Genomic DNA, 121,896 nt, shown 5'->3' with positions numbered 1-121,896 from the left:
TGATATTTCTAGTGTATCCATGGTTTTATTCTGATCTTCTTCTGCTCTGTGAGTGTTGTACATTGTTTAAGTGATGTGATTTACTTTGACTGTGATTGTACTGTCTACTCGGGTGTAGGGTAGGTTACGCGTCACTGACATCAATGACATGAATCAAAGACACCACAAGACGTGACGTCACAAAGGCAGGATTCTTCTTCGTGAGTTTTTTTTGCGTCTTCTTCTTCTTCTTCTTCTTTTGATTTTCCGGTAGATCGGTTGCCGTGAGACACTATACTGCCCCCTATAGTTCAGTGTTGATTACTGCATTCCCACTGGTGCAGTCCAGAGTTGTACAAATCAAAAAGAAACTTCAGTCTTCTAAAGACTCCGAAGAAGAATCCTGTCAAGTCTCGTGAAGCGGGAATTTGCAGCCCACTGTCACGGACTGGTAAATTACATTTCACTATATTTGAAACATGAACCGTTTGCTTATTATTTAGCCCGCTAGTGCGGCTACTTTACTGTGTTAGCTGGTGGCTAACGAAACCGTTCATAATCAATGCTGATGCTAATCAGGCTAATTGCTGATTTGTGTACTGTTGACATGTTTTAACCAGCGATAAACACGTGGTTCTCGGTCAGTTATTGGGGATAATATATGATATGTTTGTTATTGATTACACAAAGTTTGAATAAAAAAAACACCGCTGAATAAACTAATAATAAACCTTAGACGTATACAAAATAATTAAAAAAAAATATGCAGTTGTTTGTTGTCTACTGTACTGTCTTGACAAGTAGATTAAACATTATTTACATGTTTTCACCTCCCGCAGAAATGTAACCGTCAACAAAAATCCCCACAAAATGAAGGAATTAGCTTGTCATTTTAGCCAGCTAGATTTGTGTTGACTCTTCAGGCATCGCTGGCTGCACTGCATGACAGACGAACCCCCCACCACACACATCCACCAGAGCCCAAGAAGTTCCTGGCTGAGGTCCACCAGTTCAACATGAGTGGTAGCTCACAGCAGTGCGTGCCCTTCCCCACCACCAGCAAGAAGATCCACGAGTGGGTTCCACCCAAAGCCGGAGCTCAGTGAACCCTGACTGCATATTTGTAAATGATGTCCTGAATAAAATCTCTATACAGACATTTATGATGGGAGTGGCAGTTCTTACAATAAACCTTTTAGACAATGAGTGTTCCCCACAGGAGGATTTTCTTTATCCGGAAATTACTTTAATGTGAGAAAAACAACTTGGCACACAAACTGTCCTTTCGGAAACATCTGCCTTTGTCCAGTTGTTTTACCTTTTTTACCCTCAGACACGCTGCTACGCCTGTGTTCAGAAATATAAGATAGCATTTGCAAGTTGTTATTTCAACGTTTGGTACTTTACTTAAGCAGCTAGCTGGCTATAGAGCTGCAGTTGACAATCATTTCTAACATTGATTAATCCAATGTTTTATTAATGGAGAAAAATCACTATTATTATATCCATCATAATGTATCAGATGTGAACACTCTTTAGATCCCTGGTTTTGTCCGACAAGCGGTCCAACACTTGGAGAAATTACATTTTCAATCATATCTGATAAACAAAAGCATAAAATCCTCACATTTGGACCTCTTAGCTCTTTGCTTAGTTTGTCTAGTCGGCTGTTAAAGACGCAGCAGCACTCTTCTTGATATTGTCTTCTTGTCAGTATTATACTTCAGTACATTGGTCTCACTTAAACCAACAATATGCTAACAATAAACCAAACAACAAAATGTCAAAAAAGATCAGTTTAATAGCTGTTGGCCTCCAGTCAGAGGCTCAGTGGTCAATACACAACCTCTTCCTCTTTACTTTTTTTAATGTCATTTCTGGCTTTTAAGAGAGCGTAGCACTCTGAGGGAGAATCAGCCACAGTGCGTGCACTCCTCCTTGGACTCAAAGACCTCTTCAGACATTGAAGGCATTAAGGCATCACCTTATAACCTGTGTTGGGAATTTTTCCCTATTCTGAAGGGGGAGCTGAGCAAGAAGCAGGAGGAGCACCATGTGCCGGGGTGAAACTACACCCTCCTCCACTCTTCCCTCTCTCTATATATATAAAAAGATAACGCAGAATACGTCAATCACGAGCCTGTTGATTGAACAGCAGCACTGGATCTGGGTCTCTGTGAGATAGAAAAGCAGACATGTTTTGACATAAATCTCCAGCCGGTTCAGAACAAAACAAACACGTCACATGAAATGTTCAATTATGTACGCTCGAGCTACGCTTTTGTGTGGTAAAAATACTTTATGATATTTCAGCAAAGGACAATGAGTGAGGAAGCCAAACATGTTGTGCAAAGAATACGTGGTGTGCAGCTTAAATAAGAAACAAGTGCACTGCATGAGTTGGAAATTATAAATATGAATTACAAAGAAACATGCAGTACAGTTATTAGTGAAACATTTTTACAATATCTCAAATAAAAGTACACAATGCAGGAAAATGCACCCTGTAAGTAGTACACAATGATATACTGTATTACTAGATTATCATCACTGATGTGTAAGTATAGTTGTATTGATGTAGTTAGCCTATTATACTGCTGGACAGTGTAATCAACACTCAAACAAAGTACAAGTACCTCAAATCTGTACTTGAGTTATTTACTTAGTTACATTCCACCCCTGTGTGTATATATGTGACTTTCTGGTGAAAAGGGACGTTTTTAAGGAGCTTTGTAAAGGTAAACAAAAGGTTTAAGGTATAACAAAGATAGATAGCATATAACTAACTGAACAATGAATAAATGGATAAACGTGGTTATTCAAAGGTAATCCCCAGACATTCAAATATTAATAAATAAAAATGTAAACATATGATTGTTTCATTTTGCCTTTATCTTTATTTCCATTTTATAATGACGGTGGTCGTTCCCGCTTTTCACAGCTGGATGCCGCCAAAACACTCAATAACGCCAAAAACACTTCATGCGATGTCCCAACGATAATAGAGGAACTGGTTACGTTTAGAGCCTTCTGTTTTAATGGATAAATGCAAATAAGCCTGAGCTCATATTTCATGAACCGTTAAATCCCCTTTTACGCAACCGTCCTTTTATTGATCTCCAGTGGAGACAGAAATAGAGGACGGATAAGGGCGATTTCCGTTTTAAGGTCACAGGTTTACCTCACCACCACGGGGAAAGCCTCTGTACACTCTAACAAGAGCAAATGTCTTTGTCCGCTGTTAAAAAAGCATCTTGACTCATATAATCTCTAAACAAATACTTTCTTTCCAGTAACTCGTAACTGACTCGTCACTTTCTGCCAGCGCATCGCGGCTGCGCGGCTCCGTCAGGTGTGCGCTGCAGGGGACGTATGGCATCTGTTGATGACGCCTCTTCACTCTCGCGCCGGGTCGTACAGGACGACACACGCCCAGCTGACGAGGTGAATTAAGTGTTACGTGCGAGGAAAAGCTTTCTAATCTCTGATCTCTTGGATTATTCCTCCGATGGATGGGATTTAGCCACTGTCCGCGGTTTTCCGCCACTACTTTACGCACACTTAGCACCATCTTTGCGCGCTCATATTTGGACACCTGGCAGTTGCATGATGGATTAAAAACTCATTACTTTTAGCCTATTTTTCTGAATTGTGCTCTCTGAACAATTGTGGATTATTAATGGACCCACATCATGCTAAATGATGATGATCTTTTGGTCAGTGGAGCGCGCAGTCATATGTTGGATTAAGAGCCAGAGACGTCCCATCACTCTTGATCACCAGTTCATTCTCCTGAGACACTTTTATCTGTCCCCCCCCCCCCCCCCCCCCCCCCTGCTGGGATGGAGAGCGAGCTCAGACCCAGGCTCTGTTTCCTGACAAAAGGAGAGCGCGGCTATGGGTTTCACCTGCACGGTGATAGGAATAAAGGCGGACAGTCCATCCGCACAGTGGAGCCCGGCTCCTGTGCTGAGCTGGGCGGGCTGCGACAAGGAGACCGGCTGGTGGAGGTGAACGGTGAGAATGTGGAGAACGAAACCCACCATCAAGTAAGTGATACATGTTTTTGTTTTTAAATGCACATAGTGATAAAGAGAGGCCAGGAGAGACGCCTAAACTCTCTGATGTACAAACAATGAGTTCTATACCTGTTAGACCACTTTTTCCTTTGCCTGAGGAGGAGAAGGAGGAGGAGGAGGAGGAGGAGGGGGCTCCTAAAATGGGTCAATGTGAGCCTTGTGTAATGAAATCCCGGGTGTCTTTGTTGTGCAAAAACTATTATACGACAGTTCAGGGTGACCATCATGCACTTAATGACACCTCAGTAATAATTGAAACGTTGTCTTTAGCTCTTCTCTGTAACTCCTCTCTTCTCCCTGCAGGTAGTGGAGCGTATCCGTGAAGTGGCCCACCACACCAGGCTGCTGGTGGTGGACAGAGACACGGATGACTACCTCCGCAGCTGTGGCCTGGCATGCACCGAGGACCTGGCCATTGAGATGGGAACCCTGTCCCCGCGACCTTCGCCCGGGCCCACTCCTTCTGCTTCTCCCATACCCAGAGAGAACTCACCCCCGTCACCCAAACCCAACCACACACACTTCTTTTACCCTCCCGCTGCAGACTCGTCCACACACGCGACCACACAAGCCACGATCAAGAGATCCTCAGTGACATCAAGTACAGGGACAGACACAGAGGTAAGGCTGGACAGCAATACATTAGAACCTGGTTTGTGGGTCCCTTGACGTGAAATACACACAAACCAAATCAAATTCCTTAATTTCTAAGTCTGGAAGTGTGACAGGGCAAAAACTAAATTTCCATTTGTGCCAACCAGACCGTGACGTCTTAATGTCAGCAAGAACTGTCTGTCAGAGATTGAGCTCAGTGTTTGGGCTCCAAACAAAGTGGACCAGGATCCTCGTGCACAGAGGCTCACGTCAAGCTGCCATCTGTTAAGCCAAAGGCAGGGTAAATACAGGCTACCCCTTGGCTGGCCATCACGTCTCTCGTTATCAGTTTTTTTTGTTAGAGGTTCAGCTCAAACAACATCTTACGCAGTAACAGCAGCCCCCATGCAATCTGCCACCACCACTGACAGCAGATATGAGCTGAATGACGCTTTAACCCAAATCTACCGCAATAAGCTTCCAAAAGTAACTTTTTGAAATAGTGTGCACTGTGATAAAGTCCTGCTGAGAGACATTTGGTCTGTCCTTTTCACCATTCATAGACCTGACAAATTAAACTTCGAGACATTTCTGATGAGATGCGATCAAGAAACCATTGTGTCATATTAATCTAAGGCCAACACAACCCCTGTGCTTTTCATGTGCTTGTTTATAAAAGACACACACACATAATCACTCTCTCTCATCGCTCCACTTCTGTGTCATTCGTCCTGTGACATTCACATTGTACATGTAAATACTGACGCAATTTCATTGTTGCATGATGTTATTATGGCAGCAGACGCCCATATAAAGTAGGCTAGTCTTACATAACCACAGTGGTGCTCTTCACAGCCATGCAACACTCTGGATCAGTTCAACACACTTCCCTCACACTCACACACACACACACACACACACACACACACACACACACACACACACACACACAGCAATAAAATACCTTCACTTACCTACCTAACTCATTTTGAATTTCTCCAAAAGTTTAGGAAATAGTTTTTTCTATTATTTATCCTGTTAAATTTAAGGTATTTGACTCATCTGTAAAATGCTACAAGAGGAAAGGCGGAATCTCTGTATTTCCATTTGTATGTAAGATAAAAAATATTAATTGATTAATATTCAAATTATGTTCTTGTTAATCATTTGGTCTATATTTCAAAACATTTTGAAATATGCCTGGCATATCTTCCCAGAGCAGACGGCTTGAAATTACAAGATAAAAATGATCAAACAAAATCTGTAATAGCTGGCTCATTACAATTAGCTTGGAATCATTGATTTGGACATCAGAGATCATTTGATATGATCATATTGTTGTGAAATGAAGTTTATATGCGATACTTTAGATTATTAAACAGCCATAACCTGCACAATCTAGTGAAATCCAGCAGAACAGCCCTGCAGTAACGTCTACTGTTGTGAAGCTTGTCAGGGTTTTGTTGACGTGTTGATTAAACTCTTTGGTCATTTTTGATGCCATAGTTAGTGGTGGTGGTGTTATTTTATTGTAGGAGGAGGACAAAACATTCAGTACAGTGCAGTCAATTACAACATCACCGGAAATTACAGACCCAAAAATGACCATATATTTTAAGCATCAGACCAGTGTATTTTAAAAAAGTTTGAACTTGTTTACATATTGTACCAAGCAATTTCAAATGCATGCGAAACACTTTATTTCGGGATGTGTTTTTCATTCTATTACAAGCAGCCATTCATTTCGGTCTGATATGAAAGTCTGCAGGCTCTTGAAACTTGCTTTACTTGTGTAATCCATCAAAATGAGTCTGTAGTGATTGTTTTTTTGTCAAGCTCATTTTAAACTTTGCAGGATAAAACAGGGCAGACTATTCAGATCAATCTTCACTTAAAATGCAACACAGCGCATGGATAATGTAACTGTGATTAAAAACATAAATGCCAAATCCGTGTCCACTGTGATGGATTACACAACTCAAGCAACTTCAGGTCTGTCTGGGAAACCTGTGGTTGTACAGGTGTACCTAATAAACGGATAAAATACAGACATGTGAATGCCTTCTTCTCTAATATGCTGTTTTTGTTTTCATTTATGTCCCATTACAGCTGCAGGTGCATTCCACACCAGAGCCGACAGTTGAGCTGCATCCCCGCCTGTGTCACCTGGTGAAGGGGAAGCACGGCTACGGCTTCAACCTGCACAGCAAGAAGACAAAGGATGGACAGTTTGTGCGTTCAGTGGAGCCCGGCTCAGCTGCTGGGAGTGGAAACATCAGGCCTGGAGACAGAATAGTGGAGGTACCACTAAAACACACACACACACACACACACACACACACACACACACACAAATAAATGGGGCCGAAGGATGATCCCCCATCCCCATTCATGCAGACTTCATGCACTGATCTTGTCATAGATATATTTTAGGGAATTGATGGGAAAAACGATGCTACCGTTCCCATATTAATCAGGTCTGCGCACCGATTTGAGGTGTGATTGGATTAGACCAGATTAGCTGGATTTAGAGTGAGTGAGAGAGAGAGAGGTGTTGTTTGAAGGAGGAACAGAAGAAAAGTCGACAAGGGATCATCTTGAATGGAGGTGTAGAGGAGGGGCTTGGGTTTCTGTGTCTTTTCATGCGATTATGTATATGCGTCTGCATGGGCTTTCAGATATGTGTGCATGCATGAGTGAGACTATGTCCCAATATACAGTATGGTAAAAAATAGCATTTTGCTGTATGTAAGCCAGCGTGCTTTTCAGGCTATTCTGACCCACAATTCTCTGCTCAGCGGGTATATAATAATAATAACTTAATTTATATAGCACCTTTAAAAACAGAGTTTACAAAGTGCTTCGACAGATAAAGCAGGAAAAGCAAGACAATAAAACAACAGAAAGCTCAACAGTGAGGCCCAACAAAGCGAGACAAGGTCAGAGTTAAACCCTGATAAAACAGTACAATAGATGAAACAATAAAACCAATCAATACGATAAAAATAAACGAAATGATGTTGCCATTTTTGCCTCACATGCCTACACCTTTAAGAGAAAACATTGATGTTTTCCTATTATGTATTCATGTTTTCATACCACATGGCAAAATGTTGAAGGAATTCCATCTTGGCATGAATGTAATCAGCACTATAAGAGTCGCGCTGTCACGGTGTCACCTCAAGACATCTGCAGGCTTTCACTGTTCTCTAATTGTGGAAATGTTGCACTCAGCATGTTTCAAAACCTGTAGATAACTGAGGAGTTTAGCACGTTACAGCAAATCAACAACCCAGACCCACAAACATGCACTCTACCAACATTTGAGAGTCAGAGAAACACCCGATGAAACAAGAACTCTTCCCTCTGTGCCTCACTTTGCTATGACATGGTGTTTATAAATACACATTAAGCAAACACGGTATTCATGGTGATAAGTACACCACAACTAAGTAGAATGAACCGTTTGAATTCAGGTTCTTCATCAGTTATTTGGCTATTAAACATTTTCTACATTTACTGTAAATAATGGCTTTGGACCAGTGTTTTTGTACATTTAAAGTTTGGAAAGTTCTTACAGTATTTGTTGGACCTGTGAGCCTCTGAATGACTTAATTAGCTCAGTAATGCGTCTTATTACCAGTGAAAAACAGTAACTTTCTTTACAGCAGGGAAAGTCAGCACCTACTGTTGAGTCTTAACAGAAACAGAAATCTAAAAACTAAAATGAAGAGAGAAACAAAACAAATACCCACCTCAATATCTGTTGAAGAAGTTGTTCTATTGCACAGGAGACAGATTTTCCTTCAGAGAGCACAACACAACAAGCAGAAACATGCAAGTTAATAACATTTTGTGGGAAAGAGAAACAGAAGTGTGTCTGTCTGTCTGTCTGTCTACAGCCGATCTTATTCCTTTTCTGTTGAATCAATGGGGAACAAAGCAGAAAGGAAGGAAAATAAAACACATTGAAGGTTAAATCCAGCATATTCATATTCATTTTAACTGAAGTTACACAGCCTCCATTGGAAGAAGAAATCTTCAACCTTACCTCAGAGGAATCATTCCTCGGCTTCATTAGGCTCTGTGTTGTTCTCCCGTGAGCGCGTCTTCTTACTGTCTATCACATCAGTCTTCACCTGACCCAGAGTTCGCAGCAGGCACATGGTGTCAAACCCCTCGTCACCAGCCTCTTGCAACAACTCAAGCACCTGTAAATAACACAAGTTACTTATTTTTCACAGAAAACACTAAAAGCAAACACGGATGACATATTCTAAACTTGGACCTACAGTATCTGTGCTTGGACCCACCTGCAGACACTTAAATGATTTGAGTTCGCTCAGATTCTCCTGCAGGAACAACAGATAGATGCTGAGGTCGTTGTAGAAGGGCGTGACCACGCCCAAAGCACCAAAGCCTGGCAGCAGCTCATAAGGTCGGAGAAAGCGGGAGCTCTGGCGAGCTGGTCCAAGAGCAGCGTACACCACCAGCGGAGCAAGAAGCACATACACCCCCAAGTTGATGAAGCTGAGCAGCCTGAAGACACCCACTGCCACGAGCTTACACTGCACAGCAGACGGCACCGTGCTGTCGTTCTTCAGCATCCCGGTACGCAGTTCACAGGGAAACTCATCAGTGTGAGAGGCAAGTCGAATGTAGTAGCCCAGGTAGATGCAGGCCAGCAGGAGTGTCAGCAGAGTCACGCCCCGACATGATAGGTACTTGACCACGAGGCAGTGAGAGAAGCGCTTGGTCTTCAGATATTGCTCCACTAAAGGGTATTTAAAGCAACCCTCGGTCAGATCCAAAGCACTGCAGAAGAGAAGGACATTTCCCATAAAAAGACCAGTGTTTAGAAACGCAAACGCCATAGAATTTACCTGAAAGAGATCATGGCATCTCCTGCTAAAGAGTACATGGTAGTGAGCAATAATAAGGTCTTTACCTCTGTTTGTCCTCAGATGCACCTTTGCTATCTAATGACGCTAGACTCTTGGCCATTCTGATGGCACGATTATAAAAGCGGTCCAGCTCCTCCATGATGAAGTTCAGGTCAGAGGAGATGTGCGGAGCTGCAGTGAAACGCCAGAAGAGGGCCGGGATATACATGAGGATGGCCAGTAAGAGCAGGATGTATGGGAAGAACTGAGGGAATCACAGAAAGGGAGACAGCAGAAGAAAGATGCATGAGAAAAAAGAAGACAAAAAAATGATTTCTGGACATTTAGGATCGAAACACAGGGACAGTTTAAAGGTCTTCCAGCACCCTCCAAACCAGACTGTGATCCCTTTTTATTACAACTGTAAATTAGTGGTGAGACCATTAGGGGGCACTCTGACTAGATAACAGACCAAGACTGGTATTTACAGTGAAGTTAAATCCCTCCCGGAGAAGGCCCAGAGACAGGATTAACCAGGAACTGCTAATGGCCCTGTTGACATGTTTGACATTACCCAGGCTACCTCATGACAAGGGGGCTGCAGCCCTGGCGACTTTCTTTCTCCCTACAGAAAAATGTTACGTTCTTTAAGATGGGAAATTCACTATTGGCCTCTTTATCATATCTCTTCTAAATTATGTTTTCTTTGTTCTACATGAATTCAAGGTAATTAATTTCCAAAAGCTCATTTTTGCATTAAGATAATCTTGATTGATCACCAAAAGAAACCGTATTTTGTTATTAGGCGGACTCTGAGATTATATCGGTGGACGAATAATTCTGATTAACGCTATATTTCCCTCAACTGAGCTAATTTTCCCTACATTAGTATAACTTTAACATTAGAAAGAAGGCGTTTCTCTTTTTTAATGAGCATTGTGTAGTCAGTTTCAAGTCTGTCTCATTGGTCAAGGGGCTAATTAAACAACAGTTGCTATCATCAATGAGCATCTATAGCTGATAATTAAAGAAAAACAACATGTCTGTACCTTGTGCAGCCATAGTGGTGAGCTGTCACCTTGTTGCTGTACAGCTGCCCAACAAAAGGAGTCCACATATGCGGCCTGTCTCCAAGAGAAGTTAGTGGGAGCGAAGCAGCTGATCTGGGTACCTTGGGGAGGAAAGTGAAGTGTTAATCCAAGCGGACTCATTTTGGTGATTCTGAAAAGAGAAACAAACACTACAACAATTGTCAGCCCTCCCTCTCCTGCACTCATGGCCTAATTTGTGGGTGGGTTGTTTTCAGCATACTTTGTGTCAATAATTATGCCATCCCCTGTATGGTGAGAGGGGGGTTCAATCCTCACAAGTCACAAATGACCCAGATAGTCAGCAGACAGTAACATTTTGGCACCACAGGGGCTGTCATATTAATATTACAGAATGATGCTTTGAACCAACTGAGCACATTCTCAGTCAAATGTCTTCTGTGAAAGAAAAGGCCTATTTTATTGTGTTATACTCAGTGGTGTTTATAATACTGAGTCTACCCTCACTGGTATAATTAGGGTGGATAATACATTGGACACACCTGTTGGAAGAAGAGGGAAAAAAAACATCCATTTATATTACAGTAGACGGGATCCTATCACCGTCACACTGTCAGCTTACCGCGACACTTGAATAGAACAGAGCCATCGTTAATGCTATTAGTAACACCGGTGCTTTTCCTGCTATGACAAGTCAAAATGTCTGCTGGGGAAAAGGCCTACATCTACATCTAATTGGTCTTGTGTGTTTTTAAAAGCCCATAGGTTCTCTCCACATCTCCTCCTTTGTGATTGCTATAGATTCAATAAAACAAATCAATGTGGGATTTTGGCAATAATGTGCATGCACTTTTTTTTTAGCATAATGTGATAACAATAGCTGACCATAATGATTGTGTCTTTCCATCATAGTAGCACAATACAAGTTCTCTTAGTAAGTAATTTAGTGTAATGAATCCATGTTGTCGGAGTATTTGGGGCCGCACTGGCAGTGCTTGCAGGTAATGATAACAACAGGCTGCGGTCATTATGACCTAAGAAGATTACATAGATGTGTTAAACTGCTGATGAAGCAGTTTAACATGATATAATTTAGGTTTTACACTAAAGAGGAATGCAGCCCACTTTCTGTTAATTTGTGTGAGCTATTCTGTTCCTTACTTAAGTCCATAAGGCACCAGTTTATAAACTGCCATGCCCAAAGTTCCCATCATCAGCAGCAGCAGTATGACTGCCTCTCTGTCTCCGTAAACAGAAGGGTGGAGACTTAAACCACACCTTCTCCAACATTCACACCTCTCATTTTCTGGCCATGTAATGAATATAACGCCTCCATTCATGCATAACACATTGCTTTACCCGCCACTGCCTTTAAGTTTGGTTGATTGGAATAAACGTGCAACAGCATTCGGCAGCGGGACAAAGAAGCTGAGTCAGGATCCCCATCGATAGACTGTGCATTATTCTATGTGGGGAAACTGACAGGATTATAACCTCCATGAAGATGGTGGTTGCTCCTGACAGGATGCTCTCAATTTCAACAACTCACCAACTGACACCTCTTGAGCAAAAGCGAGGGAGATGAGAAACAAAGGCAGTCCCACCGCCAGAAACGTGACTATTTTGTCCACAGCCAGCTCCAGGCGCACCCCTTTGTACTTGGCCTCGGTGGGGTCCTTCAACAAAAAATCGGAAAAAACGTACTCCGTGGCTACGTGGGCAATCGCCATGACGGATGGGAACAAAAAGCCGGTGTTGTCTAATTGACGGAAGAGTCGAGTCTCTTTTCAATTAGCGCAAAGCGAACTGCGTCTGAGGTTTCAATTAATAAAAATAAAAAAGAACAGAAAGATACGTACTGCATAAAAAACTGAGCCGTTATTGTTTACCCATCTCCATTCCCAACTGGGACTGATGGTTGAACCTGCTGTCCCGTTACTGTGGCCCAGACATCATAACGACACAACGGGGAGGAACTGGCTGGCTGCCAGCCGCTAGAGGGCACTACTGATGCAACATAATGCCTGATAGATCATCTACATGGTGGGACAAAGAATAATATGATAGCCTTTGGGTAATTTGAATCATGCATAATGGCTCAATTCAGGATAGATTATATTACTGGATTATTATATTGATGGTTGGTTTAATCTAAAACAATATTTTAAGATGGTCAAACTATGTTATTGCATGTGTTTTGTAAAATATACTAGTGATGAAAATCAATGTAGTTCAGTCCCAAAAAAAAACAGAAGAAAAACAATCGCTCTGAAATACACTGAATTAGAAGTAGCTAAAAGTATAATTAAATGGAAATAGTCACGACTGTATTTACTTGAGTAAATAGAGAAAGGTTATAACCTTAAGGGACTGCTACTTTTTACAACCACGAGCTATTGAATTTGTTTGCATTTGTTTGTTGATTCAAATAAAGGCAAAAAATTATGACATGCAATGGAATAAATCAAATCTCTAGGGACATATGTCTATAGGCCAAACAGAAATATTATCATAGCTATATCAGTGATAAAATGCATGATTTTCTATCACATTTTGTTATAGAAAATTAAGTTAGTTTCAAATGTTAATTCAATACACCAAATGTATGCACACACATTTTTATTTAAATTTATTTATTTAAACAAAAAAAAAGATGTTTTCATCGGAACTACGGCTAAATGTGAAAGAATATATATAACGCTATCTTATTGCAAATATATATCAGCCGCGTGCCAGTCATAACAATAACATTTACGACAGCTGTGCGTGCTTTCTGGCAAAAGTAGGTTACAAAAAGGTGCGGGGTTTCTTGAGCGCTAGATAGGAGGAACAACAACCCTTGGAGGAGGATGGTGTGAAAGACAAGACCTTACCAGGTATCGGAGTAACACACTTTTAGGACATTTCTAGCCATTATTAATGTTTTCCGTAACGGTAATGAACGGTAGCATCCGGGGTTTGCAGCTAGGTGTCTGTTAAACAAGCTAACACACGGTGTCTGTTGTTAGCTTAAATCTAACGTTAGCTCCAGGAAAACAATTAACGTTAACGTAAATTATCGCCAGCTCATTCCAGCTAAGTTAGCTGTCGGTCTAGCTAGTTAACTAGCTTAAGTTACTTCCGCCGTAAACAACGGTTGCGACACTCGGAAAAACGGGAACGTGAGCTAGCGTGTAGCTAATTTAACATTAACGTCGGTTGCGTTACTTGATTCGCTCTGGTGAAACTGTACTGTAGCGTTAATTGGCTTCAGACAAGTTAAGCAGTCCAAACTCGCCCAACTCTGTGACTGTCATACATAATGACGTGCCCCCTTTTGTTGATTTAAACATTCGTTACGAAGCTGTGCTGAGTCAAACGCACCTGCATGACCAGACCTGTGCTTTCTAGATGAGTCGGTGAGGTCTTAGCGCAGAGGTTTTAGTGTCTCACTTGACTTTTCTGTGAACAGAAGTGACGTTACCTAATGAAACTTGCGTGTACTTTTAACTTTCGTTTCCTCTCTACAGGAAAGCATGAGAGCGAAGAGAGGTGAAAGTATGGTGACAGACCTCTCTGGTTTGTGTAATGGAAGGACTGGGAAAGGAGAGATCCATATGTAGCTCTAGACCCTTTCCATGGCTCAGTCACCCCCAACCGGAGGCCTCAACACCGCTATGGAAACTCAAAGACTGCTTCCCCACCAATGAGACAACCTCCGCTCATCACGCAGACAAAGAAGTAAGTATTTATCTGTTTACAGTCCAGGTATTCATAGGCGTAGGCCTTCGTAAAACATGTAGGGGAGAGTGGTGGAAGTTTAATCAATCTGCATTGTGAACTCTGAATTAAAAGAACAATCATTCAGGACCGTCATCAGAGATACAGCAACAATCTGGCGGAATTTTTTCATTTCATATTTATCATCTGTTACCGTAACATGAATTGCAATCAGCTTTGTTGTGTCAACTCAACCAGTGACAAATGTCCTAATCCTTATGCATCAGAGCAAAACAAAAATCGAAACGCAGCAACTTACGTTTTCCATAGGAATTACAAAAATTGAATTTTAAGCTGAAAGCAGGGAGTCCTTTAAAAATGGTGCATTTGTCACATGCATAATAACGTAGTTGAATGGAATGCAGGTGTCATTGGAGGCCGCAGGCATGACATTGAGTCTCTATCAGCTGATAAACAAACTGCAGATTTGGAGATGCTGGGGTGTACTTTAAACTCAGCATTTAAGTGTTTGCAGAGATGGCACAGTACCTTTTCTTTCGATTTGAAGTTAGCCACGACAAGCCATGTGAAGTTGTTAAATATTGTTGGAACAGTTGTCTTGTGCTTTGAGGGTGCTGTTAATGACATTGCACACCCATTCAGGTTATTTAGATGAAATGTCTGCCTTTTGCAGAAAATGTTTGCAGGTGCCAATTGTCGTAGAATATTTCTATGTTAATCGGGAGAAGAGTGTCTCTTCAAATCATTCAATGTTGTCCTGTTCCATTTATTCTCTTGCAAGAGGGAGAATACCCAACACAGCTCTTCACACACAGTCTGCTGGAAGCATTCTTCAACAGCAGTTCAAATCTTCACAAACTATATACTAAAGCAGAAAACAGTCTCCGCCTTTAGATAAGTCAAGGATGTCTTACGCTGGCTTATCTAGTCTTCCATTTTCCCTTGATCTCATTGCCAGATACATTTACGTGACCCTAAACATCCCCAGAACAGGAAGAACCCCCAGTGTGAACCCTTGCTCACCTTCCTGTGTCTGTCTTTATTGCCCTCTAAAGACAAAACAGTAACACTTAGTACCGGGTCTGTTTCTAAACCATGTTTACACAGAGCTAAATGTCTCTAACTCTTTTCTTCTAAGCCGTGAAATGTTTCTAAATATATATTTTTTACCATTACACTATAATAATAGACGATGATCAACAGAACAGTGTTTCTTGAATTGAAATAATCTGCTGGTCATTTTATGTTACAGAACACGTACATGGATAGCAGAAAGGCCGTGCTGGAACTGAAAGATGTCCCTCCTCCTCCTCCACACCATGCGTCCTCTTCCCAATCCTCCCAGCCCTTCTCTCTGGCCCCTCTCCCTATGCCTCCTCCCTGCTTGCCTCCTCGTCCGCTTACACAAGACTCACACCAGCAACCGCCCCAGTTACAGCTGCAACAAGAGGGGGCTAGCCCTAAAGTAAGCATTTACACGCACTGTGACTATTGCAGCACAGATGGCTATGGGTTACCAGGTGGTGGGAGTGTTGTTGGTACCAGCAGCACCATTGCTGGTGTTGTTTCGCTCTATATGGCACCAGGCTCTCTAGGAGCACCCATCAGCACCAGCAGTATTGGCAGGTCAGGCATTTGCTCTGTAGCGTCGTCTGTTCATCACTATAAACACATTAGCTGCAGAAGCGGAGGTGAAGTTCTGGGTTCTTTGCCCTCTCTTGGTTACAAACCTCAGCTGTCCTCTTCTGTCGCTACCTCTCAACCCGTTTCATCACAACCCTACCTCTCCTGCTGCTCAGGGCTTCTCCACACGTACCCAGCTGTACCTCTAACATGCAGTCCACCCAGCCTGTTTCGCTCCTCGGCACCCCTGGCTTCCTCTCTCCCTTGTGTTTCCTCTCTACCCACTCCCTTGCATGGCTCTTGCCTGGCCTCTTCTGGCTACTACCCCTGTGGTGTGGACTGCTGCCCATCGGCCAGAAGATCCCAGAGAACCACACTCGGTGATCACCCAACCATCACCACTACAACCACCTCAGCACACTTCTGCTCTAATCCTATGCACCTAAATGTAGAACGCACGGTTTGTGTGAAGGGGGCACACTACTGCCAGGAGTGCCTGTTGAAGGTTGGTAGAGAGTTCTCTTCAATAATTGTGGCCTCGCTTTTGTATTCGTGTACCCTAGAGATCACTGTAGGAAGCTTTATTCTATAGAAGTTGGATGACCTCGACCATGTGAGACCGGCATTGTGCATGTGGTGTTGTATGTTGTAATATGCATTTAGGATAGTATTGCTTGATGTTAGTTTGATTTATTTGTATTTATTTTCCCTGACTGTTGTACTGATTTGTACCTAATTGCAGCCCATAAATGGTCTGGCGTCAGACTCTGAAAAGGTATGGCCCAATGCACCCATTCCCCAGACTGCTCCGATCCCTATTCCCATTTGTAATGGCTGTGGCACCTCCTCTGATGCCATGATGCTCATGCCATCAGCCAATCTTGGCAAGACTGGCCAGAAGTATGGTTAGTGGACTCTTTACTATACAATTTTGAATTCCTGCATGTTTACTGTTGGTCTTGTGGAGTCTTGATTGGACTGATTCATTTCACGCTGTTAAGTGTGTATTTAGAATGATTGTTTGCAAACTGTGTGTTAGGTTCTCCAGAGAACGGCGGGCCTGAAAACATCCCTCCGGTCGGCGTCTTCTGGGACATCGAGAACTGCAGCGTGCCGAGTGGACGCTCTGCTGGCGCTGTGGTCCAGCGTATTCGCAGCCATTTCTTTCAGGGCCACCGTGAGGCAGAATTCATTTGCGTCTGTGATATCAGCAAGGAGAGTAAAGCCGTCATCCAAGAGCTTAACAACTGCCAGGTACCAGCAAAGATCATGTTGCGTGCTTTTCACGATTACGCTATTAAAGAGGGACATTTACACCCTGACTGAATACCATTGAGCTACAGTTATGATGGGCAGAGTTGGCCATGCTTCATGCCATCATGTGGAGGGGGGGGGCTAATTAAATGTACCTTAAGTTGGGGCTCATTCAGTCAGTGTCCATACAGTGTTTCTTTCTGTGCCCCAATGTCTTTGTCATTTGTTCTCAATGAGGAGAGAGAGGGAGTGTGCAGCTGCATAGAGAAAAGCACTGCACCTAAGCTGACATAAGGCATTGTTGCACTATTCAATTTCATTTTGTTCATAAAAAAATGACTATGAAACAATCTATTTGATGTTGTTAAAGATATTTCCACGTCAGACATTGACCTCCATAAAATGACACAAACATGTCCAGTAATTTCCCCCCAAAAAAACATCTAAATACATGAATTTGTTACATCAGGTTACTGTTGCACATATCAACGCCACAGCCAAGAATGCTGCAGATGACAAGCTTCGCCAGAGCCTCCGACGCTTTGCCGAGACCCACACTGCACCGGCTACTGTTGTCCTAGTATCCTGTGAGTTTCAGCTCCGATTCACTGATCAACTACAGCCTCGACCGCCACGAGGGTTCTTGTAACGACACGTGTCATCTTTTCATTTTTATCAGCGGACGTGAACTTTGCCAGCGAGCTGAGCGACTTGCGTCATCGACATGGCTTCCAGGTAATCCTGGTCCATGGCAGCCACACGTCTTCAGCCCTCCTGCAGCATGCCCACCGCCACGTGGCCTTCCAGGAGATCACAGCTGATCTGCCACCGCGCATGCTTGTCAAAGCACAGGTAGGCCTCACAAATGCTTCATTAGGACTGAATGTTTTTTTTAGATCTACTTTGTGTTTAAATAAGGTAAGTAGTTGCTGGAAAATGTAACCAAGAAGAATTTAATTTCAGTGTGGACTTACCAAGAGGGCAGAAAGGCAGTTGGAATGTGAATTTCATCATCTTCACAATTATTTACTCACGCAATTTTTCTTTTAGGGGTCATTAATATTTTTCATGATCTATGTTACCATCTGAGCAGTTCTTCAACTTGTTTTTCAACTAAAAGGAAGACTACTGCTTTCATTTTTAAGTGTAAATCCTACAAACCAGACAGGCACGCTGTCTCTTCCTCCCCTCCCTCAGCCCAGTTTCAACCTCCTCTATGTGCACAACCTCCCTGTCAACTGTGACAAGAGCCTACGGAACGCTGTGAAGCTCAGGCTACGCCGCCTATCAGACAACTGTGGTGGCAAGGTGCTGGGCGTGGCCCAGGGCACAGCGGTCCTCCGCTTTGGCAGCATTGAGGCTGCTGCGCGTGCCCGCAAGCGAATGGAAAATGAGGATGTATTTGGCCACCGAATCAGCATCTCCTTCTCCCCACGGCCCAGAGACGATGCAAGTCCTGAGCCCGAGTCTCGGTCCAATCACTTGACTCTGCCCCAGACCTATCAAAACCAGGATTTAATGTTCGACCCACCCCCGTCCCCATCCTCCTCCTCCTTTCTGCCCCTGGGGATGCCGAGGTCACCCAGGAGGCCACGGCGAGCAACCCGCCCGTGCCATGCCCCTGGCCCGGTGCCTGAAAGGCCCTACAGCCCCAGGAGGGGGTGCAGTGGGCCTCCCGGTGGTGCTCCAGCCAAGCCCCATCAGGTCAGCAGACTCGTCGGTGCCTGCTTCCCCATAACCTCCGTTGCCCTCTATCCTTGTCTGCAGCCCAGTGTCCCTATAATTGCTGCTTTGACTAACCGCCTCTAGCTGCTCGCTAAGCTTCATTTGTCTGCCTGTGCTAGCATGCATTAGTTTGTCATTAGCTCTTCATGTAGCACCTGTTGTCCTGCATTTTCATTGGTCATTCGTCATATTCGTGCATGAATCCGCCTCTAGCGTTTGTGCCTTTCTCTGACTGTTTTGTCCAGTATATCGGTGCTGATATACTGCTTTCTGTCAGTAACCTGCACCATGCCTCTGTTCATTTGTTTTGGCCCCTGTAGTTTTTTTTTTTTTCTCTTCGATAAAACTGACTTCAGGTGGCCGGTATGACTGGCTTTGCATGTCTTTTTCTTCTTGATTGTAACCATCGGACCGGTGTGGAAGACTGGACAAAAGTGACACACGCATTGATCACTGTGTAGATGGACTAAAACTAGGGATGGGCACTTTACGATTTGACAGTAAAGAGAACTTTGGAGTTTGTCCAAAATGAATCTCATTCAGCACCTGAATTGAAATGACTTTAAAACACTAAACATTATGTAACCTGCACAATGGGAATACTGCATAACATATAATTTATAGTTCAAACACATGGTACCACATGGGTCCGAAAGTACGTGTCAACTACAACATGATGACGATTAACAATCGTTAATCTGTTGATGGCAAAACTCCAAATATTTATGGTGTTGATTACGGCTGTGTTTTCTAGTCAGCCAGTTGATTTTAATATGCACATCCCTAGTTAAACTTCTGAATACCAGTTTATGCCATTCCCTGACATTTTCGAATGAGCCTGACATAAGCGCATGCATGTGCACACGCACGCACGCCCACGCATCAACAGTCTCCAGCCAATCAACAGCTACAGTATTGACGTCTGCTGCCTCTGTCTGGTCTAGGAGTTGGGTAGTTTGGAGGGCAAGCCCAGAATGAGCTTCTACCACCTGGAGAAAGGACGTGCTGCTTCCTCTTCCCCCCACAGTAATGGTGAGACAGGAGCCGTGGAGCAGCTGTCCAAGCCGGGCCTCTCTGGAGAATCCATGTACCGGAGGAGGTACACATGGGGACAGGGGATATTACACTGAGAAGAATGTCATTTGATAACTAGATGAAATGTATTTTTTTTTTGTCTGAGATGTGAAACTATAAGCTTTAACCCAAAATATCTGCGCATGGAGGCAGTACGTTTCATTTTCCAGCCAAGTACAAACTTATTTTTATTTATTTATTATTATAGAAAAAGAGATACAATTCTATTAAATGGTATCAATAGAAAAGAGCATTTAGAAGCCCTGGACAGTGAAGGATGGGGCTCTTACACGTGTCTGTCCTTTTTTTAAATCTTTCCCTGTAGAAGAGAGGGCTCCTACCCTCGCAGTGTGACTGAATCCCCTGCAGAACATGTGGACAGGAGTTCAGGGGAGTTCCAGATTAGCACACCCTCAGCCTTCAGCAAGTTGAACCTGCACAGGAGCTTCAGTCCCCTCATCCTGTCCCAGGGTTCCTGGTCCTCCAGGTGACATATTGGGTCATATTTGAATAAGTTCACCTAGAGCAGGGGTGTCCACACTTTTTCGGCTTGCGAGCTACTTTTAAAATGACCAAGTCAAAATGATATACCTACATTAAAAATGCTAAATATATATGTCCAAATATCGTTCCACCATGACTGATGATCATAGAAGTCTGCTTGAGGCTGGCTATCAGCAGCTACTGTCCGGAATATTTAAACCTGGTTGATTCCATTCAGTGCAAGTCATCAGAGTAAGGTAATGACCAAAAATCTACAGAATTGTATTGTGCCATAAGGGTTCATGCAGTTATGCAAGGTGCGCCAACATATATTGCAGACAGACAGACAGACAGACAGACCATTACCTTACTCTGATGACTTGCACTGAATGGAATCAACCAGGTTTAAATATTCCGGACAGTAGCTGCTGGTAGCCAGCCTCAAGCAGACGATATTTGGACTTAATATTCTTCATGTGGGAGCCGAATAATGCAGTCAAGAAGGTGGCACATTTCCTCATGTTTGGTTACTAAAACTGTCCATGACAGCGTTGACATTTTTAATGCGAGTGAATCAACCTCAATATCTTCCTGAAATTTGCAGCACATAAATGTAGCGACTGGCTCGAGTAAAGCAAAGTCTTGAAAGCGTTTGTCAAACTCTGACACACTTGTCAATCTGCTCTGTGTAGCGCGCACTGTCAAGTTGCGCACACGTCTTCCGTTGCGTCTCCAGCTCTGACGCAAGGTTTTGGAAGTTCCCCAAATCATGGCGCTGCAGCTTTAGCTTCTTTAGTAGAAATAAATTGGAAGGCTAACTAATTAGCTCGCGGAGTTTTGCAGTAGCTCACGTTGTTGATCGAGCATACGCGGTGACTCGTGTGTTAGAAAAGACGTGATCTCAGACTGGCTGCACTGTACGTCAATCAAGTGGCAAATGCCATGAGGACATCACATTTATTTTGAATGGCATGCGATCTACCGGCACTACATCGGGCGATCGACGTCTTGGGCACCCCTGACCTAGAGCATTGGTTCTTACAGAGGTGGCATACAAAGTCTCCAAACCCTCAAAATATTTATTGTAATGGTATTTATAATTTATAAGTGGTCTCTGCCCTTCAACAAAAGGAGTGCATCGCCCTGCCTGTCCAGCCGGTCCTCACCCCTCCTGGCTGCCGCTCGCAGCCAGTGTCCCGAAGGCCCACCTGAACCGTTCTCAGACGGGGCGGAGGTCCAGGTGGCCAACCTGGACTACAGAATGTCCCGCAAGGATCTGCAGCAAACGTTGCATGACACCTTCTCGCGTTACGGACGGGTAAGGCCAACTCCAGTGATGTTATCGGACGATTTTTGATTTGCCACAGTACTTCAAGCCCACGTGTGAAGATGAATTGATTGTTAAATTCCATTTAGCTGCTCTGATTTCAGGTTACTGGTGCATCGTGCATGCTTGCTCAATCTCTCTTGTATTCTTAGTAACACTTGTGCTCTCCTACTGTGACAATTTAAAAGGACAAGAATGCTGTGGAAAAAGGCCTATTGTGCTGATAAATGTGTTAAAGTATGCGTCCAAATCGACAAAGTCGCTTGAGATGGAAGGATTGCTTGCAGATTTTCTGCTTGACACATGATTCACCCCGGTCTCAAAACATTTCCTTGTGCTGTGACTTGTTTTGTGTAGGTGAAAGCTGTGGAGCTTAGCCCCCACACTGACTATCAGCTGAAGGCCACAATCCAGATGTTGTCCCTGCAGCAGGCCATAAGTGCCGTCAGTGGCCTGCACCGGTATAAGATCGGAGGAAAGCGCATTCAGGTGTCTCTGATCACTGGTGGGAGCAACAAATCCCTTTCCATGCTCGGGTACAGTTCAGTGTAATTCAGTTTGGTTTCTTTAGCTGTTCTGGTTTGGACTGTGGGGGTAAATGTCAGCTTTTTCATTATACAGCACAGAGATCATCAGCATTCTTCAAGATGCACCTGCCAATTGCCTTCCCCTCTTCAAGTTTACAGAGATCTATGAAAAAAAGTAAGTAGCTTTGTTTCAACTTGCATTCAAACTTTACTCCTCCACATTTTCTACTTTGAGTATAGCAGTTCCTTAATGATAATATGCTTTTCAGAGTAGTTTGCTGTACTATATGCTCCTCTCTCCAGATATTCCCGTAAGCTTGTGGTTGGGGATCTGTACAGACTACCTGAGGTGGTGGCAGTGCGGGAACAGGGCGGCTCGAGGCTTGTGTGCCTACTGCCCAGCAGCCAAATCCGTCAGAGTCCACTGGGATCTTCCCAGTCCCAGGAGGGCTCCTCCTCCACTAGCGGCAGCCCCGTGGTGTTTGAGGAGCTGGAGTACCACGAACCTGTCTGCAGAGACCACTACACACAGCGCGACTTCAGGTTATACACATAACATTTGACTAAATTCTTATTTTACAAAAATATGTAATGAAATGCACTAAGGTGAATGCTCCTTCCTTTAAAACCTGTTCTGTTGAGAAGTCTTTTATTATTTAATGTATTAAAATGGTATTTGTTTAATAGCAGGCCTGTATTGTTAACCTGGTAGCATCTTGACCCGGCATCTTCCTGTCTCTCACTGAATCATCAACCTTAATTCTCACAAACGTTGTTCTCTCAACTGTACAAATGAAGCAGAATATCTCCATAACTGATTGTTTGTCTTACTAATTTATTTTTCTTTCTTTTTTTCTTTAGTGAGGCTGACTTTGACCCTGACTCTTATCAAATACCTTTTGTTGTGATGTCTCTGAGCACCATAGCATCTGAGGTGCACAGTCTTTTGCAGTCACATGAGGGAACTCTTCCATTACTCAGGTAACCAGCGCTTTAATAAATGTATTCATTTATTGGAGTTGTTTTTTTTAATTGACACACAAACATTTATACGGTTTGTAATGTCGTGTATTTTCCATGTAGTTTTCCAGACTGCTATGCAGCAAAGTTCAGCCGTCTGCAGCTGGGTAATGAGACGCTGGAGGGCGGAGTTCCTCTGGAGCACCTCATTACCTGTGTTCCCAGTATCACAATCGTCACCGCTCAGAATGGCTTCAAAGTCATCAAGTGGATCCACAACAAACCACCAGCGCCAAACTCCGGTAGGAGCTTTTAAAATTGTTGTTGTTTGAGGTTCCTACAATGCCAAACCTAGTGCTATTTCTACCAGCCAGATATACCCATTTCTGACTCTTTTTTTTTTTTTTGGTCATTTAGAACCATGGATTCAGCGCTGCAAGAGTCCGGTTGGCAACCCACAGCTCATCCAATTCAGCCGTGAGATTATTGACATGCTGAAGAGTCAGCCTTCTTGCATCATGCCCATGAGCAAGTTCATACCCTCATACCACCATCACTTTGCCAAGCAGTGCCGCGTCTCTGACTATGGCTACTCCAAGCTGCTGGAGCTACTGGAGGCTGTGCCACATGTCCTGCAGGTATTTAGGTTAATTAATGAGGATCTTTGTACTTTTCTTTGTTTTGTACTCTACATATTGTGTGTTTATTTTTTTCATTGTCTTTCCAGATATTGGGAATGGGTACCAAGCGTTTACTGACTCTGACTCATCGTGCTCAAGTGAAGCGCTTCACCCAAGACCTTCTCAAACTACTTAAATTTCAAGCCAGCAAACAAGTGTCAATCAAGGACTTCATGCAGGCATACCATTGGTCAGTCGGCATAGTTTAGAGCTGAAGATGTGTTAACAATGTGTTTTGTGGAAGTTTGGGTTTCATTCAGATAAATGCTAGCAGTTTGCCTGTGGGTCAGCCTGTGAATCCGACTCATTAACAGTTGGAGAAAAGTGTTAAAAATCAGATGGATCATCCGTGTTAATGTTTGTGATGTGATCTCGTGCGTCAGGTGCTTCTCGAGAGACTGGAGGATAATCGACTATGGCACATGTGACCTGATGGACCTGCTGACTGAGATCCCAGACACCACCATCACTATTACACATCAAGACATGGATACAGTGATCTCTGTTCCCAAGAGAGGTCTGTTCAAACCGCTTTAAGTTATTAAAAAGACTTACCTGTCGTGTGAAGTGATGATCCCAAACAGTTTTAACTGATAGCAGCGCTAACAATATTATGTACCTCATCCCAAGCAAGCATTTGTTAAATATACATATTTTTGCATTCAATGTTTGGTAACTATACTTTTAAAACTAATTTCATTTCAACGCTACTGCCATTAAAAAGTAACTTGTTACAAAGTGAGTACTCTAGAGGAATTACCCGAGAAGTTGAGTATCAATAGTTCTAGGCGGATAATTTCAGTTCCCTCATGTGCCTGCAGAGCGTACAGTGGAGGAGATGGAGCGCACTAAGCAGTTTGGGAAGGAGGTGGTGGACCTTCTTCGTCACCAGCCTCACTGCCGAATGGCCTTCAGCAAGTTCATCCCCACCTACCACCATCACTTCGGTCGTCAGTGCAAACTCAGCTACTACGGCTTCACCAAGCTCATGGAGCTCTTCGAGGCAATCCCCAACATAGTGATGGTGAGTTAGAAAGACTGTTTGTACAGTTTAATGCCTTGTGTCCGCCAACCCTTAACAATGAGGAAGTGTATTTCTGGTGTGTAATGATGGTCCATCCATGTTGTGCCGCCAAGAGAAATGATTGGTATTGAATCAAGTGTAAATGCCTCTTCCTTTGTCTCTGGCTGAACACTAATTTAACAGCTGTCCCTACCTTTTTGTCAGGTGTTGGAGTGTGGTGAAGAGAAAGTGCTGACTCTGACGGAAGTGGAGCGTATCAAGGCTCTGGCGGCTCAGCTGGTCAAGCTGCTTCGGGCTCAGAAGAACTCCAGCCTTCCTGTCAGCCAGCTGCTCACCGAGTACAGCAAGACCTTCGGTTATGGCCTCCGCCTGCAGGACTATGACGCCAGCTCCCTGCCGGCTCTGCTCACCAAACTCTGCCATGTTGTCAAGGTAAAGAAACTTCTAATGGATTTAAAAATGTATATATATTCCGCTTGGTAGGACCAGTGTCTTTATAAATAATAAACAACCCGCCGCATTCTTTGAATTTCAAGGTAGCGGATGGCTCGGGGGGTCGGGAAGTGCAGCTGATCAACAGGAAGTCTTTGCGCTCGCTGACCTCCCAGCTGCTGGCTCTGCTCATGTCCCAAGAGGAGGAGCGAGTCACCAGGGGCCTCAGAGTGGAGGAGCTGAGTCAGCGTTACCTGACCGTCCACGGAGCCCCGCTCAACCCTTGTGAATATGGGTTCCTCTCTCTCAGCGAGTTACTCAAGAGCCTGCCCTACCTCGTGGAGGTGAGTGTTTTTCATTATCTTAACTCATTCAAGCTGTCTACATGTTCCTATACTACACTCACATCTTCTCTCAATATGTCCGTTTTTTACTGCGCGGTTGACCTGTACTCCCACACGGACGGTGTGTGTGATTTTTCTTCTTTCACAGTTGTACTATGAAGAAAATGACAACGACGACAAAGCCGGCAACGCTGGCAGTAGTTACGGTGAGGAGTGGGTGAGGCTGACCAGACTTTACCAGTTCGCCCGTAACGTCCGCGGCCTGCTCCACACCTACCATTACAACCAGATCTTCCTGACGGAGTTCCAGGGGGCTTATAACAAATTCTCAGGCTGCAGCCTTGAGCCACGTTCCTACGGATACACCGGCACCGACGAGCTGCTCAGCGCCATTCCACAGGTGGGATTACATTTCATTAAACTTTTACTGAAGTACGTCTGGAGCGCTTTGTCCATGTCGACTGCTTAGAGATGAGTGAGATCTGCCAGTGTTATTTAAATAGCACACTTGATTCAGAGCTCATTATTAACGCATAGTTTTAGTGTAACGCTGCGTCTTCTACATGTTTTGTTTTGTCATTATCAGGTGGTCTGGATCAAAGGGCACGGTCACAAGAGGATTATCGTTTTAAAGAACGATATGAAAGGTGATGACATGGCATGCTTAATTTATTATAGTCAAGCTTATCGATGGCATTTACACAGGCTGTTGATAATGGCCGTGTGCTGAGGTGATCATATGACACGGGACTGAACTGTAGGACCTCCATGGGAATACTTGGAGAAAGTGATGTTTTGAGGTGGCACCTACAAAAATGTATAGAAGAAGTTTGTTTTTTTTGTTTAGCAAGGACAAGCCCTTCAGTCCCTTGCAGCCCCCAGCCGGGAGAGAACATGGAGAGCCCACGAGACAGCCCCATTAGCAACGCAACCTCTGGAACCCAGAGTCCAGGTAATATAGAGGAAAATGTTTGACATGCAATGAAGGCGGGGTTTTGAGACGGCGCCGCTCCTGATCAGATGAAATGTAGATGAAACCATATCGTGCTCTTTCTACCTGCCAGGTGGCGACGTTGCAGCAGAATCGGAGCTGCTTTGTCTGACGTCACCAGTAGATCTACTGTGTGGTCCGGTACCATCCTGCCTACCGTCGCCTCAGCTCCACCCAGACCCTGTTCTCCTCCAGGAGATGGACCTGATTCACTTTGAGGAAAAAACTCCACCAACAGGTCAGTTTGTGATGCATTTTAAACTCTTATCGGTTCATAATTAATCGTCCTGGGAATACTGCAAGTTTAACATAATTTGTACTTCTGTTTAGCAATTAAAGTCACTTTCCTCTTTGACTGTGAGGCGGCAGATTTTTCAATTTTACTGAAGAAATCGTGTTCCAAATGGCCGCTAGATTTGATGATGATGGGATGTGGTTTTTTTTGTTTTGTTTTCTAATCCCAAACGGTAATATTCTGCTAAAATGATGTGCTTTAAGACAGTCAGCCTGTCTATGACTTGTGCGTTTTGAGGCTTGGATGCTTAAATCTGAAATGTTTGTGTGACTTCAGTGAGTGGTGACCCTGATGTGGCAGCCGTTACTGACGGCATATCTGATCCGCCGGGCCTCACAGACGACTCTGCCGTCTCCAAACCTCGTTCACCGCCGCCGAACCCGACGTGCCCCGTGTCCATGGACAGTCCCAGCAGAAGAGCCACACGCAGCAGAATTAAGCTAGCCGCCAACTTCTCATTCACAGCCGGCCTCTGATCCTCCTCACGCACAGACACACAAAGCAATACTAGCTCACACGTAGTGTAACTCTAAATACAAGAGTTGACCAGCTTACAGTGAACGCGCAGAAGTGACCACAGAGGAGCATTGGTGTCGTCCCCTCTACATCCTTCGACAGGCTGTTTTCTTCATAATCGCTCATCGGCCATCTTTGTTCCTTTTTTTTTGTTTGCTTCTTTCACAATCCGTGAGTTCTTCCGATGATGTTCACCAAGCTGTGATTTTCTTCTTGCAGGTTTTCTGCAATTCTTTAGTTTGCCAAATGCAGAGACTGTAGCCTGTTTGATTTCACCTCAAGGGAAGTTGAATTATATTTCCATGTGCATCTTCACTTCAGAGCCACGTTGTGTCTAAGAAGACTCGCTGGCGTACACTGAATGAAGTCTAAATATGAGTTGGTTGCCACTGTACACAGAGCATGAGTTAAGGGGAGAAATGCTGGGGATGACCTAACAGTTTTCTATGTTAAATCCAAGAGATGTAGTTTCATTCTCCGATCATACAATTGACAAATACCAGAAGGTTGATGGAGATATTTTGTTCATGTACCACATTGAGGAACCTCCCTGTGTACTACTTCCTTGCTGTATCCCTTGGAGATGGTGCATTTCATTTATGACATTCTTTTCTAAATTCCTGTGAAATTTTGGGAGATTTTGCTTCGTAGGTAACCAGAGACATGTCGTCCAAACCGGACGCTAAGCACCTGCCTGTTTCAGTCTTCTATGGGTAAAAACACGTAGGACTTCTTAAGAGGTAGCTCTTCTTAGATGTATGTTATCATCTTTTGTCTGTTAAGTAGCCTCACGACAGTGTTTTCAGTTCCTTTTCTATTATGCAGAGTAGTTAGTTGTCTGTGGAAGAGATTGGCCTAAATGTGTGGTGGATTTGGGGGCAATTCAATGTTGTAACTGCACATTGGTGTTTGCTGTTCAGGCTGTGGCTTTTGTTAACGGAAGCTAACCGTTTTTGAACAGTTAACGCATCGGTGGCAAGGTTTTGATTGATATTGTGACAAGCACTGCTCTCAGGAATTTTTTTATTCTTGTTGTACTTTGACTTAATTTATTGCAAAGATTTCGGCTCGTCTCTCCAGGGCCACTAAAGAAGGCCGGAACGCCGGAACACTCTGGCCAGATGTGCGCTCCGGCAGCAGGAACTGAGATCTACTTTGGTTGTTCGGCTTCAGCCAGCAGCCACTGTGTTGGTGTTCTTTTTAGCCGTGTGTTGTTTGTGTGTGTGTGGTTTACACTGGAGTAGGTGGTGTGAAATATGCATGGTGTGCATAAATGAGTTTATGCATGGTGTAAGCCCAGGAGGAGCAGACAGGAACAGAAGATGGTAAGACATTCTTTAAGAGCAGTCTTTTATTTCCACCATGTTTTAGGGATTTTTGGAGTTGGCCTCACCCTTGCAGTTGCCACATAAATGCTCAAGGTTTTTAGAGTTAACCTTGTTGCGGGTCGGCACTGTGTCTGTTGTGATGTCCGTGCCTGAGTTGAAGAGGGGAGCAGTGAGCACTCCCGAGTTTTTTGATTTTTAAATGACGAGGTGATTGGTTGTGTGATTTTTAGGGGAAAGAGGTGGGTCGGGAGGCGGTGGTCTGTTTGTGGAGCACCATGGAGGCTCTGGGCAGCCTCCTGAACAGACTGACGCGTACAAAGAGGGCCCGCTGCGGCTCTCTGGAACCTGCCGGGCTTTTACAATGGCTTGTATTTGCCACGGTGCCAAATGAATCGCCATCGTGTCTTCCCCCCCATCGCCCACATCTTACATAGAGGAGTTTTTACTTACTGATGTGTGTTTTCTCACGTTTCCTCTGTCTCAAGTGTTTACAAGACTGCTGGCTACTGAATTGCCACCAAATAATGTCTGCTGCCATGGAGTTGGCACGACCGAGGCGCCGCTGAAGTCTGCGGGTTGTTTGTGTTGAGAGAAAAAAGGCTCAGGAATGGGTAAGAGCCCATTCAATCAGTTTCTGTCCCGTTAGTGTTTACCTCTTTAGCCAGCGTTAATATTTTCCTTTCTAGACTTAATTTTGACTTGGTATGAAAAGCCTTTTAAAGCTGAGATTCCACCTGCCAACTTGCCAAAATAACTGAAATGCCAATCAAAATGTTTTTAATTAGGGCTGTTAGGGTTCAGGTCTCTCCTGCAGTGTTTTACTGACTGTCTTTGATTAAGGGATGAATAGTTAAGGATTTAGAATTGATGATGATAGAAAGGGGCTGTAAATAATTTGACTTTGGCAGTACGGATGTATTACTTTTTGTGAATTTGAGCAAACCCTCGCGCTCCCCCAGAGCACTGCAGTGGCAACTAACTCGTGAATATATTCAACTTCTCTGTTTAGCTCTCTCTTTGGTTAGATCAAGCTATTGTACCTGTCAAAATATGCACTTTTGCATAGTTTTGGTTCATGAAATCCAAATGTGAAAATTAGGTATTGGACTTGGAGGGGCTGAAACGTGTTTGTGTCTTTACCTCTGTTTGACTGAATCTGATCCTGCTTCAACCGTTTTCACGTTGCACAACAAGAAAATATTTCCTTTGTTCAGCAGTGTCCTTTAAACTCCTGCCTTGTTAACTTTTTGTTTACTGTCTCACTGTGTCCTCTACATTCCCCCCCCTGTCAGTTTTACTGCCTCGCCACACTAAATGTCACTGTAACGTAATGTTGAAGGGACCAAAAAATATATATTTCTGTTAATAAATTTCACAAGCATCAATTCCGCCTTGTCTCAATGTTTTTGCAGTTGTGTGTCTGTATATGTGTGTATATATATATTTTCAATAAAATGACTCGGCGTGTTCCTGAAAGATGCTCTTTTATTTAAACATGTATGTACAGGTAGTTTCAGTTTATATTCTGCATATTTGTTCAATATTCAACATAAGGACCTTCATAAATGCACTACTACTACAGAACGCTAAGTTATCAGAAGGAAGGTAAAGTGACAAAGAGCAACACTTTGCTTGATACAAGTCACTAATGTCCTAAATACACTCAAACATACACAGTCTATTGTAGGCATTTACAAGAGTTGCATTCATTTCCTGGTGTTTAGCATAAAAACGCAAGACTAACTTCAGAGGATGCAAGTTGTGAGAAATATCCATAACTATGTCATACTACGACAGTCGATGGTTCCCGGTTGCTGATGGCTGAGATGACGTTAGTGATGTGGTGACTGGGGAATGAGCAAGCTTAGTAGACCATTGAGGGGGGGGGGAATAATTAAACGCGTTACCATGTTGAATACATAAGTTTTGCATGTACAGGGGTTAACAAAGATGAACGAGTGGAAACTGCAGAAATGGGTCATGAGTTGGCGTGTCGGTAACATGGCCCGGAAGCATTCGCCTCTGTAGAGTGAAATGCAAACACATGGCCACACACCTTGTAGCAGCGTTGAGTCAAGTCCATTTCCATCAAGTGTCTTTACTTTCAATGACCACCACTGATTATTTTTTTTGGACTCTGCCAAAGCCAGCAGATATTACAGAAACACAGAATTAATCTGCTGTTTGCATTGCTCTGCTCCAGAAGAAAAAGCATCCACTGGCTGCCATCCCTCTCTAGCATTTATGTACCAATCATTTAATTGGTAACCATATTGTTTGTCTGAGTGACGTGATAGAACATTAGTTGTAGTCTCCTGAAAGTGAAAGAAGTTCACTGGTCGATGTTAAAGAGATGAAATGGAAGAATAAATACCCGTTGTCAAACGTGACTTGACGATATATATATTTTCCTGTCAGACAGAGAACCCCAGCATTTATAACTTCACTTTGTGGACATTGTGCTTGTAGTTCTGTAAATGCTTCTGCTGTTAATATTGATCACATGATCATAGACCTTATTATTTTAAAGGAATATTACATGATGACCCAATCTGATTCTAATTTAAGACACATTTTTATTGAATGTTCATTTACAGTTCCCTTTACTTCATGTACACTGTGGGCAAGTGTCTTCACTCACAGAAGCGCCACATTGTAAAGTTTCCCTCGAGCACTGACTAGGGATCAGCTCCCAAACTCTTGAGCTGAAGCTCTTGAGCTCCGCGATTCAATTACACACCTGATTCCTGAGCAGTTTCGAGGGGAAAATGCAGTTAACCGAGGTTCACTGAGCCACAGGAAGCGATGTATGGCATGTGATGTGATGCGAGTGTGTGTGTGTGGTTTCTGACACAGGTCACAAAGAGAACTGTGTCAGTTACATGACGGCACACTGGGTGGCTCCACAGCAATCCTTAATGATGGCCACTCCGGACTTGGTGATGGATGGCTTGTTGGGAGGTGGCTCTGGGATTTGTCTCTTAGGCTTTGGAGGATCTTGACATGAAAGAAAGAGAAAAATAAGCGATGATCACACCCTGGAAGTGAAAGCGAACAACACTCGTGCCCCTCTGTTTTTCAAACACCGGTGACTCACTTTGTGAGGATTTGAGCTTCTTCTCCAGAGGCATCAGCTTCAGTCTGAGGTACTCGGCCATCTCCTTGTCCTCCTCTTGCTCCCTGAGAGGCAGTCACATAGTCAGCTGTACATTATTTATGAAAATATGGAAAAGTAGAAAGCAACATTGATATAGTAGATATACCTGATAATCTATGTATTTCAAATTTGGTTCCATCTGTACACTTTTTTTATCATGCAGGAAACAATTATTTTTAGCCACGTCGTAGCTCTTGGGTCAATCCACCACTTTGGTCCGCCATGAAATATCTCTAATTTAGTACAAATATCCACGTTCCCCAGGGGATGAATCCCGATTATTTTGGTGATCCCCTGACTTTTCCTCTAGCACTAACATGTGCTATGGTATTTACTATTTCATTTCAGGATTAATTGTAATAACTTTGCTGGTACCTTCACTTCTTCTCAGCTCTGTGACTCGAGTGTAATGATCATACAAGTGAAGCACAAAGTACTGCTACTTGCGGCTTTGATTTGACAACAAATCGCAATGTTGCACACTTTTCCACGGTGACTCAGTGCATCATAGGGACTAACTCTAATTAAACTAACCCATAACCAAAGCACATCTGATAGTCCACTTTTTTTAAATGAACCTTCGCAGTTGCTTTGAACCAGTCTGGGATTTTTTAATGTCTCGTCTATCTGAAGGTTATCTCTGTGTCACACTCTGTGGTTGTCTGAGGGAGTAGAGGAGGAGGAGGAGGATGTAGAAAATGACAATGCAGAGCCATGGTCATCAGTCAGCCTCCCACACACACACACACACACACACACACACACACACACACACAACAGGCAGTGCTGTGATGATGAAGTGACCGGGTCCCCCGCCTTCAGTCATGCTCACATTTACTCTAATGAGTCTCCTTCCTGCTGTTTCTCAATCATTCTATGTCTATCAAATGGAGAAACAAACGGTGGATGCAGTTCAACCCAATGCTGTCTGAGTAAACAAACAGTCAGTCAGCTCCCGGATATTAACTGTGCCTGTATGTGGGAGCGCTCTACCTCAATCTCTCCACCTCTGCATCGTCGACCAGGAAATCCCTCGTCTGCACCAGTTTATGAATCTTCAGGATCAGCTCTTCTTCCCGCTGCCTGTGCTTCTTGTTTTTTTCTTTCTCTGGGGGAAACAAAGACGAAACATGACAGTCACATAAATAAATGCAACGACTAGAGGACTGAACTGGAAACGTAATATTCTATATCCTCACGTGAAATATCAAGCAGGGCTCGTACATTTTGCTACTGGCAGCTGACCTTACAGCAAAGCCAGCTGGCTCCTAAACACTGAGTCACATGACAAACAGACCCATAATTCTCCTCTCATGTATAATTTATAACAAATACTAAATTACGCAAATGATAGAGAGCTCTGTTTTGTTGTTGTATTCAGAGTCAGAGATCTACGAATGCAACATCCGCTTTGCTTTGTCTCACTTTCGTAACCTTCACACTCCAAAGCACAGAAAAAAGACATAAACAGACCAAAGTGTGCGCACACACACACACACACACACACACACACACACACACACACACACACACACACACACACACACAGACAGCTGCAGAGATAGGTTGTCTGACACTGCTGGTATCTAGGCTGGGTGGCTAAAAAGGGTTTGAAAAATGACTGCAAACATCAGCCCTTTCTCCCGCCTGGAAACAAAGTGGAGCGGTGCAGCTACATGGTGTGTCCCCCCCTGAGGGCAGAACAATCTGAGGGGAGCACGGCAACATTGTATAAATCCCAATGTCAGAGGAGCCGTAGAGAGAGGCAGCGGGGTCTGTTTGTCACGTGACTCTCATTGTGCTGGAGTGAAGTAATGGGCTGCCAGACCCCCAGCAACAGCGTACATGAGGCCCCAGTGGCTTATGGGAATGTCAGCGAGGGGCACTTTTTGTGTGACAGTGTGCAGTTTTGTGCTAATCCCAAATGCATAGGGGGCGGACACGATAATAGGAACGCTTCACACGATAATGCAATCAAAGCTGCAGCCACCATTGAGGACAGTGAGGTCACGTCCTCTGGAATTTATTTTTCATGGGAATTTGGTGGTTTTACCAGCTGGGGGAAGTTTTCATTCCACAATACAAACAAACAAATGGTTCATATTTGATTGGCACATTCCTGTAATTTATATAAGATATATTTAGATTTGACTACTTGTCGACCAACAAAAGTAAAAAATAAAAGATTCAGTATTTCTCGAACAGAATTTTATTCCTGGCATTTTGGAGAAAATGTAATTGAACAATAAAACATTTAGTTTTTTTCTGCTGATGAGGACGTTTGATATGGTCCAAAGCTCCTGAACAAGCGCACCAGTGGACCTCAAAGCTAGACTCTGTGAATGTCAAAAATGAAAAGTTTGATTTAAAAGCAATAAAACACACTGTTGCTCAACTTAATACACTCAGGGGTTTGCCTCTATAGTCTTACTTGATCTGGTATGACCAGTAGCCTAGCTTATGGTGGCTAATGCTATTTATTGTTAGCTAACTTAGCGCAACAGGTGAGCGCTACTAGAGGTAAAAACTAAATCAAAACAAACTCCACAGGGAGTTTACTGTTTTTATTTCTCTGACGCTTTTCTCTACCAATGCTACTGTTTAACTACTTGACATTATCCCATAATAACCACAGTTACCGCTGTTCAGGAAAAGTTACATGATCGCTTTAAACTGGGATTGTCTTGACAACTGTCTTTCTTGTTACTGGAGCAGGGGGGTTTGAGGGAGTTGCACTGGAAGGATTCATGATCTCAGTATTTTTTAAATCCTGACTGCAGCCATGAATCAAATCAACACAAATCAGGACACCAGAAATGACCACAGAGGTAAAACAATGTCTTTCTGACAACATTCATTCAAACACAAGCTCCACGACATTATCAGGCGTTTCGGTTATTCTGTCCTCTACATTGCAGGGTAATATTGCAAGTGGTTAAAAAAAAGAAGCCTTGTGATTGACAGGACACTGGTTCCCTTCCCAGAACAGCTAATGGACATACATGTGTCTTGTTGCTGTACAGCATATGTCCTTGAACACGACACCAGCCCCTCCTGCTCACACACACTGACACATGATGACGAGGACGAGGAGGAGTGTTTTCCTCTTGTTGCCTGGTTCTCTGCATGCAGAGCTTGGGCTATGTGTTGCTATGTGAGGTGCTTTTAACGTCACTGAACTATTTTCAGCACATTTGAGACGCCGACAGTCAACACTGGAACTGACTGTGGAGTTAAACCAATATTTGATTCTGTACTCTGCGCCACAAACACAAAAAAACATCCAGGGAGTAAAAATGTCTGTTTACTGAAATTCATTTTGGACGCCATGCCTGCAAAGACTCCATCAGCTCATATTGCCTTCACCATGCGGATGCATGTGTGCTTGTGTGTGTGTGCATGATTATCTCTCCCTTATAACTCCACCACGTGCCTGAGACATATGATTAATCTTGCAGAGTTTATCGTGACGACTCTTCCTATAGATCATAACGCCGTCTGACGTTATGGGGCTTGGGCGAGCTGCAAACAGAAGCACTTTCTGCCAAAAACTCTATTTTTGGTTGAGTCCAAACAGGGAGCGTAGACAGTTATGCACACAGAGGATCAATTCTGAGAGTTTATTTCCTGAAATGCTTACAGCTGGTTTTCTTCAGAAGATTGAAGGTGTATATATATGTGTGTGTGTGTGTTTGTACTGTACCTGGCACTGTAACAATCTGTCTCAGCTCCTGCTTTAAACTCATGATGTCTTTGCAGAGCTGAATGTCATCCATCCTAGAAAAAGAAAGAGAAAGAAAACAGTAAATCAACTGGCCTCCATCAGATTACAGGACACAGATATTATTTGCTGCGTCCAATTTGGATGTATTAATCTGATTGGAATGATGTTAGGCAGAGTTGTATTGGATAGTGAACTCTGGAAGAAAAGCAGACTGAAAAATCTGTGGGAGGGATCTGGGCACCAATTTGATGTTTTTTTTCATCAAATGAAAAGTTCTTCTAGTTCCAAAAACACAGAAATTAATTTGAATATTTTAATATTTTATTTATTTTACATAACACAGAAACATCCAAACTAGGGATGGGTAAAACTAAATATTTTATTTGTAATCTATTAACCTTATAATTCCAAGACATTCACTCAAACCAATTGTTTGATGGACAATTAACACATCAGTAGCTCTGGTCCTTACCTAAAATTCAGTTAAATGTTGTAAAATGTAATTTTTCTCATCACATATTTTGTTTAAAATAATTCTGCTTATTTCAGAAAAAGAAAATGTGCAAAACATCCTATTTTGAAACTGATAGCCACAAGACTTTGAGAGGCAGATAAATAGAAGCAGGGGACTGAAAGGGTTCCTATAAAACCAAATATATTCAATTAACAATTAATACAAATCAGAGAAAGGCGTCAAATCCTACCATTTGCAAACCTGAAAGGGAATGCTTGGCATGTTTGCTTAATAAATCACTGAAATGATTAATCAACCATTCTGCTTGAATGAGCGATTTGCCGACAAATCATTTCAGCACTAATCCCTGGTGCCGTACTGTAAAATCCGCTCTTGTGCTTGTCATCAAGACATCACTGCCTCAGGTCCCGATGTGCCACTCATCAGTAGAGGGTGTGCAGATGGAAAACATAAACATTAATCAATCCACGCTGCTCTCTGAGCCGCCTGCAGCCCTGACGTCTCACCCTCGGGGCCTACGCATTTTCCCCTCTTCCCTCCTAAATCCTGACCTCTCTCTCTCTCTCTCTCTCTCTCTCTCTCTCTCTCTCTCTCTGCAGAGCAGTGACAGCTTCCACAGATTTAATTCTGTCTGTGATAGATCAGGCCGATGACTCATCTACAGCCTCCTCCTTCTCCCTCTGCATTTTTCCCCATTGCTCCTTTTTACACCTCCCTCCTCTTCCTCTCCCCGCCTTGACCCCTCCCTTTAGCTTCTTTCTCCTCCTCTCTCGCTCTCTGTTTTTCTCCCTCGTTCTGCCTTGTGTTTCACTCTCTCAATGCTATCTGTGGATTCCAGCGGCTTCTGCACTCTGACACTCCATCTGCTACTGTGGGTGTGTGCGTGTAAGTGTGTGTGTGTGGGTGTGTGCGTGTTAGTGTGTGTGTGTGTGTGTGTGTGTGTGACGTCTCATCTTGAGTCGCACGGAGCCTGACAACAACAGAGACGAAAGCAATAAGCAGCGTGCCGGCCTAATGAAGCCTTTACAGTGGGCGTGTGAATCAACATAATCCACTGAGTGAGCTTTCTAAGATGTGTATCAGCTTCATCCGACACGTCAACCATCCGTCACCGATGTTAAGGGTGTAATGAGCCACAAAGTACACTGTTCTCTTCGATATGTCACAGTGCGGAGACGATTTCATACAGTTCAAGACATGAAAATGAACAGGACAGCAGTCAATTCATTTTTTTATAAAGATGCAATATTCACTTCCTAATAATGTAATGCAGTTTTCTCCTTGTTCACATTAGATCAAAGAGATCTGGCGACAAAACAAAAAAATCTTTTCAGCTCAACAACAAAACTGCACAGTTGAACAGCTTTTAAACTACACTGATCACATATAGTAGGAGCGTCAAATCCTCCTTTCCACAATATCAATACATTGTGATCTAGAAAAAGTTCTAGAAATTAGATGGCAAAACTGTGCAGAAATGTCTAATTGGTAATCCTGCAAATTAAATATGAATTAATAAAAACAACATTTCATTGACGCAAAATTAATTCTTTTGAGCTGCAGGAGTTAGTTGAATGATTTGGTTATGCCAAATCTTTATTGATTTCAGCAGCTTCAATGAGAATTTGCTGCTATTCACTTGTCTTACACTGAAGTAAACTGAATATTTTAGGATTTTGGACTGTATTTAATGTAGTTTTACAATATCTAAGTACCGTAGAGATGGTCCTATAAGTCCTATTTGCTCACTCGCTGTATGTAAAGCATTTTACTTTTGGATATTCAGTTATTCATCCGCACAGTTGGCATGAACGAACATCGGAAATACATGGGGAGACTATTATTGTGAAAGGGTTTTTGACATATTTTGCCACTGTGAATACAATCTATAGTCTAGTTTGTATTGAACAATACAATAACACCCCAGATTGTAGCTTTAAAAATGTGCTGCTAAACTCAGTACTCCACAAAAAGCGCAGACACAACATTCCCATTATAAATGCAGCGAGGGTTTAGACAGAGAGGAAATAAACACAGCATGTCTTCCCAAACACTGATCCATAATCCTTGAGGCTGATGTTGATGAGGATCCAAATGAGTTCATCATGGTGACTCATCAGCTGCTATTGGCATGTCCAGCCCTCTGCACAATCAATAGACAAATAGGCTGCCTCTCTCAGCATCGAACAGTCTCACAGCCAACTTATACCACAAAGAAAGAACTCTTGAATGTTTTCGCAGTGTGTCATGAGAGTGTCAACACAGAAAACCTCATTATCCACTCAAGGACAGCAGTAGGAGTTGTTATGACACTGTGTCGACTCAGTCTTTGTCACTCTCGATTACGTTTGGTGTTACAAAAACACAGACAGTTCGGCAACTCACATGAAGCGCAGCTCTGACTCTCTGCGTACCAGGACCTCTCGCAGGCGCTGGATACGAGCCATCTCCACCTCGATCTCCTCTGGAGCCATGGTGCTCTCTGCCATGGACACATCTGAATGACCTGGGAGAGACGGGCGGGAAGGCAGGAGTGAGTTCATATAAATAAGAAGGAATAAAAGAGACAGGAGGGAAACAGGAGTGTCTGTAAAGACAGGAGAAATAAACATCTAGCATCGTTGTGAGGATTGTTTTTCTACACAAGGTCAGCTCTGCTTTAGACTTTTCTGTTACGCACTTCTCTTCACTTCGGACAGTGCTTCAGAGTTTGAAGCATATTTTCTGGTTTAAAGATAAACTCCCGGCACATGACCAAATTACTGCGGTGGCACACCGCTTGCATCTAATTCAAGATGTTATTTTCCTTTGATTTCATGTTACAAATTCATCCATGAGTTCCATCTTTTTTGTCACTTTCAAAACTTTCTCACAGTGTCAGCATGTTGCCAAAGACATTTCTCACCTCGTCTCCCTGTGACGTGTCATCTCACGTCAGCCAAGAACATGGTATTTGGAGAGAAGCAGCAAGTGTAATTCAGTGAGCCATGATTTGCGTTTTAAAATCACATCAGTGCCTCAGGCACAAAGCTTCAATCACTGATCGTGGTGTGAAAATGTGTGTGACATGAAGAAAAGTAGGATTTAAGTAGCGCTGCCCCCTCGTAGTCAATTAGTCGACCAATCAGTCCCTTTGGCATGATTATTTGTAGAGAAACTCTGTTTTGCAGCTCTGTTGATTAAATCAACTAATCGATTCATCCGCAAAATCTTATGAGTGTTTGTCGACTAAGAAGTTCTTGAGTCGAAGACAACCCATTCTTTAAGTATGTAATACAGGCTTTTTGAGATTATTTTCCAAAGCAGAAGGTTGTTGAGGAAGAGAAAAACATACCTTCATACTGACACGGATCAATGACCAGCTGTGGCTTCTTGCTGACCCCACACTCTCCATATCTGCCAATTAACAAACACTTACTACACTGACCAATCACTTATTGCACTGATCAATGTTCTATCCACTGCAAATGCTGCAACAGACCGACCTCGTCAGCACCAAACAACATGCAAGCAACAGTATGAATCTTGATTTGAAGAAACAAATCTATTACGTGCAGAACTGAGGGAGTTGATTGTGACGTGTTGTCCTGGTTTTCTCCTCTTTAGCATGTGATTGTTGCAAGTCACTAAGCTTTCTTCCCATCGATATCTCCATTGCAAATCATTAACGGAGCACTCCACCAATGTTACGCATGACAATGAGTTTACTTGTCATGAAGAGTACTACTCAGCCTATGAAATAGTTATATAATGTATTCTGTTGCTCTGGAAGGAGCTTTGTCAAGCTTGAGAAAATAACTAAAAATCTCAGTTTTATTTTCACACTTTAAACTTTTAACAGAAATCCTGTGTTACAAACTGGGGACGTGGAGTTTGAAAAACATGGGCGTTAACCAGGCAGGGAGGGTCTCAGGGTGGCATTAAAGACAAGATGCATTATGGGAAGTGTAGGTTGCAGGAATATTCGGGTGTGACCCATATTAGAGGCTTCGTCAGGATATCTCAGCATCACCCGCTTAATTTTGAGCTATTTTTCAGTCTCTCACAAGCTGCCCACTATGGAAATATAACATTCTCCAAAAAGACATTATTGATTGATATCAATTGATATTGAGTGAAAAATGCCCAAGGTGATGCCTTCAAATGTCTTGTTTCATCCAATCAACTGTCCAAAACCTAAAGGTATTCAGTTTATAAACACACATTTGAGAGGATGCAACCAGAGATTGTTTTTGCTTATATTATTATTAATATCCATATGGACACACACTTGTTCATATGGATATTAATCCTCCTGCGATCCCTTCCTATAACACAACTACTCTGTAATCCAGAGCACATGTGAGGAATGACATTCATCCACTGTGTGTGTGTCTTGTAACATTAGAGGCCTGGATCAGCTCCTTGTCATCCTGCAGCAACATAAACTGAAGTCTGCATTTGTGGTACTTTTCATGGATGCCTGCTGAGGACAGAGCTGACTCACCACAGCAGACAGAAGTCTGCACAGGAGGGCCCGGATTGTTTGTGCCTCGCTGATGTTGAATCATCACCCGACGTGTCTGCTGACAAAAGACGCTGACGCCCAAAAATCTAACTTTATACCATTGAATTGCAGCACAATGCAAAACACAGCAGGAGCTAACGTGTTTAGTTCTTTATTTCCCTTTTATCTTTGTGTCTTGTTTTTCTTTTCACACTCCGGCCACGTGCTTACCATCAATAAGACCAAGCTGCATTAAGCCCTGACTGGTGGCAAAGTGCCAGCTCAATAATGTCTTAACAGCTCCACCTCATCTGAGCAAGCCGCTCACACATACTCAGCATTTAAGACATTACAAGGAACCAACTGCTTCCGTACTTCCTAATTAAAAGCATGCTTGTCCACCGAGTACAAGTCATCAGCTGCAAATATGAACCAGTCTCCTCACACACTCAGTTAATTAATCAGCTTGAATAGCCCTGATTCATTAAAACAATTTGGATCATCAATGTACATGAGGATTATGATTTAATGAGGAATAAACAGCCTGGAGAGCAAAGGATCGGTGCGGTGCAGCGGCCACATGGGACTCGACAACAGGGACATGTCAGAATCTGCAGTCACAAGATACACACTGCTGCTGCTGCTGGGGTGCTGCCTCTGGACCCCACACCCCCTCGAAAAAATAGAAATACAGGCAGTATTTAAGAGAGGACATAAACCTGGGGGGCTGTGTGTGTGTGTGTGTGTGTGTGTGTGTGTGTGTGTGTGTGTGTGTGTGTCTATTGTGTGTGTTTGTGTTTGTGATAGACACACACACACACACACACAGACAGTGAGAGAGAGAGAGAGAGAGAGAGATCAATAGCTGATTTTGTGTTTAAAAATATCCACTCCATTTTTTTTCTTCTTCTCTGACTTAATCTGGAGTTTCTTTCCACCCTGCTCTCCTGTGATGAGTTATCGCCAGAGGAACCAACCAGGACACATCTTAAGTGCGTCATTCATCGCCCGTCATCACACGGGACAAATTAATAGAAACCTCGAAAACAACAGCTCTGCCACTTGTAACATTTATTTTTGTTGAAACTGTGCTTCTTCAGCTTTACGGTCACTTTTGAGGCAGTAGTTTGTGGTATAGTTTAGAGCTGACTAAACAAGTCAATCTACAAAATACTCATTGCTAATAATTGTCATGCATCAAGCAAAGCATGCTGTGATTCCAGCTTCTTCAAAGTGACGATATAATTGAATATCTTTAGGCTTTGGGGTGTGGGTTTAAAAAGCAAACTTGTAATGTAAAAACATCTGACACATTGTAACAGTGAAGTAATTGCATTTCTATATCTAACAAATGAAATAGATACATGATGAAATAATAGAAATATCCAGTTCAGTAGCTCTTCTGCTTCCAATGTTAATTCGTAGCTGGAATTATGTTCGAGAGGCATTTGCTCAGCTTGATAGTCGTTGAGGCTGCTGTGTTGTATTGTGTCAATAGAAACTGTTATTATTGTGCCGAAAAAAAATATTAAATTTTGCCACAAACTCAAATATTCTTCTAAATGTGAAATCCAGAGTATATGCTATAACCTAAAATGATCAGAGGACCAGTATCGACTGCTTCATTTTTCATCAGCCCAGGCTCAATCAAATGAACACAAGTTTCTAAATGCGCTGGGCTTTGCTGTGTTTGTGGTTTACTCCTCCTTGGCCCAAATTCATTCACAAACAGCGTGAACCCCACAGTGTGCGTGTAGGGGAATTAATAGGCCACTCAGCACTAACAGCGGCAGCGCTATTGATAGCCTACATCCCAAACCTTTGTGAGTCATGTAGGGCTGTTAACCATTTCAGCGCTGACTGCAGAGTGGAACATATGCTGAAAAACACGGAGACGTTAACGTGCTATTCCTGACCACCGGACGGTAAAACAACATCGTATTCTAATACATGACGCTCACCTTTGTCCGTTGTCCATGCCGTTTCCGACACGGCGCCGTAGCTTTTTAGCGCGCGCTCGGTGTCCGAAAAAGATTTCTTCAGTTCCATGTCGGTGGAGTGCCCGCGCGGTGAAATATACAACGACTCTTTCAGTTAAATCGACACGGTTCTGCTGTGTGCGTCCTTCCAGATAACTCAGTTTCACCCGGTGACAAGGCTCCAGCGACCCGAGACGTTGAGCATCTTTATTCAAGCTTTCAAGTCCCTCGACGTATGGATGGAGAAAAGGATGCAGGGAGCATGCGCAGTGCGGGCAGAGATGGGAGAAGACTTGGGAGACACCCACTAGCACCGAGATAATGTTAAAAATAAAACAATAGGCACACCGTTGCTCTGGAGTTTTTATCATCAGCCTGCCCAAGAATTAGTTTCTGCCTGGTTATATTTTATTTGTTACTAATAAAAACGTATTTTTAAAGCTATAGCAGTGGGCAATATAGCTCTTTTGTTTCCTAAGTGTAGGCTACTTGTTGTTTTTTGGCAGGCTGAAATAACTGCCAAAGGATAAGTGACAGCTGTTTCTTCATAAGGGGGTCTGGTTGCATATGGCAAAATTTGATTCAACATGGAATCTGTTTGAGCCGTCTGTTACAAATTTAGAAACAACTTTATTCATTTTTTAAGTAGAAGCAGGAAGAGATAAAACAGAGAGTGGAAACGCAGTGAAAAAGCATGCAGCAGCAGGCAGGCCTTTCAAAGTACATGTTGTTCTCAATATATTCCCAAAAGAGATGCAGACAGAGCTGCAAACTATAAGTAATACAGATAAATGAGTAATATTTCTGTCTGAACACAACCCTAAACACACCCAGGATGCACTTCTGATAGCGTAGTGACAGAGGACGTACATGTGGTATTTACTGTGGGTCTGTTGTACAATGTAGAATTATGGGTTCAGTTATAACTGATTTATTTTTTATGGCTATATAGATGTATGCTCAGTAAAAACACAGTGAGTCAATGGGATGTTTTCAGTTTATTTAACAATAAATATTATTTATCCCTACAACAAAGTGATGAAATCATTTATATATATTAAAGTCAACAGCACCGATAAATCTTTGTGATATCCAGACTAACAAAAGAAATGTAGTAAAAGTGCACATCTTTAAATTAGTTAGTAATATTACCCAGTCTTCAGTCGCTGGACTGAACAAAGGGAATATTCAGTGATTTGATCCTTGAGTTCCAGTGTAGCACACACATAACAAATAGAAACAAAAACTCTTATTAAGGATGCAATTTAAAATATTATTGTTGTATTATTAATGTCATTCACAGTATTCATTCAGTTATGTGAGACAGACAAAATAATATAATCACACAGCGTCTCTTGCATATGCTTCAAAATAAATAACTGCCAACTGGATTAAAATGCATCAGAGGGGGAAAGTAGACACATCTCTCTCTGTGACACCAGGAATGTCAGTAATACATAAACACAAGTGAATGAATATCTGCCTGAGACAGAAGAGATAAACCTTTTAAACTCTATGTATAGAAACAACAGTCAGCTCTTGTACTGAGCTATTTATAAAAATGACCTCCATAGAAAACTGCTTGGCGGAGGCGTCTGACGTCTCATTGCAACCCAGTTTTCAGGAATCACTGCAGGCGATGAAACCTAAGTAACATTTTCCCTAAGAGGTCAAATTGAAAAATAGATGAAATAGCAAAGAGTATTGAAAAATTAGGAAATTACGCAAAGAGATATAACAGAGAGCATTCTACAGTATCGCATTAACATAAAGTATGACAACAGGCAGGCAGCATTTCCACATTCAAGTAAATGGATGTCTGAGAGAAAATAAACTCAGTAATCCTCAGTAGTAACTCATTGCCACAACACTTAGTAAAGGGACAATGGTTGAACATGTGGGAATCAGTCATGTACTTTCATATCTGTTCTAGTGTTTTTAAGTTTATTCTTTATATATGTAAAGGGTTGTTGTGTGCATGTGTATTTAGCACCTCTTGTACCAAAGTGTAAACTGGAACCAAATCAGAAAGTCCTCAGAGATGGGGCACTCTGTCTTACCGCTTGTGCTAATTAAGAGAGACTGATATTTAAATGTTTAGAAATGTGCCCAACTTCATGAAATTAAAAGTCTAAGCCAATAAATTAGATTAGCTGCCACTCCACAATGCCGTTTTTATTCCTGTTTCTAGAGGAAAAGCAGGAGCATGTGGAACATTAACCTTACACACTCCCATGATCACAGCTTCCTTCCCAGATATAGAAGGCCTCATGAATCAATTGAATATCATTGTCTCTCAACTCTCTTGTTTAAAATGTGAAAACACAAGACTGCATGTATAAAAACAGAAAGCCTGAAGATAAATATGGCATGGTGATGTTTGTCTGTGGGATGGGAAAGTATAGGACTGACTATTTCCCACGGAGGTGATGTGCTGTATACGTATTGAATAATTTACTGTATATACATTCCATTTGCTGGACCCTGTTTCCCAAAGCACCTTAGAGCGTCATGTGGGTCCCATTTTTAGTTTAACCCCAGAGAGACTTTAAACTCAAACCCTGGCAGAGATTGTGAAACATCAACCACAAACAGGACTGACATCCACTGAACCTGCTGCTTTACCTCTTTGTGTTTTGTCCGCCTCCATTGCAACACCACTGATTCCACATACTTCAGTTCTGAGTAGGTTTAGATGCCACTGCTCCCTCTTTGGAAGCATCTTTGTTGTCATTGGCTTCTGCTTCATCCTCTTTAGGAGGGAACATCCACGCCAGAGCAGCCTTGGCCGTGCCGTCGCCGCTCTGGCGTGAGAAGCAAAGGAAGGTGGCCCAGACGAAGGCACAGCAGCCGGTGAAGGTGGTCCGCACGTACAGAGGCACCAAGGCAAAGTTCACAAACTGAGGGAGGCAGATAAAGATTACCGTGTATCTATGTCATCGCACCGGTATATCACATGTTCACATATCGAAACACAATTCAGATCTTTTTTTATTGTGTAGTAGATTCTGTTGTTAGATGTCATACAGAAACTCTATTCTCTAATTTAAACTGCAGTATTAAGCAGAGTTTTGTTTTATTATGATGTCCGGAATAGGTCTTCAAGTTTTGATTCGCAGGTTTGTCTTTCAAAACGTATCACATTATCACATATAGCAGCTGTAGCAAATTAATGGAAGATAAAGCAAATTTAAGATTTTAATGGTGAAACTTACTGAGCCACAAATCAGGTTTATCAATACGTTGTGAGATGTGCTTCAGAGTTAAGAATCATTAGCAAGAGGACCTTTGAGCATAGATTGTCTTCACTATGTATTATTTACACGGGTCAACGACGATGTTAATATTTACCTGCATAAATGGCCAGAACATAAGCCCCGTCTGAAAAGAGAGACAAGCATATAAATAAAATGAAACACTTACAAAAACCTTTACTCACACAGCTGACATCTACAATGACAAAAACATAAACCTTCAACTTTAGTGACACCAGGAGAGCTATCAGTAGAGATCTCCCAAAACCAAATAATACATTATAAATCCACTGTCTGCATACAGAGTCTTCCAAATACATCGAGCATTGGTTTCGGATATGTGCACACAGAGTGCACACTACAGCGTCTCCTCTGTTTGGATTTAGGCACAAGTTAACTGTCACAACATGTCAATGCTTGAAGGTGCTGCTAGCAGGACAAACACACTGTGACAGCCTGTCTCGCCTCCAACTCACCTTATACGTATTTAGGAATTTCTCTCTCCAGTCTTCAAAGATGTCCTCTTTGCCCTCCAAGAAGCTGACACCTGGGTGAAAACCAGACAAATGACCGTTCATTCTGTGATTCTGTGACTGGAAAATGGAAGGTTTAAAGACAGTGTAAGGGGAGTATATAAACACAGTATGTGTGTCTCATAGCAGTCGGATAAATAATCACCAAGGCAATGTGTCACATCGTGTCTTCTCAAGCAGTGTTATTGATACACTGGGACACATATTGCAACACATTCTCTTGTAAAACAATATCAGTACGACAGCGTGAACACTGTATTGATTAAGCGTTAGCATTATGAGATTTGTATTTTTTTTTTATGTAGTTTGCTGTTCCGGTTTTCCGCTTTGCTTTTTGGCGACTGTGTAATATTACATAGTCATATCTTATGTATATTCATTTTGTGTTCTCTATAATACTGTGAAATTATAGGTGGAGGCTTCAAATAAGCCCAGTGGGCTTCCTGCCTCTTCCTGAACTGTGACATTATTTATCGCTGTTATATTTGTGTATTCTTTTTAATTGTGCAAAATAATGATTGATAGGCATATACTTGTTTGTATTTTTGGGCTATTTGAATGAAAGCCCACACTTAGTACTACTACTTGTCTAATGTAATATGAATTGTAAAGGGAGCATTCAACTGTATTGTAAATTCTCTGCATTTATTATGCATGTGTAACATTAATCCTGGTGATGGATGGCTCATATCCTCCCATTCTTAACTCCACCAAATGTATAATATGAAATCTATTATCTGCTCAGGGATGACTTACATGTAACCTCTGCTCAGGGTATGTTTCACAAGACAGTGAACTACTGGTCGTTACAGCACTGAGAGGATTCGGGGTCAGGTTACAAATTGACAGCTATCTGTTTTGAAGTTAACCATTGACAGCTATAAGATCTGTTTTGAAGTTAACCATTAACTGCCCGGCCGTGGTGTCCCGTCCCAGCTGTCCCGTCCCTGCCGTCCCACTGCCCCCAAATGACCTGTGTAGAAGACGCTGGTGGCCAGCGGTGCCGCTGTGGTCTGGTCCAGGAGCAGCTTCCTCATCACCATTCTGATGGAATTCCCGGGAAACCTGCGCTCCAGGAAGCGCATCCAGAAGAAGTTGAAGTTACCATGGAAAGTGAACGCGACCACGGCCACGTTCCGCGTGTGTCTCCAGTCCATGTCCTCCCTGCGCGAGAACCACTGGTGGACGCAGTCCCCCCCGGCGAACAGACAGCCGTACAGCGTGACGTTGGTGACCCACGGAAACCGACGGACGTGTCTCAAAAACGCCTGTCGCATTATGTTACACTGACTGTCGCGCAGTCGAGAGAAACGTGGGTGTTAGTGAAATGTAACGTGCTCAGAATAATGTTAGCTAAATGTGACACATTGCACCGACGTCATCTCTGTGTGAATATCTCCGTGGAATAACACACACACTATATATTCCAGTCCGGGTTTCGATGGAAAAGGCTCATGAGGCTCATCCACGGCAGAGTGTTTATATTCCTCGTAGAGTGTAGTGAGTAAAGTAAATCTCACATAGGTTACGTGCTTGTCACCCACCATCCGATCCGATACCCGGCACTGGACCTGACAGTTTGCTCTTGTGGGTCGGTTTTGCGTAAAATTACCACGCCCCCTTTTACGTAAAAATAAAACACGGTTGGCTACACGGTTGAAGGGCGGAGTGAAACTGAAAACCTTAATAAGCAGCCATGGTGGTTCAACCTGGGTATAATACAATACTATCACAAGAGAGATGGTTATGGAGAAAAGGGACCTCTAGACAAACTATGTAGGTCGATACATTACATAATAACATACATATATTTGACATTTCCATCGTTAGTTATTTTTCTATTTGTTTATTGCCGTTTATGTGTTGTGTGATATTGCATTAGACGAAGTAGCTAGCAAAATCGTACTGAAGTGCTGAACTAAAAAAAAAAAAAATGTATTCACTCTGAACATAAACATGACCATTCCATACTAGATTTGACCATTTACATTTATTTAGCAACATGTACGGTATGTTCACAAGTTGCACTGCGAGCTTTAAGCACCTTGCAATCTCCTGAACAACACAACTGATGAAAAGGCCTTATTACAACAATTGAAAATAAAAAAAAAAGACATAGCAACATCATATTGTGTTGCGTTTGATAAGAATCCACATCATCCCCTGCAGATTACTGTACACATCTACACATGCAGTTTTTCTAAAACATACACATTCATAGCCAAGTATGCAGCGGAATGATGAAGTAAAATATATTCAATTTTCATCAGGAAGGTGCGTTTGTAGAGAAAAATAAACGTTGCTCAACTCTTTAACAATGCAGAGCGCAGCAATAAGTATTATCTTCGCTGTTTTAAACTAAGTGCCAAAATAAACATATTTTTCATTGTCGTTGCAGCAAGTTCCAGCCATAGTTGGTCAGGCTTTAGATCATTCATATGGTTTCACATTTTTCGCCTAGTAAATACATATTGTGCATACATTTCCATAGCATACTTAAGTTTAGTTTTAGATTGCAATACCTCCCAGAAAAACAGAGTTAAAACTTGCTTGGGATTGGCCAGGTTTGATTTCCTGGCGACACTAACTGACAAAAATATAAAGGCAAATAAATTAAGTTAGAAGTTGCTTGACTGTACTGCTATACACTGAACAATGGATGCATGCACGTTAGGAAGTGAATAGAAAAAAATATGCTTTGGGAAAAGTGCAACCATAGTTTTGGGGCTAAAAAAAAATAAATTTAAAAGGAAAAGTACATTTTTTTACACTGGACATAAGACAAAAATGTTAATAAATCCTTCGACAATCAAAGCAGTCAAGTATAGTAGGACTTTAACCTTGACTTACTGCAACACGGCAGATGGTATATGTTGCAGACTTGACACCATCTCCAAAGAGTGGAACAATGAATTGTTACAGGCACTAACAGAACCACTTGTACCTTCTCTACTCTTTCCGCTGGACCAGCCAGATGAGTCTGGAGAGCCATTCAACATACATACAGCATGATCCAGCCAGGGGCTACCTCCATGTTAAGACACAATGAACAAAATACAGGCAATGGGTGGATGGGTCACAGTGTATCCATTGAGCTGAGAGGCAAAAAACAGTCAGGTCCCACGGAGAGGTCCAGTGAGAGATACGAGTAGAGCTCTATGACTAGACAGCCCTCTCCCAGTCCCCCCTCTCAGTCCTGTGGTAGAGCTGTGGCTGACCCCCGGGGAACAGGCTGTCAGAGTTGGGGTGATCTAACAGGAACTGGATGGTGGTCTTCATGTGCTGGACAAAGTGTGGCGGCTCAGCCATCGGAGAGGTGGACAGGTACTGGGCAAGGGAGAGAAATACCAGAGTCAAAGGCTGTGTCATGTCACTGCTGGACTGCTGCTTCACACTCATTTTGGGAGTTTCAAAGGCTTAACAAGAGGGCTTGAATGAAGCATGAACAATAGGGACTTATAACAAAGGATGAGGCAGATTGTTTTTATAGGAGTAATACCTCCACATTCCTTTACCTTTAAAATTGTGTCATCATTTTGTGACAACCAGAAGGCAATATCCAAATTTGAAGACCACTTGCAAGGCCCGATTTTAACAAGCCCTCGACTTGAGTCATATATGTCTGCCATCTGCAAGAAGAAGAAAAAAACTTAAATTGTATAAATGATCTTTGCATTGACATTGTGACCTCTTAAATTTACTGAATAAAACAATTACCAAATAATGAATTATAGGGGAAATCAGTATTCTTTTCTTGTTTATGATTATAAACTCATACAAAATAGTTAAACATGTGGCTATGAGTTTTTGGATGAATGTTTTTGTGCCATACTAAAATGTCCATATAGTACCTGTCCCCCAGTGAAGGTCCGTGCCGATCGCAGCTCCTCTGCAGGTCCTTTATGATTGAATGACGAAGGGAACACTTCCCCCGTTTTAACATTTACACCTGTGCAGAAACAGACATATATATATATATATATACACAATATACTAGAGGACACATGCCATGAAAGCATTGCTCTCACTTTGTAGCATATTCATCACTTACCTATTCCATACACTACAGGCCGGTGAGTTCCATCAACAACAACGTCATTCATTTCTACAAACACAGAGAACAGAAGGGTAAACCGGAGGAAGGCGTAACTGGTAGAATACTTGTAAACAATCGTAAATAAGTATCAAAGTTACCTGTGATGCAACATGTTTCCAGATGAATATCCTCTTTTATTTTCTGGAACGCTGCTGTAAAGTAAAAAAAAAAAGAGTATTTTCACATGTTAAAAAGCTTAACTGCTGCCAGCACAACATTAGAATAAGACACAAGGCAATTTGAAAGACTATACCCAGTGTGTTAAGGCTGAGTTTATGGGATGTTTTTGACTCATCGTTAAATCCCCCGGCAAGATGGAGCTCAAGTCTGCATGATGATAAGCAAAGTAAAAGGAAATAAAGATCCTCCGAACAGGATGTGCACTTCTATTATGCGTGTTTATTTGTGCGATTCCTACCTGCCCTCCTTACTGAAGTTACTCAGGGACGTCACCGCTTTCACAAGCAGCGGGACTTCAGACCAGGTGCTGGAACCATCACAGTGAGCAAGGCAAACGGCTCCACTTCCTAAGAAATAATAAAACATGGCAGACATTAGAAATGTCATTCATAACCATATACACACACACACACACAGGCTAGAATAAGGCACACAATATGAACCTAATGAAAGGAATGTTACCGGTGTGTCGCAGCACAACCAGATGGCAGGTGGTGGCATCACCAGATCCAATGACTGAAACACAGTCTGAGAGGTACAACAAAAGGCAGGTTATCATTATGATCCAGAATGGTTAACCTAGAGTACGATCTAGGAGTTAGACACTCACGGTCCAATCAAGACAGAGTCAAAACATATATTGTGGCTGAACTTACTGCATTAAAGACTACTCTCCTAAATAATAAGGGACTTGTCACAAGAACCTCTGTGTGTGAGCTGAGCAACACAAAGGGCTGATATTCAGATGATGTGTTCCCATCATGAGGCTCTACTTACCGTCTGCTGGTGTTGTTGCAGCAAACTCTCTTTGTTGGACATACAAGAGGCACTTTGGGTCGACATCAACAAGAGGCTTGGAGCTAAATGTTCTTGCGTTTTCCTGTGACACAAGAGTAAAAATGAAATGCATTACTTAAAAAAATAAACAAAAACACCATGAGGCTATAATATTCATTAGTGGTATTAATACAGACTGTAAACCTTCATCTTTGGGATTTTATTGCTCTTAGTATTATTTGACAACAGAATTTAGTTAGATATTTGCCACAGAAAAGGAAAATGTAGCGTTATCTTTCAACAGATGAAAGAAACACCTCACTGACATGTTAGACGTTTAAAAACAATAAACGCCCCCTCTTTAAGTTAACGTTACGTTAAAATAATTCTCAATAAAGACCAGACAGAAGTTTAAAATATTGTCAATTTAAGTCAGCCATCGGGTGTTTTGTATTCCTATGTTATGTCTTATTTAGAAGTTCTTAATTTGTTAGGACACACACACGGTAATTTACAATTCGCTACACTTCTTTAGATGCAACCAAAACAATGATAGTTTGTTGTATTATCCCCGACTGACTATAAATACTGCCACCACATGTCACACCCAAATCCCGTTCATAAATCTAATAACTATTTCGCTTTATCATTAACAGCCACTCTGTCACTAAACGATGAACCGTTACTTACTGCTAACAGTATCTAAGTAAACTACATTTAGCCACACTTTCATGAAACAAACCTGTAAATGTGGATATTTGTCGAACAGTTCCGCTGTCGAGCTTATGCGGTCAAGTCCTCTATTTTGAATTAGCAAAGGCATTTTCTTAAGGTCCACTTTAATATCAGCTGGCTGATCATGCAATTATAAAGACCTTAACTTCATATTTGATGGCTTAATATCTCATTTTAAAACCACACATAACGCAGTAACTGAAAAACCAAATAATGGGAGGGAACTTCCTGAAGGCATTCTTCTTCTACGGTTCCAGACTCGCAGTTTATGACACAGCGCCAACTGTTAAAAAGCACGCATGCGTACAAGAATCATATTCACGTAGATTACTTAGGGAACATTTGTACGCAGTGTCCGTACTATCGAACCGAAGCTACGTAGAATTACTAGTTGAATTTACGTCGCTAAAGAGGGGAGAGACGGCGGGAGGTGGGGTTAGTTTAGCCAACGTTACGTGTGACGCATACAAATAGTGTTTACCACATTCCGTATTTCTGCGTAGTTCTCGGCTAATAGACAAGTTTTGCGAGCGTAAGTACATTTTTCTACCAGCGCACAACGCAAACAAACCGGTGGAAAACGTTAAAACTTAAACGCTACGTTACAAATATCGCGGAGAGGATTTACTTGTTTTCGTCAACATGAGAGGGGGTTCCTCCTATGGCGACCGTGGACGTGATAGGTAACGTTAAGTTTGTTGTTCATATATGGAAATAAAACACACATATAATATATATATATATATATAGAGAGAGAGATATATATACCACAGCATTCGTTGCATAATGTCGAGACGGCACAGGCAGTTTGACCCGAAGCCATGAAAGTATCCTTTCGAACAATGCAGCACTGAAGTAGTGAGGCGCAAACCTCCTCAAGGCCTCTCTCCAGTGTGTAGTCATTTCCACTGTAAACACTGCACTGTGCGGGTAAAGGTCGTGTTTACATCATAGTCTGTTGGCTGGAGCACGAACGTTTACTTGTTTGTTTGTTTTTTTCCACATTAACCATAATTATCTATTATATGTGTATGGTGAACCCTCCGGACTTTAATAATATTGCTATCACCTAAAACACGCGCTAAAAATCATCGCGCTAAAAATCATCACACTAAATTGGTTCTACAATTTGTGGGACGTTTATGTACCTAATCTGGACATTTGAATTTATACACAGGACATTATAATTTACAAATGCAAATTAGTAGGTCTAAGCATATGTGTGCAGTACACAACCTTAACGCATAATTGCACATATAGATACAAATATATATATATATATATATATATATATATATATATATATATATATATATATATATATATATATATATACTTAAAGTCTGCTTGTGGATTTAGTTAAATACAGAATTACCACTCAGGTCAGGACTTCATGTGAATAATAAATCTGCACATAGAGTGAAGCTAAAATACAGATAGAAATTATCACTACATGATCTCTTTGGTGACCATAGTAAATGCAGTGTTGACACAAACCCTGTTGACAGTTAGTTATTGGCATGATGTAAGCAACCATATCAACTATAGAGCACATTTCTGGAGGCAATGCCTTGCTCATTACCTGGTGCTCTTATCTCTCTCTTTCTCTCTATTTCAGGCCACGGTTTGGGGGCATGAACAGTGGGGGTCGCAATGGACCCCCACCTATGAAGTTTGGGAATCCAGGTGAGCGTCTCCGCAAGAAGAAGTGGAACCTAGACGAGCTTCCGAAATTTGAGAAGAACTTCTATTCTGAACACCCGGAGGTCCAACACATGAGTCAGGTAAATCGTTATGTTTACACTCACATGCACAAACATTAATGAATCATAAAACGTACATGGAAAGTGACAGAGTTAAGCATATTTCAATGCCTGTCATTTAAAATGAGTTCTATGGCCATTGTCATATATGTGGTAATCGCAGACAATATCTATACACCAAGCAACAAACAATAACACGTTTAAACCTCTTTATTGATGACGTACAGTTGTACCTAATATAATCTCTCCTCATAATCATATTTCTTTACTGATTCAGAGTAGTTTCACACCATGTCCGAACGTCTGTTTCCTCTTTCTCTGTTATATCTAGCATGAAACGGAAGAATTTCGCAGAAAGAAGGAGATCACCATCAGAGGCACTGGCTGTCCAAAGGCGATCCCTGCTTTTCACCAGGCGCAGTTTCCTCGTGAGTAAACCTTACAATACTCAAACTATAATGTGTGTACGGTCTAAATGACCTGTTGCAGTGTTAATAAAATGTGTCTAACAAGGACTCGTGGTATGTTTACAAGAAGAACATATCGACTGATAGTGTTAGGGATTGTGCTTTGGATGGAAAGTCTGAAGGATAGAAACCAAAGAAAGAGTCCAGAGTGTAACTGTCTTTCTTCTGGCAGAACATGTGATGGATGTGCTGATACATCTGAACTTCAAGGAGCCAACAGCAATCCAGTCTCAGGGCTTCCCTGTGGCCCTGAGTGGCAGGGACATGGTGGGGATCGCACAGACGGGCTCCGGAAAGACACTGGCTGTAAGGCTACCTGGCCATCATCCTGCATGATGACGACATCTAGTTATAAAAAGCTTATTCGTGTAGTTCTGGTATTCCTGGTTGCACGAGTGGTTGTTGCATGAGGCCCAATGTTTAATTCAGTCTAAAAATATATGTGTTTTCAGAAAGGATTCCTAGGAGAAAGGATGAATTGGTTTGCCTGATTTCCTTGTATCCAAGTATTTACTTGTCGTTTGTGTTTATTTTAATTTCCCTGCAGTATCTTCTTCCTTCTATTGTACACATCAACCACCAGCCTTACCTGGAGAGGGGAGATGGCCCAATTGTGAGTGCAAGAGTGCAAATTACATTTGTGTTAAGTCAGATAGTGGTTTGTCTAAAGCATACAGTGTGGGTGTACAATCAGCCTGTGAAACCTTCCTCAATCCTCTTTGAACTCTCTTCATAGTGTCTGGTGTTGGCCCCAACCAGAGAGCTGGCGCAACAGGTTCAACAGGTCGCATTTGAGTACGGCAGGGCTTCCCGTATCAAAAGCACTTGCGTCTATGGCGGAGCACCCAAAGGACCTCAGATTCGAGACCTCGAGAGAGGTGGGTATGGTTGTAGACGGGCACGATAGATGATTCAAAATAATTCAAAAATCATCTTCAACATATACGTACTTGTGTATTTACGAGTACTTTCCAAGCTTGATAAAGTTGAACCACATATTTAATTCATGAACAAACACAGAGCTGTATCTTGTAGCTCACACAGCATTTCCCTGTGAGGTGTGGCCATAGACGGTAATTGTTGGACTGCTTAAACAGAAAGGGTTGAACTATAAGTGAAATGGTCTGCTTGAGTATCTAATAATAATAATATGTGTTGTTTTTATTTTATTTTGTATGACTATAGGTGTTGAGATATGCATCGCCACACCTGGTCGCCTCATTGACTTCCTGGAGAGTGGGAAAACGAACCTGCGGCGCTGCACCTACCTCGTGCTGGACGAGGCTGACCGCATGCTGGACATGGGCTTTGAGCCACAGATACGCAAGATAGTTGAACAGATCAGGGTAAGCTCAGTTCAGACTGCGGAGTTACAATGATCACCGTGACTTATTAATATAAAAGTATTTTAAGTTAAATCGGTTGCACTCTCTCTGTCTCTGTCTCTGTCTCTGTCTCTATCTCTCAGCCTGATAGACAGACTCTGATGTGGAGCGCAACCTGGCCGAAGGATGTCCGGCAGCTTGCAGAGGACTTCCTGAAGGACCACGTCCAGATTAACATTGGCGCTCTGGAGCTCAGTGCCAACCACAACATCCTGCAGATAGTTGACGTCTGCATGGACAGTGAAAAGGACCAGAAGTAAGTGACGAGACATCTGACCTTTTAAATTACGTTATGTCATGAGTATCTCATTAGCTGCTATAACACAGATGAAACTGAGTGCCGCTGATGTGCTGTGATTGTTTGTGCCCGTCTACAGACTGTTCCAGCTGATGGAGGAGATAATGGCCGAGAAAGAGAACAAGACCATCATCTTTGTGGAGACGAAGAAGCGTTGTGATGAGCTTACCAGGAGGATGAGGAGGCAAGGGTGAGAAATGACTGCTATGACACAACTTGATGACTTTAGCACTGGGATGAATCATCATCAATATTTGATAGACAGAAGCTATTCAGAGTCATCGCTAATCTTCATTGTGTTTGTTTCTTTGTCCAGATGGCCGGCCATGTGTATCCATGGAGACAAGAGCCAGCCAGAGAGAGACTGGGTACTTGTTGGTAAGAATAACTGCAACACAGTAATACTGCCTCCCTCCTTTTGTTTATATATCATTTCACAACGACTGCTCATCAAACGGTGAAGGCACTAGTGTTCACGTTTGTCATTTACTGTCTCCTGCGTTGAGTGAGTGGAGAGGACTTCCTCGTCTAGTTCCTTCTAATGTTTTATTTCGTCCTACAGAATTCCGGAGCGGTAAAGCTCCGATACTGATTGCTACCGATGTGGCCTCTCGTGGTCTGGGTATGTCTGCTCACACATACAGTTAAAGCTGCAGAATCTCTCACATGATTGTCCGTTTGCTCATTCTTTCAGCATGTTTCTGTGAATTATATATATTTTTTTCCCTATAAATAATAATAATAAGTGTATTTCACACTTATGGAGTAACACTCACCAGAGTTAATCTGACTATTTGACCGATGGGTAAGTATGCTACAGATGAGACAAGCTATATCTGGCAAAGTCTGCCAATGAAATGGGGTAAAAACAAAATGCATTTCTCATTAAGATTAAATGTATAATTATCTGCCTTTGACCATTGTCTGGTTGATATTCTGACAGTTTGTTTTTTTATAACGGGTATCACACTAGGAATTTTGTGGTATCTCCCTCACTATTATGACAGTTTAACGTAAGCCTAGTGTGGAGGCTGCAGGCCTGCTGGGTTTATAGTCTGTGTCTTGTTACTTACAAAGCTTCCTCTTTGGCACGCTGCCTGAGAGGAGCACCGTGTGAGCCACATGCTACTGCACACCTTTTCTTCTCCTTTATAGTGGCAGCACAAATTTAAAGAAGATGCTGCTCATATGACCCGTTCTTCCACATATTCAATCATAAATTGTATTGTATAGTGAATCTTTTCTTCACTGATATAATTCTGCAAAATGATATACATTGTTTCGTTTTGCGGATTCATTTGAGGAGGCTAGTGTCAGCTGAATTGTCAGGAAGGCTGTGATGGCGATCTAATTTGTTGGCAGGATAAATGTGAGAAGGGGGGATGAGTAAAGTGACTTTGACTTGCTAAGATCCCTATGACCGTATCCTTGTTCTTTTTTCCCCCTCTTCTCCTCCCAGGGTTTGGCAGCACACGGCAGCTGTAACAGTCTGCGCTGCTGTCCCTTCCCCGTCAGTCACGCTAAAGTAGAAGCTCGGCTAGTTTTAGAGGGATTAAAGCCCTCTTATTCCTCTTGGGTAACTAAGATCCCCCTGCCCAGTATTGTCAGAGTTTTAAATCCAACGAGCCTGCCTTGGGAGAAGCCTGAGGTTCCTGTATGTCTGCCCAACGGTCCGTGCCAAAAAGCAGACAGACAGGGGGGAGAGAGAGTTAGACGGGCTCGTCTGGATCCAGTCCTGGCCAGGGTCTGAGGAGGGTCCTGCCATGCAGTTGCGTGTGTTTAACGGTTCTGCTCCCGTCTGACCTTGCTGGTGAGGGATGAATCCTGTCTCCCTCCCCCTCAGCCCCTCACTATAAACCAGGACTGATCAGGGGGGAATTCACTACCTTTGTAAAAACGACATGACGGGGGTAAGTACCTCACCGCCCCTTTCTCTTAACTCCTCCATGAGCTCACCATACATTCAGGTACTTCCATCGTGCTCGCATTGTAGTCAAAAAAAGAGCAGAGTTTTAATCCCGGCACATCGTCATTCTGTTATTCAGTAGGTCTCGCTTGGTGAAATGACCTCCCGCTGTCATGATGGAGGGGAAAAGGTGCTGTCAAAGCCCCACGTCTTATGTAATACGAAACAGCCTCCAATTGTCACACATTTTGACCAGTACTCACACTGATGTGAAGCGTTAACATCACTTCTGTACAGCTTGCTGTCAAAAACCTGAAGTCAACTTCAGATTTAACTGTATGTAGGATTCAAATTAGTTATATTGGTGGTTAACTGAAATAATATTTCGATTTTTTTTTCTTGGTGATAAAGCAGGTAAGTTACTCTTTTTGTTTATATTATTTGTTCACAATATATACATGTATATATATATTTTTACAAACAAACCATCAGCTCGTTTATTGGTAAAATGATAAATGTTTTGTCCAGAAGCTTCCCCCCCCCCGTGACATCATCATATCTTTTCCCTTTCCTCCATGCTGTCAAACCAATTGCTCTTTATCTGAAAGATGTGGAAGATATCAAGTTCGTCATCAACTATGACTATCCCAACTCCTCTGAGGACTATGTCCACCGTATTGGACGTACGGCCCGCAGTTCCAACAAGGGGACCGCCTACACCTTCTTCACCCCGGGGAACTTGCGGCAGGCCCGAGACCTGGTCCGGGTGCTGGCGGAGGCACGGCAGGCCATCAACCCTAAACTGCTTCAGTTCGTGGAGTCGGGGCGTGGTGGAGGAGGAGGCGGTAAGAACAACTTGGTACATCCCAGTCAGTCATACCGTAAAATGAGGCATAATAATACTGACATTACGTTTGTTGTTTGTTACAGGTGGCAGAATGCGCTACCGTGGCAGCAGCTCCAACTACTCTAACAACAATAACAACATGTACCAGGGGGGATGTGATCGCCGCATGCACGCCGGTGGTGGTGGTGGCGGTGGCGGTAGCAGCGGCGGCGGCAGCAAAGACAGCCACAGTAGCTTCAGCGGCCGCAACAACCGTGATGGAGACCGCTCCACTTCCTCTTACAGGGGCAGAGGCCGGGATCACGGGAATAGCCACAGCTCAGCCTCAGATCAGTACCAGAGTTACAGTGGCAGCGGGGGTTACAACTCCCGCAACGGAGGCCAGTCCAGTGGAGGTCAGGAGAAGTCCAGCCAGCCGCAGAGTCAGTTTGGCCAGCCTCCTCCTTCTCATCCTCCTTCATTATCAGGGGGGTTCCCGCCTCTGATGACTCAGCCGTTTGCCCAACAACAGCAAACGCTCATGGGCTTCATGGGGCAACCGGCGTACCCTTTTGGTTCTCCACCCCCTCCGGGCCCTCCACCTCCCAGGAAGTAGAATTACGAGCAGGAAGCACTGAGTTAATTTGAGCTACTTGGTGTGTTCGAAGAGTAATTTGAGTTTTTACTCTTTCCATCTCCAGGAGGTAGCGATTTGAAAAAGCGTGTAGCTTTGGAGTTAAGGGTTTATATCTTTCAATTGTGTAATACTCTTTTGATACAACTAAACTTAAAACTTTCACCTTTCTTTTTTTCCAACCTTAACTCAACCGTGTACCATGGAACAAGTTTCCTTTTTTTTTTTTTTGTCCCTCTCCAGTTTAAAGCTGCGTCGTCCATCAGCTGTATCAGGGCTTGCCTACAATGAAAACTAGCCTCGGTGTTAGGTGGTGGAAAGTGCTGGTTATGGGAATGTTTGATTTCTAGTATATACCGTCCCAGTCCCGAGTCTCGCTCTCTGCTTTTATTAAAGCTAGACATTTTTTACCCTTTTTGTTTAAGGTTTTGACTGTCATCATATTATAATTGTTGCATTGGTTTGTGAATCTTATTCCATAGTTTTGATAACATGCAATCACAATTATTTTTTGTTCCGTCATGAGCTTATAGATACATTTTCTCTATTTCCTTGTTCTTTAAGCGAGACAAACGTTGTTTCTATGTACTTGTAACTGTTGTTAACTCCCATATGGATTTAATAAGCAGATCAGCTAATGCAGACCTATTTTCTGATGGATTGTGGACTAGATTGCAGTTTGTTTCTTTGCTTAGTTTTGTCTTTCATTCATCTATTTTCTTTCTTCATAAATAAAGAATCAAACCTATTTTCTACTTTGAAAGTTATTGGTCAAATTATTTATACATCAGCTACATTTGCCATACAAATGACTTTATTTGCCTTAAATACACATTTGTAGTACATTCTCAATTTGTATCCAGCAGTATGTACATGTCTGTAAATATACATCATGGCATGAAGCTTTTATTTACATTAGGAGCACAAATGGAAAAGACAAATACACATATACTGTAAGTAGAAGCCTTGTTACAACAATTAGTTTTGTTATACTTTTAGTTGTATAACAATATTACAAATTTGGATCCAATTTAGTTGATTGACTCACTTTGGGTTTTATGTGATGTGTCTAGTTCCTTAAGTTGTTTTTCTTCTTGCCAGTCAAAATGAATGTAGGAGGTCCAGTCTGATGATGCACTTGAAAGCTGGACAAGGACAACAGGTTTGCATGCACAGTGCTTGTTCTTGTTCATGACTTTTTGCATTGCACAGCAAACTGAAGCATATTAAGTATCTAAGTAAAAGAGGACAGGGATTTGTATCTGTAATAGGTCTTGTAAAGGGGGAGCTCTACAATAACTTGTGACTTTGTAGCGTACCCCTAAACGCACCTCAATGAATACTACACCGAGGCATGAAATGGCGTGGCTACAAGACATGAAAGCCCCGTCATGTTTCAGGCAATTTTTTGGCGTCGTGGGAACGGTGCGATAGCTGGTTGTGTAACTGTAATCTATCAGTGCACACAGGGATGACAAATCACAGGTGACTTGCTGAGTTAATACCTTCAGACCAAGAAATCTGTTAGAAAGAAAGAGCCATCGTCTCTGTCATCATCTCCACAGACTGGAACAATCAGAATTGATCTACTGATTTGTGCTACTACAGTCAAATAATGGGCCGCTATTCATCTTAAAAAGAGGAAAATGCAATAAACTTGTAGGCAATGACAAAAGGCAAATATGTGCATGTGTGAACAAGATAAATCTGTTTCTGGCAATGTAGTGAAACCTGTTACAGTCCCCTCAATGCATAGTTTACAATAAGTCGTGCAATGTTCATAATTTGCAATCAGCTTGAGCAACGGAGGACTGAAAGGTGCTGACTGAGGCTACTTTTTTGTCTCGTTATTGCTCTCTTCCTTTAAGTCCTAGACAAGTCCGTGGTGGAGCTGTCAATAAATGACAGCAAATCTCTATGATTAATGGCACTGTGTGATGATGTGAGTTGATCCACCATAAGAAATGTAACACTTCAACCGAGTCAATATTACTCTGAAACTGATCCCTCGTATCATGAACTGGGTCTTCAGCTCTGTTGTAGTTACACACATTTTGAGTTTCACATGTATTTCACAATCGTATTCCTCAGGTGGAACCAGTCTGCCTCCAATCTCATTTTATTTAAATCTTTATGACACTTAGTGCTCCAATCAACTCAATGGCCGTGGTTATAAGGACGGTTCTGTAACATCACTTGTTTCTGATGCGGACATGGACATATGAAAACAGAAACAAAGATCAAACTAGTCATCTGTATACATATATGTACAAGAGCAAATGAAAATCAAACGTTTCATCTCAGGCACATGTGGTAGAATCAAACCGTGTGCACGCGATGTCAACTCAGGACTTCACGCGTCCCTCTTTGGGTCGATCAACAGTAGAAAGGCAGCAAATGAGAAAAGATGTTGTAATATGGAATGGTTTCATGTGCAAAACAAAACAAAATAAGTGCATGATAGTTCATGTTGTGTAAAATAACTCAAAATTAAAATCCTGAGTGAAACACAACATAAAAAAAGTGTCCCAAACTTTCAAAAATAAAGAAAAGTGCAGAAATAAAAAGCTAAATTTCAGTATTTTAACAGGGGCAGATGTTTAGTACCCTTCCTTCATAGTCCTTCACAGAAGACATTTTGACAACTTATTAATTAAACACCTGTGCTCCTATGGCAAGTCTGCTGTTTGTCACAGCTTAGACATAAATATTAAAACCAAAGCAATACTTTAAAACTGTGTACCAATTCCTCATGTATGCTACCAGGAGATACTGTCTCCACTGAATATAAGGGGAAAAGCACTTCAACAATTTCAAAGTGATAATTCAATTTAGTTTCATCTTTTCCAGATGCTACTCAAGTCGTTTGCTAAAAGTTTAGCAAGATAGCATCCGACTATGAAATCCACTGAAGCTGCTCTTCCTTGAACACTGATGAAGTGCCGTCACAATTCATTCATCATTTGAAAGGAAATTAATTCAAATTCTGATAATCAAGTTATTTATCAGGTAAAAATACCAACTATTCCATATCATAGGTTGAATACATGGAGTGTTTTGGCTGTTGGTCAGACTGTAAACATCACTTCAAGCATGTAACTGACTTTCAAGTTTAACTGAAAAGTATTATTGATGTACTGAAAGAAAATAATGATTTGTTTCAACCCTACTCTGACCACTGGACACACAAACTGTGAGACAATACTCTGAATGTGGGACATCTTTGCTCATGCTGTCCAAAGTAAGGAATGCATTAGACACTTGCTTTACGGTTGAGAAATAATGTGAGACATTTGTAATTCCCATGAACATGGGACATCTGGGAGGGCTGTTAAACCGTGTTAATCAGAAAAATGCACACATTTAGGAAACTTTTTGTTTCCCCAAAAGTCACTGCATTGAATCAATGTTTTGCATTGGAATGATTGTTGGAAGGAGAAAAATAATTCTACAGTACGAAACACAGGAACGTGGAGATGATTGAAAAAGGACAGGAAGGCGCGAAGGAAGGCACAAGGTAGAAGCTGGTTCCCACAACATGGTCTCAGGTCAGTTTGTATTACCAAACCACAGTTTGAAACCACCGAAGTGTAAAGAGACAGTCTCATCTCCGAGCCAGTGATAAGGGACAACTTCAACCTAAATCTAAAGGAAGCAGCAGATCAGATGACAGGAGGCTGGTTTTTCTCCCTACAGGTTCCACCAGGTGTTTGGAGGCGGGAACTGGTCCACATCGCCAGATTCATCATGACATTTGTCCCCCAGGTTGAATGTCAGCTTGTACCGCAAACGCACTTTTTCCTGAAACACAAGAGAAAAAAAACATCAGTTTGGAAATGTCTCAGTTTACGTTCAGTGTTTATCGCCAAAATGTAATGGGGGGGGGGGCACCTTGTGAGGGTTAGCCAACAGCAGGATCTGTGTGATGACGGCTGGAGGCAGGATGGGATTGAAGGCTGGGAGCTCGGTGCTAGTGGGAGGCTGCAGCTTTACTTTCATCACCTAGGCACATCCACACAAAAATCATGATTCGCACGAATAAAACTTTAGTCGAAAAGACGAAAAGACCGTTTCCACCAGATTGCCTTAAACCAACCTTTGGTACAGCTGCCTGAAAGCGGATGTTGGCGACAGGAATGGGGGCCGAGGACAGCATGGAGATGATCACCACCAGCACGTCAGACCGTGACGGACGACAGTCACGGGCAAAGGTGAACAGAACACGGAGACTGTGTTTGTCGAATACAGTCACTGGTAATAAACTGCCTGAAATATATGTGCAGACACATGGGGAAAAAAAAAAACAGAACATGATGCAGAGGAAATAAAAAGAGAGAAAACTGCACATAGGACCAGAGCCAACGTCACTGGTGGGCCTGGGGTTACTGCTCATGCTTACTAGGTTTGATTGCTTCCAGAGGCACCGTAACGTCAGATAGAGAGATGTTGTCATAGGAGTCAGTAGCAGCTAATGAGCCTTTCTCAGCAGCTGCGAGACTGAGATTGGAGAGGAGGAGAGTGTCCGGCTGCTCTGCATGGATGGCCAATGTGGACCCTGGAGGAGGAGCGGGACCAGCGGAGATGATGGTGGTTCCATTAGGAGCCGGTCTAGAGCTGGCGCTGCACTGGCTCTGCAGATCTCGTAAGGTGACTCTGGATCGAGGTTGGAGCTTATCCCTAGATGTTGAAGAACAGGTTACATGGAAGAAAAAAAAAAAAAAAACATTAAACCCCATAACATGTGTATTCAGGGCTATGAAGGGTTAGTGCATCAGACACAGACATACTTCCTTCTATCAAACAATTAACAACTTTAAAAAGGTTATTCATTCCATATACTCCCGTTTATTTAACTTACCATTTGACCTGCTGGCTCTGTGGGGGTAAGGACTGCTGTAACAATGTCTTCCCCAACAAGTCCAGCTCTTCCATGGGTTTAGGAGGAGCAGTGCCCCCCCCTGCTGGTGCAGCTTGTGGTGTTTGGACCATAGCTGGTTGCAACACTGCAGCAGGGACGGATGAGTCTGTGCCATCAGAGGACTGAGAGAGCAAACGGAGGGTTTGAATTTGCCTTTCAAAGAGTTCATGAGAAGATGGAGATCAGTAGAAGTATCTAATGCCATACGTTTTTGTTGAGTTATTGTTAGTCAGACATTTTCTTTGGATTTTACATATAATGGCTTTAATGTGAGCAGTACAGTATTATCTCTCAAATTGCACCTGAAAATTGTTCTGAAAGTCGAGGTTTTCCGTTACAGTCAGTCCTGGGAAATAAGAGACAAGGTTAACTCAATGTTATTCCAACTTCTGGTGTTTACAACATATTAAAAGTAAATGTCGCTCAAAACTCTTTCAAACAAACCCCGAATACAATATAAAGTTAGAAGCACAGCCAAGAGTTGTGAAATGTTTCTAGTAAAGCTGTGAAGCTATTTCTTTTGGTCTAGGCAGATGTGGCCTGCTTCTGAGGATGCTGTCTCAGACACACACTGAGCTCCCTGTGCTGACTCGCCAGTTTTTGGCTCGTTACAATGTTAAGCTTAGTAATCTAACTTTGCGTTTACAAGCCAGATGAGGTTTTTTTTGTGCTTACCTAGTGACATGAGCTCATCATCCAAGAGGCTGATGCCCATGTTCTGAGTCAGGGTCTGGAGGCTGGATGGCGTCGTGTTGGCTGATGCGTTAAGTCCCATCAAGTCTACGAGTGCTGAGCTACTGCTGCCTGTTTTGGACAGAGGAAACACATCTGTGATCTTAAGGTCTACAAACGTGTTTGGAGAATTTGTTGATCAAGCTTAGTAAACACGGATAGAAGCCAGATCACACGCAGGCACCTACCTGGTTGTGAGGGCGAGGTTATGCCATCCTTTGACACATCCTCTCCTTTTACCAGCTGCCTGTACAGGTTGATGACCTGAGTCAGGTTGTCATTGGCCTGTAGGATATCGGCTAGAAGCAGAAAAAAGGCTCATTAGCGACACCAACATGGTTTTACGCTTTGAAAATGGGCCTGAATAGCTTATTCTGCCTTTTCCAATACGACACACTGTCAAAGTCATGAGGTCAGCAACCTTACCTAAAGCATCGTCACTATCCTCTGTATCACTTGCTAATCGGAATAGTGTAGGCCTCATCTTCTCGCAGCGCTGGTAAAGATCCTGCGAACGGACGCATGTTAAAAAAACACTAAAACCACACCTGTGGTGGGTGGCACAAGCAGAATTACTAGACTGTAGCTGCAGCTAATGTTAATGTGCTGAGCTGTGCTAACCTTAATGAGCTCCTGGTTGCTCTGGGAGCAGCTCTCCTTGCTGTAGCCCTCCAGCAACTGGCTCAGCAGGGTGACACTCTCCTTCACCTCCTGGATGGCGTTCAATCGCTTCGATACCTTCTCTACACGCTTTTGGTCCTGTGAAAAAAAAAAAAAAGGGGGCGATAGGATCTCACAATGAGTCACTATAATGGCAATAAAAAGCTATATTACAGTTTAGGACTATACCTATACAAAGTTTTTGTATGAACTATTTTTATAATATTCAACCAAATGTGTTCAACATCAGAGAAACAAGTTTCAAGATCCTTCACTTTAATAAAGTCTTACTGGAACTACAGCCTTGTGTTTCTTCATACCTCGATCAAAACCGTGATCATTAATTGGATATTCAGCTTTTCACATCTGTTGTCAATGTTGAAATAGATTGAGGTCATAACTCATACAGCATTAAACACTACGATAATCCAAAAACATTGTTGAAAAGACCTTGAAATTAAAATCCGGGTGCATTAATGTTATCATGCTACATAATGTGGTGTTTCTATTGTGCAAGACCACATACTGTACAGCACGTGTGGTAAACAAAACCAATGACTCACCTCCTGGACCATTTCCTTAATGAGCTTGTTTGCTGCTCTCAGATCTTCTTGGTGGCTGCTGTTCAATAAGCGAGACAGCATCTACAAAAACAGGATAGGACAAAAGAGGGAGAGGAAAGAAAAGAGGAAGAGCACTTTGTAAACTGTTGGTTCCTTGGAGATTTTCCCAGGAGTTAACCTTCAAGAGGGTTTGGGTATAGAACATTTTTTTAAATAAATTATTTTGAAACCCTGTTCAAATTGATGGGTCGTCACTCATACCTTGGATTTCTCCTCATCCTCAAAGAGGACATTTTTGTCTCTGGGTGGAGGAGGTGGGAGGGGCTTGTCATCAGGAAGCTCAGGATCCAGCTTTACAATGCCTGGAAGAGAGCAAGGACACCCATTAACCTCACATGTAAACAGTTCAGCCACGTCTAGGTCATCTGGGTCACCTCCGGCTCAGAGTCCTCTCCATGACATACATGTGTGATACTGGTGCTATAGCATTGTTCTTGACACTTCTTTTAGATAAAGAGTCAGTTGCATTCTGTCAAAATGCATCACAAACCCACACACACTACAGATATGGTTCTTACACAACATGTAGATCACACTCCATTCAACGAAGCATGACTAAGGACATTGGTCTCATGTTTGTGGCTCATCACCATAAAAAGGAGAACTGACACTCCCTTGTACAAAACACTGTTTGTTAATACAAGGAAAATATCAGGGACCAAAAATCACATTATCAGTCAAATATGGGACCCCCCCCCCCCCTTAACAGCACCTGATCGGCCAGCACTTGTGTTTTGGTGGTGGGAGGAAACATGCAACATGCAAACTTCACAAGGAAAAGCCCCGAGTGGGGATTGAACAGTGCTAACCACTCGTCATGTTCTCTTCGTGTCCTGAAGAGCTCACCCTGTTTTTTCAGCATCTGATAGGCGTCTGCTATCTTGGTCTCATCAGGCATCCTCACTGTCCAGCTGTACATAATTTCTAACACCTTCTTCTTCACTGGCTCTGGAGCCCGGGCACCCAAATACTGCAGAAAAGAGCAAATTCATGTTTTAATTGTGAATGTAAAATGTGTTTATGCTTGAACAACAACTGGATAGATAAACTGATTCCCGTAAGGGAATTCCTAAGCACTAAGTAACTGCTTCACAAAGCCCGACACAAAATAATTACATTTGCAGCCAAACGGGTATGTCGGCATAAAAGACTGGGATCATTACCTTCGGTGACACCACTTTGATGAGCTCATTGAGAAAGCGAAACTTTCCCACCTCACTGTGAAATCGCTTTCCACAGTTCTTCATGCACGTCTCCAGAACCTGGGAATTGTGTAATGGTTTGTTTTTACGTTTGTACAGACTAAGCCTCCACAAAAAAAGAAAAAAAACCTTCACTGCAAAAAAACAACAATGAGAAGTGGCTTCCAATGTGGCGTTCTGCAGATCGTTACACTTGTTAGCTTACCATAAGCGCTTGCATAGCCTCCCACTCCTGAGGAGACTGGATTTTGTGGGCCAGAAGTCTGGTTGCGAGCTGGGGACTGATGGAGAACAACATGCAACTGTTAAAACTACACAGGAATTTAAGACATGCCATAACAAACACGGACAAATGATTTGGCGAGTGTGAAGCCAAAACACCCGTGGCATAATTATGTGACTGGTCTGACGTGTTTCATGTCGTGATGAAATAGTATGTGGCTTGCATGGCGTTTTCTACAGAGCTGCGAAACTGGATTAAACCAAGTTGTCAGTAGATCAACCACTGGCACAGTGCTGATTTGATTCTGCATTTTGTACACGGTGCTTAACAAATATGTACTCTGAAATGGTGTAATGTGTTTATCATCATCATCTCACCCTTCTGGTTCATTGTTGAGCTGATCACAAAAGCCCTTGACATTGTCCCAGTCGGTTTCCTTGTTCAACGGGTTGGTGGCCTTGTCTGTGCAAAATGAAAATGCATTTTATAAATTCTGTACCTGCTATGTTTCACAACTCTAACACTGCTGCATTGTGTCGACTCGTTCAGTGTGAAGTCTGTCAAACGTCTCGTGACAATTCACACTGGGATTTTACAGCCGTACATTTGAGAGTGGAGTCTTACTAAACGCCTGTCAGCAGCTGCAGCCTCTGGTTGTTTGCTAAATGCAAACTATGAGTTCTGTGGTTTTGGAGCAGGTGAAGAGAGTTGTAGTCGTGTGGCTGAATCCTTTCACGTTAACCGGTTAAATCAGACGTATAGTACCGTCATGGTTCCTGGTTATTGGGTTCGTTCAACTGGCTTGTTTTGGTCCTTGAGGAAAGCGTCAGCAGCTAACTAGCTGATGTTAGCGATCAAATGGACATTTTAATTAATTGAGCGTTAATCATCATGTTTGTGTGGCATCACTAACCTCGACATGTCAACAGTAAACATAATATGAGCTCCGAATACGATCGCCTCACAGCAGATGTGATAACTGTTACAATATCTTACTGAGTTTGTTAACGACAACTGCACTTTTTAATTTGATGACATTCGCTCTCTAGATTCTCAAATAAATATCTTCCCTCCGGAAAGTGCTATGGCCGACAGTAACACATTAAGACTAACAACATGTCTCCGAGTCCCTTAAAGCGGACTGGCTATCGCTGTCCGTTCAGAAGTTCATCTGATTGTACAGTATAACGACTTACTGATGCGAGACTGGAGGGTCGCCTCATCCGGAGGCGCCGCCGCCATCTTTCGGGAATTCTAAACAAGTGGCCACTATCGCGAGACTTTGTAACATCTCGCGTAGGTAGCAGTTGTAAAAACGGCCCCGGAGCTCCCCGCGTGGCCGCGAGGCGAAACAACAACGTGTAGGGTGGCAGGCGTGTAGCCGACGGTCCGACCAATGCAACGGGGATGGCGGCGCGTGGCTGCTTTAATCAACATTAATTGTCCGGAATGTATTTTTTACAGTGTGTTTTAATTTAGTTGACGCAAAGAGGGCGTCGCCATTAGCGCGCGAGTTTTTTTTTTTATCCAGCGTTTTGCAGTCACTGCAGTAACAAACAAAAACCTTATTGTGGTCCACCTCAAGGAGGACACCGTCACCTCTGCTTCGACTGCATCCGCATCATCGCCCCAAACCGGGTCAGAGACGACCCTCAGAGCCAGCCAGCGCCCACTAAAGAGAAGCAGACCGGCACACTGTAAAGTTAGACATGACGAGCATAGGCGCTAATGGACCACAGCTAGCTGGTTAGCCGAGTCCGCTACGTCAAGAACTTTGTTGGCAAGCTACCGTTATCAACTCTGGATATCAGTGTTTTTAGTAGTGAGTGGTTCTGGTCAAAGTACGTTTCCACGTTAGATGTTGTCATCGCTGTCGGAATAACTCAGTACGGGATGTAAACTCGGGGCATAATACATGTTGTACTTGCAAAAGTTAGATAACATCTAGCTAGCCATGCTAGTTTTCTTAACGTGACTCACTTGCTGTCAATGTCTCATATCGCAGCATCGGGTGTTGTCTTCTGTCTGTCGCACCTTCGCTGAAAAGCTGCTGATGACTCGTTAGTGATCAAAAGGACAAAGAAACCCAAGAAACGAGACGATTTTAATTGACAGGAATACCGGTGACTTGGATTCCTGTGATACTATGATGGGGTCTCTGAAGGCTCTGCAGGAGTGGTGTCGGATACAGTGTGAACACTACAACGATGTGGAAGTGAAGGACATGTCCACGTCCTTTCGGGACGGTTTGGCGTTTTGTGCCATAATACATCGTTACAGACCAGAACTGATGTAAGTATCGACGTAGCATTGATACAAACTGTATTAACTTAACAGTACATAGCTGCTGGCATACTGCTGGCATCCTGTTTTAGAAACTGTTTCAAGTGCTGTAGTATTTGGTATGTTAATCCATTTAGGATACAAATGCAGAACGAACTCAGTAACGTTAGACTGCTCTAGATAAATCAGAGAAAGGGGTTTTAAGGACTTGGATTATGAAAGGCTTTTGTACATTTCAAAAAAATACATTTTAGGTAGAAAGCTGCTCAATTCAAAAACACTGCATATGATAGTATTAGTAGTTAGATCACTTTTGCTATTATGCTAAAAAATGCCATTTCAGTTACATTTTTATCACCATTGTATGTTTTAATGCTGTGTGTGTGTGTTGTCAAAAACACTCAACATATACACTATGTGTTAGGAACATTGTACACTGAAAGGCCAGTGTGCTGTGACTAACTCAGGCTGACAAGTCATGCCCTGTCTGTAACAACATACCCCTCCTCTCTGCATTTTACACCTACACACACACATTACAGAAGCCACCACAAAACACAACCACACTATCAGTGTGACTAAAAAAGGATTGTCGGGATGAGGAAATCCAATTGTTTTGGTAGAGACCAAAAACAGAAAATTTACAGTTAATAAGTGAATTTGACTAGGCTTTGCTCAAAGGCACAAAAAGGCTGAAGTATGTTATTTGGCCATCATGTGTTTGTTCCTTGTATTTCATATCTTGTGTATCAAGGCAGGCAAATAATTCGATTTGAAATGTTTCCATTATTTGCAGTGTGACAGTAAATCTAAACAGAAACTCCTTCATAAGACGTTGGACATGCGTCTATGTGTAGCATATTGTGCCTCAGAGTAGCTCAGTGGGAAGTGCTCTCTATTGACAGCATTACATTGGTGGTTTAACTCCTTCTGAAAGAAGTCAACAACCCTCCCTGTCGTCAGAAGATTGTGTAAAAGCAGCCAGTAAATGACATCTCAAGTCCCTCTTTTCTCCTTGTGGGGGAAAATGTGGTGTGATGGAATGATTTTAGACAATAAGTTTTTTGCTCATGCTGCTAACCTCTCAGGTGGTCCAGGCTTTTGTGAACACATTGGACTGTGCTGGGATTGTATTAGAGCAAACGTTCAGTGGACCAGTCACTGAAGGACGAGTCAGTGAAGTTGGATATAGTCTATCTGCAGTAAAGCTGAAAGTAAGCGAGTGGACAAATCCTAAACACCCAGCTTTCAAGCTCTGCCTCTTCAATTTGTGACCCAGCATGTCTCCCTGTTCAGCCCAACGGTACTCGCTGTGATCCAGACAGACAGTTCGTCAGGCTAATCTGCAGCTGAGACCTCCGCCTGTCAAACTGGATTTAGCTCTTAATACTGGGCCCGGCCTTTGTACGGTGACTCTGCCTGCACTCGGCAGCCAATGTATTCCCATCAAACTACAACACACTGATGCAGACGAGGGAGAATACTCAGTACACCAAATGGCCTCATCTCAATTTCACTGTCACTGGAGAGGGAGTAGACATGGCTGCGAGTAATCACCCGTGTCCTATATAACCAAAGTGCGTGTAACGGGGAGGTCAACATTGCATTTAAGTGAAATACATTCATTCATGCACTATGCAGCAGTGCAAACACTCACGTCATCCACTTAGTTTTATTTTTTAGATGTTCTATGTACTCTGTGTTGCAATTTGTTTCCGTAATGCACTTGTTTTGTCTTAACTACTCCTCTTCTATAACTACTGATTATTACACAATGTATAAGCCTCACTTTTGATTGCTCATCCTTGACATCACCAAATCCCAATCCCGTATGCTCCAGCACAAGCGTTCCCGTCTGACTGAACCAGATTTAGCAGATAGACTGGTTCACCCGGGTTTTGATCATCATGTGTATTTGAAATGCCTGATACACACACACACACACACACACACGGACACACACACACACACACACACACACACACACACACACACACACACACACACACACACACACACACACACACACAGACAGCTCCTCAGCAGTCCTCTTTCCCAAAATAAACCTTGGAGCGAGACTCTTGAGTCACAGTGGATTAGGTTTGCAATTCAGATCACATACTGCATTTCATTCATGTATCGGCTGGCACTGTCTGTTCTGCGAGTGTCAAAAAAATGTGTGAAAACGTTTCTAAAGTAGCTGAAGCTCTGACATAGAGGACATGGTCTTGCTATTAGAGCTGCTGCTCAGTGTGTTTGGGACCATGGGAACTAGATTAGAGAGAACAGAGGTCACTTTGTGTGGCTCCAACACGGAGCTCATTCACGGGATTTTTCCCTTCTTGAGAGTTCCACATGGTCTCCACAAGCTCTCACCGGGGTCATGGTGTGTGTGTTTTTTTTCCCCTGCCACGCTGTTGTCCTACTAATACACACACTCGCTCAACTTACATTTACTTATGCACACGACGGCACTTTCATCCCAGAACACCTCAGACATTTTCCAGTTTTACTGCAGGATGTTTGCTGGCGAGAGCCCGGCTCTCGTTCCGTCGCCTCTGGCATTTCAAAGCAGAGCCTTGTAATTATCAGCCCATCACTCCTGTTTGGTGATGGAGTGTTTTTCCTCTTGTACTGGCACATCGGGCCTCGTTTATGTGTGGGTTTTGGGACCAGTTGTCAACTTTGGTAGTCTGGATGCATAACTGCGCACCGTCATGCTGTCAAGCCAATAATAGCTTGTTGATGGTTCATAACATAAGTGGAAATAGGTCAGCAAACTCAATACAGCGCCATCCTATATCAGCGTGGCTATTTACTGCTTTCTGGTCTTCTGCTGTACTATAGTGCTGACATAAAGGAGACGCCACGATGTGAAGTTGTTGCGGTTTATATCACTGTACACTGACTGTACGCATACTCTGCCTTAGCTCAAATGTTTAGAATTTTCTAAAATAAATCTTTCTTGTCATTTCAGTGACTTTGGCTCGCTGTCTAAAGAGAATGTGTACGAGAACAACCGACTGGTGAGTCAATTTTACCGCTGTATGTTTTTTTTTAAATTTCAATAATTCTGTTATTTTGTGTTGCGTGATGTTTTCATTTAGTGAGACCATTTGCTCCTGAACGGAGGGTGAAATCACCTATATGCTTCATTCAGCCATAAAATTCTTAATCCTTAGTGACGATTGCATGCAGTCACGTTGGGTGTGACTTCAGAGTATTTGACTGTCTGTGTGAAGAGCAGCGTTACCTAATCCGGATGGAGCCTGACCAGGGAAAAAAGGGAGGAAGCCAGAGCATTCAATGTCATAAGAAATCCTAACATAAGCCTTCGTAGAGACGATGTAAAGAGGGTTTTAGGTGCAAAAGTGCTGAATTTGCCGCTTATAAATCTGGTGGTTAGAAACCAATGAAGAACTCTTTTTATATTACATTTCCCTCTTTGAGTTTTTCCACATCGTCCGTCAGCAGAACATTGAGGGGGTTTCCTCATTTCCAGCCTGAGCTCAGCTTTGGCAGCTTTCTGCTGCTGTTTGCATACTTTGTATCCAACAGCTTTCAGGGAAAGTGAGGCAGCAAGAGGAACAAATACTGTGTACTGTCTTTCTATTTAAATACACAAAGTTATTCACTCAATCCATACATATTAAAAGCACCTAAGTCTGATGTTACTATTAAGGAGCCAGATGTGAGATCCTTAACTTAGTTAAAGGTTTTCTCTATCTTAGTATCACTTTTCTAATACCGCTTTCATATATGACCGCTTGTCACGGTGCGTGAATCCGTGACATGTTATTGGTTTCTAGAGCATTCATCCAGTGGTTAGTTTGAACCATTTTAGCTGTAAACCAAGTATTATTGTGCACTGCAATGAATTTCATTAATTTGGTTTAGTTCGTCTTTACCTGTGTGTAGCATTTGTTCACTGGATTATTTCAGTGTTGTGTGGGCCAGCGATTGTATCCCTCTTGTTATGTAACTCCCCCCCCCCCCCCCCAAATCTCATTTCCTCAGTGGAATTTTTCATTAGACCGATGGTTATTCTCAAAGAACAACACGTTACATTATCAGCAAGTGACTGGTGTTTTGGCAGCAGCTGGATTATTCAGGTCATCAAGTATGTGCCGGTTGGTGGGCTATGACGAGTTACACGCATGCAACAAAGACATTGTTCTGTCCTCAGTTTCTGCATGTTTAAAATGAGACACAGCACTGGACCGGTATCCGGATTAAGCGTTTAGTTTAAGTGAAACATTTTCATGGCATGCAGTAACTCGACTTTCTCACTCGCCCATAGTGGTATCAAGCTATTCAAATAGTTTTGGTTTTATTTGCAGATGTTTTTAGATATCAGTCTCTAGGATTGCTCCTGCCACCCCAGTAGAATGAAGGTAAATGTAACTTTGAAGAGTTATATTTGAAACCCAACAGCAACGTGTCTTTCCATAAATAATGTCCCAGTTACTGAGGCTGAGCCACCTATGTACCTCGCTGTCAACAGTTTCCATCGCAGCTCCTTTATGCCGTAGAAATAGTCCCAACACACTGCGTGAAATCAGACCAAAATGCCAACAATGAGATTTGCTGAAATATTAATAAGTAATCAAGGTCTGTTGTGCTGAGTCAGATCAGTTTCCCCTAAACAAACACACTGCGTACTGTTTCTCAGCATCTTACTAATCTTCCTCCCTCCTCTGTCTTTGCTTCATCGTAGGCCTTTGAAGTGGCAGAGACACAGCTGGGGATCCCGGCCCTGTTGGACCCAGAAGACATGGTGTCCATGAAAGTGCCTGACCGTCTCAGCATCATCACATACGTCTCCCAGTACTACAACTTCTTCAACAACAAGTCTCAAGGTGGGCACCGGGAATTTGTTTGGATTTCTCTTCAAGTGCTGTGCACATAAAATACATATAATGTTTTGAGGTTAATGTGGTTCTTACAATTTTGACCATATATTTCACAGATAGTATTAATTTCATGACTTTGCCTCATGGAAAATCCCTAATTTCAGAGCTATAAAAACTGTCCGCCCTCTGCACATCTTGAGATGGAGCAGCTTGTACAACTCATGGGTCTAACAACTTTAATATAATTCATTTATATCATTAACTGATGACTTCCTTTTCTGCAGCAAACCCCCCGTGCGTGAAAAGGCTGAGTTCTGTCGGTCATAATGAGCCAACCCAGAAAAGGCCACCGACCCCTTTGGAAGACAAAGTGGTTGAGTCTGAGGTAAGAACAAGACGTGGCACCAGGAGAAATGGGAACTACCCTTTGCATGTATTGATATTGATATTCCTTTTACTCTAGGCCACACATAATACCTTTTTAATATCTGCATCACTGAACTACATTATGTCTGCATGATACTCTACTGGAGCTACATGTCAACAAGCTCTATTTGAGTAATATTGTTTATGGTGTCCTTTTGAAGGCCCGGATAACCACACTTAAACCGCAAGTGTAATTCTGCATGGGCTATTTGGGGATATTAAGTCAGGATCTGTACAATACAAATCCCATCCTGCCATTGCAGTACAACAATAAGTGTTTCACAAGTACTTCTTCCTTGTGTGGGCTTTGTATTGCACAGCAGGGGCAAAGCTAAGCAGCAGAGGTAGAGTAAGTCTACAAAGATAGCCTCTGTATCCTGTCTCTCTTTTCTTTCGCATGCCTTCAACTTCTTTCCTCCATCGCCATACTTCCATGTTCTGGCAAACCCCCCCCCCCTCTTCAGATGGAAATCCATTCCACTCCCTCTTCTTCCTGCTCTTCTTCCTCATCCCATCTGATCCCCCCTCCACTCTGTGGTCCTGAGCCTAGGCAGTAGGATGGGGGTGGGGGTGGTTTAGGAGGTAAAAACAAAACAGTTATGTCAGTTAAGTCTTTTTTTTTAAAATACTAACAGTAGCACTATCCTAACACTGTGTGCCAAGTTTTGCAATGCGCTGCTGCTAACCCTTTTTTTGTTTAACACAAATAAATAATGACAAAAATAAATGACTAAAAACAGTAAATCTGTCCTAAACATCAATCATATCCTCACAATGTGACTCCCAGAACCTCTAACTCAAGCGGTTTGGATTTTCCTACTAATACAAACTTACAAAAGACACCCGTTTTTCTACGAATCAAATTATGTTTTAAAAAGAAGTATGCAGTTCAACCACATGAATCAATGAGCAGTAGATGTCACTTTAGTCGAGCAGATTTAGCTCAACCAAATGAACAATCCACATCCTCAAATCCTGTGTTTGATCTCCCCCGTCCACCATTACTCTCCATCTCCCCCCCCTTCCCCCGACGTCTCCCCTCTCCCTGTGAACAACGTCCTGGTTGCTTGCATTAGCCGAGCCAGCCCGCGCAGACGGGTGAAGAAGCATCTGCAGCAGTCAGGCGCGGCACGCTCAGCAGCACCTGTGCCGCCTGCCAGAAACATGTTCACCTGGTGCAGAGATTTCTGGTGGACGGCAAGCTCTATCATCGCAACTGCTTCAGGTGAGCACTGCAGCTACGGCTACTGTACCTGTGTGGTACACGTGGCAACACTTGTAGTTAATGAGATTGTAAATGCATTGCTTGGCTTTCGCTGACTTTATAACTCAATACTCTTTCATGCTTTATGTTAAAGATCTTACTGTCTTCCTGTGTCATCGTTGTCTCAGGTGCACAGAGTGTCACAGCACTTTGCTTCCTGGATCCTACAAATTAGGAAGCAACTCCGGGGCCTTGGTCTGTACACATCACCTTGCCAGGCATGCTTTAGCCAATCAGAACGGCCGGCCAGATTTTAGTAAGAGAGCAGTGGTAGGTCAGTCAGCCAGGATTGGTCGCAGCCCAATTCCTCACACCTCGCTCTCTGACGGGGACCGGGAACAGACTGCTTCTCCAGTAAGCCAGACAAACGAAACGGACACGCCTGCTAATGACTCTGCCACAGCCACTGCTGTCACAACAAATGGAGCAGATTCTTTGGAGAAAGCAAATGTGATGGACGGCAGTGGAGAGACAGAGGGGATACCTCGTTCTTCTTCTCCTCCCAACCCTTTTGATGAGAGCGATGAAGAAGAGGTGGAGAAAGAGGAAGATACTAAAACACCGGCCAAGTTAACGATCAATGGGGACCTCCCTTCTACGCCGATCAGTCCTAATGAAGGTGCCAGTCGGCCAGTACCGGCGCCTCGCCGGGTCTCTGAAGCCGCCCCTCCTCCTCGCCCTGCCCCTCGGGTTCGGTTATCCCGTACGGCAGACGGCCTTACAGTCGGTGAGTGCTCACTGCAGAATATGAATTATTATAGATAGAGAGTAAAGGATCTGTTGATATTCATCCTCACATTTTTCTTGAAATCACAGGTCAATGCCAGAAGCCTCCGATTCCTCCCAAACCTCGAGAAAGGTCACGGTCTCCTGGAAGGTAGCTGAACTTTCCTTAAATGCCTGTTTGTCCCTCCATTGCCACCATTTCATTGACCTCAATTATATCTTCATTGTCCGTCTCAGTTTTGAGTTTCACCTTGTTGCACAATGTACTTGCTTGACCCTCCATGCATCCATTTGGCCTTATTTTGTTGTCTTCCCGTCTGTGACCCCTCCATCCCTATCTGTGTATCTCACTGTCCAGCCTGTCAAGTGGCACCCATAAACCCAAAGACCCACCCTGGCTCGCCCTGGTCCAATCAGAATCCAGGAAGAAGAAAGCCCCTCCCCCTCCCCCTGCAGGACTGGCAACCCCTCCCAATATAGGCTCTCTGTCCTCTCTCAAAGGGGAGGGCTCCAGACCCAGCACACCCCCTGCACCCGCCAACCCATTCGAGGACGACGAGGATGTGGATGAAGATGAAAATGACGAGGTAGCGGAAGAAGAGGGCAGCGGAGGAAGTGCCATTCCACCCACGGTGGTGGCTAGTCACCCATGGTACAACATCACTCAGGCAGCTGACGCGACAGGTGCAGACACTCCCCCGAGTGGAGGAAGCTCCTCCCGCTCTGCGAGCCCCGGCAGCGCCAGGAACAAGAAACGTCTGGCACCTCGCGCTCCACAGCCACCAACAGGTCACCACGGTCAGTTTGATCTGCAACTGTGCTCCCTTTGTGTGTTCGCAACCGAGCCATTTGTCATTTTGTACAGAGGAGGAAATGCAAAGACAACACTATACATTTTGTTCCAGTTTCTTTTATCATCATCTAACCTCACCAGCTAGTCTGTACTTTGTGGAGACATGACATGAGAAATGACCCTTTAGGTGGTACAGTAGTAATGTGTAAGTTTGTGGAGGAGAACATGCGTTTGTTCATGTTCGAGTTCCCTACACGGCATAATAATGAAGAGCAGTATTTGGACATTTATTGGAAAACAACTCATTTTAAGCAGTATTTCCACATCATGTAAGAATCTTTCAGTTTATTGATCAAATCAAAAGATACGGTAAACATGAATAAAGTTGTATTTAATATTTAGTTCATGCGTACTTTATTGAATTGAGGTCATCTGATTGACTTGTCCTAAGAATGATTTGATGGCTTTGACTATATCCTAAGGATCCTGCTGCAATGAATGCAATCCATTACATTGTGATGATTCTGTTCGAGCCAACAAGATATTTCTTTTGTAAACTTTGTTTTTAGAGCTCTTCAGGTTTATGACGGTTTAGTGTTCTTAACCTGTTGTGCTGGAATTTCCCCAACCTTCAGAGTTCCTCATTGTGTTCTCGCTTCATGACCGTGTACCAAACTGTTGTTTTGTATCCCATTATATGTTTTCTGTATCAGATATTCATCCTCACCATCAGTTCGTTTACCGTCGCTGCCACTTTGTTTTCCTCATGTTAAAACACAAATGCTTAATGGCACACCTACAAAGAGCTTGTTAACCCAAATTTACATTTAGTAACTACGAGACAAAACACACCTGTTAACTTTGATGTACAGTTTAGAAATGTTAAGGGCTCTAAGTCTTAATCATCTTATTCTTGAACAGCTTATTCAATGTGGATTCAAACAAACATTTCAATTGTAACTTGGCACTTTTATATAGATGTTCATTGTTTTTTATTCTTTTCCCCATTCCCTCTATATTTCTATCTGTCTCAACTTCGATTCCTGTTTAATTTCTGTTCTTTGGTTTTTACTAAACCGTCCTTCCTCTTCAGTTCTCTCTCACTCTCAGCCCTCCTCTTGCTCTCCCTCTCCAGCTCTCAGCACAGAGAGTCTGTCCTCTGGCTCGGACCACAGCTCCTCCCATCCCCATTTGGGTGGCAGTGCCAGCAGCAACCAGGAACACGCCTTCACCAAAAGTGTCTCAGAGCCTTCCATCTGTTCACCGTGCGACTCTACGCCGTCTCCTTCCTCCTCCTCCTCCTCGACCGAGCGTCTGCCTCGTCCTTCCCTAAGCCCCTACCCTTCTCCCATGCCGTCAAATGCCAGCTCAGCTCCAGCTACCCCACAGCCCAGTCGCAGCTTTGGGACCAAAGGGACCGTAGACCCTCCACCACGACCGCCGACGACCCCCAGTCCATTGGCCTCAGGAGCCCCCCAATCACACAATAAGGTAATAGGTCCACCTCCAAACACAGCGATGGAAAGCAATACACTTTCTGCATTATACTCCGGCTTTATCGCTCTTCTCATTTTAGCGGATCTGTAAAGAGAACCCGTTCAACAGGAAAGCTTCTCCCTCCCCTGCTAAATCTAAAGCCAAACCACCAAAAGGCCCCCGTCCTGCCAGACCCCCGGCCCCCGGCCATGGCTTCCCTCTTATTAAACGCAAGGTAGAAAACTGAAGACAACATGTACTGTATGCTTTGGCATGAGAGAAAAAAATATATAGAAAATGTATGAAGAAGTTCTCAAATGATCCGTCTTGTCCAAAATGCAACATCCAGGTGCAGTCAGACCAGTACATCCCAGTAGAGGACATCCATGGGGAGATGGGGCAGCTGGAGAAGCAGCTGGATGAAATGGAGCAGAGGGGAGTGGAGCTGGAGAAGAAGCTGAGAGACAACCCGAACGGTAACATAGCGCACCATTTTTACTGGAGTTTCATCAGTTGAAGGCCAGTTACATGTTGCAAATGATGCAGTGCATAAATTAGGTTCACTATATTCTAAATTGAAAACTTTACTAAAATGACGGTGTAGCTTAAATTGCTCACAAAATTATTATAAAGGATTGTAAAAAATAAAACAAAAGATCACCTCGACAAAAAGAGGGTGAAGGCCATATCCCTAGATTTGACTTGAAAGAACTCTACATGATAATAGAAACATTACACACATCTATCTCTGTGTTCCTCTTTGTTTCCAGATGAGGATGAGGAGGCCCTGTTGGTGGACTGGTTCACTCTCATCCATGAGAAACATCTTTTAGTGCGACGAGAAGCTGAGCTCGTCTACACGTACGTATGAGACGGCAGCAAGGAATCATAAGCCTTCAATGCCGATTAGTTGTTTTTAACGTTACTTAAAAGCACAGAGTGTAACAGTGTGTGTAGTTGGGAGCGGGTCCTCTTCCATGGAGTCCGCCGTCTTGCACCGCCATGTTTCTATGCAGCCCAGAGCGGTCAAGCCGAACACTGGGCTCTAGCGTGAGCCTTTCGTGTTTATTAAACGGGCCCCGGTGCTAAATAATATAAGACCGGAGTATTGATAAGCTCCGACTAAACTGGTGCTTTTTATCTGTACTTTTATGATTTTATTATCACGCTGCGGCTTCTCCTCTGCTACTCCAGGTGAAGTGAAGATTACTTCACGTTATCTAGTTGGTTGCGATCTGCAACTCTCCACTAGATGCCACTAAATCTCACACACTGTTCCTTTAATTTGCTCCTTCGCGCCTCTGTGAGCTGGGTACTAGTTGGTCGGAGAAGGCTTTCAGGGACACTACACCCAGCTTTTTGTAATTGCAGCAGACTTATTCAGTTAAGCTAATCAGGCAAAAAAAAAAAGTACAGTGTTAAACTGAAGGTTACCCGTGTGTAAAGTACTGTGTACATGTTGCTCCCTGCAGAGCGAAGCAGCAGAACCTGGAAGAGAGACAAGCTGACGTGGAGTATGAGCTGAGGTGTCTTCTCAACAAACCAGGTGTGTTGTGCTTCATCATGATAAGAAAACATATAGTCCAGTCCAATGTCTGCCCTGTATGTATCTGTGTGTAATGCTTGACTCATGTTACAAAGCAGATTACTGCTATACTATACTATAGTAAGATATGTGTGTGGATATACAGGTTAAGAAGAAATTCTACAGTTTTTTTCAAAATCAAACAGAAAAAAAAGAATAAAGCCTAGCGCTCTGTTCCCTTCCTTCGCCAGAGAAAGACTGGACAGAGGAGGACAAAAGTCGGGATCAGGAGTTGATGGCTGAGCTGGTTACCATCATTGAACAGCGCAACCAAATTGTTAACAACATGGACCAGGACAGGCAGAGGTAATCAATGCCAATTAACTGTGTTTCTCTGCAGGGACTCCACAGTGTTTTTCATCAGTGATGTTTTGCAACTACCAGCAATCTAACGGTCATTCTGTCACAGGGAAGAAGAGGAGGATAAACTTGTGGAAGCCATGCTGAAGAAAAAAGGTAGGATTTAGAGTAAGCTCCATTTGAAGTGGGTTAAAGATAAGAACATTCATTTAACATAAAAACTAAATGTGCTCTTTCCGTCATTATTCTGAATCTTCGTAATTTCCGTTCTTATATTCATCCTCATCAGACTTCCATAAGGATCCGGACGTCGACCAGCAGAAGAAAAAAGGGACGAAGTTCAAACCCATAAAGGTGCTCAAGCGTCTGAGCCACAAAGGAGAACCAGGCAAGAGCCACAGCCCCCGCAAGGAGAAGACACCATAGCAAGAAGACAAAAGGGCCTGTGTCCACATCATGCCTTTTTCTGAGCGGCATTGTTCTCAATGAGGAGGGAGCATATGACGCGGCCACCTACAGGAAAGGCACTGCACCCAGCGTCTTTTTTTTTTCTGTTTACTCAGCATTTTTTTGTGCGACCGCTCCGAGAGCTTCAAGTTGAGAATCTCTGAACTTTTCAGAAAAGCACTGGTGACGTCACTGTAGTAAATGGCTGAGCGTTGTATATCGGACTCTCATCACAGCAAAGGCCGAAAAGCCCATTTAGGAGCAGATTGGCAACGCGGACACTGAGTGTTGCTTGTGAGTGTTGTGCTTTTATTACCGTACGCCTTGTGTCGCCTTGCTCTAACGTTACTAACATGGAGACAAGCTCATCAATAAGAAGTATAAAGTAGACGTCCTCAGTTTGATGCTCATGGGGCAAAACTATGTAAAACAAATACTGTATAAAGCAGACCAAATAGACAATTTTCATTGAAACGCTCCCCAGCGCCATGCGGCTGCTTTTCTGCCAGAAAAAGTCGCTAATGTGGACACAAGCCCGAAGACAAATACAAAAGCAGGAGAAAATAAACGCACCAGATCAAGAGGATAAGATGAGGTCACCTTTAACTGTCATTAATGACTTTGGAGTGCAACCCAGAATCCACTCCCTTGCTCACATCTTACTTGATGCTTCTCCAAAAAGTCTCTTCAGTGACAAGAGACAATTCAACATGTCGCACTGCTTTAAGAGCCGACGTGCTTGTAAGCTCTCTGACCTTTCATTTGGGTGAATTGTTGTATGTTGCTTCGCCATCCTTGCACTGCAGAGCATGTGTATCCCGTAGGCCTGTGTCGAGGGTCGGCAAAGGTGCGACTCAACAGTTCACTTTGAATGAAGTCAGTTGGATGCAAGTGGATCCCTGATATCTATGAGTTTGTAATCTGTTCCCGTGTTCTACCTGTGTCTTCTGCTTCCAAAGTCTAGTAGCTGGATATGTGAGCGGGTTTGAGCCTGTGGTACGAGTGAACGTTTAAAAACAATTTAAGATGAGCTCTGCTTTAAATCTAGCAAATCCTACCCTTAAAATGCTCGATCGCCAATGAATACCTAAGCTCTTCTAGCTGCTGTTATGATTGTCTTTGGTTTCCTTGTTTTTAAGTTTCTTCTGTGATAGTTTTGCGATGGCGTCTTTTTTTTTGTAAATGCATTTCATCAATGACGTGGATGAACGTAGATTCAGTATGTGTGTGTGACTGGAAACAAAGTGGGAGACTCAAAATCAGATTGATTTAGAAAATATGAGGCATGAAGAAGAGCAGACGTCAGAAGGTTTATTAATAAGAAAGGTCAGAATAATGAGCATTAGAAAAGGCAGATAAACAGTATTTTAACAAATGTAGCGAAGCACCAGCTTATAACAGTTTTAACCATCTGGGAAAACCTGAATATGCAATCACTAATTTATATTTTACGATGCCTTTCTGTATGTTTCCATGTTTTGCCTTAAAAGTATAGGAAAAAATGTTAATATTGTTCGTACGAGTGCCATTTATTTAATTACATATGTGGAGAAGTGTCATTTGTTCGGCTTATGTAAATGTCAGTATGTTTACTTTTTCTGTTCCGGTTTTATCAGACTGTCTTTGTCCTCCAGTTTAAATGGCCATCTCTGTGTCTGTCTCCATGTCCAGCTGAAACCAAGGACCTCTGTCAGCTATGTGTTGTCCTAAAGCAGGAAGAAAACTGACACTGGAAGGCGGAGGATTAAAATAATTGAATGCAAGCTGTTCATGTTTCTTATAAATCAAATGCTTTCACAGCCTGACATCAGTTTTGACTTTATATTGTTTTATTTAACTGCTTTATATAGTCTTTTCATCACTACTGCACTCATTACATCACACTGAACCCCGTCCACAATCTGAAGTCTTAGCTTCTTCTCCCGTTGACATTATATTCTGAAGCTTCCTCTTCTCTTTCTCCAAGTCTCCTAGTGAAGTGAAACACAAAAGATGAGTTAGAAGGAGACATTGTTTTCAACACAGGCCTGTCAAAACGCATGAATAACAGTGTCAGCTTGAAGAACACACTTAAGGGACCAGGATTGAACTTTTCTCTGACGTAGCTGTTCCCAGAGCGACAGGCTTCAGCGGTGCGTCTCTGAGGCGTGCATGGCGGACGATTCGGGACAGATTTAGTGGTTTTAGGATTAGTGGGGGAAGCTGATGATGTGGCGTCAGAGGTCAGTGGTAAAGCTGCGCCGTCTGTGGAGAAAGTAAAACACATTAAATAAGTGTTTTATGTGGCACTGCAAAGTTTTGTGATGCTAAATGATTCAGAAAATACAAGAGCACCCCGTTATGTTATCTTTGAATCACAGTATGATATAATTGGATTTCTAGCAATATGTCATGCTGAGTTTTGCAGTAATATGTGGGAATCACTTTATCACATTAAAATGTTATTAAAATAGCAACAAGTGCATCATCTCACATGTCAGCATATCCTGTGTTTCCTTGCTGTGCTGGGGGGCTCTGGGGTTGTTCCACAGTCCTCCTCCATCTCTACTCTGTGAGGAAGCCTCCATCTGCAAACACAAAGACACACAGAAAGACATTGTCAGCAATCTCTGGGGCTGAATTTAGCAGCATCTCTGTGCTTCACGACAATTCAAACTTTATTTTGAACTCACAAGAGAGTCCATAGAGAGGCCATCTTTTTTGACATTTTATACTATAACTTTGTCAACATACTATAAAACGTTTTTCATAGATTTATTTTGAACATTCTATTTATACTCTGACTTTTTTATTCTCATCTTTCAAAATACTATTCTATGACCTTTTTGGACAAACTATACTATGATCATTTTCATCATACCATACTGTAACTTGTCAACACACTATGACTGTTTTTCATTGATTTATTCCGGCATACTGAACTACGACTTCGTCACATACAATACTATGACTGATATGTGACGTTTCTTCCATACATTTTTTTGACATGCTATTCTATGACTTTCGGACTTGTTCCTGACTATACTGTGATTATTTTTGACATTATATATGATGACATATTAGATTTTTTTGACACGCAATATTTTGATTTTTTAATGTACTATAATATTACTTGTTAATTACTTTTTTGACTTGCTTTACTTTGGCTTTTTTAACATGCTATTATATCACTTTTTTCAACTTTTTCTGACATAGTATTCAATTACTTTTTTGTGACTTTTTTTCGACATTGTATACCATGAGCTTTTTGTGACTTATATCGACATACCATACTGTGAATTGTTTACGACTTTTTAATGACTTTTTTGATTTAATATACTTTGGCTTTTTTGGGACTTCTTTCGACTTACTATACGATTACTTTTTTAGCCGTACTATATTCTAAAGACAAGATCATGTTTACAATAGATTTGCTGACTTTACTTTGATAGAGAAAGTGTCGGATGGTAAGCTCAGCTGACACCAGGATCTACAACAGATAGGGAGCCACAAGTGGGACTCGACCTGGGCTTTACTCAGCTTTGGATATCAGGGTACTCTCCCTACCAACTCGTCATACCTTTTTCCTCTCAGATGTGATTGCATCGTTCTTGGGACTGCGGGCCTTGTCCAACAGCTTCAGTTCTCGAATCATCTGTTATTGGAGTCGTGACACAGCATAAGTTTAAGTGAAATTGCACTTTCAAAGAGAATTAATAGTATTTTTTTGGTCTGATATCTGAATCTAAATGCTGGAATACAGCCTGGCACTAATACCATTTCAATGATTTATTTACTTCCGTACTAATCTGAGTCAGGATCTATAGAACTATAGATCTTATATTGTTCAAAACAACATCACACTAAACAACAATACATCAGTGAAGTTAACGATATTTCAAAACCCCAGACGGCATAATGCAGACTTAATAGGAGCCAATATGTAAACCATTGCTTGTTTACCTGGGATATCTCAGTGTTGATGATGTTGGTGTACTGCTTCTCCTCACCCAGAGAAGACATATCTGCTAGAAACTGTCTTCTCTCCTCTATCTCATCCAGTACTACAAAAGAAACAAGTTAATATTAGACTTATTCAAGAGGCACTGGATATATTTAGTCAAGCAAAGTAGCACGGAGCACAATTTAATTTAGGCTGATATTAATAGAAACAGATGATCAATATGACTGCAATAATTTCATTAAAATGTGGTGTGCTTCTTTTCAGGTTGTAGAGGGACATCTACCATGTAACTCTAGTACATCATCTGTGTCTGTGTAGTCAGCCTCACCTTCCTGATACCGGTCTATAGGCTCCTCCACCTCTGGGTTCGGACGTGAAGGAACATTTTGGTAATTTTGGTAAGGAACATCTTCTCCCGTTGACATAATATTCTGAAGCCTCCTCTTCTCTTTCTCCATGTCTCCTAGGAAAGTGAAGCACAAGAAATGAGTTACAAGGAGAAATTGTTTTCAATACAGGCCTGTCAAAACACATGAATGTCGAATAAATAACAGTGTCAGCTTGAAGAACACACTTAAGGGACCAGGGCTGAACTTTTCTCTGACGTAGCTGTTCCCAGAGCGACAGGCTTCAGCGGTGCGTCTTTTAGGATGAGTGGGGGAAACTGATGATGTGGGGTCAGAGGTCAGTGGTAAAGCTGCTACGTCTGAGGACAAAGTAAAACAAATGAAATAAGTATTTTATGTGGCACTACAAAGTTTTGTGATGCTAAATGATTCAGAAAATACAAGAGCACCCAATTATCATATTATCTTTGAATCACAGTATGATATAATCTGGATTTCTAGCAATATGTCATGCTGAGTTTTACAGTAACAATATGTGGGAAACACTTAGTTACACTTACAATATATAAAATATTGTAAGTATTGTATATCACACAATACTTTCACCCAATTTATCACCACATTGCTTCCCTCAACCTCTCATCCAAGGGACTCAAACTTACTCTTTAGACGTCCGTTGATCTGTTTCCTCTGGAGGTTGGTGAGTCTTGCTTCCTGCATCCTTACTGAGCTCCAGGAGAGAGAATTATAAAATGCTTAAAGCACTAGCCTACACAAAAAGTGTACACACACACACACACACACACACACACTTGTATGTACCTGGAAATACACACACACAACGCATCAACTCCCATATTGTATGTTTGTTTCCCATTCACACCTAACCAGCCACACTAAAATAGCAACAAGTGCATCATCTCACATGTCAGCATATCCTGTGTTTCCTTGCTGTGCTGGGGGGCTCTGGGGTTGTTCCACAGTCCTCCTCCATCTCTACTCTGTGAGGAAGCCTCCATCTGCAAACACAAAGACACACAGAAAGACATTATCAGCAATCTCTGGGGCTGAATTTAGCATCTGTGTTATTGAAAAAGCTCTGACTAATAAGCATTTGACATTGATGGAACGAACGTGTTGGTCTGAGCATATTGTTTATAACATGTCGATACACCAAAGATTCAATAAATAAGTAAATTAAATTGAAATAGCACAATGTAGCTTATCTAAATTGTGTGCAATTGGTCCGAAGGGTCTAACGTTACATGAAAGAGACATATGAAAAGAAAAGACTAGAAATAACTCGCTCATACACTTCTTCTCTTATCACACGTCCTTAGTAAACACGTCTGTTGCTATAGCAACAAGCACTTCCGGGGACCCTTCATATAGCGCCACGACGTGGGGTGACGTACAACACGTGCACTGTAAAAATATCATCGGCAAAACTTGTAATGCGTGATCTTTGAAAATGGTAATTTCATATGCACAGGGCGATGGTTTTGTTCTTCGTTTACAATATTAACCAGATAAACTACTTCCGGTGCTCGTAGCTGCAGCGGTAATCCTCGAAAACAAGTGATAAAGACTGAGCACTAATTAGCCAGGTTGGTAAGATTAATAGTTTACAAAGTTCTGGACACTGCTGTACTCTCAAAAGTGAGGATTCAAATCCAGCCTTAGCTCCATGACACGCACGTAGACCTATTCTCTTTATATATTTGATCTGTTCAGCGGGTATTAAACCTCAAAATTCACTCTACCACGTATTGATCACACAACCTCCGGTCTTTAACGACCCTGAGCTATCTGTTTTGTTGCATATTTGACCTCTTCACTTTGGATATTGGACTTTTTCACTGCAAAATGTATTGCAGGATACATGAGGATCAAACTCACAACCTGAGGTTTTCTGAGTATTCTACTAAATACCTGAGGTACTTTATGTTATCACATCCACTCAACTCAAACACACAAAACCTCTGGAAAAACCAAACGTCTTCCCAACATTTTCGTACGACAGATTCACAGTTTACACATCAGACTGTGGAACGCTCAACTAATTGAGGTCAGATTGTTGTTTGCATTTTATTCTGTTGTTGATTAATTGTTGTTTTTGATTTCATCTGCCTTTTTTTTTCTGAAACAGACTTTGTAACCTTGTTAAGAAAATGCCATGTAAAGAAAATTAATAGTTTTTATTATTTTTGCTGAAACCTGATCTCCCCATTGACATCAGGACAGCTGAAACTCATCTTTCGTCGCAGATTGAAAACGTATCTGTTCTAACTGCACCGTGGCTCATTGAAAAAAATATATATAATAAAAGATTATCTTTCTCTGTCTCTTATTTTTTATTTGATTGATTTTTTTAATCAATGGCTTTTTTAAATGGCTCTGTTGCAACTGGGGAGACAGCATCGCAAAGGCCTCTTGAAACTTCTTCTCTCCCGAAATGCGTCCCATTCTCCCAGAATAACTTTGCAGGAGTCCCTCTGCATATGTTAAGATATGAAACATATAGTTAACTAAAAAACAAAATGCACTATTAATACTACTGTAATGTTTCTCTTTACTTTTTTTTGGTCATTACACATATCACATCACTAGACCCAAAAGGAGTATCAAAAGAATGATTACAAGAGTTTGTGAATGGAAAGAAGGTGGTCACATTAAAATAGAATATAACAGACATTCAATTTACAGAAAGGTGATCCGAGTCCCTCATGTTAATGTGGGAAGCTCTGTTTGCATAAAGATCTCAATTATTTTCATGTTTTATTTCTTATTGTCCAAATTATTTTATAAGCATTTAGGGTATATATTTGTTTGGTATTTAAAAAAATAATACTAAATTACATAGGCTATGTCAGTCTACATGAAGCACACGTTATCTCTTCTTCCTTTAGTGTCTTTCTGATTACTTCATAGTCACAAATTCACACGTTAATCTAGGGCTTTGGAAGTGAACGCTCCTCCAAACAAACAATCAAACTATGGATGACGTTGCGTAGTGTGTTTAAGGTCATAAAGAGGCTGTCGTCACGCGTTGCAGCCTGCGTAGTGGATGTCTTTGTGTAGTCTCCACTCTGAGGGAGAGTCTTTATCAGTGGTGGTGCTCGTCATCAGGGACCAGCAGCAGGCAGGAGACCATTATCTGTGAGAAGACAGCAGCCTGCCTCTGCCCCATGTCGACAGATAAACAGCAGCAAGAATATAATCACCTTTCACACACAGGTCTTCTCAGAAGTCAGAGCCATGTCCTCACTGGGAAGACAGAGACCGACCTGACTGTGTGTGTGGAGGGAGTTAAAAGTATTGGCTCAACAATTAGGATGAGGTTTTAATTGCAAACTGAATCATGAGCTGTATTGCTAGTTGGTATGTTTCTTTACGAGCTACCTGCTAATCCTTATTCACTAATATTTTATTGTATCATGTTTTCAGGTTGAATGTCTGCTAAATGAATGTTTAATGTTGAATGTCTGTAAAAAACTCTGTAATAAAATATGATAGACAATTCTACTGAGATATATTCGTGGTGGAACATAATATCTATCCAAACATGTTATTATAATCGGTTTATACACGACGTTAACATGAAATGTGCACACACTTCACTGTACATGCACCAACACAGTCCACCCTCTGTGCCAAAGCATGCTTTATTAGATAGTGGCCAGACATCTGATAGCCAAGTAGTAAATGAAAAATACCACGAGAGTGCCCTTCACTACTCTGCAGTTTTAGGGGGGAAGTTTTGCAGCATTTTAGAAAACTTCTCGTACATTTTGTAGAGGCATTTATATTATTATTTTATTTATATTATATTTATATTTTTATTACTTGTAATAAATCTTTGGCATATCCTGATATATTTCGTTTTTTTACCAATCTTTAGAAATATTTGATTGATTATTGCTATTCATTTCTTGTTTAATCATCAAGGAATAACAAGTCAAATTTCAGTTTTTCACTCCTTTTGGTCTATTTTATAAACAATTTAACACTCAGACCGTGTTTTGTCTCAGAAGAGCCCTCATTGGCTCGTTTGTGTGTCTGTGTGAAAATGTGGCAGACATCTATGCCACATGAATGTGGGGGAACCTTAACCGAACTGTAATCTGGTCAATGATTGTTTTCTATGCATTGTATTTTCTATTTTGCTCTATTCAATTTATCTCATTATAAATGTGTTTTAATGCAATTATTTTTTTTTCTTCTTTTTTTTCTTTCCATATATTAAACACTTTAAATTGCCTCCATGTGTGAAAGGTGCAATTCAAATAAACTTGTCTCACCGAAAGTTACGTTTCTTTTGATGACAAACTCACATAGGATGATTGTTTTGTGTTCTTTTCTGGATGGTAGATATACAGTAACTGTATAGTGAGGACATTAAAATCACAGCAATCATTATTTGCAATTTATTTAGAATAAAACACAATTATTCCTTAATTCTCATTATTATGTTATTTTCTATTGTGACATAATATCTATTGGTCTGGATTCAAGAATGATGCATTTCTTGGTGAAATGACAGCTCGGCGCTCATCGGTTTCCTTTTTGCTTTGAATCCCACAGAACAGGAAGACAGTGAGTTCAGGTGAGGTAGTACAGTCACTTTCTTAGTGATAGATATATTAACAACCTTAATGTACAAAAAAAAAGGGGGGCCCAGGAAAGAAACTCATGCTTACGCTCCACCTCTTAACGGTCAAAACCTACATGAAAAAGAGAGATTTGCAGTTAGACTTGCAGCTGACAGAGATAGACAAGAGAGAGGAGGGAGAGATAGCAGGGGAGGAATGGAGAAAAGGGGGCAGCTTTGAGAACCTGTTTCTGCGGCCTTGTAGCGCTGAGCGGACTGTAACTGGGATGAGTAGCCTGGTGAGCTGATGGGCTTTGACTTTCTGTTAGCTGAGCTTAAGATGGTCATGTGAAGACTAAAAAGAAAAAAAAGGGAGAAATTACACTTTTGTTGCTACCACTGACAATCGGCATCATATCAAAGTGCTTGATGGCTGTTACACAGGCTGCGCTCCCTTCCTTCAGCTCCTTCTCCAACCTCGCTCAATCCAGTGACAATATGAAAGTAAGTATCGGGTTGACTCCAGTTGTTTGATTCCTTCACAGCGACATGTACAGTTTGTACATTCCGCAGATAGTTTATCAATGATTTCACTTAATATTTACTTGACAAATGTGTCAGTCTTGCACTATAATGCTGAGCTTTTGATGTCTTCCAAATAACTGGAGACAAATATGGTGGTTGACTGCACTTATTGTAAATCGTTTTAGATCAAAAACATCTGCTAATGTAATTTAAAAAAAATGCAATGTAGTGAATAATCCGAAAACTCAGCATATCTGACATGCCCATGTGTACAGTGAAAGAGTTATTGCTGACTGTGCTGTACACCCTGGCCGCAAAGATTTTCCCTTTTCCCTATATCTTTTGAAGTTAGTCATTTTAGTACAAAATTCCCACACTGTGTTTCCACTTACAGTGTTTCCTTGCTGAGCCACAGTGGAGGGATTATAACGCAAAGTTGTAATTTTGTACTAAAAACTAATTTTGGAAGTTAAACACTTGAGGATTGAAAGATTAAGACAGACTGCTCAGGCCTCATATTAGCTTTAGCTGATCTCTTAACAACCAGTATGTTCAGAAATAACAACTACAGCAACCAGCAACTCTTTTACTGTGTTTATATCAATGTATATATTTATTACATGTTGTCTTACAAAGTTGGTGTCGGTATGGGGAAAGAAAAAGTCAGATGGGTGCATCCCTACTTTAATTTTAAAAGCTAAATGTTTTGCTTGGTGATCATCACTTCTCAATGCTCTCCAACACCGTCTAGGTGTGGAAGTCTGAGGCTGACTCTCTCCTTCTGGACTCTCTCTGCAACAAACCATCACCAAGTAGCTCTGAGCAGCTGCAGGTCTCTCAACAGATGACAGAGGAGCTCCTGGATGATGACAGCCGGGCATCCTGGGACATTGAGTTCCTGCTGTCTGATTGGAGCAGCCCATCGCCGGACCTCAACCCATCTCTGGACAACAATGATCAACGGCTCCCACAGTTAGACCCAAACACAGCATACCAAGAGGCGGACATGTTTAAGGACCAACCTGTACAAGAGCATATGCAGATGAACACTGGTTGCCTCATGGCGGAGCTCCTGTCCCCAGCTGAAACCACAACGCCAGTCCAGCCAGAGCTGTACCACCATGGTTATAAAGAAGACCAAACAGGTCGGACTTCATTTCCCAATCTACCTAATGTAGATCAGTTTGGCTTCCCTCAAGGAGGCAGTTACGAGAGGCAGAGCAGAGGAAACCTCACTAAAGTCTCATCATGGGACTTTAACCCTTACTATCCCCACCAACACCCCTCCATGGTGACCTTCCCCGGCAGCAGGTTCATACCGCCTCAAGCTGTGACCCCTGACCCTAGACACTACAGCTACATGCCACACTTTAACCACAACGCCAACCGTTTCTGTGAATACCCCCACAGCCAGACCACTAGGCATCTGCCTCTCCACCAGCAGTCCATGCTGGTTGTTCCACAGCTGCCCCCTGGTGGGATGGAGGGGAAGCGTGGTCGAAGGGCGACGGGGAAAAAGAGGGCCGCCATCCACAGCTGTGAATACCCCGGCTGCAGCAAGACCTACACCAAGAGCTCACACCTCAAGGCTCACCTCCGCACCCACACAGGTAGGCCACATTGTCTCTGCCACAAAAATGTCTCAAAGGTCTGTCAGAATAATTCCCAATATATGATTTGATGTATTTGTTTAAGTATCACCTATTTTATTGTGTACTCTTCAGGGGAAAAGCCTTACCAATGTTCATGGGAGGGCTGCAACTGGAAATTTGCCCGCTCAGATGAGCTGACGCGTCACTACCGCAAGCACACGGGCCAAAAACCCTACGAGTGTAGGCTGTGTCAGAGGGCCTTCTCCCGCTCTGACCACCTGGCTCTGCACATGAAGAGACACACCTGATGCGCACGCACGCACGCACACACACACACACACACACACACAACCTCTGCCATTTAAACCAAGAAATGAAAAGGTAGAATGATGATTTGGATATTCTTTGAAGTTTGAATTTACGACTCACATCAGTACACTGAACAGTTGAATTTGGGATTAAGTGACCTTAAGATATTCACTGAACATGTTCCCAGTGTTACCTTGATATCTGCACTTGACTATCTGTCTTGTTAAGAATAGAGGCCCACATGTAGACTTGCACCATGAGAACGGACAACACCACCAGAAATAGGATGGCACCACAAATCCCTGTGTACACGCTGCCTAATGGGAGTTGTTTGATTCGGTTGAGAGTTTTTAGTTTACTTCAGACGACAAATGAGACAAATTTAATTCAGAAGCTTTCCACATAATCAATTATTTCTTCTTTTAATACGATTGATCAAAGAGTGACCAAGTAACCATCAGGTAATGACGGCTTAAAGAAATACTTCACCCACAGATCGATTTGGATGTCAGTTGTTCACCCTGTGTTACTTTGAATTCTCTTGCATGCCTCACACAACTTGTGCAGTGTAATGTAGTATAAGTCGTATGCTCAGTACAACCCAAATACATGCATTTAGGCTAAAACCAAAAGTGTAAGACTGTTTATTAAATATTTAAAATATTTAAATAGTTGCAAGTGTTTGGGAAGTAGTGAGCATCCGACTGTATAAATGAGACTTAGATTACTCTTCACTCATTAAATACGGCCCACATTTACATCAATTCATCAAGACCTTTCTCCATTTCAATTTTTGTTCACCGTCGAAGCATGCAAGAAAAATAAAGTTTTCTTCAACAGTTCAAGGTAAGACGGGGTGAGTAATTGATGTACTAACGGCCCTTTTGAGGGTGAAGTATTTCTTTACCCAATTACTTTTAAAAGAGTACTCGGCTGATAGCGATGCACTCCTATAACATTGTGGAACTTAAGAAAAAGTATCAAAATCGATGGAGCAGAACCAGAGATATACACTGTACACACTGTGGGCATGTAGACAGCAAACATTAACACTAACAAAAGACCGAGCAAAAATGTGTGTAACACGGGTTATAATACAATACACAGTAGCATATCCTGTAGCATCTCATGGTTCGCTGAACAAAGACTCCTCAGTATTAATGCTGAGATGATCTGATTTCTTTTTCTGATTTCCCTTAGAACTTTTATTGATTGTAATATTGATTGTAACACAAACCATGTGATTTTACAGTAAATACGACATTATATGTTTGTATGTTTGGGTTTTTTTTAGTTAAGAAAACATATATGCTTTTTTGTCTTGCATCCAGTAGAATTTAAAACTGTAAATAATCAGCATCTTTATCAGTTGTTTGTATCATCTAAACATGCAAGCAACATATTTATTATAAGTAATATTTTATATCAACAGAAAATAGGCTATATTATTGTACAGTGATTCTTTTTTTTTATCAAATGAGTGCTCTAATGTCATTTAATTATTGTTTGCATTGCCATAATTATAATAAAGACCTCTCATGCTGTAATGCTCGGAGTGTGACATGATTTATTCAGACAGCTGATCTTAACAATGATATTACCACGATTTCATTTACTCAACATTTTGAGGGCTTTACAAAAACATGTATCTGTGCTGCATGTCGCAGAATGAAATATGAATCCACAGAACACATCTGGAACATGATTAGAGTTTTGACCCTTTCATCCGAGTCATTCCCACAAGTAATGTCAGCCTGCGGCCTTTAGGTGGCAGTCCTCTGTTATTGTATCAGCCTTAAAGCCTGCAGGCTGGCATCAGCAGGATGTTGGCAGTTGCGTCTGCAGTGTCTAATCTGGGTGAGGTCAGGATGAGAATTTGCTTATGTAACTCAGCACTCACTGATTCATCCTGATTATGTCAGACGAAGGAGGTCGTCTCCACATTATGGAGCTGCCGCTCTCTCTCGCATACACTTCCACAGACATGTATACCCTCAGGAACGACAAACACAGAAAAGCAAACACAATTACTCACTCGTTGACCAACATTTGTAACACTGATATGAGTTTGCATGTGCTTGTAAACATAGTTAGAACAACCATAGGTAACTTTCTTTGAGTTTTGTTTACATCCAGCTTTATCCAAGGTGTAATATCTCCATCAACAGCCATTTCAGTGGCACAAAACCTGTCAAGTGAAATGTGTCAATCACATTATATAGGTCATACAAAAGGAAACTGCTTATTGTGGTCAGAGTTACCTTTGGAGAGCACACACTCGTTTTAAACCCAAAGATGAATTACATCCTGTTGTATTTATCCTGTTAGTATTTATTTATTCCTACTTGGCCCAAACGAAGATAAGGACAAACACAGTGGTTTGGAGGTGCAGTGATTAATCTTTATTTAGAACAGCAATAAGCTCCGGTCTACGTTGCCTCTTTGGTGCACTATCAAGGCTATGATTGGCTTCTTAAACCTGCACATCCAAGATGGCCTGATAGCAGACGAGTGGGGAAGTGAGCCCACACAGCGCATGCACATCACCGACACATTAGTGCCAAATATACACACATGAAGTAATCCTGATAATTATAGTGCTGCAGATATACTCATTGGCCATTAATAATCTGTTCTCCACTGAGACTGTGCTCACGTAGCAAGATATTACACATCATCGGATAAATTCACAGCACTTCACTGCAGTGTGAGTTCATTTTAGTGCAGCGTTCAAGAGTGATTTGGGATTTAGAGTTGACACGAGGACATAGGCAGAGTTCTGACCTGCAGTGCTCCGAAGAGAACAAACAAACTCTTTCTACTTCCACTTTCTAGTTCCCCCTTCCCTATTTACATCATGTTATACTTCTAGAGAGGGTATTATGCAAGCATTATGCATGCATGGCAATACTCAAGCGTAAACAGTTTGCAAAACAAGCACTGAAGTCATGAATTATTAAGCTCTGTTAAGTTTTTGAGTTTTTCTTGTTGCCTAAAGCAGCTAAACAGGTCAAAGGTGGAACATGTCATTATTGTAATCTTTGCGACCAGGCCAGGGCTTAACAGTTGAATACCATGTGCTATAAACAATTCCAACAATGTGATGTCATGCACTGGGTTTCTTCTTCTTAGCTATGTTTTTCTGACAAAATATGAAAAGAAAAACCTGATTAAAAACACTTAATTTGATTGTTTTATATAATAGAAGCATCATATTCAGTGGGGAGAAACATGATTCATCAACATGGAAAAACATAATAACTGAATTAGCCGAAGGAAGGTTTACTGGGGACAGATGTGTAATACAATTCCCTCTGTCTGTCTAGTTTTCCTCTGTAGAGAAATGCAGAACAATGGATCTTTATGTAAGGAGATAATCTGTGCACACTGCAGAGAAAATACTTTCATCTCTTAAAAAACATGTTTGTAGTATTGCATGACATTAAGCCTCTGAATTTAAACAGTAATGAAAGCTATAGATTTTTAAAGGCAAAAAAACCCACTTTCAGCTACATAAACATTATTGTCAAATCTTTCAAACATTGCTATTCAATTTCCTTTAAACATTGTATTGTTTCCTCTTCCTACAGGCACAGGCGCACTGTAACATCCAGTGCATGGCAACGCTGTGCGAAGTCAGCAGAACAACAGTGTTACTGAGAAAAAGCCGGGACATCTTTGACACAGCAGAGCAACTTCAGGTCAGCAAACAAACCTCTGCACACAGAGAAACCCCCTTTTAGACACCATTCACACTGTATTGTAGACATAATATGTCAGGAGCTCTGCCTCTCTAGTGAACATCTGTAAATGGATTTTCTCTGCATTATTAAACCCTGCTACTTCTGAACAGCACTGAGACCAGCCTTCCAACTGAGATATCTATCCACAGCATGTATCCATCTACATTTGTATTATATGTTAGAGGTTACACATTCATGGACAGATCCAAACTGACAACCCTTCATGGTAGCAGAGGTAATGATTTCTAAATGCAGATAAACTCGTCCAGCAGAGTAAGTGTCTGTTCTCACTCCTACGAAAGTCATCTGATTAACCTGATTTGAACTTGAGCGTACACACACAGAGTCAAAAGAGGTCAGTGTCCCCTCAGGCTCAGGCAGTCAATCACTTTTTTTTCTAATGAAGCTTCATGAATGCACACACATTTGTACATCTGTACTTATGAGTACCCTTTTTGATCCACTAGCCCCTAACCTTAACCTTAAAGCAGCGATTTACCATTACACTTAGATGGTGTCAATTTTAAATCAACGCTGACTTGAGACATGGGATACACTAGCCGCAATGCCAAATCAAACCAAGGGTGTGTGTGTGGTTGGTAGCTTCCTACCCCCCTATTTCTGGCAACCTTGCTTAGACCACTCCTATCTTCTAACTTGGCCTTTATTCTTCATATTTCTATCTTTATATTTCTTCACAGACAGAGTTTCATGCTAATACGAAAATATAAGCATTTTGATACGTTAAACAGGGACGTGGAACATGGTGAACATTATACCAGCTTATTGTGAGCTTGTTGGAATGCTGATGTTAGCGTTTAGCTCAAGGCACCGCCATGGCTGCAGACTCTTATGCTACGTTCACACTACGAATGACTCAGCGACAGACCTCAATCCATTTTCAATGGAAGTCGGTGACATGAAGCTACAAACTGACTCCCGACACTTGTTGCTACATGACATGTTACTAATCAAAGTAGACCTGGCCTCACCTTTATTCAGCGCTTCAATGACGCTGTGAGGCGTCGACCAATCACATGTTTCAGATTCACCATTTCTTGTTCCCTTCTCTCCCCCAACAATTCCTGTTTCTTTCTGTCTAAGTAGTATCAGATCATTTATCAAGAAGAGGTTAAAAATGTAAATTGATTAAAATTGAAACAGAGGAAATGATCTACGATTAATCCATGAAGTGATATTTTTGTTTAGTGTCAAAAATGGCTTTTTAAGATGGATATATATTTGCAGTGAAACCCCATGGTCCATTTCTGGGAAAGCACTTTCCCCCAAAAAAGCTAACCTTGAAAACAGGCGGCAGGAACTAAAATCAAAATGTTTCATTTAATCTAATTTGTTGGCAGGTCATTCAGCTGAACCTCAGGACAGCAGTAGAGTCTCTGAGTCTGTGCAAACTACTGCATGTCAGAGCCGTGAAGCAACATGTTGAAACTGTCCGGCCAAGGTCATAGAAACAGGTCAACGGTGACATTAATTTATGCAGATCCAGAGAGGATCTGCATAAATTAATGAGTGAGAAGTTGACTTTTGCCTTGTTTTGGAGAAATTGGTGCAATTGACAGAGACAGAGAGTCCTGTGTGAAGCATTTCCATGTGCAGGGAGGAAGTATCACTGTCGAGCAGATCGCTCATGGAACAATGTTCCTTTTTTCTGAGCAACCTCACCCCAACTGAACTTCCAGCAACGCACAGTCCTCACATGCTCTCGCTCGCTCTGAGTGTTGCGTAACAGCACTGTTTTCCATTCACACTCTCAACTGGTATTCAAAATGACTCATTCTCTCTGTGTGGCTCTTTACGTTCTTCATCTACAGATTAACTCACAGGTGCCATAAAACAGTGATGAGCTTCTTTCGTTCTTACACAGTGAGGCCATCCGTCTCTGAAAAAGGGAGAAAACACACTGAGTGAGTGACATTAAACATCCTTTGTTCTGTTGTTGTGATGGGAATAAAAGAAGAATTGTATGTTCCATAAGTGTTTGTAGAGAAACAAACAGCGCACGTACACAACACATTTTTTCTGTGTAGCTGAGTTACCTTGAACTCCTCGTCATGAGTGCTCACCTGCAAAGAGTAAATGAGGACAACTCAAGCCACCATGACTGCCACACGCAGGACGTTTAAACTGGATGATCTAATTTAACACAGTAAAATAAAATAGGGGAAACAGAGGCCTGTTAGTACATGAGGTGTTGAATGGGTAAGAGTAGAAAACTGACTCTACAAATCAAAATGTTAATGACAAACAAGCTCCCACACCCAGTGGATGGTGGAAAAACCCACCTGGTTCCTTATTCATGAACAATCTTGTCTGATTCAGTACCCTACTAAAAATTGTTATACTAAGTCAAACATGTTACAGACTTTATATGATCACTTTAACTTCGATACCCAGACGATTTCACTCACGCCATCGTCAGGTACATTCTTTTTGGTCTAATAATTAGTTTGTTTTTTGACTAATTACATAAAAACTGACCTCAAACTGACTTGCCGGCATTCAATGGCCTACTTGTGGCATTATTTGATATACACAGATAAAGCAAGAGTTAGCTAAACACTATCTCTTTATCAGTCACTTTACAATGAAATGTGTTGTAGCCCAGCTGGCGTAAACCCAAGTATGGGTTAGCTGAGTTTAAATTCCAGAGGCCACTTAGGGTCCATTGGCTGATTATCTGACACATAGCATGTTTACTGGCAGATAAAGAGCTACAGTGGCAGCAGGCCAGTATCATTTATCTCAGTCACATTTTTTTGCTTGTTGAATTTTGAGTATCCTAAAGCTAAAGTCACATGTTGTTGATTTGCCTTACAGTTTGTCAAACTGACTGAATGTTGTGTTACTTAATACTTTTCAAACAACCTGTCAGGATTGGTTGCTGTACGGATTTGTTGTTGTTTATTCTGCTGCATGTCACCGCTGGTTTGACTCTGCTGGCTTCCCGTTCGGAGGAGGAGGAGGAGGCAGAGGAGGAGGAGGAGGAGGAGGAGGAGGAGTGGGGGTGGGTTATCCGGGGTGAGGATCCGACCCCAGCTGAACCGATGAGCAGGGAAAGAAACGACAGAAATCTGTGGAGGAGCAGAAACATTCTGGCGACTTGTGAAGCTCCACATGTCTCCTCCTCTCTCTGAATGAGGAGATTTTCATCAGCAGCTGTTTGTTTTGTAAGTAAGATTTATTTGTTTCCTGAGATTTATCACTCATTTAATATTTTGTGTCTCATTTTTTTTTTATCATGTGAGGTAATGTAGTTAAATAAAGTTTCTGAATTATTTGTTTGCTACTTGTTATCATCTCATATCGGATGAAATAGCATAAACATTTCAGATGAGATGAAGACTTCTTTATGTAATGATACAGGGCTCATCAGTCATCTATTCAGGATTTATGGTTTAATGAAAACATTTTGGGAGCGATAACACTAATTGTAAATAACGTGTCATGGTTATTGGCAGCAAATAATTCAGAGTAATAACTAATAATCTCCATAATCAAACCCTAAACAAGTTAATGATTTAAACAAACATTTAGTATTTTTCACATTTGTTCTTTTTTTTCTCTTTCTGAACTTTTTAAACAGTCATTTAATTGCTAACATATTATAATTAAACTTTCCCTGTTGAAATGTGGATACAATTACCAAAATGAGACTATTGTTATGAATCTATATTAATATAGTTTTATCTCACTTTAATGCCTGTAAGTATGTATTTGATACAAGAGTTTTTTATTTGCTTTAAAAAAAAAATGATGATGTTCGTTTCCTGATGTTAAAAACATTACAACTTTCAACTGGCACCAGTACGATGTTGCTTTACTGTTTACTTTGTAAACAAATGGTCCCTTCATCCCCTTTACATCTTTCACCACTAGGTGGTGCCATTACAGCACACTTTACCCTGAACCACCAACCCTCAGCAAGTTCCTCACACACACTCACAGCTCCCCCAAGTGTCAAATCAGTGTTTGAACATGACGGGTCAGACTGTGGGAGGCATCATCCAGGACCTGTCAGTGCCCTCACTGCTGGCCGTGGAGGGAGTGGAGTCCAGGCCTCAGGGAAGGGCTGTGTCCTTCACCGATGAGGCTGTTTCCATCCTGACTTCCACAAGCGAGCTGGCCCAAACCCTCCTGAGTCACACCTTTGACCTCAAACACAAGGAGAGCCTTGCCGACGCTGAAGCGAAGGCTGGTAGCAGCTGCGATGAAGACAACGGCAACAATGCCTGCCGCAAACGAGAGTTCATCTCTGTGGAGAAGAAAGATGATGGCTATTGGGACAAGAGGAAAAAAAACAACGAGGCAGCCAAGCGGTCCAGAGAGAAGAGGCGAGCCAATGACGTGGTGCTAGAGAGGCGAATCATGGGCCTGCTGGAGGAGAACGGCCGCCTGAGGGCCGAGCTGTTGGCGCTGAAGTTTCGCTTCGGCCTGGTCAAAGACACATCTGACGTTTCCATCCTGCCACTGTCTGCACCCCTCTGTGCTCACCCAACACCAAGACCAACACATTTCTACCAACCTCACACTGATGGACCCCAATACCCGCCCACCACCCACCACATCCACCCTCACCCTCCACAGCAAGGTGCCATCCATGAACCGAGGGGAGGCAGGCCTCTTTCAACTCATAGTGTATCCGAGGAGTCCGGTGTCTCCACCTCATGTGGCTCAAATGTGGGCAGCCCTGTGTTTTTTGATGACGCACTAAGTGAGCGTAGTGGGCCTTCTCCGAGGGAGCTGACGGAGGAGCAGCAGGGCTACGACTCTCACATCTGTCCCATGCAGGCCAACAGGAGTCAGTATGTCAGCAGACAAGACTCACCTGAGGGTTTGAGGAGCCTCCCGCATAAGCTCCGCTTCAAAGGGCCTGCTGGTTGCAGCGATGGAAGGGAGATGTCTCCATCATCTGACACCAGACACAGTGGACCCCCTGTAGCCACAGTGTGGCCAAACATCCAGGTGAGGAACCACCAGCAGGCGGGATGGGACAATCGGACAGAGAATCAGGCTCCTTGGTCCAGGGAGGATGCCAGTGGTGGAGCAGGGCAGCAGTATCAGGGTCCGTCATCTGGACATTATAAGTCCTCCTCTCTGCAGAACACCGAGAATTCAACAGAGGACGTCAGTCTCAGGTCTCAGATCAGCTGTTTGTCCCAGGAAGTGGCCCAGCTCAAGAGGCTCTTCTCTCAACAGCTGCTTTCCAAATCGCTTAAAACCTGAGCACAGTTAATAGACATATTTCTCATTACATCTTCACAAGCCATTGATCTTACAGTCTTCTGACTTACACATGACAGCACGGCCACTGTGTTCACAGCTACCTCTGACCTGACTAACCTTATTTACTACACCTGTTTCACTGGGAAAGCCTAGTTTTGGAGCCTGTTTGTTCTGTGATGGTCAGCACACCGCTAGCAGATAATAATACTTATATAATAATATTTTAAAATAATACTTATGTAATCAATGCAAAAGTCAAAGTGATTTCTGTGTTGAATCATCACATAATCCTGTTGATTTCCTGTGATTTGAAGGACGCTGTACATTTCTGAATACTCGACTGAATACTCAGAAACACTGAACATGTCAGAGACAACACAATGCACACGGTTACACTGAGTATCAATATAATGTGCTGGCCCTTAGAAGAAGAAAAATGACTTTTGACACTTCTTTTGCGTAATTGTGTTGAGAGCGAGGTGTCTTAACTGTGTATTTCATTGTTGTTCAGAATTATAATATAAATAATATGTAATAAATGAACTGTACTTGGAAATAAAATTATATTTTGTACAAACGACTGGTGAATCTCTTATGACAGAATTTCTTCAGTAAATTTTACATGACAAACCATCTGCATTTAGTTTTACTGTCGAGGCACAGCATGCAGTACACGCTGTCTTCCAGGTTATTTGACTGTAAAATCTTTGTACCTAATGATGCAAAATCATCAGATGAAATGAGTGTGACAGTTACAGTAATACAATCCTTGGTCATAACTTAGATACATCAATGTTTTGTATTTGTTCTAAAAGCCACCCATATTTTAAGAGACACAGCCATAATCATGTATTATGCAAGAGGGTTTTAAGCTTATTTTTTTTTTTTAAAACAGCAACTGCATTTTGCATTACATCACAGACCAGGAGAGACCAGGAGAAACAACGAATGCAGCTGGGGCAGAGAGAGCAATTGTAGGTGTGGCACTGGAGTGGAGAGGTGCACTGCGCAAAAGTGTGAATATGTCACAAATTCATTTTTTTCCCAGCCCTTTTCTTTTGAATTTCATGTATGGCCTTAACCTCCTTTGACGAATACTTTAAAACAGAAAGAAACCCACCGTGGTGTCAGTCCCCCCCTCACTGAACTAAGGTTGCTGAAATGAGGGGACAGTGCCATGGAGTGCATGGTGTTTGGATGCAAGGAGAGGAGTGAGACTCTGCATGAGTCATCTATCACGTCAGCAGTATGAAAGCTATTTATAGCAATAAAGCAGCTGCGGTGGAGACTGATTGGCCCATATGGAAGTGAAGGGTACAGGTTCAGAATACATTAACACCTGGAAAGAGTTCAAATCTGCAGATAGACATCAGAAGAGCTGCTGTGAAATGCAACCTGATAGCAGCTGGGGGCAGAAAGCAGCAATGCATAAGCTGCATTACTAATTATGGGCTGAAAATGTGATTAACTTGACTGAATGCCATCATTCTTTATTAAATTATCACATTCTTCAACATTTCCATTTTCAGTATTAGTCATTTTTTACCAACACCAGGTGGCGCCAAGTGTCTTCATCAGCGTGGATCACTGACTCGTTGATTCATTCATTCATTCACAGCAGTGTTACTAGAGGTCGTCTCCTCCATTGTGCTTGCCGTAGTACCACATTTTGCACAACAAGCAAGGATGTCATTTTGTGTTGAAAGGACAGCACACTCTCCTTCAAATGACTCATCTTCACTTAAAATGCAAGAATGAGGCTGGAGCTTGAAAATGACATTTACATGACTTATGCAGATTCAATTTAATGCTGACATGTGATTGTTATACAGGCAACACAGCTGCAGAGACCCCCCCTGTAAAGGCTTTAGCCCGGACCACAACAAGATACACATGAGATCTTTTGTCTGCAATCAATCTTCATCAAGCCCAGGCTGCAAAGCCCCCATGCCACGAGCCATATAGGAAGGAGTGAGAGCCTTCTGGTTGCTAGGCAGGCACCGACACACCACAGTTGCCAAGGGAATGCCTGCATGCAGAGGCAGATGAGGAATATGTTGGGGGTTGGTGGTTATAACACAGGACTGGTGGGGGAGGAGCTAGACAAGTTCAAGGCCACCATTTCCCCCAACATGGTATAATGGTAGTGGTGGTGTCTGTCTGTGTGTGTGTGTGTGTGTGTGTGTGTGTGTGTGTGTGTGTGTGTGTGTGTGTGTGTGTGTGTGTGTGTGTGTGTGTGATGAATGGGGGGTTCACATGTGTGGTTTGAGACAAAGCAGGGGGAAGGGATGTGAGTGAAAAAGTGGGTTGGAAGTGAATGCGTGTCTGATACCAAACAGGGCTGACGTAACTGCTCACGAAACATAGTGGAGATGAGGACAACGGGCTTCATGGGATAATAGAAAAGCTCATAAGCAGTTAATACGACCATTTCCATTAAAGATAAAAACAAAATGCCCAAAAGATGGAAGGGTGAAAGCAAAAAATAATAATGGTCAAGTGATTCATATTATATTAGAGTGGAGAGGGAATGTTTTTTCTCAATTTCATCAGCCTGAAAGTGATTTCAGAGTCCATTTTTTTATAAAAAAAAAAAAAAAAAATGTAGTAGCACCAGCAAGATGAGCGATAGAATCTAGTATTTTATTTCTGCCATTAATCATGCTAAAATCATATTAAAAATGAAAAACTTGATGAATGTGGAATTTCTGCTATTAACACCGAAAAGTAGGACATCAGTGCCGATGTTTTTAGAACAATAACACGATAAAGACCTTAATGTGTAAACAAAGAGATGAACTCTGTTGTTCACCAGGTTAACAGGTTGTGATCCAGACAGACAGACACTCCTGAAGCTATCAGGATGCATTTCTCATCTGTATGCGTGTATAAACTAAAAAGGAAAAGGAGAGTGACAAGAATATATTTTCTGATTTTCAATCTATGTAACAGTGTAATGAGTGGGTTGGTGTGGACATTTATTTTAACTAACTGATAGCTCATTCACTCTCCATTTGGTCTCTGCAGTTAACAGTCTTCCCAGATCCTGTCCTTCTGCAGACTATGATGATGGCAGGCTGACACATATTCTTACTTTCCCAACTTATGAGGGAAGAATAAAAAGCGTAGCCTTATAACTCATTTACAAATGTGTCCTGGCAAAACACTGGTGGAAGAACTTGTCTTTTTAAAGATTGTTGTTATTTTTAATCTTTGCTTTATAAATAGAAATCATCACCAGGAGAAAATATCATACGAACAGAGACAACAGTGCCAGTACACTTGAAGGACATGCTGTTACATGCTATTATTGGACCTCTCAGCAACATGATGTCCGCGTAAAACGCTTTCATGGTATTACATCGTGGAGGAGATGGCGATGGAAAAAGGAGAGGGATAATGACCCAGAGAGAGAGAGAGAGAGAGAGAGAGAGAGAGAGAGAAAGAGAGAGAAAGAGAGAGAGACTCTCGCGCGGAGAGACAGAGGACAAAAACGTGACGAGGCAGCCTAAGAGCTGTTATGCAACCGCTGACCTACTAACACATATCTCTGGAAAGGGAGCCGGAGAAACTGGAGCAAAGTGTCCGGCAGCACACAACACACAGGCAGCCCGAGCCAAGAGAGAAACATCACCCAGCCGATCCACTGACTCAACCACAACTGACCCGCGCACCGACAGGAGAAGGAGGCGAAAACTTTTCGTGCTTTTTTCAGGGAGGTTTCTTCCAAAGGCGCAAGGAAAGGAGGAAACGGGAGCGAGACGGCTTTTGTGTCGGGGAAGCCTGAATCTTTTTTTTCCCCCCCTGCTCCAGGACACGGAAAGGTATGTTATGACTGAGCGGAAAGCTTTTGTCTTTGTCTCTTTGTCTCCCCGTATTTGATCTTTCTTCGGTGTTTTTTTTTAATAACTGCTTTTCATCGGTGTGTCGAGATGAGGACATGATGCTTATGGCCGGTTATTGTTCACATGGCGACTCTCGGCTCTGCCGGCAGACTCGCGCGCCCGTGACTTTGAGACGTCTGCAGCTGCTTTTGTCACATTTTAAACGAGGCACTCTGGAGTCTAATATGCCACTTTGTTGCGTTTTTAACGATTGGTTTTTGACATTCAACACAGGAAAGGGCCGGAAAACGTGGTTGGCCACGTCCCACGTTTTGTGTTCAATGTCAAGGCGAGGTTATTTCCCGCATGGTGGTGTTTTCCAGGGAATGGGGGTAGCGGCTGATCTCGGTCTGTGTTGTCTGGTTAACACAGACACACAGGGTACTAGCTTATATTAGCTCCTGCACGTGGCGTGCTGCTGTTTGTATGTGTATGTCGCTCATATGTAGGTCACTAGATCACTGTGGTTGCTTTTATTAATTCCTCTTTTTGGGTGTCTGTCTTATGCAAACATTAGTGGGGATTAGCTAAAGCATGGCTTCTTTTAGGACACTAATTCATATAAAGGGTACCGCTAATGCCACAATTTCGATACATGCAATTATAACTCATGTCAGATAGGAGGTTTTGAAATATTTAAAAAAGAGATTGTATTCAAAAAATGTCTAACATTATTATGTGTTTAGGATAGATAGTGTGTTAATATTATATACATATTATAAGAGAATTACAGAGATACTACAGTTATGCAATAGTAATATATATATATATATATATACATTTCTTCTCTTTTTTTTCATGCTTATATTTGTATAAAACTCCCTTTTCTCCAAATAGTCAGATCATTTACCTCTGTTACATTGCAAACAGATTTATAGATGTTCAAGTTCAAAGGAGAAACAAAATGTCTGATTTTCATTCAAAGTGAGTCACTCTGTGATTCTTCTTTTTTTGTACTCATGAGGTGGGTTAAGTAAAGCACAGAGCTTTGCTTTGAGGGAGTTGGAGGGTATGACATAACCGGCACACAGCAGGGAGAAGCAATAAACAGCAGCGCTCTCTCTCTCGGGACATGAGGCCTGTAATTGATTCCCGTTCACACCCCAGTCTTTCTTCCCATCATTCATACCTAGATTAACACCAAATCCTTATTAGTAAAACAGATAGATATTCTAGAAATGCTTTCATCATTGACGTCACACAGCTGCTCAGGGTCTATGAGTTATTTTTAACTTTCCCCTCCATGAAAAAAATAAGGAACAGGAAAACCAGAAGTAAAGCTTTAAACCAGATAATAATCTTTTTTGTTTGGTATAGAACACTTGCGTCCCAAGATCTTTGCGTGGACTCTTGGGTGACTTTGTTGTGAAATTAGAATAACAAGTGAACATCCAGGATGTGATGCAATGCATGGAAACCCCTGTCTGGCGAGTTCTGGTGCGCTGTTAGTCCGCCTGCTGCCAGCTGGTCTGGTTTTAGAGCCGTCTGCATTGCTCAGTCCCAGCCAGCCCTCTGAATATAGGTCAGACCTGTATCTGGGTGAGGAGACACATGAGGCACACAGGACGAGCTGTGGACTCACAGAGCTTAGTACCTACAGCTACTCGACTCCATTTCTTAGTTTAGTGTCTATTCGTCAATATGTTGAAATAATACAAAATAATATTTAAGTAAAAAATATTTAGGTCACATATATTGACCAAATAAGGTTCAAAATACTAAACAGAACATTATGCAAATATGTACATTTAATAATAAGGTCATGCTTATTTATTTGGAAACGCATATTAGATCCACTCTTTACCAAATGTGTTACTTTCTCGCAAAAATGTGCATTAATCTGTAAAATGTAGAACTCTGATACTAATCGTTAGTACAGGTAGAGGTGTTTTTAGTCACGTATTACCTGGAAGGAAGTGTTAAATGGCACTTAGCAATAGGTCTCACTTGCTGACCTGGAAGGTCTGGAATCTTGTCTCCTAGTTTTGTTTCTCAACACAAAGCTGTGGGGCAAAATGGAGGCTCCTAGCTGGGGCCCCTCCACGTGTGTGGTGTTGGCTCACTTAAAAGATGGAGGAGGGGAAGAGGATGCCATGAGCTTTACTCACTTGCCTTAGAGGAGGTCAGAGGTGAAGCATTCCTCCCGAGTGGCAAGTGTAACTACTTCAGACCTGTGTTTTCCACAGTCAAAAGCACTGAGAACAAACTGCTTAGAGTCACTGCAGTGAATCATTCGTGATAAAATGGGAAATTAGCCTCTGCACAAAGAGCCAATTACTCAATGTACTCCGGCAGTTTCTCTTTATTTTCCATTTGAAGTCTTGTCTTTTATTCAGAGCACAACATGCACAGAGGACAGTGAAAGGGGCATTCACACACAGCCGGTGACCTGTAGCTTGTGCTTGCGATGTAATATGCATGTGTTACACAAGCTTTGCTCCGAAACAAGAGAAATTCAGAGCACGTACGTTACGAGCAACAACAGCAGCCCCTCCCCATGCAGTCCTGAGAGAGAGCCTGTTATGTGTGGATTTGGCTGCAGCGATGGGTGTGTGCTCTGACGTCAATGCCATCTCCCCATCTCTCACTATTGTTTTTTTCATCTGCTGCTGATGCATAAGACGTCGTAAGGTTTTCCACAGCGAACAGAGATTAATGTTGCATGAAAATCACCGGGGCTTTCATAATCCGATTTATAGGCAGATGACGAAGAGAAGTTTGTGTTTCTATATTTCTCCTGTTGCAGATTCTCTAAAATTCCTCTCATTTCCACCAACCAAATTACCCCCCGTCACCTCATCCCTGATTGGCTTCCTCCCTCCCTCACCTTTCTGTCACTCTATTTATAGAGTGCTCTCTAATACTCTCTTTTTCTATCCTGGCCTCCCTCCTTTGCAGTCCTACTGACCTATTTTATGGCACACCGTCAAAGACCGGAGTGTTTACTGCTTCGCGTCGTTTCTAGGTCAGTGGGACAGCGTAGACGTATGCATGCTTCCTTCCCGCGCGCCTTTGTTCCCCCCCCCCCCCCCCCCCCCCCCATGCCCCCTCCCTCCTCTGCACGTCTTGATGAAAAATATTCAGGGTTGGGCAGCGAGGGAGGGGCTGACCTTACATTTTTCCACATCTGTTGGTGGTTTTGTCCAAATCCCTTTCTGCTCGGCGTTGCATTACTCCAGTTCTTTGAGAGACCGAGGCAAACAAAATCCTTGTTTTGCCACTGAAGGTAAAATTCAGTATGAAGAATAGTCTGCAGCATATCTAGGCTTAGTCCCTGAGTTACAACATAACATAACAGTAAATAAATGGTTAACTATTCAGAGCAGTATTCAAGCTGTTTCAAGGTCTCAATATGGGTTTTTTGAATGTGAGATTATGTAACCGGGTCATTGACTCTGGGGAAAGCAGATAAATGCTGTAACCAGCCTGGAGAAGATGAACATTAGATTGAATAGTTACGGCATTGACTCGGAGATGAGAAGTAAGTGGTTTGGGAAAATAAACTGCTGCACAGTTAACGAAGGTCGATGTGAGTCAGCTTTGTTCAACTGGAGTACTTTTGTTCCACTCTCTTTGGGATTTGAGTGTGTTTTTTTGCCCTCTTGCCATCAGATTAAATGACTGGAAAAGTCGTTGGAGTATCTTTGTCCAGGTCTGCTTTCTCTGCTCGCGCCGTGTGTGGTCTCATACACCACTAAACAGAACAAATGACAAATATGGGAGCATTAATAGAAAATCCTATCAGTCAGACACTTAAACTATATTTACTATATTACAATTTTTTTGGACGTACTGGGTGATAAAGGTGCTGTACATTTTCTGCAGATAGCCATTATGTTTCAATAGCATAATTCAAATACGTATTACTCCTGCTCCAATATGTTATTTGCATACCTATGCTTCTTGTTTGATTTTAAAATAACAAATTAAAGTCTGCATTAAAGGTGCTTCGCAATTATAGAAATGACAGAGAAACTAACTGGACTGTGGTGAGACAGGTAAATTCCTTTAGATAAGTTAGTGTCCATCAAACCGTAATTCAGCTGATTCCAGTTTCCAATACTTGGGTGCTCTGAAAAAAATAGTGGAAACTGGAAAGACGAGGCTAATAAAAGCAACCAAGTGATGACGTAAGGTCATATTTCTGTTATGTGTTGCGTATATGACACCTGTGGAGTCCTTGCTACCCAAAGGCACCATGAACTAGATTATTACATTCTCTCTGTGTGTGTGTGTGTGTGTCATGGAAAGATGTTTTCATGTTCGTAATCGACTCCGTGGCTCAGTGTAGTGATGCGTTTTTAATTACTTCATATCAACATGTTGGGTGGGCAAGGCTTGCTGTTGAGCTACGGCGTTGACATTTCATAAGGATGTTCAGCAGATTGTGATATTGTGTAAATTCAGACAGTGTGACGCTGTGACGGAGGACCCATAGACACACACTTACTGCCGAACACAGATGTGTCCACTCCCATAGGACCATCTCAGCCTCTCCATGAGTATGATGCAACGACTTTAAATCTCGTCCCTCGCGGTGCATTTTAGAAAACAAAATAACAAAGTTGTAATGATAATTGCACATCATTTGTTTAGTCATTTACCAGACTATAATAACAGCAATATATCATAGGGTGTGAGGATACATCTTATCTTCATCCATTCCCTGCCTCCCTCCTCCCTTTATCTGTCAGTCTCTGCAGAGCTGGCACCAGGTCAGCCTGGCTCAGTCCTGTTATGTGACTATGACAGCACCGTCTTACACAAGAGCTCTGCAGCAGCAGCACATACAGTATGTTTAATCCCAGCCACAGCCACACAGTCTGCTGCTACTCAGACTCCCCTTTTTCCTGTGAAGTCAATGAAACAAAGACAAGAAAGACAAACATTACCTAATTTGGCAGGATTATGTCAGATGTTTGGAGCAGGTTAAATTCTGATAAACAGATTGTGTGTTGATCTCAAGCCTTCGAGGTTCTGCTCAAAGGACCCACATTAACAGTTCATACGTCTAATTTTACCTGACTGAAATGTACATATATGTTGCAAAGAACTGCAGCTCATCTAACGCTCTCTCTCCCTCTCTCCCCCTCCCTTTTTCTCTCTGTCTCCATAACCCAGTTAGTGGTCACCAAACAGCAGCGCAGAAGCTGGATCCTCAGGGAGCCCTGAACTACACGGACTGACCTACCTGCAAGACACACAGAGAAATAGTGCAGCAGCTTGACTGGCATCGCAGCACTTCCGAAGATTGAGGAAGACGCCGATAAACTCAAAATTACCCGCAACAAGACTGCTCTGATGTGATTGCCAGGGCAGCTGGAAGACTCTTTGCTGAAAATACAAACTTGATTCTTTTTCTAAGTTCCTCGTTCAGAACACTAGTTCAATGTCTGAGGTTTTTGTGGAGTTCCACCTCTTTTTGATATTCTTGGCTAATATGGACACTTGAACGTTTTGATCTAGAAAAATAAGTCAGAAAAATCAATGAGGCTATCCCCTTCAAGGAGCACAAATACCTCATCAAGAACTTTTTGCCGATCCTACAACTTTGGTCAAACTACTTAATAACAAAGCAGAAGGCTCATATAGTTTTACATTTTTTCCCTTTCCCCCTTTACCCTTTGCTAGAGTTACACTCTTGCCACCAGCTGGGAAAAAATGGAAAGTCTGAGTATACACATCCCATCCACCAGCAACAAAAATGCCATGGAGGTCGACAATTTTTCCTCCTACAGTGGCAGCCTCCCATCCCCATCTCCTGAAGGCGAAGCACGGACCAGCCGCCAGTCTAAAGGCTCCAAGTCAAGCGCGAGCAGCCGTCGCAAGCGAGAGTTTATTTCCGATGAGAAGAAAGATGCTTCCTATTGGGAAAAACGGAGGAAGAACAATGAAGCAGCCAAGCGCTCAAGGGAAAAGCGTCGCCTCAATGACATGGTGCTGGAGAACCGGGTCATGGCGCTGAATGAGGAGAATGTTCGTATAAAAACGGAGCTCCTCCAGCTCAAGTTGCGCTTTGGCCTCATCAGCACAGCCTCCTACATGGAAAAAAGTCAGCAGCTCACCAACAGCGTCGCTGGTAGTAGCGGGAGCAGCAACGGCACCCCAAACGCCTACCTCTCAAGCAGCGGCTACTCCAGTGCATCCCAGGTGATGCTGAATTCTGACTCATCTGAAACTGAACAGTCGAGCCGTGGCGAGCGCCACAGCATGCTCCACCAGTACTCACCCCGGGGCTCCATCTCTGACATGTCTGACGCCTCCTCCAGAGACAGCCCAGAGCCCATGGGCTTCAACATAAAGACAGAGCCCTCAAGTATGGAGATGGCCAGACTGGAAAGCGACGGCGTGTCCAATGGTATGCAGAGTGAAGCTTACCATGGCAGCCACACTGCTCTGGCTTCTCCTCACCAGCAGAACGTGCCATTGGCTGAAAGTGTCATGGACTACCAGCACCACCAACAGCAGCAGCACCACATGGAGGCCTCAAGTCCCGCTCCTCAGGCCACCTCTGCACAGAGGAGCGTCATCTTGTACCGCTCCAGCAGCGGCTGTTACCCCATGGAGACCCAGAGGCCTGAGGACCAGCAGAGCAGACCACTGCAGCAGCATGGCCAGCACTCCTCCAAGTTCTCCGACTGCTCAGTGACCGTCACAGAGGTCGCTGAGAAACTAGAGAGGACAAAGACAATGGACTCACCCGAGTACGAATACACTCATGGTCATGCAGAGGCCACAGAGGAGCTGCAGCAAAGGTACAATCCCAACGGCCAACAACAGCGCGAGAGCCATCATGGGCACTACAGCTACCAGAGTCAGGAGGGAAGTCTTCAGCATGCAGAAAGCCACCAAAACCCCTTTGCCCCAGATCTGATCAACAACACTGAGGAGGACAAGTCCTCCTTCCCGCAGCACAACGGCTACCTCAACCCGCTGCATGAAGACCCCCCCGTGCTCACCTACGAGGGAGGCCCGCGAGCCGGCGGTTTCTTCCAGGAGAACTCCTCCACTAAAGACACCTCATCCAGTGATGGGGACCCTCGTAGCTCTGATAAGGAGGCCTCCACAGATGACGAGTCCCCCTCCTCATCCTCCTCAGACATCAGCAGCTACCATCAGAAGGCGGTGGGAGCTGCCAGTTTGCACGCAGAGCTCCAAGCCGAGGTCAAAGGCACTGCCCTGCCCCACAAGCTCCGCCTCAAGTACAGAGCTCTGTCCAATGGGGCAGCAGGACTTCAGATGGAGGCAACAGTCAACACCTCCATGTCCCCCTCTCCCACTTTGCCTCAGCACCCTTACTTAGCTCTGCCCAGCAACCCTCACAGCATCCAGACCAACGGGGAGAGCAAAGAGGTGGAGAATGAGACCGAGTACGCGGAAGACGTCAATGCTCTGAATGAGAGGGCGGAGGCTAGAAAGGAGGGAGGGAAAAAGGGATCCAGCAGCAGCAGGGGTGGGCGCAACAAGAGGCGAGATTAAGGACAAATAGGAGCATTTTCCTGTCACTTACAATACAACTATGACTCACATCGCCACCTTACAAGACAGACGGTAAACCTGTGGGAGGTGCAGTTAGGATGTGATTTCACCAAGTTTCACTGTGTCACCTGTTCCTCTTCCTTTGCTCTTCTCCTACCTCCCACCTATCCCTCTAATGAAAATGATGGATCACTTAATGAGGGCGGGGCCAGAATGAAACTCTGCAGAGCTGGAGTCTGGGGTATTTCCCTTGAGGAAAATTAAAACATCATTCAATTATTCATTATTGTAAACTGCCTTGGTGGCTGAGCAGCGTTTATAGTGGCATTATGAGAACATTCCTTTGACCAAAGAATACACATCCTTCCTGTAGTGTCTCCTTTTTTGGCAAAGAGTTACATTCTTCCTTCTGAACACACCTGTACCATTTGATCCTCCATCCTCTTTCTTACCATCTGCACACACAAGTCCTCTTCACTTCTGAAGCACTTAGATTGTATATTACTGTGACATACATTTGCATATAAGGAATATATATTTTAAGAAGAAAAATGTGGCAAAAATAACAAAAAAATAAAGCAGTGGGATGTGGAAGTCATAGACTTAAAAGTGATTGGTTTGTTCTTGTTGCGACACCTTGTATAGATGCTCTTTGTCTAGAAAATGCCTCAACCATTTTGAACAAACAGTATGATCCACAACTTGTTAAGAAGAAAAATAAAAAGAAAGGTTCTGATGTATCAGTCAGATCAGGGGCCTCATTCAGCTGATCTGAGTTCTTTGACACTCAAAGCTGTCATAACCAAGGCCAGTTATTCGCATATCAGTCAAGGCTATGCAGTCACACATTGCTGTTTGCAAAACCTGACAAGCACAAGGCAAGCCTCGCCTGCCAGCCGACAAACATCAATTCATCTTCATTTCAAGACAAATATTGTCCGTCTAATACTTAAAATGGCTCTCCAGTCGCAAACCAGCAAAGCTGCTCTCTCTTCATAAGGTGCCTCTTTATTGTGTTGTTCCTTGTCCCAACTTGGCCAATGTCTGAACGGCCCCACTCACCTCTGCACTGAGTTGTTTTAGCTACAGTAGCTGCAGTAGATCATACAGTGTGTACAAGTTTAACTGTTTCACGTCCTGGTGCCTGCCTCCGGCCACTATGTATAAATGTAAAGTTGTCTCTTTATCTCTTGTATACTGCTGTCATTATTTTATTATTATTTTATTAATATGGTTATTTTCTATTATATTCGGTTATTATTTGGGCTATTATTATGTGCATTTTTCTGTCATCCTGTTGTGACATTTTGCTCTATGCTGTTCCTGGTTGTGCTGTGTATTTACCCACGAAGCCCTTTTGCCCCAGTTACCATTTGTACTCTGTGTTACCGTATAACCTTTGTTGTTTGCCGAAAGGCTTTCCGAAATTGAAAAAAAAATGAAAAATGAATAAGGCTTGTCCAGAAGTGATTATGTATTGTTATACTTCATGTGGATATGCAAAATGGTTACAAAAACACTGATTTTTTGATTGTAAAAGATTCAAAATGGAGAAAAAAAATAAAAGGTTGTTGAATTTATTTACATGTCTTTTGAACTTTATGAAATGCACGGTGAAAGTGACACAGTCTTTTTCTAGCAGAGGACCCACTAGTTGATTCACAGCTCACAGACAGCAACATCCCAGTCTGCCAGTACAGCTCAGTGTGAGCCAACGCAGCCAGAAAACCTTCACTGGTTCACCGAGTCATCGCTTTATTCCGCCCGCCTACTGGCAGAGGTTCAGTCAAATGAAACAAGTTGGAACAACACTCAGACTGTGTGGTACAGCAGTACAGGAGGAATCTGTTGGCTAAACTTAACCTCCGCCTGAATATTCATGTCATATATTTATGCTGACAGTCACAAAATACACATGACTGCAATACAAAAAACAGAATTACACATTACAAACAGGCCGTCTGCTCACAAGGATATATTCAGTGGATAAAATATTAAATACTTTTCATGAAAAGGTTGAGCAGTTAGCTCAAAATAAAATATGATGTAAATTGTTGAAACTTACTTTAACTGGTTGGAAGTAGGATACAGGGGTACATTTAAAGAGCTTTACATAAGATAAACACATTACAAGAACCGTTAGAGGCAAAGTGCAGAGATAGACTTTATCATTTAACATAAATTGAATATATTATGGAGAATAGTCGTATAGGGAAAATGAAAGCGGCACTAATCAGGATTTTAATATTAACAGTGGATTACTGTGTAATGTGAAAGAAGTTAGCTGTAGACATGAGAATTTAAAGTGCCAAAGTTGGGGTGCATTTAGCTTAATCAGGAAGTTGAATAAACCAAACTCTGACAAAAGCAGAGCAAACTGGCTCCTATTACAGTGAGTTACTGAGAACAGCTTATGCCTTTAAAACCACATACTAAGCGGTATTACATCAAGTACTTCCACACAAGCAAAATTACATAATAGCTTTCTGTCTCTGATGTAGTCCAGAAATGAGCTAATACTTCACCAGATGTGCTTTAGTTGGACAAAAGAAGGGAGAAGAATCACAGAATGAAACAGAGGGAAACAAGCACAAACAAGTTACACAATAGTCTTGGGAGAAAACTGCGTCAGACTGTGTGGCAGCCGCCATCTGACCCTGCTGTTAATGGAGCAATAGCTGATGGGAATGGGCAGAGTGTGGCACTGACAAGGGTTACACAAGAGCCATTACAGGAACAAGAGCCTATCAGATACAGACGTGTTGCAATTTTCAAGGAAACGCCCAAATTACTTGGGAAACTTTGGACAGAGTCAACAAAATCAACAAAAACTCACTTTATTTATTCATTAATAAATGTTGTGACGCAAATGAAATGCATCCACACTACTCCTTTTGTACATTAGCTTGGCTCCTGCGTCTCAGTTTCAGACAGACAGAAGGAGGACAATGAGACATGTGTGGAAGCAGCTGACCACAGACAGACCTGCTGATTTCTGTCGACTCTAATGTGCGTTCACTTCCGCCCTGAATGCCACCCACCAGCCGGCTATAACAAGGTGACATTCCTGAGAAAACCGCAGTGCTTCGTAGTGCGCTCTCCTTTCCTCATTCTCTCTCCTACACCTTCCCCTTCCCTCCCTCCTCCATCCTCTCAGTGTCTCTTGTTCTCTCTCTCTCTCACTCGTCCCCCTTTTTTTTTCCATCCCATCTTTGAGCTGTAAAAGCTGCTTTGTACTGTGCGGTGCTTGTGAAAACGGGCCAGGAGAGTAAAAGTAGGTCAGTGAGGAAGGATGGGAGAGGATGGAGGGGAAAGAGGGAGAGAGAGAGAGAGACAGAGAGAGAGACACAGAGAGAGAGAGACAGGGGTTATTCAGAGAGAAGGGCTGAGGGAGGGAGGGTTACGTCACATGCCTCTACCATCTAAACTTAAACAAACTCATAAAGAAGCTCTCTTGTTGCTCCCTGAGGGTAGCGCGCACACGCACACGCACACGCACGCACGCACGCACGCACGCACACACACACACACACACACACACACACACACACACACACACACACACACACACACACACACACACACACACACACACACACACACACACAGGTTACATCGATGTATCCGATTGAATCAAACTGACATTTACTTAAAAATAAATTACACACACAGACTGATTATTGCCTCAAAGCTGGCTGATCGGATAATCTATTGGAAATCTTCATGACATTTTCATATGACTGTAGATCATTTTTATTATTTTCATTGGTTGTAATGACCTCTGATGAAAGACTGAAGCTTATTCTCATGGTTTTAGCTATTTTTGTTTTACTGGAATTTGGGTCTGGGAGCTTTGTAAACGCTTTAATAAATGTCTGTCATACGGCAGCGACTCAAGACGTAACCAGCTGACAATTGTCCTTTGGACACAAAAAACGTTGGACATTTTAGTTTGACCTAATTTAGATGTTTGTCTCAGTGTTTGCCCACACGCACACACACCATTAGAATCCACCAGTCTCTCAGGTGTCTGACCCTGGATTTTTAACTTCGTACTGTGCGAGGAAGTCAATGAAAGCTGGGAAGTCATAACAAGGAGTGTGTGTGTGTGTGTGTGTGTGTGTGTGTGTGTGTGTGTGTGTGTGTGTGTGTGTGTGTGAGAGAGAGGGGGGTGTTGGCCCTGCGCTGCCTGCGGTGATCAACAGCCCTGGCTGGTTATGTAACTGCGATGCTGCAGTATGTAGGTCAGCAGCACAGGGAGAGGCAGGGATGGGGTAAGAAGGAAGAAGCTGGAGAGTGTGCTAGACTGTGTGTTGTATCAGTGTGTGTTCACACTTCAAAATGTCAGGTTTGAGTCATTTTAGCAGGTTGTCCACACACACACACACAGGATGTACAGGTTATATCATGCCGAGCAGACGTCCAACACCATCGCTCACTGCAGACATCTCTGCTGAAGGAGACTCAAATTCACAGGCTGAGAGAGAAATCATCAGAAGCTTGACGCCGTAGAAAGTCATCGTCCAATGAAGCTAAACATTAACTTAGAGTGTACACATATCAGATGGTTGCTTTTTAAAATCCAATCCTCATAAAGTTTAAATCACAAGGTTTTGCGTCCTCTGATGCAAATACACGTGAAAGGAAAATATTTAATCACACCAAATGACAAAAAAAGAAGCATATTAGCACCATTAAAGTCTGAATTTGATTAGGATCATAGACCTGTTATGAGTGTTTGTTAAATAAGAAAATCTAAATAATGTTAACCGTGTTAAATGTATCCTAATACTATACACAGGGTTTAGACACATGAATAATAGTCACCGGGAAGTTCTCCAGTCAAAGAACAAATAACTCTGGAATGCAGTTAATCAATCATTAAACGCTTTGCAGCATGACTGGACATGGTGCTAATCGAGAGTCTCTGTGAGGTTTAGTAGACCTGTTAAACCGTAGGTGCTTTTTTAAAGTTTCATCCCTCATTTCCGGTGGTGATTATTGTTGTAATTAGAACAAATATGTGTTGTTGTGGATTAACTTCTGTGTCTTTGTGATTTCAAGGCTGCAAGTTCTTTTACATTTGTGTTGTTTTACACTTAAAAGGTGTTTCGCAGTACATGTTTAGTTTCAGTGTATATATTTCCAAGAGTTAAGTAACACTTGGCCAAATGACAATTTCATAATCTAAACATATATCAAGTTTGGTACACGCCTGCAGGAAGCCTGGAGGAGAAAAACGACTCCTCTGCTGAACATGCTTGGTTGGCTGCGGTTCACGAGAGTTATGTTGCCGGCCATGACCCATTACATCCCCGCTGCCTCTGTCCTACACCGCACTGTAAAATAGGTCAGTGAATGCCCGTGTGTGAGCGTGTGTGCACTGCCACAGATTTGTGTACAACAATGATATTCGGTGATTTCATTATGACACACACACACACACACACACACACACACACACACACACACACACACACACTATACTGACGGATTGACATCACAACGTAAAGCAGTTAAAAATAGGCCACAAGGAAGTTGTGCACTTTGGAAATGAAAGTAGGCCAGTAGGAATAAGTGCTGTGTGTGCGCGCGGGTCTGTGTGAGAGAGGGGTGAATCAGCTCCATGTTACGCAATGCTGAACCACCCTTGGGTCTCATTACCATATCTTGTGCCCTTGTGCTACAGGAAGTATCCTGTTGCCGTGCTTGTGTTTGTCCGAATGGAGGGTAAAGAGAGTGAAGATTTGTTTAAATTAAAAAATAACATACGAAATGTTAGTTTAGTTTAATTAAAGTTGTTAATAAGTGACCTCATTCTTTACGAGTAGTCATTTCATTTTTCTAGCTGAATTCTGTACTTTCCCACCTAAGTCACTGTGAAACGAGTGGTACAAAAGATAGTTCAACGTTAAGGCAAAGGCACTTTTTTTGTTGAAATATGTCTAAATACTAACAAGAGCATATTTATTCATTTATATCGAGGTCAGCACAATTTACACGATCCAAAAGAAGTAGTAGAAGTAGTTTTGGACATTTTGGGAAATAAGATTATTTGTTTTCTTGCTGAAAGTTAGATGAGATGAGAAGATTGATAGCCTTCCTTTCTGTCCTAGTATGCTACATATGGAACTCCAGCCAGCAGCCGCTTAGCTTAGCTTAGCTTAGCTTAGCTTAATTTAGCTTAACTTAGCTTAGTTTAGCACAAAGACTCGCTCTGTTGCTGGAGTTTCCTCACCGTGACTCCAGATAGTCACTGCACCCAGCCAAGAAATAGTCCAGCGCATAACCCCGAAAAACCACAATGTGTCTTGTGTACACTTTGTTTTTTGAACGCACTAACAATCAAGATACACAGTTTTAACTAGAGGCCGTTAGAGGTGCTGGCTGGCATATGTTGTTCTTTGAAAAGGCCAGGCTTGCTATTACCCCCTGTTTACAGACTTTATGCTAAGCTAAGCTAAGCTAACTGGCTGCTGGCTATAGCCACATATTTAGAACACATAAGAGGGTCATCTATATTCTCATCTAAACTCCAGATAAAAGGGCAAATAGACTAATTGTGATTTCCCAAATGTGTAACAATTTTTTTAAAAGCTATCTAACTGTCTAATCTTTTTATAAATCAAAATCTTATGCAATTCATGAAATTATTAACGGCGATCAGCAGGGGAGTCATCTCATCAAGCCTCAATACAACAGTATGTGTGCTAAGTTTTTGTACATCGAGTGTCTTTTATCTATTTCCCATTAAGCTGAGCGTTACAACAAACGTCTCACATTACACCAAAGAACACCCGCTATCTGATAAATCATGAATACTGATTCAGTCCTGAGTTTCCCTCGAAGCTGTTGGCGAACACTGGTGTTATGTAAATGTTTCTCCCCTAATTCCACTTGAATGATTCATATTTGTGAGCTGAATGTGTACAAATGTTTTATTGACATCAGAGGAACACTAATAGGAACACATTAACTCAAGTGCACCGTTTCAAATCCAAGCTGCCACGTTGTACCATAAATATTTTAACTGAAACATCACTGGAGATCAGTAAAGATAATTAAACACGGCGAGGAGGTAAACTACCGGCCTTAAAAGGAAACTGGTAAGACTTTAGAGGAAGGCAATAAGGGTTTATATGTTGTTTGTAATTTACAAATGTATTTACTGATCAGCAATAAGCCTCTGAAATTTATAAACTAAAATGTCCTTGCAGCTGCAGGCCGTGTGCACATATTTAAAGGTGCAGTGTGTCGCATTTAGTGGCATCTATTGGTGAGGTTGCAGATTGCAACCAACTAAATTCCGCTCTGCTCACCCCTTCCTTTCCAAAACTGCAGTGATGTGAGCCGCAAACGCGTGGCAATGCTGTGGTATCTTTCAGGACGCCTCGCCTGCTTTAGCAGCAACGAAGCTGGCGTCACCGCGGTTTTGCACTCTGCAGCTGAATGTGATGTTGACCTCTGACCTCCCAGAGTTCTAAGATGTAAAATTATAACTTAAAACTAGTGTTTATTTGAGCTGTGAGCAAATAAACAAAACAAACATTTAGCACGCGTGATGGACTGAACCTATCTTACTACAACCCTCACATGCCCGTATGTACATTGAAAGAGCTTTTGTTCACTAATCACTCCTCCTGTTCATACTGCCTGTGTAGGTCACTTGCTAGCCAACTCTAATGTAAAAGATGTGGGACAAGTGATTACAGACAAGTGGGCTTGTGAGTGTAAGACAGACTTACCTATCCTTTAACCCACATATTTACAGTATATTACGTTGATGCTTCAGATACAGTACACACAGCTGGTACTGTGCTGTTTCATCAGGATTCATGCCCAGTCTGCATTTTCCATGTAAGCCAACATTATTGGAGTTCCAGCAGCAGCCTGACAGACAAACAACATGTTGAAGCTGGTGAGTTAGGTAACCTGCAGTCCTTCGTGGTGGTTATTAAGTGGATTAACCCCTTTAGATTAGTCTCAGCCATTTCTCCCATCTGTCTACTGTCACACCACAGATCTGCTACAGTACAGACAACACAGGACACACACACACACACAAGAAAACAACAAAAGAGGCATTAGAAATATGTTTACATGAGCAAATCTTCTCCCACTGACCTACTGCACTGTATATCTGTGTGTGACTGGATAGGCACAACA

At 42.4% G+C, this 121,896-nt stretch overlaps 13 protein-coding genes across 16 annotated transcripts; 7 read left to right on the top strand and 6 right to left on the bottom strand.

Moving 5' to 3' along the window:
* Positions 1-3,821: 3,821 nt before the first annotated feature.
* Positions 3,822-7,348, top strand: LOC306696449 (Na(+)/H(+) exchange regulatory cofactor NHE-RF2-like; the record flags this gene model as incomplete). The annotated part of the gene is made up of 4 exons (XM_079160059.1): positions 3,822-4,028; positions 4,362-4,679; positions 6,762-6,953; positions 7,331-7,348. The coding sequence occupies 4 exons, from the start codon at positions 3,822-3,824 to the stop codon at positions 7,346-7,348; spliced, it is 735 nt and encodes a 244-aa protein (XP_079016185.1).
* On the bottom strand, positions 6,842-12,314 carry LOC306696714 (pannexin-1-like; the record flags this gene model as incomplete). The annotated part of the gene is made up of 7 exons (XM_079160391.1): positions 6,842-6,959; positions 8,408-8,456; positions 8,704-8,863; positions 8,966-9,467; positions 9,601-9,800; positions 10,585-10,706; positions 12,134-12,314. 5 exons carry the CDS (start codon positions 12,312-12,314, stop codon positions 8,714-8,716), a joined length of 1,155 nt encoding a protein of 384 aa, XP_079016517.1. The 3' UTR covers positions 6,842-6,959; positions 8,408-8,456; positions 8,704-8,713.
* Positions 12,315-13,387: 1,073 nt separating this feature from the next.
* Positions 13,388-30,262, top strand: marf1 (meiosis regulator and mRNA stability factor 1). Of its 3 annotated transcripts, none has more exons than XM_079159661.1 (27): positions 13,388-13,460; positions 14,094-14,304; positions 15,557-16,432; positions 16,670-16,832; positions 16,967-17,181; positions 17,651-17,768; positions 17,861-18,033; positions 18,379-18,885; positions 19,851-20,005; positions 20,306-20,467; positions 21,595-21,781; positions 22,148-22,326; positions 22,412-22,492; positions 22,657-22,860; positions 23,179-23,298; positions 23,401-23,579; positions 23,695-23,915; positions 24,005-24,147; positions 24,341-24,474; positions 24,779-24,981; positions 25,186-25,413; positions 25,518-25,757; positions 25,906-26,157; positions 26,344-26,404; positions 26,605-26,709; positions 26,822-26,986; positions 27,320-30,262. In XM_079159661.1, exons 2-27 carry the CDS (start codon positions 14,152-14,154, stop codon positions 27,517-27,519), a joined length of 5,424 nt encoding a protein of 1,807 aa, XP_079015787.1. In that variant the 5' UTR covers positions 13,388-13,460; positions 14,094-14,151; the 3' UTR covers positions 27,520-30,262. The 3 variants fall into 3 exon arrangements, with proteins under 3 accessions (XP_079015787.1, XP_079015786.1, XP_079015788.1); XM_079159660.1 differs by having other exon boundaries at positions 22,621-22,860; XM_079159662.1 differs by lacking the exon at positions 18,379-18,885 and having other exon boundaries at positions 22,621-22,860.
* A 1,503-nt stretch (positions 30,263-31,765) lies between these two features.
* On the bottom strand, positions 31,766-42,778 carry bmerb1 (bMERB domain containing 1; the record flags this gene model as incomplete). The annotated part of the gene is made up of 6 exons (XM_079159866.1): positions 31,766-31,884; positions 31,985-32,067; positions 33,038-33,152; positions 35,748-35,821; positions 38,629-38,749; positions 42,691-42,778. 6 exons carry the CDS (start codon positions 42,776-42,778, stop codon positions 31,766-31,768), a joined length of 600 nt encoding a protein of 199 aa, XP_079015992.1.
* Positions 42,779-43,705: 927 nt separating this feature from the next.
* LOC306696632 (mpv17-like protein) lies at positions 43,706-48,049 on the bottom strand. Its single transcript, XM_079160292.1, has 4 exons — positions 47,469-48,049; positions 46,439-46,509; positions 46,060-46,089; positions 43,706-45,608 (listed from the first exon to the last, which is right to left on the bottom strand). Exons 1-4 carry the CDS (start codon positions 47,770-47,772, stop codon positions 45,384-45,386), a joined length of 630 nt encoding a protein of 209 aa, XP_079016418.1. The 5' UTR covers positions 47,773-48,049; the 3' UTR covers positions 43,706-45,383.
* Positions 48,050-48,466: 417 nt separating this feature from the next.
* Positions 48,467-52,488, bottom strand: ntan1 (N-terminal asparagine amidase). The gene is made up of 10 exons (XM_079159393.1): positions 52,291-52,488; positions 51,549-51,651; positions 51,234-51,299; positions 51,010-51,118; positions 50,845-50,918; positions 50,690-50,743; positions 50,547-50,600; positions 50,347-50,444; positions 50,011-50,124; positions 48,467-49,822 (listed from the first exon to the last, which is right to left on the bottom strand). The coding sequence occupies exons 1-10, from the start codon at positions 52,369-52,371 to the stop codon at positions 49,658-49,660; spliced, it is 918 nt and encodes a 305-aa protein (XP_079015519.1). The 5' UTR covers positions 52,372-52,488; the 3' UTR covers positions 48,467-49,657.
* Positions 52,489-52,720: 232 nt separating this feature from the next.
* Positions 52,721-60,317, top strand: LOC306695949 (putative ATP-dependent RNA helicase DDX5). Its single transcript, XM_079159392.1, has 13 exons — positions 52,721-52,966; positions 53,902-54,067; positions 54,378-54,474; positions 54,686-54,819; positions 55,061-55,126; positions 55,250-55,391; positions 55,699-55,859; positions 55,982-56,154; positions 56,276-56,386; positions 56,513-56,574; positions 56,759-56,818; positions 58,711-58,947; positions 59,033-60,317. Exons 1-13 carry the CDS (start codon positions 52,926-52,928, stop codon positions 59,542-59,544), a joined length of 1,962 nt encoding a protein of 653 aa, XP_079015518.1. The 5' UTR covers positions 52,721-52,925; the 3' UTR covers positions 59,545-60,317.
* Positions 60,318-60,389: 72 nt separating this feature from the next.
* Positions 60,390-69,222, bottom strand: LOC306696544 (ADP-ribosylation factor-binding protein GGA1-like). The gene is made up of 17 exons (XM_079160198.1): positions 69,117-69,222; positions 68,298-68,382; positions 67,903-67,978; positions 67,659-67,757; positions 67,342-67,465; positions 66,697-66,797; positions 66,436-66,516; positions 65,834-65,971; positions 65,639-65,720; positions 65,401-65,511; positions 65,156-65,284; positions 64,783-64,826; positions 64,421-64,602; positions 63,962-64,239; positions 63,659-63,828; positions 63,454-63,564; positions 60,390-63,363 (listed from the first exon to the last, which is right to left on the bottom strand). Exons 1-17 carry the CDS (start codon positions 69,160-69,162, stop codon positions 63,253-63,255), a joined length of 1,968 nt encoding a protein of 655 aa, XP_079016324.1. The 5' UTR covers positions 69,163-69,222; the 3' UTR covers positions 60,390-63,252.
* A 95-nt stretch (positions 69,223-69,317) lies between these two features.
* Positions 69,318-83,883, top strand: micall1a (MICAL-like 1a). Of its 2 annotated transcripts, none has more exons than XM_079159557.1 (16): positions 69,318-70,212; positions 73,181-73,229; positions 74,921-75,062; positions 75,341-75,441; positions 76,559-76,707; positions 76,875-77,473; positions 77,563-77,623; positions 77,831-78,270; positions 79,401-79,756; positions 79,842-79,976; positions 80,091-80,217; positions 80,512-80,602; positions 81,214-81,287; positions 81,518-81,632; positions 81,736-81,782; positions 81,916-83,883. In XM_079159557.1, exons 1-16 carry the CDS (start codon positions 70,067-70,069, stop codon positions 82,050-82,052), a joined length of 2,769 nt encoding a protein of 922 aa, XP_079015683.1. In that variant the 5' UTR covers positions 69,318-70,066; the 3' UTR covers positions 82,053-83,883. The 2 variants fall into 2 exon arrangements, with proteins under 2 accessions (XP_079015683.1, XP_079015682.1); XM_079159556.1 differs by having other exon boundaries at positions 79,359-79,756.
* Positions 83,884-83,936: 53 nt separating this feature from the next.
* cUnh22orf23 (chromosome Un C22orf23 homolog) lies at positions 83,937-86,374 on the bottom strand. Its single transcript, XM_079160057.1, has 6 exons — positions 86,345-86,374; positions 86,016-86,116; positions 85,633-85,707; positions 84,547-84,640; positions 84,144-84,317; positions 83,937-84,043 (listed from the first exon to the last, which is right to left on the bottom strand). Exons 2-6 carry the CDS (start codon positions 86,073-86,075, stop codon positions 83,952-83,954), a joined length of 495 nt encoding a protein of 164 aa, XP_079016183.1. The 5' UTR covers positions 86,076-86,116; positions 86,345-86,374; the 3' UTR covers positions 83,937-83,951.
* Positions 86,375-91,146: 4,772 nt separating this feature from the next.
* Positions 91,147-93,379, top strand: klf1 (Kruppel like factor 1 (erythroid); the record flags this gene model as incomplete). The annotated part of the gene is made up of 3 exons (XM_079159743.1): positions 91,147-91,458; positions 92,231-93,089; positions 93,204-93,379. Exons 1-3 carry the CDS (start codon positions 91,384-91,386, stop codon positions 93,377-93,379), a joined length of 1,110 nt encoding a protein of 369 aa, XP_079015869.1. The 5' UTR covers positions 91,147-91,383.
* Positions 93,380-100,195: 6,816 nt separating this feature from the next.
* On the top strand, positions 100,196-102,933 carry LOC306695659 (uncharacterized protein). The gene is made up of 2 exons (XM_079158962.1): positions 100,196-100,311; positions 101,021-102,933. Exon 2 carries the CDS (start codon positions 101,120-101,122, stop codon positions 102,365-102,367), a length of 1,248 nt encoding a protein of 415 aa, XP_079015088.1. The 5' UTR covers positions 100,196-100,311; positions 101,021-101,119; the 3' UTR covers positions 102,368-102,933.
* Positions 102,934-106,059: 3,126 nt separating this feature from the next.
* nfil3-5 (nuclear factor, interleukin 3 regulated, member 5) lies at positions 106,060-115,264 on the top strand. The gene is made up of 2 exons (XM_079159580.1): positions 106,060-106,191; positions 111,373-115,264. Exon 2 carries the CDS (start codon positions 111,913-111,915, stop codon positions 113,728-113,730), a length of 1,818 nt encoding a protein of 605 aa, XP_079015706.1. The 5' UTR covers positions 106,060-106,191; positions 111,373-111,912; the 3' UTR covers positions 113,731-115,264.
* Positions 115,265-121,896: the final 6,632 nt, after the last annotated feature.

This window comes from Pholis gunnellus, assembly GCF_910591455.1.
Source record: "Pholis gunnellus genome assembly, chromosome: 5".
Lineage (NCBI taxonomy): Eukaryota > Metazoa > Chordata > Actinopteri > Perciformes > Pholidae > Pholis > Pholis gunnellus.
The sequence above is the reverse complement of the archived record's forward strand: the minus strand, read 5'-3'. Positions and strand labels throughout refer to the sequence as shown.

Coding starts and splice junctions, on each gene's coding strand:
- ntan1 (XM_079159393.1), bottom strand. CDS start 52,371: ATGCCTTTGCTAATTCAAAATAGAGGACTTGACCGCATAAGCTCGACA. Junction 51,300..51,548: donor TGCAACAACACCAGCAGACG/GTAAGTAGAGCC, acceptor TGTACCTCTCAG/ACTGTGTTTCAGTCATTGGA. Junction 50,125..50,346: donor GGACCTTCACTGGGGGACAG/GTACTATATGGA, acceptor TTCTTCTTGCAG/ATGGCAGACATATATGACTC.
- LOC306695659 (XM_079158962.1), top strand. CDS start 101,120: ATGACGGGTCAGACTGTGGGAGGCATCATCCAGGACCTGTCAGTGCCC.
- cUnh22orf23 (XM_079160057.1), bottom strand. CDS start 86,075: ATGTCTTCTCTGGGTGAGGAGAAGCAGTACACCAACATCATCAACACT. Junction 84,641..85,632: donor TCACATCTGAGAGGAAAAAG/GTATGACGAGTT, acceptor TTGTGTTTGCAG/ATGGAGGCTTCCTCACAGAG. Junction 84,318..84,546: donor AACACAGGATATGCTGACAT/GTGAGATGATGC, acceptor CTTTCTCCACAG/ACGGCGCAGCTTTACCACTG.
- nfil3-5 (XM_079159580.1), top strand. CDS start 111,913: ATGGAAAGTCTGAGTATACACATCCCATCCACCAGCAACAAAAATGCC.
- micall1a (XM_079159556.1), top strand. CDS start 70,067: ATGATGGGGTCTCTGAAGGCTCTGCAGGAGTGGTGTCGGATACAGTGT. Junction 75,442..76,558: donor ACAAAGTGGTTGAGTCTGAG/GTAAGAACAAGA, acceptor TGCTTGCATTAG/CCGAGCCAGCCCGCGCAGAC. Junction 81,288..81,517: donor GTGTCTTCTCAACAAACCAG/GTGTGTTGTGCT, acceptor TTCCTTCGCCAG/AGAAAGACTGGACAGAGGAG.
- LOC306695949 (XM_079159392.1), top strand. CDS start 52,926: ATGAGAGGGGGTTCCTCCTATGGCGACCGTGGACGTGATAG. Junction 54,068..54,377: donor AGGTCCAACACATGAGTCAG/GTAAATCGTTAT, acceptor TGTTATATCTAG/CATGAAACGGAAGAATTTCG. Junction 56,155..56,275: donor GACAGTGAAAAGGACCAGAA/GTAAGTGACGAG, acceptor GCCCGTCTACAG/ACTGTTCCAGCTGATGGAGG.
- marf1 (XM_079159660.1), top strand. CDS start 14,152: ATGGAAGGACTGGGAAAGGAGAGATCCATATGTAGCTCTAGACCCTTT. Junction 16,433..16,669: donor GCCAGGAGTGCCTGTTGAAG/GTTGGTAGAGAG, acceptor ACCTAATTGCAG/CCCATAAATGGTCTGGCGTC. Junction 17,769..17,860: donor TACTGTTGTCCTAGTATCCT/GTGAGTTTCAGC, acceptor CATTTTTATCAG/CGGACGTGAACTTTGCCAGC.
- LOC306696632 (XM_079160292.1), bottom strand. CDS start 47,772: ATGCGACAGGCGTTTTTGAGACACGTCCGTCGGTTTCCGTGGGTCACC. Junction 46,510..47,468: donor CACCAGCGTCTTCTACACAG/GTCATTTGGGGG, acceptor GTTTTCACCCAG/GTGTCAGCTTCTTGGAGGGC. Junction 46,090..46,438: donor AATTCCTAAATACGTATAAG/GTGAGTTGGAGG, acceptor CTCTCTTTTCAG/ACGGGGCTTATGTTCTGGCC.
- LOC306696544 (XM_079160198.1), bottom strand. CDS start 69,162: ATGGCGGCGGCGCCTCCGGATGAGGCGACCCTCCAGTCTCGCATCA. Junction 66,798..67,341: donor TCAGATGCTGAAAAAACAGG/GTGAGCTCTTCA, acceptor GCTCTCTTCCAG/GCATTGTAAAGCTGGATCCT. Junction 63,364..63,453: donor TGTTGGCTAACCCTCACAAG/GTGCCCCCCCCC, acceptor CTTGTGTTTCAG/GAAAAAGTGCGTTTGCGGTA.